At 36.2% G+C, this 118,817-nt stretch overlaps 3 protein-coding genes, 1 long non-coding RNA gene, 1 other non-coding gene and 1 pseudogene across 14 annotated transcripts; 2 read left to right on the top strand and 4 right to left on the bottom strand.

Annotated features, from left to right (window-relative positions):
- Positions 1–1,673: 1,673 nt before the first annotated feature.
- Positions 1,674–26,831, bottom strand: LOC105233113 (putative uncharacterized transposon-derived protein F52C9.6). Of its 9 annotated transcripts, XM_049454686.1 has the most exons (3): positions 26,688–26,758; positions 15,166–15,309; positions 1,674–3,165 (listed from the first exon to the last, which is right to left on the bottom strand). In XM_049454686.1, exons 2-3 carry the CDS (start codon positions 15,201–15,203, stop codon positions 2,226–2,228), a joined length of 978 nt encoding a protein of 325 aa, XP_049310643.1. In that variant the 5' UTR covers positions 15,204–15,309; positions 26,688–26,758; the 3' UTR covers positions 1,674–2,225. The 9 variants fall into 9 exon arrangements, with proteins under 9 accessions (XP_049310643.1, XP_011213373.2, XP_019848342.2 ...); XM_011215071.4 differs by lacking the exon at positions 15,166–15,309 and having other exon boundaries at positions 26,688–26,831; XM_019992783.3 differs by lacking the exons at positions 15,166–15,309; positions 26,688–26,758 and adding an exon at positions 4,501–4,627.
- Positions 26,832–47,158: 20,327 nt separating this feature from the next.
- LOC105228180 (uncharacterized) lies at positions 47,159–54,712 on the top strand. The gene is made up of 2 exons (XM_011207889.4): positions 47,159–47,392; positions 52,772–54,712. Exons 1-2 carry the CDS (start codon positions 47,297–47,299, stop codon positions 54,542–54,544), a joined length of 1,869 nt encoding a protein of 622 aa, XP_011206191.1. The 5' UTR covers positions 47,159–47,296; the 3' UTR covers positions 54,545–54,712.
- A 5,122-nt stretch (positions 54,713–59,834) lies between these two features.
- LOC105228186 (GPI inositol-deacylase) lies at positions 59,835–110,438 on the bottom strand. 2 transcript variants are annotated; one of them, XM_049454612.1, is made up of 18 exons: positions 110,215–110,438; positions 83,173–83,319; positions 81,909–81,984; positions 81,317–81,816; positions 81,070–81,249; positions 80,852–81,016; positions 80,634–80,722; positions 80,423–80,576; positions 67,381–67,519; positions 65,582–65,711; positions 65,394–65,516; positions 63,605–63,798; positions 63,345–63,525; positions 63,136–63,271; positions 62,589–62,857; positions 62,256–62,351; positions 61,964–62,168; positions 59,835–61,244 (listed from the first exon to the last, which is right to left on the bottom strand). In XM_049454612.1, the coding sequence occupies exons 1-17, from the start codon at positions 110,347–110,349 to the stop codon at positions 61,991–61,993; spliced, it is 2,892 nt and encodes a 963-aa protein (XP_049310569.1). In that variant the 5' UTR covers positions 110,350–110,438; the 3' UTR covers positions 59,835–61,244; positions 61,964–61,990. The 2 variants fall into 2 exon arrangements, with proteins under 2 accessions (XP_049310569.1, XP_049310568.1); XM_049454611.1 differs by lacking the exon at positions 59,835–61,244 and having other exon boundaries at positions 61,419–62,168.
- On the bottom strand, positions 73,112–73,216 carry LOC125778543 (small nucleolar RNA U3; annotated as a pseudogene).
- Positions 73,409–73,612, bottom strand: LOC125778553 (small nucleolar RNA U3). The gene has a single exon (XR_007422786.1). It is a non-coding gene; the product is annotated as a small nucleolar RNA U3 (small nucleolar RNA).
- On the top strand, positions 92,057–93,288 carry LOC125778179 (uncharacterized). The gene is made up of 3 exons (XR_007422546.1): positions 92,057–92,388; positions 92,445–92,661; positions 92,743–93,288. It is a non-coding gene; the product is annotated as an uncharacterized LOC125778179 (long non-coding RNA).
- Positions 110,439–118,817: the final 8,379 nt, after the last annotated feature.

Raw genomic sequence — 118,817 nt, 5'->3', positions numbered from 1 at the left:
CCAATACAAGGGAAAAACTAAAAACCACACTCGAGGTAGTCTTACAGTCGCTAATTTAACGACACTCATGTGTTATAATGTCAAAACTGAGACTTTTTGAACAAATTAGGCGTCCGTCAGCCCGCAATACCAATCAAACTTCGACTGAAAATAGTTGAAAATCGTAATTTCCAAAAAATAGTTGGGTTGATCTGAAGTTGAATTGTTCTATCTTCAATTTCACCGAGTGGAGTTTAAAACCGATATAGGGGTATAAACACCCCTATCACGCATTTCGACTTGGATTGAAATTTTCTCCGTTTGGCGACTTTGGTATCATGCGTTCCGTTCCCATTCAGTTCAACTTCGAAATTTACAATTCTGCCTATCATGCATTTCGATCGTAGCTCCGTTTTGCTAAGTTGCAATTTTGTTGGCGGAGAACTTTTTGTGTTTTTATTTTGCTGCGAAAATTTTATTATTTGCGTGATTTTTTTTTAATTTTCTAAAAATGTAAGTAAAACTTGTATTTAAAAGTTGTAAAATACACGATATTTCCAGTTTTAGTGATGTTTTTTGATATGCTTTCAGGTCAAAAACAACAACACCAGAGCAATATGGAAAATTGGCAGATATGATGGAGAGTAAGCTAGATATAGCCAACGGTTTCCACCACCGTCCTAAGGAAGATGTGCAGGCTTTTTGGAAAGAGGTAGCATCAAATTTTCTTGCCGTCGTTTCTTCTGCAAACGTATCTAGGACATACTTGAATGCGTCCTTATTCAGACGAAAGATTTTGAATCTAAATAAGTAAACAAATTGTAAGAAAAATGTCTACTTTCACGTGCAATTACTTACAGCCCGTCATTCATCTGGAAGGGATCGCACATATCTCGTAATCTTCTCCTTTCAATTCTCACCCCAGCATTCTGAGATGCGCTGCTCTCCTCCTCAACCAGTAATATCGCCGCGTATAAAGATTCCATAGTTACGTTTAATGAAAATAATAACAATATAAAAATTTTACTTTTATTTATTTTTTTTGAACAGCAGTAATTTGTGTATTTTTGCTTTGTTATGTTCCAGTTTCACATATTTCAAAGCAAACAGCTGATTTCGAAAGAGTTATAGCTCTTCCTCTTCTTCTTTCAATCCAATCGCAACGCATGATACCTAATTTCGACTTTGGCGGAGCGTAGAGCGGGAACGTAATCGAAATGCATGATAGGGGTGAAAATGGTCCGGTCTATTGCATATATTGCAACCAACAGAGGGCCCACGTTGGATTTAATACCAGTGTTTAAATGAGTTAAACCTCCCCCCTCACTCAACCTGGGAAAAACTGGCGCACTCTAAGGGAATACTGCGCAGTACACCACATCCGAAGACACCATACTCAAACATCACCGCATAACACAATACCAACACAACTCACCACACCTATACATCAACTTCATCAACAAAAGGAAGGACAAATTTACAGCATACACATTCGTTTTTCGACACCCATCCCGCGCGTCGCAATTTTCGCTAACAATTCGTCACACACATCTCGCTGATACACTTTCGCGTTCGATCATACGCGGAGCCACGAAAATCCCACCTGCGATCCCCCAGCGGTCCGGTATGCAACTTAACCGCTCCGTACACCTACCTACATACCTTCGTCGTTCAAATATATTAAAATAAAATAATTAAATTTAAATACAATTTATTTTTTATAAATTTAAGTACATTAAATGATTGTAAACCCATTAAATTGCATTAAATGTTTTTGCATATTAAACGTCAGCAGTTTTGGTAGATGGATGTTAAAGTGGTTAATACTCTTATGTCCAAATTAAGGGCAACAAATTACATAACCAGCAACTATACTACTAAGAGTTACTCCAGTAATGACAAAACCTAAATCTTACCGTTTCAAACAGGGTTAGATCGGCGAAATAACAGCCCTTGGCCGGACAAAATTCAGGGCCAATTCCGGTACCGTAGAACCGACTGTCGTGGAACTTGCGTCCAAAATGTATGTTTTAAGATTAACTAGACTACCAAAAATCATTATATTTTATATACATATGTATAGAAAATTCCCCATGGATAGGGAAATACATAACCATATCTTATCCATTTGTAGTTATTTTCCTTTTCACTCCTTCTTTCTCGTACTATTTCGTATACTTTTATTGGAAATTAAAATATTTGTTTACATATACGCACATACTATTTATACTAAACTATAATATATACTAATAATAAATAAAAAATGATTTTTTTATAAGTTTTGCAACGGTTTCGTTAGTACGTATTGTATTACTCAATTGTGAAATAGAAGGCGTGTTTGAACACAGGGCACAATGCACTAAAAAAATTATGTCAGATAAATTATGCTGGGAGTTTACTGTCATATTATATCCTTCTCTTTCAATGTTTTCAAAAAATAGTATGAAAAATTCTATCAAACTAGTGCCGAAAACATCATTTCTAAGGCACGATTTTAAAAAATTGTTCCCCTTTAAAGAACTTGAAGCTGTTACATACATCGATTTTATAAAAGATGGACTTATATTTCCTTTGGCAATTTTTGTGCAAATTTTATATTCTAAAATCTTATATTTGCTAATATGTAGATTATTTGTATCTTCCAAAAAAATATGTCCAATTAGAGAAAAATCACAATGAGATAACATTCTATCCACCGAAATATCAATATTCTTGGGTGGCAACTGGAAGATTCTTTCAACTATTAAATGCATTTTGTACTTCGAATTATCATTACTTATTATTTTTGGTGACACCATAGAATTATTATAAATCAAGTTAACTTCAGTTAGCAAATGCTTTAATAAATTTTCCACCGTAAAAATATATTTATAGCCATCAGGAGTTGCTAAAATATTAGCAGCTGATTTTAAAGTTACCCCGACTTCACTTAGTCTTTTACAATGATCTTTTAAAAATAGCCTGTGGTGCGCATATTTCTCCATTAAATCCTTAGTTAGTTCTTCTCCCATCATTTCAAATATGATATCAACGAACACAGCACTCGTAAGAATTGTTTCAATATGTTTATAAGTCATTGTGCCACAAAACTCGGTATCCAACCAGCTGAGCAATTTGAAGCAAATGGTTGATAAATCCTGATTGTCTGATAATATGGTTTGTTTAAGCCAGGAATCCATTTTTTTCCTACAATGTAAAAGGAACACATTATTAAAATATATAAGTGCTTCGATATTATTAAAAATACTATATCTGGTGAAGTCTTGTATATCAACTTCAAATTAGAATACAATTCCTAGTCATAATACTAATAATTTCACCAGCTGATTATAAATTGTATTATTTAGGGCCGTTTACTCAATTCCAAAACCAGTTTTCGTAGGCGTGGAGACGACGAGGCAAGGCGAAGAGACTTCAACCATTGTATAAAAAAACTGATCGAAACCACTTGGGCATAGAATCAACTAGTTTTTGGTACAACAAACCGGAATTGCGATCCATGAATTATAAATAAGTTTCATTAGCTCTTCATTGTTATTTGGGCGTATTCCACAAATTCTCTATGAGATTTAGATCCTAGGATTGCACAGGCCACTCCATTACATCGATATTGTTGATCCTAAACCACTCTTTTGTACACTTAGCCGTGCGTTTGGGGTCATTACCTTGCTGAAACTACAGTACGTTGAAGATAATAAAGATGTTTTAGCAATGCAAAGATCGTACATTCTTGACGTATTGCATCTTAATGGGTTGCCTCCATAGTGCCCTACATCCTATGAATCGGCACCAGACCAATACCAAAACCATTATGTTTCCGCCCGCATGTTGCACATTTTTATTCGCGTATTTATAGTTGTAGACTGCGCTTTTAGGTTTATACTACACGAGTACCTCGAACAGAGTTAAATGAATTTTATTTTATTTCGTCAGATCAGAAAATCACATGTTTTTTAACAAACTTTAACCCCTTCGTTACACAATCTCTTTTGGTCACATAAGCTCTTTTCTTCGGCTACGAGTGTTAAAAGTTTCGGTTGTGAGCATTTTGCGGATAGGTGATCGCTTAACTTCCACATTCAAATTATATTTCATTTGTTTTAAGAAATAAACGGATTTTTTTGAACATAAGGAATTGAATTGAATTGACAGACATATTTTGGGCTTTTTGCCACGTATTTCAATCTGGGAAAACCTTTTTGTTCAATAATGTTTTGGGAACTTGCACTAAATGTGCTACTCCTCTGTACGAATGTCCCTAATTGACTTAATTTTTAGCATGCGCTATAGTTTTGCTGCCGCAGTGCGTACCATTCGCTATATATATTTCGTCTTGATTAGTAATAATAACCTGAAAGTATGTATTATTCTTACATTATCTCTGAATAATAAACACGTTTTATCAAAAACATTGTCGTTATTTTTTTAAAACGACAAGGTGTCCTTATTCTATCGCACAACCGTATACCGACTTTTGTGTGAAAAATAATATGTTTACTTTTTTTGACATAATAAAATTACCTTCAGAGTGGCAACCACTTATCAAAAAACCAAAAATATATAAGTATGTACATATGTTTGGTCTAAGTCGGATCATTCTAACAAATTCTCTTTACTAGACCTAATGCAAATTGATAATCCTTTATTAGGTACAATATATGGGGGCTGATATCGAAACTGTGATAAAAGTGAAGATGAGTTTGTCGACGATAATGGTGAAGCAAATTTTGAATTGAATATATATCGACGCGAACATAACCAGGAAGAAGTAAGCCCATCAGAACTTTATTTTAAAGAAGTTAATATTTTAAGAGACGCAAGCGTGTGCAAAATTGAAAGTTTGAAAAAAAAAAAAAATATGAACCAACTATTTGGAAACTACATAATACAGTTAACGGCTTTAATACTGATTTTAAAAGGCAGCGAACAGCTACCGCCAGATTTTTTTAAATTTTGCTGGCCCGTAAGCTACATTTTATATTTTTTCAGATGATCTCATGGAGTTAATAGTACATCAATAAAATGTATACACTTGTCAAAAGAAAATGGAAAATATAGATAAACTAGGGATATTTTTTTAGGGAGATATATTGTGATGTCTATTGTTCAAATCCCTAATATTGGAAGATATTGGATGCCAATAGTAGGCAACAAATTAATACAGAACACTATGTCAGTGAATAAACTCGAAAAAATTAAATCAATGTTGCATTTCAACTACAATGATGAAATGAAAGAAAAAACGATCATAGTTTCGATAGACTTTTCAAATTACGTCCTGTTGTCAACCATTTGGTAGAAAAATGTAAATCAGTTTCCTTCGAGAGATGCTAATCTGTTGAAGAACAATTATGTTGTACTAAATGTAAATCGTACTTGAAACAGTATCTTCCAATAAAGCCACTGTTTAAACGGGGGCAAGAAAAACACCTCTGTTGGTTTGAATGTACATACATAAGTATATGAATTTAATTAAAAACGGGTAACTTTAATATTTTACATTTAGTCATTAGATATGTACATAATATGTATGTAAGAAAATGTAAATGCTCGCTACGTGCGAATGTGGGATTCAAATTCCACGGCGAAGAGACGAGATGAGAAAAAAGATGTGCAAGATCTCGGTCAAATCAAAGCGCGCAGGATTCATCCGATCGAAGTCCTGTTGTCCATCCTTTTTGTTTAGTGGGTTGGGGTACAGGTGTGGTGTTGTGCTATGATGTATGAGTACGGTGCCATCGGATGTAGTGTACTGTGCAGTGTTTCCTTAGGGTGCGCCAGTTTTTCCCGGGTAAAGTAGGGTGAGGCTTAACTCATTTAAACAGCCACATAAATGGGGATTTAAGTTGAATACCGAGGCTGGTATATCTGGATATAATTACAAATTCGAAATATATACTAACCAAGAAAACAATAATAATCAATAGACTTCCTGAGGAAGTTGATTTGGGATCAAGTACCAACATAGTTATAAGATTACTAATATCCCTTATCTCCACCAAAAAAAGTACCAAGTTTTTTTATAAATACTACACATCTTTGTCACTGGAATTTACTCACTTGAAACAGTTCGTTGGAACCGAATTCCCCATTTAAAGCTTCCGGACTAGAAAATTATTACGTGGATAAATTTCATTCATCTGTAGTTTCCTAAAGATAATAAAATTGTTAACTTGATTTCAAGCTACTGTGGCACAACTCCACAACAAGCAGTTTGATAAGAAAGTGGGACGGATAATAACGGTAGCATACCCAAACGTTGTTGCAGAGTATAACAAATTCATGAGGCGTGTTGATTTGCTAGATGCCCTTATAGATCGATACAAAATCAAAATCCGTTCTATGAAGTGGTGCATGCGACTTTTTTAACATTTGGTTGACACGGCTGTCGCAAATGCTTGTCTATTATATAAACGAGTGGAAGCACGAAAAGAAAATACGGTCACAGACAGTTTAGAAGATTTTTGCCTGAAAGTGGATGAAATACTCTGCAAAAAGGGGAAAGCTGCAACACCACGTGGAAGTCCTTCAAAATTATCAAAAAATCCTTCAAATGATAAGGTAATGTATTTATTTGCCACCTATAAGTATAATCCTTATACTTTATTTCTAGAGAAACCACCAGAGAAGTGGCTTCATCTCTGAAAAAGAAGTACGGTTGGACCAAATGGATCACTAGCCAATATGGAAGGACAATCGAGTCAAAGTACATAAGGTCCGAATAAAAGTACTAAATTCATATGTTGGAAATATATATATACGTGGCAACACTTCCCATCACTATTTTCCGTTATCCTCATCTCTTTGCATACTAGTTTGTATCCCTTTTTCTTACTCACTTCATTTTTAGTCTATCACAATAAATCAAACCAACAGGTTATGGGCTCAGAGCACTGCTGTGTGTCGGCATTCGCGAATTTGAAATTGTGTGATAAACTTGTGCGTACGCGTTGTTGTGTCTATAGCGAAAGACTGTGTGTCGGTATTTAAATTCGTAAACGCAAATAATTATACTGTCCGTCGGTGTATTATAGTTTAAAAGACATTGAGTGCGTTTTTCCAAATCGAAAAATTGGACGATTCCAATTGCGAATCGTGGTCGGTGCAAATGAAAAGTGTTCTTGTACACTCCGATCTGCGTAACATTGTGTGTGGCCGTGAGGTCAAATCAGATACTATGACGATTGCGGAAAAAGCCGCATATGTTATTAAAAATGAAAAAGCATTGGCTTCAATTTTACTTTGTGTAAAACCGTCAGAAATAAACCATGTGAAGCAGTTGACAAGCGCATTGGTAGCATGGAATAAGTTCCGCGAAATACATCAGCCAAAAGGGCCTGCGCGAAAGAAAGTGCAATTGAAGAAAAACAAGAAAAAAGTACAGAAGTGCTAATGCAAGCTAAGACATGTGTATCTAGTAATTTCCAGAACAAAAACAAAGCAAGTGTAGCAAACGGTTTAGGAAACAACAACAAGAACAGTAAAAACGGTAAAAATGCCAAGTGTTTCAATTGCGGTCGGCGTGGACATTTCGCAGCAGCATGTAGACAGCCGAAAAAGAGTGAGTACAAGCAAGAAAGCAACAGGGTTGAACGGTCTTGTTTTATGATGCATACAAAAACGAATAACGGAAACGTGTCGGCGACGCATACTTGGTGCGTGGATAGCGGTGCAACTTCGCATTTGTGTTGCAACCGCAGCTTGTTTACAAAATATACGGACGCTAGTGAAAAAATTTGGTTAGCTGGTGGACGGTGTATTGACGCAGTAGGCCGTGGCGACGTTGACGTCGGCGGTACACTGATTACATTGAAAAATGTTTTGTATGTACCAGCATTACAATATAACTTTGTGTTTGTGAGCAACGCAGTAGAAAGCGGTAATACAGTTTCGTTTGAGCGTGATTGCGTCGAAATTAAAAATAACAAAAATTGCGTGCTATTGAAAGCGTTCAAGGACAGTGGACTTTTTATATACAAGAGCGATCATAACAAATGTTTAAGTACAGTTACACAAAATTATACAGAAAGAAATGCATTTAAGTGGCATAATCGGTATGGACACGTAAATTTTAATTGTTTAAAGGACATGTCAAGCAACCAATCAGTGTTTGGGTTAAAGATTGGTAAAGTGCCGAATGAAATAATATATAAGACATGCGCAAAAGCAAAAATAAATGTGAAACCCTTTCCTCAAGTCCAATAAATTGCACATCAATTGGTGGTTCACGATATTTTGCTACATTCATTGATGACAAATCGCGATACATGAGTGTATATTTTTTAAAAACGAAAGATGCTGTTTTTGAGGCCTTTAAAGAATACAAGGCTATGGCAGAAAAGCAAACCGGTTGTAAAATTAAAAACTTGAGAAGCGATAACGGTCGCGAATACATATCAAATGTGTTTGATTCTTATTTAAAACAAAACGGTATAATGAGACAATTAACAGTGCCTTATACTCCGCAGCAAAACGGTGTAGCGGAACGTGCAAATAGGACATTAGTAGAAATGGCTAGAGCAATGTTAGATTATGCGAAAATTGGCGAGCATTTTTGGGCAGAGGCAGTGAAAACAGCTGCATATATACGTAATCGAACAGTGACAAAAATTCTCGTGAACAAAACGCCACATGAATTGTGGGTGGGTACGAAACCCAGTGTATCGCATTTTAAAATTTTCGGGTCGACAATCAAAAAAGTTTCGCACTAAAGGTAAAGAGTGCATTATGATCGGTTATTCAGAAACAAGTAAGGGTTATCGTCTGTATGATCAAGAAAGCAGAAAAGTTTTTGTCAGCCGCGATGTTATCTTCATCGAAAAGCCTAATGATACTCAACAGGCAGATACGAAACTTATCGAATTCGACGAAGGTGAACTGCAAGGCATCGTGTTGCCTACAGTGCAGTTACATAGTAAAAACAACGATGGCGAAGTAGCAGATACTCAATTGGTAAACAGCGAAGGTGTAGACAGTGATCAAAGTGACGACGACACCAATAATGTACGGGATGCAGTAGTGATTGGTTGAGGTAGGCCAAAATTGTTGCGTACTGGCAAAAGAGGACGTCCGCGAAAACAATACAATGAACTCCATTTAATGTGTGAAGAGTCAGTAGAGGCACCAAACAGTGTTGCAGAGGCGTTAAATAGCGATCATTCTACTGACTGGAAAGCCGCGATGGAGAAAGAGTATGCAGCACTCGTGAAAAATGACACGTGGATACTTGCTGATTTGCAACAAGGTCAAAAGGTGGTTGGATGCAAGTGGGTATATACTGTTAAACGTGACAAATTCGGCGATATTAAGCAATTTAAGGCGCGATTGGTAGCCAAGGGTTGCAGTCAGCGATACGGTGTAAATTATTTTGAAACATTTTCTCCAGTCGTCAGATACGCAAATATTCGAATGGTAATCGCATTGGCGGTTGAACATAATTTGTACTTACACCAAATTGACGTGTCATCAGCGTATCTCAACAGTGAATTGCATATGCAGCAACCAGAGTGTTTCATCGATAGAAGGTATCCAGATCGCGTATTGAAACTAAAGAAGTCTTTATACGGTTTAAAGCAAAGCGGTCGTGAATGGAATGCGAAATTAGATTCTGCTCTTCAAGATATGGGATTTAAGCCATGTCCCAGCGAGTCATGCATTTATGTAAGAAATTCGAAAAATGTAACGAATTTAATTGCAGTGTACGTAGATGATTTAATCATTGCGAGTTCGAATAAGTCTGAACTAATCCAGATCAAAGCCAACATAGCAAGCAAGTTTGACATCGTTGACGGTGGTCAGTTAACGCATTTCTTGGGCATGGAAATAGGGCGTTGCGGTGAAACGGGCAGTGTGACGTTGTGTCAAAAGCAGTACATTTTAAGGTTACTTAAAGAGTACAATATGGAAGATTGTAGAGACGCTACAACTCCATTGGATGCTGGGTTTAAGGTTCATGTAGTAACGAAATGTGTAAGAAGGTCGATAAAGTGCAGTATCAATCAATAGTAGGCGCGCTAATGTATTTAGCAATATCAACTCGTCCTGACATCATCCATTCAGTTAGCAAATTATCTCAGCGTAATACAGATCCACATATAGAGCATGAAGCTGGAGTAAAGCATTTACTACGGTATTTGAAGAAGACAGCGGATTTTAAATTACACTACGTAAAAACTGGCAAAAATATTGAGGGCTTTGCAGATGCTGATTGGGGTAGTGATCCAACTGACCGTAAGTCCTATACGGGGTATGCTTTCGTACCAGCTGGTGGTGTATTCTCTTGGGAATCTAAAGAACAGAGCGTCGTAGCTCTAAGTAATACAGAAGCCGAGTATATAGCATTATCTGCGGCAGCAAAAGAAGCAGCGTACATAACCAAACTTCTAAAAGAAATGGGTTTTGACAAGAGCGGACCTATGGTAATAAATAACGACAATCTGAGTTCCCAAAGTCTGGTGAGGAATCCAATTTATCATGCACGGAGCAAGCACATTGACATCAAATTTCATCATATCCGGCAGATGTACATTAACAATGAAATAGATTTAAATTATATTTCAACAAACAATATGATGTCAGACATGTTAACTAAAAATTTACAAAAGTTAAAGCATTTATATTTCTCAAAAGAGATGGGTATATATTAATAGAAATAAGTAAATAATTTTTGTAAAGTGTTGAGAAGGAGTGTTGGAAATATATATATACGTGGCAACACTTCCCATCACTATTTTCCGTTATCCTCATCTCTTTGCATACTAGTTTGTATCCCTTTTTCTTACTCACTTCATTTTTAGTCTATCACAATAAATCAAACCAACACCATATTTAAGAAATAGATTCGTAAAAAAGTATTGTTTTTACCTTGATACCCTAACCCTTCCCTTAAGTGAACAAGCCTATTATATTCGTTGCAACATGTTAAGAGAGAATAAAGATAATTTTGCAAAGAATTATCAATGAATTAATCAATTATATTGTGAAGAACATGTACAAAGGTCAGAGCAAAGTTGAAATTACGATAATTTAATAGCACAATATTATACGAGTATAGTAGAAACCTGAGCTAATGTACATACATCCTATTTTGTTTTTCATTTTATCCTTTGAATTTTGTAACTTAAATATATTTAAGATTATTTTAACATACAAAAATTCAAAATCATCTGACTATTTAAAAAATAAGCAGCTAGTCTTCCAAGGATAATAGGAGGAAAATAAGTTATTCATACACCACCTATACAACTAATTTCCTATTCAAGGAATCATTGACCAGTGGTAAATATTAAATTTTTCGCAATAAAAAATTAAAACACAAAGACTTAAAATATATAAAAAATGTGGGCCGAGCCACAAAATATTAGTGGTATGGGATGGTAGTACAGATGAATTAATAACAGATTGAATAATTACTTTAACACATTACATTGTTACTTATACACATGATAACATCATGTCAGCTCATAAGAAATGCTAACACGTACTATTTACAAACAAAGAGGAACAACAAACAACAGTTAAGCTCGAGGACGCCTACAAACATCAAAGGAAAATAAGATAAACTACAAAAAACTAAATACATAAAAAAAATAAAAACCCGGGGAATATTTGGCACAGTATCGAATTCGGTTAAAAATGGCCATGGGATGATGTAGGAGGTTTTCTAGATGAAGTATATACGTATTGTTATATAGCTAAGATAAACTTATAGTTTTAAGATTAAGATTAATTTAGAAATTTTCACTATGCTAATTTGAAATTTAAACTCCACATTTCTCAAAACAACAAAAATTAATGAAAAGCTATAAAAACAAATAGGTATTCATCTGCAAAGGTAATTTATAGGAGGTTGGCCTTTGGTACTACCCTTTTTTCATTGCTATATATGTAAGTTCATATAGTATGTACATACATATATGCATTTACTATCATTACAGGACTATCATCATAGGACGTCAGCGATGATAATCATGTGTTTTGTCACCATAACAAGCTAATGTTAATGAATAAAGAAGGCGCAAATGTTAATGAGTACTCGAGCTGTGTAAAATTTTGACGATTTATAAATATGAATGATATGTATTTAGGAATAAACGAATTTAAAGGAACCGTTGCATACACAACAAGTATATATATATAACAAATATATTGGGTTGTCAAAAAAGTCTTGCTGTTTTTTAATTGAATTTTTTTTTTATTGAAATTGAACTGAATTTTTGATGACTCATGCCCAGCTCTTGACCGATGCTACGGCTGCTACTATGCCGGTCTCTTTCGTCCAATTCAGCGATTTTATCGCAATTTTCGACGGCAGGCCTTCCGGAGCGTGGCGCATCTGCGACTACCTCTACACCAAAACGAAAACGTTGAAACCATCGTTGTGCGGTGGAAATGGAAACTGTATCGGGTCCATAAACTGCACAAATTTTATTGGCGGCTTGAGATGCATTTTTGCCTTTATCGTAGTAGTACTGTAAAATATGCCGTATTTCTCTTTATTTTGCTCCATGTTTGTGACGCTATAACTCACGAACGACTTAAACGACAATCAAACACGTGTTAGCGCGTGAAATCAGCTTTCCAAAAAGGTATAGCTTGACCCGATGCGACGAATAAAACTAGAACTACGCGCTTTCAGCGCCAACTAGCGAAAATACCCCAAGACTTTTTTGACAACCCATTATTATTCGTAGTTATTAATTCGTTTATGGCATTATGTAATCGATTCAATACAACAATGATACTCTATGTGAGAAAAGTTCTTTTGATTTTTTTTTATTTAGCCGAAATATTGCAAACTAAAATTAAGATGAAAGAATTATGTAAAAAAAATAATATAGTTGTTTGGTTGTATGTATCGAATGCAAGAAGCGCCATAGTATCCTAGGACGTTGCCCAAAATTACCAATTAATAGCAAATCTTCAAATTAATGAATTTTTTCTAGTTTCATTAATATTGTTATTAGAAGAAATATATTGCTTTTCATTAAATTAATTTTATGAATATACTTAACAATTTAAATAACAAGACAACCATTGAGATGTCGCAATTGCTGTTACTCCTACTTACAGTAGAAACAATAAAAACCTTTTCGTGGTAGCTTTATGGCAGAAAAATAACGGTCATCTGGGTTTATACTATTATAAGCAAAAAATAGTAAAACTTTGTTCATAATTTTTAAAGTTTTAATTTATTCTTCAAAGTCTACGTCGTCCCCCTCAAATACACACTTGTGCAAAATTTCAGTTCTCGAAACAGTTGTTAAAGACAATCTCCTTCTATGAGCGTAACGATTCACGTTCAATTTCTTAAATTGACCTCTTTCTTAGAATAGCTATGCGGAAACGACGCATAACACTCAAATAATACATATTCCAATAACTAAACACGCCAAACATTAAATTTTACCTCCGGGATGGTATGGGAAAGCTTTAGGGAACACCGCCCTCTTTTTGAGGAAATTACATATCTCGGGACCTGACCGACCGATTTAATACGGTAATTTCTTATTCCTATATCACAATGTGAAAATGGACGAAATCGAGTTACAACCACGTCTACTTCCCATATACCCCAATTTTAAATTAAATTTTAAATCATTTATAGTATTGCATTAATAATTCCTCTCAATGTGTGAGATATACAAATTAAACATAGTATACAATTGACAATAGTATCTCTATGTATCAGAAATGAGTTGAATCGGCTCAATACTTTTCTAAGCCACATATACCCAGTATAAAAATATTTTCAACTTCCAGGTGAATTTATGCGATATACTTGTATAATATATCGGCCATTATTTGAGTTTTATCAATGAAAATTACAGAGTGTGTATATATATCATAATATTATATATGCAATTGGGCGAAAACTTGACCTAGACCCTATATAACTATCACCAGGATTTTCTAACTTTGCTCCATATGATTGGTGAGTGCATGTGAGGTACCTTAGTGAAACCCAGAGAACAGTTTTTTAGTATGTGGCATTATAATAGTTAACAGATAAAATAGTATGAATTTGTGTATAATCATATCCATACAGACGAGCTCGCATACAGGGGAATGTTTAGTTTAGTAGCCTATTTTGAAGAGGTTTTGCGCAAAGGGGGAGGGGGCTGGGGGCTTGCTACCCTCATTTGAAAGGTAATGAATGGAGCTTTTGAATAATAGCACCCTTCCCCCCATAGGACCACGGGGGGGTCTAGGGCAGCCTCCTGAAAATTGTGTAAAATCGTAGTTTTTCCATACAATTTTCACTAATTATTATAAAATTTATGTATTTTTACGCATGGAGTGACTCTATGTTTATTATTTCAATGAATTAAAGTGGAAATCCACTTTATTTAAATAATAAAAACACTGAAAATTAAAAATTGTATATGTATCGGTAATAATGCAAACAAGTATTTGAAGTACCAAGATAACCCAACCAACTATTTATACAATACCCCCTAAATAATAAAATTGGGTTTTCATCGCGCGATTTTTTATTCCAAATTTTGAATATATTTTCAGCATAATATACTATATTGAAAAAAGCGCCGCAAGCGAACATGTGGAATAAAAAATCGCGTAATATATTTTCAGTATAATATATTACATTGAAACAAGCGCCGCAGTATATAAGACCTACCATTTTGATTCGTTGGGTTATTACTGTCTTCCTTTTGTGCTTATTTTCTTCGTCGTTTGACAGTTCATATTCAGTAATTTTGCTTACATTTCAAGGAACAGTATAACACGTAATTGAAAGCTGTTTTATTTATTAAATTGTACATAAAATTGCAACTTAAAATTCATAATTTATCATTAATTCAATTAAATATATTTCAAAGAATGTGTGTGTTAAATTGGTTACATTTTTTGCAAGCAGTGCAACAAAAACTTTAAAAGAAGAGAGCCATTGTTTGAACAAATGTGAAAATGTGCGTTTTTTGCTTACTTATATCTAAAAACAAATTAACATTTAACAATAAATTTACATTTAAACCAAAGTTTAATTCATTGGCTATCCGTGCTATATAAATTTAAAAAAATCCGTGCACGCATTTAAGAGGAATAAGCAGTGAAAATGATACTGAAACGAACCCAACCCCGCATACATATTGACGCCGAATTGTAGGGTGTTTTCGGTAAGCAAACTGCGGCGTTTGTTTGATGCAATCAGTTCGAAAAACAAACCTGGAATCTTTGCCAAAATTGAAAGTTCGAAAAAGCATCACTGTCGTAGTTGTTGCTCAAAACCGCGCAAATTTTGCAACATTGGAAAAGTAGTTGCACAAAAATATAATTTTAATATAACGTGCGTTCCAAAGTAAACAGGACCTAAAAAAACAGAACAAATGGTTTTTTCAGCAAAATCAATTTATTTTATTCAAAATAGTCTCCTTCTGCTTCAATAAAGCACAGCACGATCCAAAAGCATCACGAACGAGTGCTTTAGACCAGACAATAATCCCAAAAATGTTCCACAGTGTATTTGAGGGGGTAAGAGTTGAAAAAAATTAAACATTTTTTTTAAGCACTCAACATATGTATATAAATATGAAATTTCATAAAATATTTTTTTTTTATAAATTAACACGACCACGCTCTAACTTGACAGACTGTAAACACCAAATATGTAAGATTTTCAACGATTTTTCTTTGTTTGTATTTTTGCGTGTTTCTTTTTTCTATATTAACTATAATAAAAAATACTTCCCAACATTTTGTAAGATATAATTGAGTTGTGACGACTTTTATGTATATGTATAATATGTGATTTATATTTAATACACACAAATAAGTAAAACTCTACAATATTGTAATATTTATATCATATCGGGCTAACTGAAGTACTTTCGCATAGTAGTCCAGGGTGACAGAATTACTTTTGCATAGTATTCCTTTCTACTTTGGCCGAGCCAATACCCATGGTGACTGAAGTACTTTTGCGTAGTACTACTTTCTGTGTTGGCGGCCTTCGTCCGCGCTTTAACAAAATAACCCTTACCGAGCCACTACTTGGGGTGACTGAAGTACTTTTGCGAAGTACTCCTTTAAAATCGAAGTATTTTATAACGTAATATTATTATTTAATATTACTTATTTGTTTATTATATTTAAAAAAGAAAATATTCATAAGCATGAGAAGATTGTTTATACTCATTTTAATTTTAAATATAATTTATAAACGCTAGAACCAAAATTGCTAAATAAAGGAAGAGGAATTATAGCGAAAAAGAGAAATTTCAGCGAATTACTCATATTTTTATTCCTCAAAATTGTTTGCACATAAATTATGCTCCCTAAGAGTGTGAAAAGTAATTTTTAAAATATAAATTTCTTAGTGGACGTCGGAAAACAGTAAAACCTCGTCAAAAACGACAAATTAAACGGATGTGTATTAATGATCGCTTTCAACATGTTGGAACAATCAATGCAGCTTTTGCGAAAACACTGGGGTAAAAATAACTACAAGTTCTATACAAAATGTGCTGAATAATCTTGGATTCCGAGCGCGACGTTCAGCCAAAAAGCCACTTCTCATTATACGAATGAAGAAATACCGACTAGAGCGGGTAAAATTACACAAAACTTAGACTACATCAGATTGGGGATATGTTATTTTTCCGATGAATCGAAATTTAATATGTTGGAATCCGACGGAAATGTCACAGTGCGTCGTAGGAAAGGGAAGCGTTTTTTGGAAAACTGTGTTTGGCCCACCGTAAAGCATTCGCCTTATTTACTGGTGTGGGAGCTGTAACCAAGTTTGGTGTTCGGCCGCTAATTATTCTAAAAAGATCTGTGGATGCCGAAATATAAATTGGAATTTTGAGAGAAGGCGTTTTGCCAACTATTGAACAGCTGTCCGAACACGCCCAAAAAGTTTATTTTCAGGATATTTCAGCCCCTTGTCATAGAGCCAAAGCGGTAACCAAAGCACATAAATATTGAAATAGATTTTCAATAATTTATTACAAACACTTACAGGTTTCAAAACAAAACGATTTTTATGGAATAGGGTCTCTCACGTGGCCAGGAAACAGTTCAGATCTCAATCCAATTGAGAACTGCTGGCATTATTTGGGCAAAATGGTGGGCAAAATGATAAGAGAAAAGCGTCCAAAAGTCGAAAAGAAATAAAAAAAAAACATTGTTGAAGCTGTGCGGAATGAAGAAATTAATAAAAATTATCTTTAACGCTTTTTTGAATCTATGCCTAAACAAATAGCCGAGGTTATTAGGAGGAGGGGGTGTTCTACAAAATACTAAGAATTTTTTATATGTTATTTTGATTCGTTATGTATTCCAATGCTAAATAAAAATCATATCAAACATAAAATATGTAAATAACTTGTTTAAAAATTACATTATTGTTCATAACAAAATTTACTTCTGTGGTTTGTTATGTGTGTGTTTTTACATTTTTATCTATAGCAAGTGTTAAACTATCTTCTTCTTCTTTACTGGCGTAGACACCGCTTACGCGATTATAGCCGAGTCAACAACAGCGCGCCAATCGTTTCTTCTCTTCGCTACGTGGCGCCAATTGGATATTCCAAGCGAGGCCAGGTCCTTCTCCACTTGGTCCTTCCACCGGAGTGGAGGTCTTCCTCTTCCTCTGCTTCCCGCGGCGGGTACTGCGTCGAATACTTTCAGAGCTGGAGTGTTTTCATCCATCCGGACAACATGACCTAGCCAGCGTAGCCGCTGTCTTTTAATTCGCTGAACTATGTCGATGTCGTCGTATATCTCGTACAGCTCATCGTTCCATCGGATGCGGTATTCGCCGTGGCCAACGCGCAAAGGACCATAAATCTTCCGCAGAACTTTTCTCTCGAAAACTCGCAACGTCGACTCATCGGTTGTTGTCATCGTCCAAGCCTCTGCACCATATAGCAGGACGGGAATTATGAGCGACTTATAGAGTTTGGTTTTTGTTCGTCGAGAGAGGACTTTACTTTTCAATTGCCTACTCAGTCCGAAGTAGCACCTGTTGGCAAGAGTAATCCTGCGTTGGATTTCTAGGCTGACATTGTTGGTGGTGTTAATGCTGGTTCCTAAATAGACGAAATTATCTACAACTTCAAAGTTATGACTGTCAACAGTGACGTGAGTGCCAAGTCGCGAGTGCGACGACTGTTTGTTTGATGACAGGAGATATTTCGTCTTGCCCTCGTTCACTGCCAGACCCATTTGCGTTGCTTCCTTGTTCAGTCTGGAGAAAGCAGAACTAACGGCGCGGGTGTTGAGACCGATGATATCAATATCATCGGCATACGCCAGCAGCTGTACACTCTTATAAAAGATTGTACCTGCTCGGTTCAGTTCTGCAGCTCTAATAATTTTCTCCAGCAGCAGATTGAAAAAGTCGCACGATAGGGAGTCGCCTTGTCTGAAACCTCGTTTGGTATCGAACGGCTCGGAGAGGTCCTTCCCGATCCTGACGGAGCTTTTCGTCCCGCTCAACGTCAGTTTACACAGCCGTATTAGTTTTGCGGGGATACCAAATTCAGACATTGCGGCATAAAGGCAGCTCCTTTTCGTGCTATCGAAAGCAGCTTTGAAATCGACGAATAGGTGGTACCTTATTTCGTTTGCCATGGTCGTCATCAAAAGGGGGGTCTCTCATCCGAGGCTGTGTTTGCTTTTTCATTGGGGGTGTTTTTTTACGTGGCGGGTCCCAAACCCAGCGCACAACCCTATGCAGGGGATGTTTCGCCTTCTCACGTTAGCTCGCCTTCAAACGGATGTTCTTAGGCTACCCAGAGGATACTTGGTCAAAGACCGGAAGTCGAGAGCTGCTTGAGTCATATGTAAAAGAATCGTTTCTGGCCACTCCCAAGTGAATGGCGATCAGAGAACTTTCCTCACTTGCGTGAGCTTCTACACATGACTCCATCCTCCTATCAGTTTTTTATATAAAAATGCTTGAAACATAAACTAAATAAAAGTGGTTGACCCTCAAATAAAATTGTTTATCTTAGAATAATATGAATCCAAGTTTTGCGCTATATAAAAGCACTCTGTAGAGTGCGTGGGTTTTTTTTTCGCTGAGTGAATATAAATTTGCGCGGACATGTCTATATACATTTCGTCACCTGAAATGCAAAATAACGTATAATCAAAAAATTCAAAATTGAGTTTTTTACTGATTACGAATCACCACACCATATTACATATGTGTCACAAATTTTAAGCTTCTGGGATCAAAAATACCCAAGCTATATTAAAAATTCAAAAAAAACGTATCAAGTGCTTGATTTCGTTAAACAAAATAACGTATCATCACTCATGTATGTAAATATAACAGAGTGTTTGTTTTTTTATATCGAAGTTAGCCTTCATTTACTGTTTATGTTTATTTTTAGTAATTATATTCAGTGTTCTTTGGTTAGTTTGGGTTACATGGTGGATCGGGCGTGGACTACTATATACATACAGGGTGGCTGATGAATTGTGCTAGATTAAGAAAGTCAAATAATTTTTTTTTTAGTGTATGGAATTCATTTTTCTTTTATTCATGTTAAAGCTCATTCAATTTTATTAAATATAGCTTAATTAGTTTTAAAAATAATGAAATTTAAATGCTCCCCCTGCTCGTTGATGCATGTGCGGCATCTTACCAAAAAGTTGTTCATTACTGCTTGGAGAGTTGAGACAGGAATAACCGCAATTGTTTCTCGAATGGATTGCCTTAGTTCATTCAAATTTGTTGGTTTTGCTTTGTAGACTTCCTGTTTGCAATAACCTCACAAGAAAAAGTCAGGTGCAGTAAGGTCAGGCGACCTGGGTGGCCAACGGAATGTGGAGTTTCTGGATATCAATGATGACTGTCTGCTTACACCCATTTGAGCATATAAACTTCTTGTCGAAACACGTGGATAGTTTTGTATGGCAGCAGCTACAGCAGCGATTGTTTCCTCCGTTCGAACTGAAGGTTTTCGATGGTAAGGTCTTCTGTTGACTCTCCCATGATCGGCAAAATTGTTTACAAGTCTCATTATGGTGCATCTGCTCGGAGGATTGCCGCCAAACGTGCGCCTATACTCTCTTTGAACCGAAACTACGGACTCCAGTGCGTGATAGCAGCGGACAATCCAAATTCTGGTTTCAGTGTCCCAGTTATCCATTTAAATGTAAAAGTCAATCTACAAAATAAAAAAAAAAATTAACCAGATTCATTAAATAGAAAAAAAATTATTTAATTTTTTTTTGGTAGCGGCTTTCATCAGCCACCCTGTATATGTAGCCCTTCGTGAGGCCATAGAAAAGAAGAACCCCTGTGTTCGAACTTATAAATTAATAAAACGCTTCCCGCCAGTTCGGTGGGATATCTGAAGGTATGCGCCCCCAATTGATTAAGTCTTGACGTCCCTAACGCAAGACAGCCAAGAAGGAAGTGTTGAGTTATTTCCACCTAATCTTCTTCCATACAGCTTCTGCAAATGGCGTCTGGTAGGATTCCCAGCCTTACTGCGTAGAAGCCAATAGGGCAATGACGACAGCGTGTGTAAAAATTGTGGCCCAGCGCTGACCAAGCTTTCGCGACGCCCAGCTATTCAGTAATAGTATAAGATATGGGAGCACAGATCCGCTCCCATTCTACCGATAGCGGTTCTAGGGTGCCTCTTCTTGCTAGCTCATGTTTCCTGCGATTCCGCTGTGGTCTGGCGCTCATATCATTCTTACCACAAAGACACACGATGCTATTGATAGCGAGGTTAGGTCTTCGATCAGCTCTGAATTTTCTCATTGTTAATGAGTTCAAGGCTGAAATCGCCGCTCTGCTATCTGAGTCGATGGTCACTTCTCTGAAGGAGGCTGCACTCCGGAGTAGTAAATCTACTGGAGTTGATAGAGAGCTCCTGACAGCAGACCCTTCCACCTTTGACCCATCCGTGAAGAAGCTCACTGTCCCTTTTCTCCAATGGCTTCTTCCCACCCACAACTCCCTCGGTATATGTGTAGAGAACGAGTCGCCAGAGTTCAGCTTAGCAACTCCATGATCCAAGTGATCAGACCCGTGCTTTTTTAGGAATTCAGCAGTCTATGCTTTTACAAAGTTTAACAATAACTAAGATGCAACATCTGCAGGACCTAAAAGCTTTAATTCCAGCAGACTGTTATTACTTTTATGATAATATTATATACCTTTTGAATAATTAGTTATTTAATAAATAATAATTAAACATTATCCTAATTTTTTAGCTCGAAATATTTAAATTTTTTCTAGTACTTATGTACTATTTAATAATAAAAATGACATGAAATATGAAAAACTTGCAACTGTTTTTATTTAAAATTAAAAAAAGTATTAATATTCAAATTTTTGATTTTAATACAAATTTAGATTGGTTATACGTTATTTTGTTTCAGAAATGAAAATTCAAAATAACGTAAGACACCTATTAAAAAATTTGCTTAATTTTTTCTTTATTTTTTTTTCTAAAATATACTTATAGTTTCATGTTTATTCAGATTTGAAAATTTTGTTTCAATATTTCAAGTGGTTTTTTTTATACGGTTTTTTTCTTCTCCTGTAAACCTACGAAAAGTGAAATAAATATAATTTGAGCACTCTAACTTCTGCAATAACCACTTTCATGTAATATGGTAATTTAGAAAATGATCTTACACAATAAAGTACCGTAATTTTCGTGAGTAAGCTTTAAAACGCTGCGTATAATAAAGCAATCGGTCGAAAAAGAAAAGAAACAACCATTGAAGAGCGTAAAATTATATTGAATGCTTATAAATAGCAAGTAACTAGATCTATCATGTCGTGATAGACGGAATACAGGTCTGCAGTGTTTTAGATGTGTATATGTTCCGAGGTCCTAACATCCCCTCGGACCACTATTTTGTTGCAGCCAAGATACGCACCCGTCTCTGTGCAGCAAACACAAGAAAGTTTCGCCGTCCAGAAGCTGCAATCACAACAAACATGCGAACGGTTTTCTACTCGACTTGCACTCCTGCTCTCTGAGAGCACGCATCAGCAACTTGGTGTAAGGGAACTGTAGGACGGCATTTCAAGCTTCTTACGTACAGCTGCAAACGAAACCATTGATTTTAGGAAAAAGCACAAGAACAGCTGTCCGGCGAGGAGTACAGTGTGGCAGCGGAGAGAAAACAGACCGCCTACCTCGCGACGTTACAATCGATCACAAGTCCGGGATGGTACAGACACCGAGAGCTGAAGAGGGAAGCGAGACGCATCGGCAGACAAAAGGAGAGAGAGGCCGAAATTCGTGAGTAAGAAGAGCTTGACAAGCTGACTGGCAGGGGTAATGCTTGAAAATTCTACGAAAAGATACGGTGACTAATAGAAGGCTTCAAGACCGGAGCATACTCTTGTAGAGGTGTATCTAATAACCGCTACCCAGAGCATACTGTAATTATAGATTGAACATTTATTCAGTCTGCTGAATGGCAGTGAACACACAACGCCAGGAGAAGACGAACCCGATTCCCTAATTGATGACAATGGAGCACACGTTACATTGCCCCACCATGAAGAAGTTCTAATAATTAAACCCACCGTCAACAGAATTATTGAACCTTATCAGTGTGGCTATAGCCCTGACAAATCAACAACCGACCAGATATTCACCATGCGCCAAATCTTGGAAAATACTCTTACCATCCTAACGGGGATTGAGAAACCGTTATAACAACAACATCATCTAATGAGTAGACTTTACGAGTCTTCTGCAAAAGATTTATGGTCATGTGTGCGTTGGCTTCGGCGAATACCGCATTCGATGGAACGATGAGCTGTATACGATTTACGACGAGATTGGACATAGTTCAGCGAATTAAAAGACAGTGTCCGAATGGACGAAAACACTCCAGTTCTGAAAGTTTTCGACGCAGTACCCGCCGGAGGAAGCAAAGGAAGTGGAAGACCTCCACCAATGGAAATACCAGGTGAAGAAGGACCTGGCTTCGCTTTGAATCTCCAAATTGGCACCACAAAGCAAAAAGGAGAAACGACTGGCACGCTCTTGTGATCTCGGCTATAACCGCGTAAGCGGTGTCTACGTCAGAAAAAAAGAAGAAGCTTATAAACAGCAATGACTATTTTGGAAATATATGAACTAGTTCAACGGCCGCGTTCCACAATTACTGGTATTATAAATCGTTTGAAAAATTATCCAATCAAAGAAAATTTTATCCTTACCAGTCTGTAATTTTGGTGTGGGGATGTATGTCAGCATCTGGGGTTAGAGAGCTAGTGTTTATAATTTGCATATTCTTAAAGAAAATTATAAACAAAAAACCTCATAAACTTGACTACCCCTTTCAATACAAAGACATGAAACATATACATAGCACAAATTGTTCAATCGTTTGAAAACTTATACATAGCACAAATTGTTCAATCGTTTGAAAACTCCATCTCTGTCTCCCGGTCTCAATCCGATCGAACATCTATGGGACCACTTGGTCCCATTCTTGGAGAATTAATGAAAATTAATTCAGATGTTGCCAAAAATTATTAAAATACTTTTTTTCGCCCATAATGAAATTTTATATTACATGACGGTGACTTTTGGGAACAGGAAATACATATGTATTATAATTCTTAAATTTTTATTTTTGTACAATAAATGAAGTAAAAAAACTTCTGGGTAAATTTTAGAATAGCAACCCGCGATTTCGGGGTTTAAATGGGTAAGTACGGATAGAGGAGGTCCTACAGATTAATAAAATTAATTTAAAATGCGTGCTTCTCTTTTTGCTCTTACATTTTTAACTTTTATATCCAGTAACACTCCAATAATTGGTTTCTAACCTTCTTCTTCTTCTTAATTGGCGTAGACACCGCTTACGCGATTATAGCCGAGTTAACAACCGCGCGCCAGTCGTTTCTTCTTTTCGCTACGAGGCGCCAATTGGATATTCTAAGCGAAGCCAGGTCCTTCTCCACTTGGTCCTTCCAACGGAGTGGAGGTCTTCCTCTTCCTCTGCTTCCCCCGGTGGGTACTGCGTCGAGTATTTTCAGAGCTGGAGTGTTTTCGTCCATCCGGACAACATGACCTAGCCAGCGTAGCCGCTGCCTTTTAATTCGCTGAACTATGTCAATGTCGTCGTATATCTCATACCGCTCATGGTTCCATCGAATGCAATATTCGCCGTGGCCAACGCGACCAATAAATCTTTCGCAGAACTTTTCTCTCGAAACTCGCAACGTCGACTCATATGTTGACATCGTCCAAGCCTCTGCATCATATAGCAGGACGGGAATTATGAGCGACTTATAGAGTTTGGTTTTTGTTTGTCGAGAGGGCTTTGCTTCTCAATTGCCTACTCAGTCCGAAGTAACACCTGTTGGCAAGAGTTATCATGCGTTGGATTTCCAGGCTGACATTGTTGGTGGTGTTAATACTGGTTCCAAAATAGACGAAATTATCTACAACTTCAAAGTTATGACTGTCAACAGTGACGTGAGTGTCAAGTCGGGAAAGCGACGACTGTTTGTTTGATGACAAGAAATATTTCGTCTTGCCCTCGTTCACTGCCAGACCCATGGTTGGTTTCTAACCATTTATTTTATATTCAATAGTGCAAAAATTAATTTTATTCTATATTAAATTTTTGTTCAATTCTCTTTGTTCACACAATAACAAAAGGGGCATTCTAATTAATAACAGGTGTTAGCTTACGAACATATTTTACAAAAGAACCAAAAAATAAAGAAAACAAATCCCAACCGAACACCTGGGCGTCTTCAGTTTTTTCGCGTTTAACTCTTTTTTAAGTTAGCGGCCTTCGGCCGTGTTTCAAAAAAATACTCTGGTGGGACAAACACATGGGCGTGCTCAGTTCTTTTGCGTTGAACTCATTCTTGCCCAGGTCGGACCAACTCCTAGGCGTGCTTAAGTTCTATAGCGTTGAACTTCTTTTTTTACGCTTCAATATAACCCTAGCCAATCCAACACCGGGAGAAAATAGTTCGAGCTACGGAACTAAATTGAAAAGTTACTATCTTCTATAAGAGTGTACAGCTGCTGGCGTATGTCGATGATATTGAAATCATCGGCCTCAACACCCTCACCGTTAGTTCTGCTTTCTCCAGACTGGACAAGGAAGCAAAACAATAATTACTGAAAAATAAGTATGTAGAAACAATGGAATTAAGTGTAAGTGTATAAAAAGTTCATATGAAAGAAACAATTACTAGAAATCGAGAAATTGCAATATAAAAGTTGCAAAATTTTCAACTTTAAATGCAAATATTTCGAAAACTATCAGATTGCGGCGGCAATAATTAGATATATTCTTAATCTGGAGCATCAGCTTTATCCAACCAAACCAACTTTAACCCTGAAATCGTGGGATGGTATACTAAAGCCGACCCAAAATATTAATAGTTCTATCACATCAATGGTAGTAACTTGGAATCAATATGTGAAAGCAGCATACCAATGAACTAAGCAGTACGCCACAAGTGTCGGGTAGCCGAGCCGCACCAAAAGAGAATTTGCCGCTAATAATGACAAATGGTCTCCGTTGGAACGTAGACTTAGTGTATTATTACACGAGGCGACAAAAGTTGCTAATTCTCGGGCGATTCTCTTTTGCTGTCGCCCATTACCTTCACACGAGCAACTTGTGTTGCGCAACTCTGTTCGAGTTTTTTTCTCATTCTCTTTCACTTTACTTTAACCCATTGTCTACTCTTTACTTTAACCCATTGTCGTTTCTTTTTCCTTATGGGTATTTGGGCCACTCTATCACATATATTAATCAGTTCTGACAATTAAGAAATACATTTTATTTAAAATTCAAAATTAAAACAAAGATTATATGACAGAATTTCACATACATATGTCACCCTTTTCGCTATCGTCTGAATCAATTTGTATGGCTTTCTCCATACATTTCAAAATATCTTTAATTAATTCGATACTCGTCATACTCCATTTTCTAAAATATTTATATTATATTATGTATATCTGTATACATATTTGCAAATTACTTGCCAAAAGATGAAATTAAATTTTTTAAATATATTCCAAATATTAATTTAAAAAAAATATACGCAAATGCAACTATGTACTACGAAAGAAAGAACACGAATGCCGAAAAACGTCGCAGCGAACTGCTACGAATGAGAACACAAAGCGAGTTGCTGAACACTGGAAACTCGGCGCGATTCTCTTCTCCTCGTCACCCCTCGCCTATAAACCAAGAGTTGCCGAGACAAAAGTTGCTGCGTGTAATAAGCGAGTTAGTTGCGATCGCAATAGCCATATAAAATCAGTGATTTAAAAATAACAATCCTTGAAGCCACTGATGTTGAAAGATCGCAATAACGCATATCTGAGGCATATACATATCTACCTATGCATGTACATACATACATATTCTCGATATCGATACCCCCTGCCATTCGACCATTCCAATTTATAACTTTCCCTAACCGTAACTCAAAAATGCATACTTTGAATTGGGGAACTTTTGGGGCTTAAACTTCTATCTCCAAATTACAAGTCTCCTGCGATCACTACCATCTTCCAATAATCATTTTAACCAGCAATTAAGGGACGCTATTCGGGATGCCAGCTGGGCACACGAACGTTCATATAACCTAGGCAGTGACTTATTTAAATCGTTCTCAGAAGTTAAAAATTATTGTAAAGGTAATTTAAATAACAATATTGATATAAACAATCAACTTTTTTGAGCAAAGATATACAACTTACAAATTAGATATACCGAGACTTGCTTTGTATATAGTTTGTCCTTCACTTTTTAAACCAGAACTTTCTACCCGCCTAAAAATCGATATCACAATATACGTATGGGCGTTCATACGCCCAATCTTTTGTCGCTCAGTATCGACATATTTTCTTTTATTGTCGCTCTGTGTGTTCGCACAGTCGAAAGTCGTTTAAAGCAAGGTTTTTGTCTTTCGTTCATTTTTGGAGGCCTCCCACTTCTCTTACTTTTTAGTGGAGTTTTTCTTTCTTCCTTTTAACAAATTTTGGCACGATTTCGATTATTTGGCGGAGGGGTAAAAAAAACGAATTTCCGTATAAATGGGGTATGTGCGGATAGGGGAGCTTCTCCAGAGGAAGAATATCCAAAAATAATATAAAAAAATAATATTTTTTTAAATATTCACGTTTAAAAATTCAAAAATTTGCACTAGGAACACATGTTATTTCTCCATTTTTCACTAACTTTTTTCACGTATTTTACTCTGTATATTCAAATATACACTCTAAGCATTGAAATAAGCTCACATTTCAAATTTATTTTGTAATTTATTTTTGAAGCTAAATTTAGTAATTTAAAAAACACTTGTCAAATTTATGGCTGAAAAGTTTAGAGCGCTTATATTTACGAGGAAAACCAGCACTGCCACACCTTAAAAACCAAATTGAAGGATTTTTCAGCGTTTCACAGCGTTTTCTTTGTTTGTACTTTCGAGTGATTCTTTTTTCTTTATTAACTATAAAAAAAAACTATAAAGAAGATTTTTCATGCTGAAATTGAATATGTGAACACTTTTCCATACACATATTATACATACATATATGAAGTTATGAATAATGTGTAATTTATATTTAATAAACACAGATAAGTAAAATCGTGTGATAATATTATAATATTACGAGCGAATACCCGGGGTGACTGAAGTACTTTCACATAGTACTCCTCTCTGTGTTGGCGGCCTTCGGTCGCGCTCTAAAAAATAACCCTGGCCGAGCGAATACCCGGGGTGACTGAAGTACTTTCGCGTAGTACCCCTTTCTGCGTTGAAATTAAAAAAATATATTGAAAAAATATATTATGACTGCATAATAACCAAAAAATATAACCACTTTATATATAATATTGAAATAAAATTTAAGTTTTCGTTATAAAATGCATAAATATTGGTTATTATATCTGTCAGCGATTTCCATTTATTTTTGATGATACATTGGTTTGTATTTTAGGCGACGATATATACATATATTATTATATTTAAAATATGAGTTTTGGGGATGAAGTGGTTATATTTTTCTGTTATCATGCATTCATATTGAAAGAAAATTTGAGTTTTCGTACTGTACTGTATACTTTACACTTTATTACGTAATATTATTGTATAATATTACTTATACATATGTATGTATATATAATATTATTATATAATATTACTAATACATGTATATAATATTACTTATTTGCTTAATAAATTTAAAAAAGAAAATATCCATATGCATGAATAGAGGAATTTTTGCGAAAAAAAGGAGTTTCAGCCAATTGCCTTATCATTACATGGCAGCGCTCCATTTCGTCGTAATTTTTGGTAAACAAATGAGGTTCAAACAAGTGTAAAATGTGATTTTTAAATAAAGATTTTTTAGGTAAAAAACCTGCTAAAAGTGTAAAATGTAGATTTATTTAAAAGACTATAGTGCAATTTAATTAATTTGAAGTGAAAAATGTGAAAAAAGTGTGTTTAATGTGGTGAATAGCTCCTTGAAATGGTCCAATTTTGCGAATTTTTGAACTTTAAGGCCGAATATCTCCTAAACTAAGCGTTTGCGGACCCTATAACCCTATATGTTTTTTAATCAGGAGGACTTCTTTCCAACGGTACCTCCAAACCGCCAAAGAAATCGGAATTGTGCCTAGTTGGTCACCCAAATAATCAATTAGAAATCCGTGAGCGGAAACTGATTATACATGAAAGTTTGGTATATTTAACACTGTGTGTACACATTTTTCATTTAACTTAGCTGTGGTTGTTGTAACGACACGATTTTTTAGAAAAAAAGTATACATATTAAAAACTCCTTCTCATCATACTGCACTGGCTATTTACTTTTCCACGCTCACGGAATTGTGATTTTCGCGTCAAAATAAGACGATTTAAAATATTTTATACTCTTGGAGACGTTTTTCAATAGAAAAAAATAACAACTCAAACAAAGCGACACATTTTGCTTTGTCAGTCTTTTTACAGAATGCTAAACCGTCTATCCGTTCCGTATACTTCATCCCTACGATCATTTGCCAAGCAGGAATGTCAAAGATCGTGGTGCGCGCTAAGGTCTTCTAGTATTAAACGGTTGTCACTACGAAATGGCGCACCTATGTTCGGATGATATCCTGTTGAATAACTTGTATAACTTAGGAGATGTGTACATTAAAACTTTCGACTTCGACATCGGCCAAATATGACTTCTATGAGCGCTTGGAGCACATCTATGACATATGCCACTGCCACGATGTCAAAATCGGTCTAGGTGCCTTTAACGCCAAGGTTGAGCCTGATTGACTTTCTTTGTCGGGACCTGAAATATATAGTACTAGATTCCAGCATAGAAATACACCTGGATGTCTCCGGGTCGAAAAGCCACCAACCAGATTGATCATGTTGTGATAGACGGAAGATACGTCTCCAGAGTTTTAGACGTGTGTACGTTTCGAGGTCCTAACATCGAATCAGACCACTATTTTGTTGCAGCCAAGATTCGCACCCGCCTCTCTGCGGCAAAAAACGCACGAACACAAGGAAGGTTCGACGTCGAAAAGCTGCAATCACAACACGCGGCCGAACGGTTTTCTACTCGACTTGCACTCCTGCTCTCTGAGAGCACTTATCGGCAACTCGGTATAAGGGAACTGTAGGACGGCATTTCAAGCTTCTTACGTACAGCTGCAAACGAAACCATTGATATTCGCAAAAAAGTAAACGAACAGCTGGTAAGACGAGGAGTGCCGTATCACAGCGGAGAAAAAACAGGCTGCTTACATCGCTTCGTTACAATCGACCACAGCACGTGCGGGATGGGATAGAGTGAGCCGAGACGCATTTGCAGACAAAAAATAGAGAGGCGAAATACATAAATATGAAGAGCGTGACAAGCTAGCCGACAGGGAGAATTCTACGAATTAAAAGTATACTAATCAGGGATAATGGGATGCCCAACTTAGTCCAGTGTCAGAGCGCCTCAAAATAAGCGTTTTTTATGACATTTTCCATTATGGCCAGATCGAACAAAATAAGAATTTTTGGGCATTTTAAATTAAAACACCCAACATTTAGTACGAATAAAAATTACTATGTAGTGGTTATTTATTATATGGAGAAACTATTTAAATCTTTTTAAAGTATATTAGAAGAACTAAATTTGTCGTTTCAATACCCAATAAAAGGATTTAAGCTTGTTAGCTCTCAATAATTAAATGTTTTTAATCACTTTCCATTGAAAATAATACTATGAGTCTTAAAATTACAAAACGATTCATCAAATTCTTTAAATTTGACAAATTTATTTAATTTTCATTGTTTTACATATTTTAAAAGTGGTTTTGAACGATGCAGCAAATCCCTCCGTTTTCATATTTTTTTGGTAAGATTTCAATCTGGCCATCGCTCGTTTCCAATTGCTAAACGTCAAAACCTCCTCAATCCAGTCAACTGTCAAAGTTTAGGTGGTTTTGACGTTTAACAATTGCTCTCTCACTTCCAGTGAGAGAAGAGTTGGAGATCTCTTTATCTCTGATACTAATATTATGAAGCGAACACTTCTTCAGCTTGCTGAATGGCTGTGAAAGCATAATATCATAAGATGGTGAACCCGATTCGAGCTGCAGAACTAAACAGAGAAGGTACAATCTTCTACGCCGATGATTCCGCGGTTAAAGCCGAGTTAAAAACAGCGTGCCAGTCGTTTCTCCTTTTTGCTTTGTGGTCCCAATTGGAGATTTCAAGTGTAGCCAGTTTCTTCTCCACCTGGTTTTTTCAACGAAGTGGGGATCTTCCTCTTCCTCTGGTTCCCCCGGCGAGTACTGCGTCGAAAACTTTCAGAACTGGTGCGTTTTTGACCAATCGGAAAGCATGACCTAGGCAACGTAGCCGCTCTCTTTGGATTTTTTGCTGGTGCATTAAATACGCTCAAGTCTTTTTGCTCTTCTGCTTTAAGCTTTTCTTCTGGCATTCTGATATTTATCAAAAATATTTCAATTCAAAATAAAAGTGACAATATAGAAAAATAAAAATGTAAAAAATGTTATTGCGAAGCCTTTTGTATGAAATTATTCTTTACATTTCGAATGCTTCAAAAAATTGATTTTTTTGCTTAAATATCTTTAGAAAATATCTAAGAATATGTCCCCAAAGTTATAGAAGGGAATGCGAAATATTTTCGAGGCTAGAAGGGAAATAGTGACCGAGCGTCTAGCAGATATATTAGCGCTTGGGCAGAAAGGTAAACCTCGACGCGCAATTTCTCGGTCATTCATTTTTAAGATTTTCCTTAATCGGCGGGCAGGATAGAAAAAAATTAAACGTCGTATGGAATTGGGGCAAAGTTTATTATCTTTGAATAAAGAAAAGTAAAGTTTGAACATATTTTTAATCAACATAATTGTCAAAACCACTTTCTTCAATTTTTAAAGTTTTACACAATTTTTTTGAATTTTCTTAGTTTAACTAGAAGATAAATTATTAAAAAATATAAGTCTTTCTGAATTTTTTCTTTCCGATAGAAATTGCGACCTGCATCCTGCCCGCCGTCCGACAAATGCACATGCGAGATGCATCGGGCAATTGCTTCCCAAAGGCAGACTATCAAAGATTTCGTATCCAAAAAATGTGTGAATGATGTTAAAATATATAACTATAAACCGTAGAAATTTCGCTTTAATCAATTATTTCTTTCCCTCCCAAAAAAATCGATTTTTGAAGCCTCCAAAGAAGGCTTCCTCCTTAATGTACGTAGAGCTTATGTAAAATATTTCCTTTTCCTCCCCAAAGCATAAAATAATGCAAAATTCTTTGCTGTTATAAGCAATTTGGTTTCGTTTTCTTGCGTTATATTCACTTATTTATTTAGTTATTTTATTGTTTTTATATTCGGCTGTTGAGTGTCGAACTCTAGCATAACATATGTTTGTCATTATGCTAGTACATGTTTTCCTCAGCTTTTATATTAGGCGTATTTTATTTGACCAACAATTAGGCTATTAGCTTATTTTGTATGGAAGCCAACTTAATTATTATAGCTTGTATATTGAACTAGAGGCATTTCTAGGATTTTCCAAAAAAACAATAGTTGGCAATAACGATAAAGTTCATTTTGGCAGATGAAAATGTAAACAAACCAAAACTACAAAATTTTTCGTATTTGTTTTAGTTAAATTTAAAAGTAGTCCGTTATCCCAAATCTTGGATAAACTAAATAAGCAAGAGAAACTATTTAAGTCCTTTAATCAGCGGCTCAACGCTCTTGAGTACCATCTACAATTTATTGATGAACAGTAACTCTTTGAGAATAATGCTATGGAACTTGATAATAATACTATGGCCTTTCCAAAACTAAAAATGAATTAGATGTTATTCTACACGACAGAAATATTCATATATGTCTATTATCTGAAACGCATTTTACAAATCAATCATTTTTTAAATTTAAAAATTATGAATCATATCACACACCACACCCGGAAAACTCAGCACGAGGAGGGAGCGCTATAATTATCAAAAGCAAAATTGAACACTGTGAGGAAGATCCGATTAAGATGGAAGAAATTCAAGCTACAACAATTTCAGTTAAATTGCACAATCACCCATTGTATCCTGTTGCTACTACTACTACTCTAGCTGCTCACCAGCAATGGAATCCGCTGTCAGGGATATGCGGACGACATTGTCATAATGGCGAGAGGCAGATTTGAGAACACTCTCTGTGACATTGTTCAAAGGGGCCTAAACCTGTCGAAAGGATGGTGCACCACGGTAGGGCTAAACATCAACCCAGCAAAAACCACCGTGGTCCCATTCACTAGGCGGAGATCTCTTCCGGGCCTGAGGTCCCTAACAATTGGGGGCACAGAGGTGGAAATGTCAAAGGAGGTCAAATTCCTTGGCCTTACCTTAGACTCAACATTGAGATGGAGCAGGCATTTGGACTTAACGTTGTCCAAAGCAACTAGAGCGCTCATGATATGTAGACGCCTGGCCGGCAGATCATGGGGATGCAAGCCTAACATCATCAGATGGCTGTATACCATGATAGTAAGGCCTATCATCACCTATGGAGCGGTTGCCTGGGCCGACAAAGCAGCACAGTCCTCTGTGATTCAGAGACTAACAAAGCTGCAGAGACTAACAAAGCTGCAGAGACTTGCCTGTGTCTGTGCCTCGGGAGCAATGCGCACATGCCACACGGTGGCACTGGAAGTCATATTAGAGCTCACACCGCTGCATCAGGTGATCAAGCTAGCAGCAAAACACACCATGCTACTAATGTCAGCAGAAGGCTGTGGAAGAGGGAAGATAGTGTCCTCTAAACAGATGGATGCTTTAGCGGAAAGCACACCGCTAGCCCTCCTCCCAAGAGACGGCACATCAAAGAAAATAAACTTCAAGAAGAACTTCACAGTAACTCTAGACAGCAAAACGGAGTGGAATGATTCCACGCTGGAAAGGCTGCTGGAAGACAGTACCATTCAGTGGTACACTGATGGCTCAAAAACACCGGACGGCATTGGGGCAGGTATCGCGGGTCCGCGTACTAAGCTGTCCATTCCTATGGGCTGCTCCCAAGCATCTTCCAGGCTGAAGTTCTTGCCATTAGTCAGTGCGCTGAAGTCAACCTCAGCCGCAACTATCGCAACCAGCGCATAGCTATTCTCAGCGATAGTCAAGCGGCACTAAAAGCGATCATCATACGAGACCAAATCGCTTTTAGTCGAAGAGTGCATAGAAAGGCTAAACCGCCTGTCCTTGTGCAACCGGGTGCACCTAATTTGGGTACCAGGGCACAAGGGAGTAGAAGGAAACGAGAAGGCCGACGAACTGGCACGCAAGGCGGCAGCGTCCAAGATGTTGGGACCAGAGCCGTATATAGCAGTAGGACCCCACACTCTTAAGGATCTGCTTCGCACGGAGGAGAGAGAGGAGAGGGAGCGGCACTGGCAGCAGGCGGCAAGTATGCGTCACGCCAAGCTGCTTCTAGGAGGATATAACCTCTCCAGGTTCAAAGAATTAATTAACCTCCCCCGTGAGAAATTCCGTCTCCTCGTCGCAGTCTACATAGGACACTGTAAGCTCAGGAAGCACCTGTCCAACATGGGCATGGTCTCCTGTGCTATCTGCCGGTTCTGCGACTTGGAGCTGGAAACACCAGCACACTTAATCCTAGATTGCTCAGCAATCTGTGGAAAAAGGCTCAAAGCCCTGGATTCAGTATACATCAGCAGGGATCACATCACCTCACTGGCACCCGGCAAACTACTGGAACTGTTCAGGCTGCTGGGGCTCTGGGAGGTCATGTGATAAAGTAGAGGGCACAATAGACCCTAGGTCGCGGTGCAGAACCTCAAATTTTATTCTATTTTTCTATCCTGTTGCTCTGTATAGTCCACCTAGACATAATATAAAAATAGAAACGGATATGAATTTATTAAAAAATACGACGGAATAATAACATTGGTGGCAACTTTAACGCAAAACACATTCATTGGTGATCTCGTTTAACTACAACCAAAGGTCGAGAACTTCTCAAAGCTGTACAAGCAGTTGGATGCAATTTTGTTTCTACTGGGAAACTTATTGGCCTACAGATAGACAGAAATTGCCAGACCTTCTGGACTTCTTTATAATCAATAAAATACCGAAACTCAATTTATGTATTGAAGATTGCTCAGACCTAAGCTCTGACAATTCTCCAGGGATAGTAACTCTGTATGAAAAGCCAATTATTTCGGCCGTCAAGCCAACGTTATGTAATAAACACACTAATTGGTATAAATTTAAAAGTATATTGAATAAAGTCGACCTATAGCTTACGCACACATCGACTGGTATCGAGTTCGACTGTGAGATTGAAGATTTCACAAAAATAATTCAAAACGCTGCGTGGAAAAGTACATCAAATACCCGCGTGAATCTAAGTGGTACCAAATACCCAAAACATATCTTAGAAATTGTCCATAAAAAGCGCAAGCTTCGACGGAGATGGCAGCAAACTAGGTCCTCTGCTCTCAAAACCGAGCTTAATAAATATACAGCGAAACAAAGAGCACAAATGAAAGAGTTTAAATATTTTTCCTTCAAAACTTATCTGGCTTAACTCACAGCTGATAAATCCACCGACTATTCACTCTGGAAAGCTGCAAGAAATACTATATTAATAAATAAGTAAAACATGTAGAACCAGTAAAACTAAACGAAACTACATGGGCCAAAACAAATGAACAGAAAGCTGCCGTATTTGCAAATCATTTGAAAAACACATTTACGCCTAACGATGGGTATGAGATAAACTGTGAAAATAGTTGGTTGGATCCACACATCAACATTTCTCCTGTTACTATTAAAGAAATTAAAAATCTTATTGGGAAAACAAGACTCAAAAAAGCACCTGGGTACGATTTAATAACTGGAGAAATATTACGCAATTTACCAAAGAATTGTATAAAAAACTTGTAAACATTATAAACAGTGCTTTATCCCTAAGATGCGTGCCATCGCTTTGAAAAGTATATGAAGTCATGATGATACCTAAGCCGGGTAAGCCAGTAGACGATGTTACATCATACAGACCAATTTCGCTGGTGCCAGTCTTATCTAAAATATTTGAGAATGTACTCATAAATAGACTCAAACCAATAATCGCTCATAAACACCTAATACCAACACATCAATTTGGCTTCCCTAGTTTGTTCTGATTTGTTCAAAAAGTCTCAGTTTTGACATTATAACACATGAGTGTCGTTAAATTACCGACTGTAAGACTACCTCGAGTGTGGTTTTTAGTTTTTCCTTTGTATTGGGTTGTCAAAAAAGTCTTGCGGTATTTTCGCTAGTTGGCACCGAAAGCGCGTAGTTCTGGTTTTATTCGCGCATCAGGTCATGCTATACCTTTGTGGAAAGCTCATTTCACGCGCTGACACATGTTGATTGATTGTCGTTTCTTTTAAGTCGTTCGTGAGTTATAGCGTCGCAAACATGGAGCGAAATAGAGAGAAAATACGGCATATTTTACAGTACTACTACGATAAAGGCAAAAATGCATCTCAAGCCGCCAATAAAATTTGTGCAGTTTATGGACCCGATACAGTTTCCATTTCCACCGCACAACGATGGTTTCAACGTTTTCGTTCTGGTGTAGAGGTGGTTGAAGATGTGTCACGCCGCGGAAGGCGTGTCGTCGAAAATTGCGATAAAATCGCTGAATTGGTCGAAAAAGACCGCCATAGCAGCAGCCGTCAAGAGCTGGGCATGAGTCATCAAAAATTCATTTCAATTTCGACAAAAAAAAAATCATTAAAAATACCGCAAGACCTTTTTGACAACCTAATATTTTGAAACAAATTTAATATCAGCTGACTGTTCCTTCCACATTGCCAACATACTTAGTTTTTAAGCGAAAATATGAAATAAGCTAAGTTCGTTTTATTTGTGTATGATTTAGCTATTAGCTTGTGTGTATTAGTATAAAGTTTAGTTCGAAAACGATATGTCGGTCTTTTGCATAACGTGACACATGTGCACAGCTGATCGTTCATCTACATATGTATTTCTTAAAGGGTAGTTTCCAGCTCTGAAAAAATGTGAAACTTCATATAAAAAAAAAACGCGTAGGAAATGATCAAGAAAATTTCCTCCGGTAAATTTTCTTTTGTTAGTATGCAGCTCTAAAGAAATCTAGTACTAATTTTTTTCAATAAAATGCGAATATGGCAGAGAAACATGAAATCAACAATTGTTTTGAAACTACCCTTAAATAACTAATTTTATGAGATATATTGAAGAAACTTGGTACACACGTTTCTCCGCTTTAGCAAGGCCACACGTGGGCTAAAAATTTATAAAAATAATTGTGAAAATACTGCTCCGCCCTCTAATAGGTTTAACACATCAGATAACCATGAATATGTCGAATCGCTATTAATTTTGTTGAAAAAAAAAACAACATGTACCAATTTTGTCATCTCTAATAAAACTGTCATCTCAATTGAAATATTGGCATCTCTGTTAAATGAAATGTGTATACCATTTTTGTCTCATCCTTTTTATCTCCGTCTTCTGTTTATTGTAAGAGCGAGTTCAGCAGAGCTCTCTGTTTCGCGTTGCCTCGGCGTGACAACGTGTTAGAAAGAGAGAAAGAGAGCAATCGTGGCGAATTCGATCAGTTGCGTTTCAGACAATGCTTGGATGATGCAATATTGTGAAGTAATGGAGTAGTTGCTGAGCGTCATAGAAGAGTCGTCACGAAATGTCACAGCCGAGGAAATGCACAACTCGCAGCAATATTTCAGAGGCGGCTTTAATAATGGATAGCCACAACCCCATTCCGACATCAGAAGTGGGATCGCCTCAGCCCCAAGTCAATCCTGATGACCGTTTGTGCGCCTTGCTGGAAATGCAGCACCGCAATCTAATTGAAGTACTTAGTGCCGTGAAAAATGCGCAGGCGGCACCAAGCGCGTCCAAATCAGTTACGTTCCCGAAGTTCAACCCTAATTCCGCTGGTTCCAGTGCATCTACCTGGTGTTCTACGGTGGACCTTATTGTAGGGGAAAATCCTCTGGACGGCAGTGCTTTGCTTATAGCGCTAACCAAATCCTTGGAGGGTGGTACTTCCAACTGGCTCTCACAAATCTGCTTTGCAGGAATCACATGGATTCAATTTAAAGAAATGTTCCTACAACAGTTTGAAGGCAATGAAACGCCAGCAGGTATTTAATGTTTTAAACAGCCGCCCAAATGACCGGGAATGCCTGGCGCTGTATGGAAGCCGATTGGTGACTACTCTTATGGCAAAATGGAAGACAATGACACCAGAAGAAATTGCAGTGTCGGTAGCCTTATCGCATTCGGCAACCATAGATGCTCGGTTACAACGAACGTTGTTTACAACCACTATTAAGACGCGCAACGAGTTGCAAAATGAGCTAAGGGCATTTTCGTTTGCTAAGCGAAAGGAGCATTCCGATCCGGAAAATTTTGTAAGCAAGAAAGTGCGCCCGCAGACACCTGTTAAATGTCATTTCTGCGGAAAAATGGGTCATAAAATAGCCGACTGCCGCTCCAGGAAAAATAACATGAAGCCACAAGGACCAAGTTCGAGTTCTGCACGTTCATTCGAGTCAAAAGCTGGACCAATTACTTGCTACATATGTGGAAACGAGGGGCATATTGCATCAGCGTGCCCTAAACGACAGCCGATGGGAAGCCAAAACAAAACGGACGAAAAACGCGTTAACCTATGCCATGTTGCTGAGCCAATTGGAACATTGATTTCATCCGGTGAGTCGTATTCATTTTGCTTCGATTCTGGAGCCGAGTGTTCACTCGTAAGGGAATCTGTGTCTATGAAACTCTCAGGCACACGAGTTAATAACCTCGTTACATTAAAGGGTATTGGAAATAATACTGTCACTAGTACATTACAAATTTTGTCAAAAGTGATTATATGTGAATACTGTCTTGAAGTCCTTTTCACGTAGTACTTAACAGTTGCATTAATTATAATATAATAATTGGTCGAGAAATCTTAAGTCAGAGATTTAGTGCTACGATAACAAATGATGAAATCAAATTATGTAAGACTAAGTCTGTACATACCCTTTCTGCTTTGAAAAATAATGTCAATCTTGCTAATGTGGATACCGAATTGTGTGGTGTAAATAAAGAAAATTTGTTAGATATTTTAAATGAATTTTCAAAATCATTTATAGACGGATTTCCGAAAAGCCGCGTCACAACTGGCGAGTTAGAAATACGTTTAATTGACCCAATTAAAACTATACACAGACGACCATACAGGCTTAGTATAGAAGAAAAAGAAATAGTGAGAAATAAAATTAAGGAATTGCTATTATCCAATATAATTCGCCCCAGTAGTTCCCCAGTCTATGCTACTCGTTAAAAAAAAATGGATCAGATCGTCTTTGTATAGATTACCGCGAGCTAAATGCAAACACAGTTGCTGAAAAATATCCCTTGCCGCTAATTAGCGATCAAATATCTAGGCTACGTGGAGCAAGATTCTTTAGTTGTTTGGATATGGCCAGCGGGTTCCACCAGATCCCTATTAATCCAAATTCGATTGAGCGTACAGCGTTTGTGACTCCAGAGGGCCAATACGAATTCCTAACTATGCCGTTTGGGTTAAAAAATGCTCCATCTGTATTTCAGCGGGCAATTATAAAAGCGTTAGGTGAGATTGCCTATTCTTACGTAATCGTCTATATGAACGACATCATGATTATTGCACAAACCAAAGAGGAAGCATTAACAAGGCTAAGAACGGTTTTAAAAATGTTATCACGGGCTGGGTTTTCTTTCAATATTTTCAAATGCTCATTCCTTAAATCAAGCCTTGAATATCTTGGGTTTCTTGTTAGTGAGGGTGAAATCCGACCAAATCCACGCAAAATACAAGCATTGGTCGCCTTACCCCCTCCACAGTCCGTGACCCAAGTAAGACAATTTATTGGCCTTGCCTCTTATTTTCGGCAATTTGTGTCAAAATTTTCAGAAATCATGAAACCATTATACTGTTTGACCTGTAAGAATAAAACATTTGAATGGAAACATGAACACGAGCAAATACGACAAAAAATTATCAAAACATTAATAGATGAACCCGTTCTTATTATATTTGATCCTCAGTATCCCATTGAGCTGCATACTGATGCCAGTATGTATGGCTATGGCGCTATTCTACTCCATAAAATATGTAGATAATAAACCTTGCGTTATCAAGTATTATAGCAAACAAAAATCTCCTACGGAGTCACGATATCATTCATATGAGCTTGAAACTTTAGCTGTGTATAATTCCCTGAAACATTTTCGGCACTATTTACATGGCCGACGTTTCGTCGTATTGACTGACTGCAATTCGCTAAAAGTCACTCGCACTAAAGTTGAACTAACGCCAAGAGTGCACCGTTGGTGGGCAGTCATTCGACTTTGACATTCAGTATAGGCCAGGTGCTAAAATGGCTCATGTTGATTTTTTTTCGCGTAATCCCATATGTAAGCCGGCTAAGACAATTGCTCATACAGGTATAGAAAAGAAGCATATCCTATTAGCTGAAATTAAAGATAACTGGCTTCTTGCTGAGCAACAAAAAGATTCAGAGATTTCAACTATTGCATCTAAAATTCAAAACAATGAACTCGAGGAGAATTTAGCAAGAAGTTATGAATTGCGCTCAAAAACTCTTTTCCGTAAAATTCAGCGAAACGGCAAAACTAGATGTCCTCCAGTTGTCCCTAGAGCTTTCAGATGGTCGGTAGTAAACCATGTGCATGAATCAATCGTACACTTAGGATGGGAAAAAACGTTAGACAAAATGTACGAATTTTATTGGTTTGAGCATATGGCCAAGTACGTCCGTAAATTTGTAGACAATTGCATTACTTGTAAACTAACTAAACCTCCTTCGGGAAAGTTGCCAATCGAACTCCACCCAATACCCAAGGTAGAGATTCCATGGCACACGATCCATATGGATATTACGGGCAAATTAAGTGGCAAGAAGGATCAGAAGGAGTATATTATCGTACAAATAGACGCATTTACGAAATTTATTTATTTGCACCACACGGTAAATATTAATAGTGAAAGCTGTATAGACGCTTTAAAATCAGCAATATCTATATTTGGAGTACCAACACGAATCATCGCAGATCAGGGTAGACGCTTTACAGGCTCATGTTTTAGTGATTTCTGTTCCATGCAAAAAATCCAATTACATCTAGTTGCAACAGGAGCTAGTCGAGCAAATGGACAAGTGGAGCGCATTATGAGTGTGCTAAAACGTATGTTAACTGCCATTGAAAGTAGCCAGCGTTCTTGGCAAGATGCCTTAGGAGACATACAATTGTCTATAAATTGTACAACAAATCGAGTAACAAAAGCTAGTCCTCTTGAATTACTAATTGGAAAAGAAGCCAGACCTTTTAACATGTTACCAATATGTGAAGATAATAATAAAGTTGATGTAAATTTTGTAAGAAATATGGCAAAAGAAAATATGAAGAAAAATGCATTGTATGATAAAGCTAGATTTGATAAGAACAAAGCTAAATTTAAAAATTTTAAGGTTGGCGATTATGTTCTACTCAGAAATGAAGAGAGACACCGAACAAAGTTAGACCAGAAATTTAAAGGTCCATTCCTGGGACAGAGGTGCTGGAAGGCGATCGGTATGCTCTAAAGTCTTTGGTGAATAAGCGGACATATAAGTATGCGCATGAAGCTTTAAGGAGCATGCCGACAGAGAAGATTCCTAAGGAATTGGATATGTGTGATGTGTCTGAAAACGTCGAAAGAGACGTTAGAGATTCATTGGTGGATTCCAATGAGAGCGAAGACGTTGAAAGATACGTTAGAGATTCATTGGTGGACTCCAATGAGAGCGAAGACGTTGAAAGATACGTCAGAGATTCATTGGTGGATTCCAATGAGTTAGAAGACGTGCAAAGAGACGACACGAATCCGTTTGAGGACTCAGGCGAATAATCTGCGTTGATGGATTTCAATGCATTAGTTGGGACGCCAAACCCTTAGGTGGGCCGCATGTCGAATTGCCAGTGCTAATAGGTACACGAGTTAATGTGTTGACTTATGTGATGTCTGGTAATCGGCATTGCGGTAAGCCGATGGGCTGTCCTGGTACAAAGTTAACAGATCTTTGGAATCCGCAGTCAGTCTTCGTAGTATGGGTTTCCTTCTCACTTCTGTCAGTTAGGTTGGTCAGCATATTAATAATAATAATTGTAATGTGGACTATGAAAAGTTACGTTTAACTAATACTTTTGATTTATTTTGGATGGACTCTTTTCAGACTGAGTTACTTTATTTTGAATCTATTTTACACACGAGGACGTGTGATGGTGAGGAAGGCCGTGTCGAATCGCTATTAATTTTGTTAAAAAAAAAAAAAAAACAACATGTACCAATTTTGTCATCTCTAATAAAACTGTCATCTCAATTGAAATATTGGCATCTCTGTTAAATGAAATGTGTATACCATTTTTGTCTCATCCTTTTTATCTCCGTCTTCTGTTTATTGTAAGAGCGAGTTCAGCAGAGCTCTCTGTTTCGCGTTGCCTCGGCGTGACAACGTGTTAGAAAGAGAGAAAGAGAGCAATCGTGGCGAATTCGATCAGTTGCGTTTCAGACAATGCTTGGATGATGCAATATTGTGAAGTAATGGAGTAGTTGCTGAGCTCATAGAAGAGTCGTCACGAAATGTCACAGCCGAGGAAATGCACAACTCGCAGCAATATTTCAGAGGCGTCTTTAATAATGGATAGCCACAACCCCATTCCGACAAATACATATAACTATTTTGATGAAAACTAGTAAAAGTCAATAATTGCGCCAAAAGTATTAAATTTCTCAACCAATAATGTAACGGTACAACTTTATAGGAGCAGGAAATTAAGAAAAAAACTCCCTCTAGTAAAAGTGTAACAATTTGCCTGAAATGTATGAAACCAGCGCAATACTTGTCCTCATACTCGTCCCCATATACGAGTACCTAATATTCAGATTCTTAAACATCTCCTTGACTAAGTGCTAATATATTAGTCAGTCTGTGAGGTGTCTTAATTTACAAAGTGCGAGAGTATATCTTCGGTAACATCCGATCTTAGCCTTTTCTTACCTGTTTTTTTTTTTAACTTTTGAAGAATATCAATGAACAGCTGAAGGTGTCACCAGACCTAATCCCATCTCACATGCCTCGCAAATCTACATTCAGGTGCAGAAATATAACTGTCAAATTAGTAAAAAAAAATTTCTGATTCATGCAGAAATCTGCCATGGATTTGCGGCATTACACAGAAGGCTTATAACATTTATGGTGTGTGTGTAGGTGTTTTATTTTGAGGTCTGTGTATTAGTGATATACTGGGATTCTTTCCTTTTATTGGAATTTCGGTAAACATGATTTCCTATGCTTTTTATACTCTTGCAACCTGTTGTTACTGAGTATTATAGTTTTGTTCACCTAACTATTGTACGTAACACCTAAAGCTTAGTACGCAGCTCTCAAGAAACGTAAAAACTTCATATAAAAAAACGCTTAAGAAACGGTCCAGAAACGTTCCTGCGATAGAGTTACTTGTGCTAGTACACAGCTCTTAAGAAAGCTAGTACTAATTTTTAATACTTTTTTTCAATAAAATGTGAATATGGCAAACCTGGTTTTGCGAAGAAACATCAAATCAACAATTGTTTCTTGCAGGAAATTCGAAGTAATCGTCAAATTCATCCTAAATTAGTTGAAATCATTATTATAAAGTATGTTCCATTTTGAAATGTTGTATAAAACCAACCAATCGTCAACAACATTCCTTAAATCTCAATGAAAATATTTGTGTTACCATACACATACATACATACGCACAAAGTTTGTTTACTTTGTTTATTCTCTCTTGCTCTTCTAATGTGGATCATTCACAATGCGTAACCAGCTGTCAAAATTACTTCAGAAATAATGTATTTCTGTTCTTGAGCAATTACTTGAGAGCTGCGTACCAACCTTAAAGCTAAGCGAGATGGACATAACCCTGCAAGACGGGTAGCTGTTAGCGAACGTGTAAGCGAATTGTTATTGTTCACTTTTGCATTCGTTAAAATATTTGTTACTTTTGTTCAGAGAGTGGGAAAAAAGTAACACATAGCTATTTGATGTTCAATGGTTATCTCGCTCTAACCAATGGCAAATATCGCATGCTGCCTTGTTCTAACAGAATACACACATTTGTTAGCAAATCACTTCACAGTATGTTACGGGTAACAAATTATTTTGTTAGCGCTTAGCTTACCCATGTGTTATGGATAACAAAAAGTATTTGTTACCCGAATATCTGTTAGTGTTATTATTTTGGTTATCAGTTTGTTACCTTTAACATATAAGCATGTTAGGAAGAACAAGCAGTAACAAGATTATCTGTTACCCATTTGTTACATCTAGCAAATTTAATTCTTTTAAATTAAAACTCATTTTTTATTATTTCTCATTTATTTAATAATTAAAATGCACAATCTATAACAAATATTTGAATTAAATATTACACTATTTAACTTTAATAATTTTATAACATACTCCATTATTTGGTTGCTGCACGGATGATGGTCCAAATGATTTCTGTAATATTAAAACTTTTTAATTATACACACAACATTAATTCACAATGCTTACCTTTTTCTCCTTGTTAACCTGCTTTCGTTTTCTCTATATAAAAGAAATTAATAATATATATATATAAATTAGAAATTAATTATAAAATATCATATTATCAAATAGCGAACTTACCTCTGTAAAATCCAAAATAAACTGCGCTTTTCGTTTATTCTTCTTGAAATATTGGGTATTCGCCTCTCCTATTCTAACAAGTTAACATTACAATATGTTTATAATGTCGATAGTTTTTCTCTATCTTACTTACGTATTCTCCCATTCCATTGAAAATTCCAGAAAATGTAACAGTGTTAGTGAACAGCTGAAAATGTTTCAATGTGTTTGTGCAATCTGTTACCTCCGTCTTGCAGGGAAGGATACGATTATATACTATATATATGAGTGATCAGGCTGACGAGAAAAATTGAAATCCGGTTGACTGCCTGTCTATCCGCCCGTCAATGAAGGCTGTAACTGGAGTAAAAATTGAGATGTCTCGATGAAACTTGGTATGTATGTTCCTTAGCAGAAAACGTACATAATCGAACCATTTCACGCCTGCAAATCGCCATTAACCGAAAACACATAAATTGCCATAACTAAGCACTCAACTAAGATATAAAACTGTTATAGAGGTACAGAGGATCGCAGTAGCAAGAAGATGCTGTGGGCAAAACGTTTTGAAAAAGTGGGCGCGGCCTATCTCCTAAAACTAAGCACTCAACTAAGATATAAAACTGTTATAGAGGTACAGAGGATCGCAGTAGCAAGAAGATGCTGTGGGCAAAACGTTTTGAAAAAGTGGGCGCGGCCTATCTCCTAAAACTCTTAAGCTACAACAACCAAATTTGCTAATGCAAATCTTACAAGATTCTTTGTTAAAAGAAAATTACGAGTTTGTAGATGGGCGTAATCAGATCACTGCCACGCCCACAAATCACCATTAACCGAAAAGATACAAAGTGCCCTAATTAAGCACTTGATGAATATATAAAGCTTTAATTTGGTGCATATGATCTCAGTAGCAAGAGGCACAGCAGGCAGTAGGAATGCGCCATACCAAGCTGCTTCTAGGAGAGTGCAACCTCTCCAGGTTCAAAGAACTAATTAACCTCCCCCGTGACAAATTCCGTCTCCTCGTCGCGCTCTACAGAGGGCACTGCAAGCTCAGGAAGCACTTGTCCAACAAGGGCATAGTCTCCTGTGCTAACTGCCGGTTCTGCGACCTGGAACAGGAAACACCAGCACATCTAATTCTGGATTGTACAGCAATTTGCACAAAAAAGGTTTAAGGCCCTGGGTTCCATATACATTGACAGGGATCACGTCACCTCAGTAGCGCCAACAAGCTCCTAGAACTATTCAGGCTGCTGGGACTTGGAGAATACATGTGATATAGGAGAGGGCACAATAGGCCCCAGGTCGCGAGACAATACCTCACTATAATATCTATCTATCTCTTTATCCATATGGTAGGAGGAAGTTTAATGGGAGCCAGTGTGAAAAATGGACGATATGTACGGCACCGACCACTTTTTAATACGTCGTATTGTTTTTCCAATCTTATGTATTACAACATTATGAAAATGGATGAAATCGGACAAAAACCACGCTTACTTTTCCATGTAGCACAATTTGAAGTTGATTCGTCCAGTTTCCAGTACACAAATCAAGTAGCAATTAATATAACGGGAAAAAATTTTGCACGAATAATGTCTTTAGTGTGTGCCACCGTATCAATAAAAATTGTTTTAATCCAATAAAAACGGTTCAAGATGCTAGGTTCCGAATATATAGACCTCGGTACCTATAGCTGACTTTTGATGGAAAATGTTGGTAAACGTGTCATATATGTACATGTATAACTGAAATAAAGAGATAACCCTTCCCTTATAATGGTATGTCTGTAAGGCAAAAATGGGTAGAATCCTATTAGTATGTCTGTGTGCTACAACAGTGTTCAATCGAGTCAATACTTCCCTTAACCCCCATATACTAAATATAAAAATTTTCGAACTTCCGGGTGACTTTGTACCGTATATATCGGACAACATGTGCATTATCCCAATGAAAATAACAGAGCCTGTTTTAATCTTAACACTGTATATATGTGCCTAAAATAGATAGATTTGAGCGAAGACCGGGCCTAGTTCCTATATAACGGCACGATTCCGATTACTTTGGCGAAGGGGTAAAAAAACGAATTTCCGTATAAATGGGGTATGTGCGGATAGGACAGCTTCTCTAGAGGAGGAATATGTAAAAATAACTCATATTTTTTGAAATATTCCCTATTAAAAATTCAAAAATTTGCACTAAAAATACATGGTATTTCTCTATGTTTCACCAAATTTTTTTTTAATTTTCAAATATATAAATATTTAAATATACACTCTAAACATTGAAATGTGTTCACATTTCACTTTTATTTTGTAATATTTTACCTAAATTTATTAATTTAATTATCACTTAGCACACTCATCGTTGCAAAGATTAGAGGAAAACAAACGTTGCCACATCATAAACAGCTAACTTGTAGGATTCTTAACGATTTTTCTTTTTGTTAAAGATAACAAACTGATAACCAAAGTAATAACAGTAACAGATATTCGGGTAACAAATACTTTTTGTTATCCATAACACATAGGTAAGCTATGCGCTAACAAAATAATTTGTTACCCGTAACATACTGTGAAGAGATTTGCTAACAACAATTGTGTGTATTCTGTTAGAACAAGGCAGCATGTGATATTTGCCATTGGTTAGAACGAGATAACCATTGAACATCAAAAAGCTATGTGTTACCTTTTTCCACTCTCTGAACAAAAGTAACAAATATTTTAACGAATGCAAAAGTGAACAATAACAAGTCGCTTACACGTTTGCTAACAGCTACGCGTCTTACAGGGTTATCTTGTTCTAAAATGGTTTGCAGTTGGATGCATAGTGCTCCACTACCTTATAGTGCTCCTGACCTTATTAATCGATACAAGTTTTCATAATCGATATATAAGTGTATACCATCCTTAGATGAACACTGTATATGTATTTTCATATTGAAATTGTTTTCATGTTTAAAAGTAACTCAGTAATATATTGTAGAAGTATAAAAGAATTTATGATCTTTTTAATCTATGTTTTGTTATAAAATATGGATGGAAAAATGGACTTCGAAGTTCCTGTTCTAGCCGGATATCTTAATGTACCAATGCAATCTAGTTTTTCTTTAAATCGAATATCTAAAAAGGTTAGTTGTTCATACAAAATTCTATATTCAAACACATTTTTATAATGTAAACAAGTTCTAAACTAATAACATGATAGTTTTGGAAGTGATCTTTATTTTTACATTAAAAAAAATTCAGGATAAATGAGGCTGGGATTCAGAAAAGCATCCCACGATTTCAGGGTTAAAATGGGTATGTACGAATAGAGTAGGTCCTTCAGATTAAACAAAAAATATATATATATGTATTTAAATATTGTTGCCGCTGACTTATGGCTTTTGAGATATTTACATTTCAAGTGCAAAATTCAACTATTTAAACCGTGTTTTTTGATTTAGAATAAATTTTACACATATATGTATGTTAAACTTATATCCACTAACAATTCACTAATCCGATTCCTCACTAATAATGCGGAACTAACTTTAATTAATATTTAATTTTCGGTGAAATCCATTTATTCATAAATGAACAAAGTGGTACTGGAAAAAAAAGAAGGGTTTTCCATATAAAATTCATAATCGTGTGATGAGTAGCGCAAAATATTTCAGAAATTTCCTTCTCTTGATAAATCCCGGTGTTGGACCGGATATTTTTCTTAAAGCCAACACATGAAGGTATCCTTCGCCAAAGAAATGAAGCCACTTTGGTGTTGGTCCAACCAGGGTTCAACGCGAAAGTACTGAAGACATCTCGGTTGGGTCCGTCCAGGGTTATTTTTTGAAGCTCCGTGGAAGGGCGGCAACACAAAAGGGAGTTCTGAGCGAAAGAACGGAAGAGACCCCTGGGTTGGTCTTACCAGGGTTATTTTTCGACTCGCGGCCGTAGGCCGCCTTTAAAGGAATAAATTCTACGTGAAAAGTGAACAATACGTTATTTATCTCCTGCCATTGATTTTTGTTTCTGCTGGTTCTTTTGTAAACTATGTAGATAAGGTAATATTAAATATTTTTGCATTCTCTCAAATATTCAATTTTACCTTATCTACATAAGGTATCCCTTTTGTTATTGTGTGTACATAAAGAATTAAACAAAAGTTAAGTATTGAATAAAAGTTATTTTTGTACCTTTTCATGTAAAATAAATGGGTAGAAAGGAATTAGTGAGTTGTTTGTGGTAAATTTTAGAATAGCGATTGCGGATTTGAAATAGGTATCGGCGGAAAGGTGACTTTCTTCAGATCACGAATATATATAATATATATATAGTGTCCACTTATTTATAATTTTCAAGATATTTGCATTACAAGTAAAAATATTTGCTAATTTTTACTTAGTAATTTTTATTTTTTTAATGGGTTTTCTATTTATATTATTACTAGAGGACCCGTCCACCCTTCACTGTGGCTGATACATAGATAATACTACTACTACCATCTATATGATTTCCATTAGTTGAATTATAACTATTAGTTAATGAGATATAGCATCTTTGTGAAGCAACTTGTGGCATTTTACAAAGAAATGGATCATAAAGCATTTCGTGTGTTAATAAAGCATTGCTTTTTGGGGTAAAATACTGCTGAGTTTTGGCTTAGGGAAATCCACGGTTGAAAAGATATTTGCTAAACGGGAAACAGGCGAAATGAGCAAAGTAGGTGCGTCGCAAGTTCATAATCCAACAAAAACAACGAATAACTGATTCTAAGAAGTGTTGAAGTGCTCTCTGATCGGAATAAAGCCGAAATTTTTCGTCGGTGATAGAAACATAGCTCGACAGTCATTCTAGTGAACTGCATATGATGAACCGGTTCTCAGGCATGGAAAAACGAAAAATCGGCTGGAAAAGTTATAACATCTTCTTGGGATGCACGTGGTATAATACATACTCAAAAAGACTGATTACTGAGCCAGTTATAATCTATTTCACTGCGTATTTGGTTGCAGTTCATTTCTTCTATTCGCATGTACGCATATATTCTAATGATTCCTACAAACATGAATTTTGAACAAATTCTTATGTTTTAAAATATAATTTTTTGAATTTATGAGTTGTATTAAATTTTAACATAAAGAGATAAAAAGTATCTTATGTCCTTACCCTGGTTCTAAGCTATCTCTCCGCCAATTTTCAGCCGAATCGGTTCAGCCGTTCTTGACTTACAAATGGTGTAACTAACAACAACTTTCTTTTATATATATGTATATATTGATATAGATGTGTTTTATTATTTTTTTTTTTTTTTTTTTTTTTTTTTTTTGAAGAAATGAAATATTCAATTGATTCTTATACTATGTTCGGACCGACAATGTGTGTTGTCGATGAGTTTTCACTGACAACTATCAAAAGCGGCATTCTCTTGCTCTTGCAAAATTGCACGATGACACAAAACGCAAAAATCCTATACCGAAATATGCAAGGACAAGAGAGCACCCACCGCAGAATCTAATGATATATGACGGCACGAAAATAAACATGGGTTTTGGTCTGACATATTTTACAGCCATTGCAAATAATTTTCTGCGTGTGTTTTCGCTGGACCTGATGGAATTATCATGCTGATGCTAAAGTATCTAGGCTCGACGGGAGTAAGCTACCTCACCAAGATAATCAACCTATCGCTGGTCACTCTTCAGATACCCAAAATTCAAAGTGTGGAAAAGCGGAAGTGTGGCCCCACCACTGAAACCTGGAAACCAGCCAATAAAGGGAAGTCGTATCGTCCCATAAGTCCCCTCCACAGTAGTGAAGACACTTGAGGACTTGTTACTCCCGACCTTCACGCTTCACCACCACAGTACCACCACAGCACCTAGCGTCATAAACGCCCAGATAGTTCGTTGCCTTCTTACTATTTCGAGGAAAAAACTGTAAACTGACACGAATTAAACAAGGAGTTCTGTGGGGTGATGTCCTCTTCCCGCTTTTGTTTAACTTCTATATCTCGAAACTCCCGCAGCCACCAAAAGGAGTTTCTATAAGCGTAAGCGGGCATGATATTGACGTCGGGCAATGAAATCGATGGCATGTGTTCAAACGTATGTAAATGGCTATCTCTCCGACCTTTCTCGCTTTCTCTCTGCACGAAACTTACCACTTTCCCCCACTATATCAACAGCAAACATATTTGCGAACTGGATGAAGGATTATAGACTTGACCTTAATATTGCAGTCGATGGCGTCAAGATTCCGGCTGTCAATAAACCTAAAATTTTAGGCGTGACTTTTGGCAGTGTTTGCTCCTTCACTCCTCATGCGACAGCGATTATAGCCAAAGTACAGAGCCGCAACAAAACCCTCAAGTCGCTAGCCGGTAGCACATGGGGAAAAGACAAAGAAACGTTGTTGGGAACTTACAAGACCGGTCCCTAACTACGTCGCACCAATATAGTCACTTAAAAGCAGAGAAACGCAGACGAAGAAGCTTCAGACATGTCAGAACACTGCACTCCGGACCATACCAGGATGTTCTTGATGTCTCCGGTCGAACATTTCCATAGCGAGGCCGTATTCTTAAGGTTAAGAAACATAACGAACTTCTCTCCAAATAGTTCCTGCTGACATTTTTTCGCAGAAACCATGATAGCAGAACATTAAGGGGTCAGTAGGGTAATCTGGACTGTTTTTTTTGAGATTTTTTTTTTCGTAGACATTTTTATTCTACAATAGAACTTTTTCACATATGAGGTATATCGTGGAGTGTATAAACAATTTTTTCGGAATTTTTCGATGACATATGTCGAAAAAATGGCTAGGTGAATGAGATGCGTTTTTTTCATTGGCGGACACGGTTTCTCATGTTTGGATCATCTGAAACACAAAACTCCTATTTATTCTTAAAAAGTACCTGAATGGTAGCCAGGAGTTTTGTGAACATTACAGAAAAAATTAAGCAAATAGTTGGTTCAGTAGTTCGACGGGAATTATGTCCGCCAGTTTAAAAAGTGTGTTAGGTTATCGTGTGTATTTTGTGGCTATCTTCTTCTTCTTTATTGGAGAAGACTTCGCTTACGCGGTTTTAGCCGAGTTTACAAGAGCGCACCAGTCGTTCTTCCTTTTGGCTGTAACTGCGAATACCTTCGGTGGTCATTGGCACATAGAGTCTAGTTCCGGTCCCATTATAGCGACGCCTAAATTTTTCTGTGATTTTGGGTCATTGAATTCTGCTGTCTGTGAGGTATAAATTTAAAATGCAAATACCCTAGACTGTTTTATTTGAGAAGTTGTGGGTTTGTAAATGAATTAAATGCACGAATTCCACTAAATTGAGAAATGTTGTACATGAGATGTATGTGATATGAATAACTCGACTTGACTGACCTGAACTCTATCCTATCTGTACGGTTATGTGTAACGAAAGTTAATCTAACGGAACGCTAGCGCTGTCAGCGCCTTAAGGGATAAACCTGCTTTAGACGCTTAAAAAATCGATTTTTTTTAAGATTTGTTTTGGAATGTATTCTGCCTTTGGGAAACAATTGCCCGATGCATATCACTTGTGGATTTGTCGGATGGCGGGCAGGATGCAGGTCACAATTTCTATCGAAAACAAAAAATTCAAAGAGATTCATATTTTTTAATAATGGTACCTCTAGTTAAACTAAAAAAAATCCAAAACAAAGTGTAAACCCCAGCTCCATATATTCCATATAATGATTTTCGATAATCTAACCGACTTTATGCCAAAATTGTGGGAGTAATAATATTATGAGGAGGATGGGGTCATCTGTAGAAGTTCACGCAAGTGAGGAAAGATCTCTGATTGCCATTCACTTGGGAGTGGCCAGAAACGATTCTTTTACATATGACTCAAGTAGTTCACGACTTCCGGTCTTTGACCAAGTATCCTCTGGGTAACCTAAGAACATCCGTTTGAAGGCGAGCTAACGTGAGAAGGCGAAACATCCCCTGTCATCAAACAAACAGTCGTCGCACTCGCGACTTGGCACTCACGTCACTGTTGACAGTCATAACTTTGAAGTTGTAGATAATTTCGTCTATCTTGGGATCAGCGTAAACACCACCAACAATGTCAGCCTAGAAATCCAACGCCAACAGGTGCTACTTCGGACTAAGTAGGCAATTGAGAAGCAAAGTTCTCTCTCGACAAACAAAAACCAAACTCTAAGTAGGCAATTGAGAAGCAAAGTCCTCTCTCGACAAACAAAAACCAAACTCTATAAGTTCTCATAATTCAATAAACTACTAACCCCAGTTTTAAAAAATTCTAAGTGAGAATAAAATTGTTGGATTTCGGTGTTTATAACATCGAAATAGTTTCGGAAATTAAAAATAGATATTATTATTATACTCATAAAAAACATTTTGATTTTGAGTTAGAAATAATCATTATGTTCCTGTATGGTCCCTTCCATATAAAGTGTTATTAATATAAAGATAGATGGAAGTAATATTATTAAATTTATTTAACGGATTCTTTTATTTCCTTCTTTCAACAGAAAAATTGTCACAGATACTGTCAATTATTCAATTCAAGTCGTCATGGTATTGAACGACTCGAGATTTGCGAATCTAAAGATGACAAGAACCCAAAAATAGTAACGCTCGAAAACTGCGTCAAGATAACACAAGAACCAGCTCCGGCCAATCTCATACTAGTTATAAAAAAAACAGAGTCTCTGACATTAAACGCTTTATCAGAGGAAGACTTAAAAGAATGGACAAATGCATTACAAATGGTTGCTTTTCGAAATAAAAACAGTTTAAGCATACCGCAAGCCGCGATAGAAGAAGATAATGATTTATATTGTAGCTCTTTTGGTGATGGCTTATTTTTTATTACACTTATTCCTTCAGAAACGTCGATTCGTTGTAATTTTGAATCCAAATCGTATATTCTCCATCTGACCGCAACTGAACTTCAATTAAAATGCACTGAAGATCTTAATGAAATAAGAGCAAGATGGCCATATCGATTTATTCGAAAATACGGTTACCGTGATGGTAAATTCACATTCGAGGCAGGTAGAAAATGTTGCACAGGAGAAGGAATATTTACGCTTGATCATACCAATCCCCAAGAAATATTTCGTTGCATGGCCGCAAAAATGAAATCTATGAAGAAGTTAATAAATTGCGACAATCACAATAATGACATTAATGATAACCATTGGACGATTGCCGCAAATATGGAAGCGGGCTCTCGAAGCCCCTTGACACCAAACAATCAACAGTGTATAAGTATTGAAAGCAATTCTCAAAATAGTGTTTCCTGTAGAGAATTTGCGACATCTAGCGATTCCCTTAACACCTGCTTTACAAACTCTAATAACAATTCGATATCGACATTATTGCATCCCGTTTTAAAACAAATCCCGAGTAAGCCACCCCGAAAAATACAATCAACATTCCCCACTTCCGGAAGTTCTAATAAAGCACAAATGCTTACAGCAAATCTAAATTTTCAATTAAATGCTGATAAATTGTACAAATATCAGAATTATGAGGCAGTTTCGATAACAACATCAAGTGATCCCAATAAAACGATTGGGTCAACCCTTGTTATAAAGCCGAATTCTCCAGAGTGTGTTCACAAACAATGTCTAACATTGCTTAATAATGAAACTTTAGGAGCTGAACGAAACTATGAAAGCATAGAAACTGTAACTGATGCCTGGAAAACTCTTGGGATAGATGAAGTACAGCATAAGGAACGTGTTTTGGCCAAACATTGCGATGAGGATTTTAAAGAACCATGTTGGCAACGTTCCGTCCACACTTGTAATCGCTCATTAAAGGAAACATTTTTACCATCTAAAGTGTCAAGGGTAATAGATATTGATATCGGAGAAGGATGCGGAGGGAGTGGCACTTCAAGTAATTCAAGGTGTATTGATGATTCGTATGATAGGCTAGATTTTATGTCGCCTAATAACAAAACATCCAGCGGTTATAACACAATTATATCTGTCATATCGCCCATTCGCAAACGCTGCAATTCCCCCTCTTTGAGTGATTATGAATTCATTGGCAATCCGGAAATTGAATTATCCAAGAAAAACGATATAGACAAAACTGGAAGTATCCGGCCTTTTAATTCCAATCTACCAATATGCCCAACTTCGATAGCATTAAAGTGCAACATAGTTGGAGAAAATTATTTCGAACCGTCCGCAAGTCAACAAGTGTATCAGAGTGCAAACATATCACCTACACACGAAAATTATAGTGGCATAAATTATACAATAGTTAGTAAGCCTAAAAGAGTTTGATACTGAATTTTTATACCCCTTTCAAAAACTGTGATTGTCGTATCTGAATTAGAAATATCTTATTCGATCGATTTGCAAAATTTGTAAATCCATTCTTATGTATTTGCGCCATATGAATATCTATATACATGTTTTATAAGAAATTAATAACAGTATACAAAATTTAAATGAACTGTTTTGATTTTAGTTTGAAAAATATATTGTTATATTTATGTAAGGTATAGTATGTAGTAAAAAAAAACAAAACTTACACCCACGATAATTGTTGATTTAAAAGTTTTCTAATCAATCCAGATATAACCAATGTAATATATGAAAATAACAAAAATTATCAAATCTGCTTGTAGAGCAGTACGCTGAGTTGTTCGTAAAAGTGTACCCTTTATGGATGTTGTTGTTTTAGCGAGTATCTAGTCCCCGTTAAGATGGTAAGGATTAGCTAAGTTATCCTCGACGTCATCCAACGGAATGCTCAATGAACGACGGGATCGGACAAAAGGGAGAGGAGTGGTGGCGTATACAAAGAGGTGGTCAGTGTCATGCGGAGACTCATTGCACGCAGGACATATATTGGATATGTCGGGGTCTATTCTGGATAAGTAAGAATTTAAATAAGGGTCACTCTCGTTTCTCGCAGCAACTCGAGATCTTCCTCTGCAGTGGATGGTGTTTTGACTCCAAGTACGTCATTCACTGGAAGGGACTCTGTGAAGGTGTTAATGGCTCCACTGTGAATAGGGGTTAGTGCTTGTCGGAAGTTTCTTGCGCCCGAAGCTTGGTCGGCCTATTGTCTGATGTCGTCGACGTAGTTGAGTAATAACCTCTTGATGTTCATAGGAAGCAGTTCCTTTCCAAGCAGGTGACTGCAACGCTGATTTCTGCGAAAGCATCACACAACTGCCTGGAGAGGAGTTCAATATGCGGCCCTCACTATGCAGGTGCTCGATAGCAGGCATCTCGTCGTAGACTGGAGTGCAGTATTCTGACAGGTCTAAAGCTGCTTCGTCTGCGTTTCTCTGCTTCCAAGTGACCATATTGGTGTTGCGTAATCAGGGACCGGCCGACCAATTGCCTTGTAAGTTGCCAACAACGTTTGTTCTTTTCCTATATGCTACCGGCTAGCGACTTGAGGATTTTGTTGCGGCTCTGTACTTTATAATCGCTGTCGTATGAGGAGTGAAGGAGCACAGACTTTCAAAAGTCACACCTAAAATTGTAAGATTATTGACAGCCGGAATCTTGACGCCATCGACTGCAAAATTAAGGTCAATTCTGTAATCCTTCATCTAGTTTGTAAATATGTTCGCTGTGGATTTAGTGGGGAACAGTGCAGAGAGGAAGCCATCCAATGATTTACTCTTGTGATAGAATAAATAGGGACGAACCCAACGACTTTCCAAAGCCCAAAAAATAGTTTTTATAAACACAGGTTTGAATCACAATTGACTTTATAACGAATCTTAATAACAGCAACGTGTGTGTATTGTTTATTCTGTCTATTATTTTTAGAATGGTATTTGGTTTCAATTGATAGCTTTTAAAACTGACAAAAATAACAAGGACGCAATCCACAATATTTTTGTAAAAGTAATCAAAACAGGTTAGTAATATATTTTTTTGAATTGATAGATTAATAATTAATTAACAATTTTCGTAAAAATCGCGTTGTAAGAGTGGCGTTGTAAGAAAATGTCCGCATTTTGGGAACCGCGTTGGAGCGAAAACGCGTTATAGGAAACCGCGTTGTAGGAGGTTTACTTGTATACATAACAAAATATCAGGTATATCAAAGAAAGAAAGAAAATAGGATTGATAAATTTTGGGGGAACAGCCTAGAAATGAATGCTGGGAGTTACCGATGATATTTGCAATCAAGATACCAAGGACCTAAGTCTTCTTCTTCTTTGGCGTTGTGCGTTCACTTCCTCTTCCTCTGCTTCCCCCGGCGGGTATTGCGTCGAATACTTTCAGAGCTGGGGTGTTTTCATCCATCCGTACAACATGACCTAGCCAGCGTAGCCGCTGTCTTTTAATTCCCTGAACCATGTCAATGTCGTCGTATATCTCGTACAGCTCATCGTTCCATCGAATGCGATATTCGTCGTGGCCAATGCGCAAAGGACCATAAATCTTTCGCAGAACCTTTCTCTCGAAAACTCGTAACGTCGACTCGTCGGTTGTTGTCATCGTCCAAGCCTCTGCACCATATAGCAGGACGGGAATTATGAGCGACTTGTAGAGTTTGGCTTTTGTTCGTCGAGAGAGGACTTTACTTTTCAATTGCCTACTCAGTCCGAAGTAGCACCTGCTGCCAAGAGTAATCCTGCGTTGGATTTCCAGGCTGACATTGTTGGTGGTGTTAATACTGGTTCCTAAATAGACGAAATTATCTACAACTTCAAAGTTATGACTGTCAACAGTGACGTGAGAGCCAAGTCGCGAGTTCGATTACTGTTTGTTTGATGACATGAGATATTTCGTCGTGCCCTCGTTCACTGCCAGACCCATTTGCGTTGCTTGCTTGTTCAGTCTGGAGAAAGCAGAACTAACGGCGCGGGTGTTGAGGCCGATGATATCAATATCATGATGGGCTTTAATCTTTCACACAATGCGCTCGATAGAACCTTATACGCGATGTTAAGGAGGCTTATCCCACAGTAGTTGGCGCAGGTTGTGGGATCTCCCTTTTTATGGACTGGGAATAGCACACTTGAATTCCAATCGTTGGGCATGCTCTTTATCAGCGCTTCGCCGCCGTGTTTTAATAGCTCGGCCGGCAATCCATCGCCCCCCGCCGCTTTGGTGTTCTTCAAGCGGGTAATGGCTATTCGAACTTCTTCATGGTCGGGCAGTGGAACGTCTGCTCCATCGTCATCGATTGGGGAATCGGGTTCGCCTTCTCCTGGCGTTGTGCGTTCACTGCCATTCAACAGGATGGAGAAGTGTTCCATAATCCATAATTTAAGTATGCTCTGGGCATCGGTAACTAGATCACCTTTGCGGGTTCTACAGGAGTATGCTCCGGTCTTGAAACCTTCTGTAAGCCGCCGCATTTTTTCGTAGAAATTTCGAGCATTACCCCTGTCGGCCAGCTTATCAAGCTCTTCATACTCACGCATTTCGGCCTCTTTCTTTTTCTGTCTGCAAATGAGCCTCGCTTCCCTCTTCAACTCTCGGTATCTATCCTATCCCGCACGTGTTGTGGTCGATCGTAACGGTGCGAGGTAGGCAGTCTGTTTTTTCTCTGCTGCGACACGACACTCCTCGTCGTATGTTCTTAGGCTACCCAGAGGATACTTGGTCAAAGACCGGAAGTCGTGAACTACTTGGGTCATATGTAAAAGAATCGTTTCTGGCCACACCCAAGTGAATGGCGTTCAGAGAACTATCCTCACTTGCGTGAACTTCTACATATGACTCCATCCTCCGACTTAAGTACTTTCACACAAAAACTCAATTAAAAACGCCATTGTCAAATAAAAATAAATTACAGACTAGTTAAAAATGTTTTACCAAAATTGGCGAAATCTATTTTGCTATAAGTTATAAATATACATACATATGTATATCATACCAACTTGTATATGCAATATGTTCTTGTCACATACATTATATATAAATAAGAATTAAGTGTCTTCGAAACTACTTTTTTTACTTTGCAAAAATCAGTATTTATTTTTATTATTGTTATGAATTCTTACTTACATTCATATATACATATGTGCATTATTAGCATCATTCAGCCCTATCACGCAATCCATCGTATACTGTTCTTTCGGGAAAGATACGAAATTGCTAACATACAATTCGAACAATTCCAAACGTAAGTTTGAAATTCGTAGAGTGGTATTTACTGAATGCCCTCGACACGTTAAGTTTTTTATTTTCTAGGAATTTTATACTAGCGGCAAGCAGCAATATGCACTAATGTTTGAGCTGTTACAGAAAAAACCTGAAATGACGTAGTACTCCTAGGCCACCCGTTACATGTACAGCCGAATTAAGAAAAGATCAACGTTTACTTAAAACAGAATACCAAAAAAAGATTCTCGATAAGTCGGACGCATCTTTCCTCAGATATGCGACGATTAGGCAGAGCATTTGAAAAACAAAACGACTTAAAACAAGTAAGGAAGGGCTAAGTTCAGGTGTCACCGAACATTTTATACTCTCGCATGATAAAGTGATAATCGAGATTTTATTATCCGCCATTTACATATTTTTTTATTTTTAGTAGTTCCTGAGATATGGTTTTTGGTTCATAAGTGGGCGACGCCACGCCCATTTTCAAAAATGCCTGGGTGCTGCTTCCTTCTGCCATTTCTTCCGTAAAATTTAGTGTTTCTCACGTTTTTTGTTAGTCGGTTAACGCACTTTTAGTGATTTTCAACATAACCTTTGTATGGGAGGTGGGCGTGTTTATTATCCGATTTCTTCCTGAACTGTATATGGAAATACCTGAAGGAAACGACTCTATAGAGTTTGGTTGACATAGCTATAGTAGTTTCCAAGATATGTAAAAAAAATTTAGTACTTTTCCAAAAAAAATTACGTTCAAATATGCCCCTCCCTAATGCGATCCTTTGTGCCAAATTTATGGCTTAGTTATGAGACTTTATAGGTTTTCGGTTTTCGCCATTTTGTGGGCGTGGCATTGGGCCGATTTTGCCCATCTTCGAACTTAACCTTCTTATGGAGCCAAGAAATACGTGTACCAAGTTTCATCTCAATTTTTACTCAAGTTACAGCTTGCACGGACGGACGGACGGACAGACAAACATCCGGATTTCAACTCCACTCGTCACCCTGATCACTTGGTATATATAACTCTATATCTGACTCTTTTAGTTTTAGGACTTACAAACAACTGTTATGTGAACAAAACTATAATACTCTCTTTAGCAAATGCTATGAAGAATTTGATAGCTGCTAAGAATTCAATTAAAGCAAATGTTGGAGATGAAAAAAAAAAAAAATACAAACAATGTCAAAAAATAATTAATTAAATAAATACTTCATAAAACTGTAAAAATATTTTGTGTTAATATTCATTTAGGATATTATATTTGTGTAAGTGTTGCAAATATAGTTTCTTTAATCCGTGAAGCTGCATTATTATAAGACGATAAAAATTTCATTATTTTCTGTAAAAATATTTGGATTTGAAATATTTTCTAAAATTTCATCATGCCGCAACATTAACGATTTTCATGGCTCGTAGTGAAGCTCACGAGCATCCAGCAGACATCTAAATCATTTTTTAAAAACACCTATTGTTCTTTCTACAATATTTCTCGCTTTTGCATGCATTTTATTATATTTTTCTTCCGGGCTTCCTGAGAGATGGGTACGGAATGGTGTCATTAATAGGGCATATCCAGCATTTATAGTACAAATATAAAACGATTTTGATTTTTGGAAATTTGTAAAGCGTTTTGGGAATTTTTGTAACATATATGTATGTATGCATAATACCCAAAAGCCAAGTATTTTGTTCGCCATCAAGGTAATTTTTCTCATAAAAAATAACGAGCATTGCTGGCATTCCATATGTGGCAGTCGTAATTGCTGCCAGGATACTGAGCATGCACATAACGTATTTTCATATTATTGTCACATATTTGCAAAACATTTGTCATCAAACTTACAATTATGACATTGATTCTAAAATATCCTTTGCTGTTATAATAGAGAAACTTATCTTTAATTGGAGCAATGATTTTAATATGTGTCCCGTCTACACACAAAATCGCGCCTGAAAACAAGTATTTCTGAAAGAAGTTCCTTTTTGCTTGTCTTTTTTCATCGTTACTTAACTCAAGGTTTATCCACTAAGGGCACAAGCAATCCCAATATATCTTTTAAGATGCAAAAAAATGTTGACTGAGCCATTGGAATATCGAAGTCTTTACACACTCCATGCTGGTAGCCTCCCTCAGCTAAAAAACCGAAGTCAATCGATGAAGTAAAGATATAGATGACAATCTCAAAGGACTTGCCTTCTTCTCTAGAAAGCCGAGGGCATGCGTAAAGGCCACCCTATTTAAGCGAGTTTTCAATAAACCTGTTTTAGAATAACAATTTGAATAAAATTTAACTGGATTCTTGAACCGTCCCTCAGTGATTTTCTCTCACGTTCTTCCTCAATCAACATAAATACAAACGTTAGCGGATCCATATTTTGTAGGTAAATTCAATTTGAATATAAACGATTTCGATTTTATTTATCAAAATTTAAATTTTTCCTTCTACCCAGCTGATTTGGAAATGTCAAAATTAAGGCTGATAACAAAAGTTTAGAATTCACACGGTGGAAGCAATTTATGCGTATTCGCAGCGGACATTCATATTCGGAGCTTAGCTACGATCGATTGCGTGATAGGGGTGATTACCACTTAAGGAATATTTCATATTGTTTATTTTAGTTATGCCGAGACGTTGATGTTGAGAAATGTCGAGTTAGCACAATGGCTCAAAGTAAATTAATTAAAGTATAGTTTTATATTAAAAAGAAGAACAAAAAATAATCTATACGGCAAACCGCACAGTACGGTACTTTTTCCTTGGTTATTATCCGCTAAATACGTAATTGACACGTATTTGGCCAAAAAAACACATCAATCATCGTATTCCCGAGACTTGGCCCCCCACGACCAAAAACTGAAGAGATCATGAAAGGATGACGTCAAGCCGAGAGGAGCTAAACAAAATCACAAATTACTTTTACGTTTTTATGTGCTTTGAGGATTGAACAAATGCTGGTGGAAGTGTAATGTATCGAAGGGTGATTACTTTGAAGGGGACATAATAGATATACATGAATAAATAAACACTTTCTTAAGAAATACAAACTTAAAAAACACCAAAAATCAAGTACTCATGTAAATCATAAATATTTTTTTCTATATTAAGCAATAATTTCTCTAAAGGTATCTATGTATATGTTTGCATTTTTGAAGAAAATATAAATGTTTTGATATCACAAGAAAACCTAACGTGTCAATTTCTTTTCATTCACATATTATGGTTTAGTGGCTCTTGTACGAGTACATAAAAAATTTGAACTAATTTATATGTGACAAAGAATGTTACAATTTTGTTAACCAATGTTTTTAATTTAAAAATTAAAGTCCTTTTCCGATATTATGACAAAATATGGCGAAGAAATAAATATTTTAAATAAAAAATGTTTGGGATATAAAAAAAGTTAAGTTTAAATAAAATTTCTTTAAAAAAATAACAAATAATGAACCAAAAACTGGCTTATTTCAATTTTTCACATTCATTTTTTCAAGAAAATCGAGATAAGTCCTTTGTAACTCTTAAAATTTAACCTCTTCCTCATCTTGATCTTCCCGACTAATCGTGCGTAAATTATTTTTCCTTAAATTTTCCCATTGCTAATAGGTTTCAACTTACTATTAATTTTTTCTCTTTTTACAATTTTCAAAGGCTAAATTTCTTATAACATTGTCCCAGCAATTCCATCCCTGTTATCAATACAAAAGTTCCGGCAATTAAATAGTTTAGTTTATACAATGCGTCCTGGCAGTAAATAATGCAAGCTCCAGCACCCATATATATGAGTAACGATGCTATCCTGTAGCCAATTCGGAAAGAAAAGCTGAAAACAATACATTTACGTTATGAATAATGTGTTTTATTATAGTTATTATTATTTGCCGTATCAATAACTATATTGTTTGCTTACATTTTTTTAGGTGATTTTAATCGCCATAAAAGGCCCAAGGAAGATATGACTATTACAGTGGGAAGTAGAGATGGGTCTGTTCCGAGACTTACAATTCTATACAAATACAAATTAAGAAAAAATATGATCACAGTAATATTTAACAAAATGATTATCAAAAATAAAAATATGAAACGTAGAATATGTATTAGCATAGAAATAAGGAAAACGTAAATATACATTTTTGAAAGTATGAGTTACATTTAAACCCAAACTCCTGATATATAATGGTTATAAGCACTTTTGATTACATGTATCTATTAAACTGAAAATATGAATAGTTTGAAATATCACCTGTGATCCTTCACCCAAGCAACGAAAGTCATACTGTTCAAACCAGTCATAATAATAAGCAAGTTGAAAAGAGATAAGTGAAAAGAGAAATTATTCATTCCATCACAACGAATTAAACTCATAAGACTAGTTGTATCGCTTGATATGCCTGTTGTTGGTGTTGTACTTATTCCATTTTGTTTATCATAAAAGCTACGAACTTTTGCATGCAACGACACTGCTGTTTTTAGTAACCAATTCTCCAAGTAGTCGCTGTAAGCGTTCGATATCTAAAATGAATAATAAATTTAATACTTGAGCATTTTTTCTATAATAATATTATTATAATTAAGAGGTAAAATTAAAAACATGTATGAGAAATTATTTAATATTAATTTCACAAAATTTTTCTCCCAATGGGTTTAAGAAATAAAAAATTTCGAACAATTTATGTATTTAATTGTAGCATGTATGTTGTACACAATGCGCTTTTTTTAGCTATATAACATTTTAGACAAACTTAAATACACAGAATATATAAAGAAGCACTTCTACAATGCATGCATACCAACAATAAATATAAGGCACATGTTATGATAAGTGCTACTGTTCCACATGTCCTTATTGCCAGCGAAATCAGGAATGCGGCAAATAAAATTGGGAATGTGTCTGCTATGGGTAAGAGTACCGACCTCAGTAAAAACCTATAAACAATTTTTTTTTTTTAGAAACAACCAAAGTTAATATACTATATATGTATATATATATGTTATATACCAATTTATTAGTTTTGAAAGTCCATACGCATTTAGAATGATTGCAGTCCAAACTGAAAAAACAAGTAATATTGATAATACTATAGCGGTGCCGTGAATAATTACAGCCGGATAAATTGAAAAGTCTCCCCCACTTTCGTTATCATCATTGTGTGTTAAAAATTTGCTCAATACACGACAACCTGAAAAATAGATTGAAGTAATTATTATAATTTGCACTGTTAGGTTTGTAGAAATAATAATTTATTATTTTGCACTTACCGGTTATAAGATATAACGAAGCATATTGAAAATACCCATGATATGGTCGAATACCCTTAGTACTTGATTCATCATGGAATTTACTTATTTGATTCTTCAGGATAACTAATATAACAGCTGTCAGATGAGACGGCAGCCAGTGCCAAAACTGTTGAGCTATTCTAGACATTGTGCCCACAATCGAAAATTTGTAGCTGCAATATTGTAGTAAAAAATTTAAACCAAATAAAAAATAATTTATATGGTATCTATTAGATTCATGCTGGGAGCTTTACGAATATTATATAATCGACATCGAACCACTTTATTCGTAAGCAAAAAATGCAGAAAAGCGTTTTGAAACATAGCGTTCCGATTAATTAGATTTCTGTCAGGTGTTGATGTATTCCGGAGTTTATCTATTTATTGAAAGTAAACAATGAGTAATAAATTTAAATCTATTTAAAACTGAACTAGCTAAAGGTTGTGATTGAGTCTTTTTGATAATACGTTGCTCTTTAGAAGGAATTTTTCTTTTCATACGGGGTTTATTACAGCATTGTAGCAAGGCATTTAAATTGGTTTGAATGATCCCGGAGTTTAAGTTCATAGTTGTTTCCGCTATCCTCTATTTCTTTTTTACCATACGAATACTAAGATTTTTGCGAATATTTTCATTTCAAATGTACAGTTTTGTCAATCTTAGTCGCACAGATCGTACCCCACAGTTCAATACCATGCATAGAAATCGGCTTTATTAACGATTTGTATGACTGAAGACTTTACAATTTTTATTCAAAAGACAGTTTAAGTTTGCTGCTCTTATTATCATGATAGTTATTTTGCTGAACATATTTTTTTTCTTCATATGAGTGTACTGTCCAAGTGATCAAGAATACAACGTTAATTGTATGCGGTACTATGTAATTGGCTAACATATTTTGTGTAAGCAAATGTAACATATTTAATCTTTTGTTAATTTACATATATTCGCCAGTTATCTAGCCATTCTTCTCAGAAGATAATTGTTCATTTAGTACCCTTGACGATGTAATGAGACATTTATTACGGTATACTTTTTCCATTAAGAATGTGTTCAACCCAAAAAATGGCGGAATTTTTTAGTAAATAATAACAGTTTTCACTTTAAATGGCCCCCAAAAATTTTTAAATAAAAAAAATTATCAGACAACGATGAGGGGAAGATTTTATTATAATTTGGCAAATTTTTCTTGTTTATTGGATAATTTCCAGCCAAGTTATGGTGAACACCGTAAAGTGCTTTTGTTTCTCAAGACGTTCTAGGGAATGTTCTGTTACTCAATAATGTACAAAAGGTCCGAATAAAATTATTAAATTCATATAAAAGAAAAAAAAGTATTTTTTTACCTTAAAAACCTTAACCCCTCTGCACAAATTGACTGACGGCCAAAAATTGCTCAGAATCCAATATTCTAAGGACATCATTAAAAAGGTTTATTTGACCAAAAATCACATTTTAACCATTAACCACTTCCCATATTCACCTGATATGGCACCTTGCGAGTTCTTTCTTTTCGGAAAAATACATTTGTTCATGAAAGGTAACCGTTATGCAGACGTAAAGGCCATTCAAAATCCTTGCACCGGCATACTGGCGGCCATACCGGCCAACGAGCTAAAGTACTCGTTCGACATGCTTTTGGACCGTGCAAAAGCTGTATTATTTTGCCGAAAAAATCATTTGTTCTGTTTTTTTTTAAATCCTGTTTCCTTTGGAACGCTCCTTGTATACAATAGTATTTGTATTACTCTTGGATATACTACGTACCTTATTTGATATCGACAAAGTGGATCCAAAAAAATTTCTAAAGAAATCGGATTCATTGATGAATTATAGCCAATTGGACTAGAAACAGGAACATTCACATAAAAGACTTCCGCTGAAGGATCTCTATTTAAAGTAAGATTTTGATTAGAATAAATACTAATTTATAATATTATGTAGCATTGAGATACCGAATAATTTGATATTTGTTAAATCCTGGCGCCCAGGGTATGCACATTTTAATGATAATTGAATTCAGATCCCCAATACATGATAACGGTACAATTCTCAATTCAATAGTTGGAAAAGTTTCTTCAATACCTAAACAATTTTAATTAATTATTATTATCTTTTAATTGCATGTTGGCAATACTAGTATAAAATTTAAATTAATAATAAATGTACACGTGAATTTTACACAAGTGTCATCATTTTTAAATTAATTTCAATATATTATATAATGTTGTATACCTTAAAATGACAGACGTATGAATTATAAATAAAATATACAGGATTTGTCCGGACTGAATCGATTTAAAAAAATGTATTGAACCAATCGTTACCATTCCGGGGTGGCCACATTCGGTGGCTAATCCCGGAGTGGGCCGACTTTTTTCATATTTTTTTTATTTATTTAAAAAAATTGTCAAATTTTCAAAAATGAAAAAAAATTTTTCCGTAAAATTTATTTCTATCATATAAAAATATAATTTAACAATTTTATGATATAATATTCTCAATTTATATACTTAATTTACGAATATAATCACCAAGTTTCAAATTTTTACCATTAGTAAGGTCGATAAACTAGGGTTGGACAATTATAGACTTACCTATAGTCAGTATACTAGAAACTATACGCTAGTGTGTATCGATTTATGTATACGGTTTTTTTATACTGTCTAAAACATAACCATAACATAATGAATGAATCAAGATGGGTGACGGTGTTGAGATGGCCGATTATGTTGACCACAAATTGAGCAAAGCGCGCGGAACACATTCTTTACAGAATAGAAATATACATATGTATCAATGTATATTGCACCTTAATAAGCATAAAAATTTTATAAAAATAAAAAAAAAAAAATTTTACAAATTTTATTTACTTTATGCTAACGTTTCCGTCTCGACATAATAGTGCAAATGAAATATCATTTCAAAAAATATCGAAATTCAATAATGATAACCCTTTCTTAAACCGTTGGCTTATACTTCAAATAATCACGCTCGTTTCCATCGCCCTCTCAATTACTACTACCAGGGATAAAGGCATGGCCAATTTTTTCCAGTGTGAGAGCGCCTCAAAATTATCCTTTTTATAACATTTTTCTTTATGGCCAGATCGGAAAAAATAATTACTTTTGGGCATTTAAATTAAAAGAAGCAACATTTATAACGATTAAAAAGTACTATATAGAGGTCGTTTCATATATGGAGAAACTGTTTAAATATTTTTATGGTACGTTAAAACAACTGGCCTTCCAATGTCCAAAAAAAGGATTTAAGCTTGTTAGCTCTCAATTAATAACTGTTTTTAATAATTTTCCATTAAAAATTAATAACATGATTCTTCACATTACAAAACGTTTCATAAAATACATTTAAATCTAACAAATTTATTTAATTTTCACTGTTATAAACTGCTCATTAGTGGTCTTGAACAATGTAACAAATCCCTCTGTTTACATATTTTTTTGGTAAGATTTTAATCTGGCCATCGCTCGTTTCCAATTGCTAAACGTCCAAACTTCCTGACCTCGATCAACTGTAAAAGTCCAGGAGGTTTTGACGTTTAGTAATTGCTCTCTCACTTCCAATGACTGTTCGCAGATTCGTTTCAAAATGGGGAATACGAATTAATATTAGACACATGCCAATAATTTAAAATAGCCATACTTATTTTGTTTATAAAAGACAACGACGACAGGAATAGAGCCAAATAACTCCGCATTTCTTGTAGTTAGAGTCTAAGAGTTTCAGTACTTACCTTGAACTAAGAGTTTGTAATATAGTGTTCCCTGTGAACTTTCATTTACTAAAATTGTTTTTTGAAAAGTAGACCAGCGTGGTAATTTAAAGACCATATTTCTCTCCGCGGGATTAAACATATCAACGTTATACATCTTCTGCAAATAAGATGAAAAAATAATGTAAATAACACTCGACTAAATACTTATATACCGGGGTTTCCAATAGGAATGATATCATTTCTAAGTGTCGTTTCGACTATTTTTAAAATGCCATGATTTCATTTCATTGTATTCAATAATGCTCACAATTTCATCAAAGATATACCCAAAAAAAAAAACGCTTACATATTGTTCAGTTTTATTATCAAAATAATCGTTTTTCAATTGCAACTTTTCATACGCTTTTGCCAATTTCTGGTCGTAATAATCCTCCACCTTCGTCGAATTATTGAAAGTTTCGAGCGTACATTTTCTTTACATAATGTTCAAGTGCCAATAAGACAAAGAACCGCTTGAAGTAATAAAAAACATTGCCGCTGTTTAGGCAAGTGTGGAAGTGAGAGACAACTTGAAAATGGTAACGATTTTTTTGAGAAAATCATATTTTCCAATAAGACTCACTTTCATCTGAGTGGTGCGGTAAATAAACAAAACTGTTGATTCTGCTGCGAAGAAGATTACTGTCTAAATTGTTATACATATGTTTATTATTTTTGAAAGAATTTTATAGTCTGTTTAATATAGACATATGAACAAAATAATAGGTGTGCATTTAGATGGTACTGTTTTCTGCCCAACGGTGTTGCAACTGTGATTTTTTTTGATATCGTTTTCTTACGATGAAGAAAAAGAAGAGTGTAAAAGTCCTGACAGACGAGCAAAATTAATACGCATTAAGCAACGCTAATGCGTATTGAAATTTTATGGTGACATACGGCAGACTTGTGCATTTAGACAGCTGATTGTGAAATTTGTTTATTTATTTAAAGAAAGAAGTGAAATAAAAACGAATAAGAGAAATTATTAATAGAAATTTTGGTATTTTTGGAAAATCAATATAAATTTAACTATAAATCTTCTCTTCTTTACTGGCGTAGACACCGCTTACGCGATTATAGCCGAGTCAACAACAGCGCGCCAGTCGTTTCTTCTCTTCGCTACGTGGCGCCAATTGGATATTCCAAGCGAGGCCAGGTCCTTCTCCACTTGGTCCTTCCAACGGAGTGGAGGTCTTCCTCTTCCTCTGCTTCCCGCGGCGGGTACTGCGTCGAATACTTTCAGAGCTGGAGTGTTTTCATCCATCCGGACAACATGACCTAGCCAGCGTAGCCGCTGTCTTTTAATTCGCTGAACTATGTCAATGTCGTCGTATATCTCGTACAGCTCATCGTTCCATCGAATGCAATATTCCCCGTGGCCAACGCGCAAAGGACCATAAATCTTTCGCAGAACTTTTCTCTCGAAAACTCGCAACGTCGACTCATCGGTTGTTGTCATCGTCCAAGCCTCTGCACCATATAGCAGGATGGGAATTATGAGCGACTTATAGAGTTTGGTTTTTGTTCGTCGAGAGAGGACTTTACTTTTCAATTGCCTACTCAGTCCGAAGTAGCACCTGTTGGCAAGAGTAATCCTGCGTTGGATTTCCAGGCTGACATTGTTGGTGGTGTTTACGCTGGTTCCAAGATAGACGAAATTATCTACAACTTCAAAGTTATGACTGTCAACAGTGACGTCTGTGCCAAGTCGCGAGTGCGACGACTGTTTGTTTGATGACAGGAGATATTTCATTTTGCCTTCGTTCACTGCCAGACCCATTTGCTCCGCTTTCTTATCCAGTCTGGAGAAAGCAGAACTAACGGCGCGGGTGTTGAGACCGATGATATCAATATCATCGGCATACGCCAGCAGTTGTACACTCTTATAGAAGATGGTACCTTCTCTGTTGAGTTCTGCAGCTCGAACTGTTTTCTCCAGCAGCAGATTGAAAAAGTCGCACGATAGGGAGTCGCCTTGTCTGAAACCTCGTTTGGTATCGAACGGCTCGAAGAGGTCCTTCCCGATCCTGACGGAGCTTTTAGTGTTGCTCAACGTCAGTTTACACAGCCGTATTAGTTTTGCGGGGATACCAAATTCAGACATCGCGGCATAGAGGCAGCTCCTTTTCGTGCTGTCGAAAGCAGCTTTGAAATCGACGAATAGGTGGTGAGTGTCGATTTTCCTTTCACGGGTCTTTTCCAAGATTTGGCGCATGGTGAATATCTGTTCGGTTGTTGATTTACCAGGTCTGAAGCAACACTGATAAGGTCCAATCAGTTTGTTGACGGTAGGCTTTAATCTTTCACACAATACGCTCGATAGAACCTTGTACGCGATGTTCAGAAGGCTTATCCCACGGTAGTTGGCGCCGATTGTGGGGTCTCCTTTTTTATGGATTGGGCATAGCATACTTAAATTCCAATCGTTGGGCATGCTTTCACCCGACCATATTTTGCAAAGAAGCTGATGCATGCTCCTTATCAGTTCTTCGCCGCCGTGTTTGAATAGCTCGGCCAGAAATCCGTCGGCCCCTGCCGCTTTGTTGTTCTTCAGGCGAGCAACTGCTATTCGAACTTCTTCATGGCCGGGTAATAGAACATCTGCTCCATCGTCATCGATTGGGGAATCGGGTTCGCCTTCTCCTGGTGTTATGTGTTCACTGCCATTCAGCAGGCTGGAGAAGTGTTCCCTCCATAATCTAAGTATGCTCTGGGCATCGGTGGTTGGTTCTACAAGAGTATGCTCCGGTCTTGAAACCTTCTGTAAGCTGCCGCATTTTTTTGTTGAATTTTCGAGCATTACCCCTGTCGGCCAGCTTATCAAGCTGTTCGTACTCACGAATTTCGGCCTCTTTCTTCTTCTGTCTGCAAATGCGTCTCGCTTCCCTCTTCAACTCTCGGGATCTATCCCATCCCGCACGTGTTGTGGTCGATCGTAACGTTGCGAGGTAGGCAGCCTGTTTTCTATCCGCTGCGACACGGCACTCGTCGTCGTACCAGCTGTTCTTTTGCACTTTCCGAAAACCAATGGTTTCGGTTGCAGCTGTACGTAAGGAGTTTGAAATGCCGTCCCACAGTTCCCTTATACCGAGTTGTTGACGAGTGCTCTCAGAGAGCAGAAGTGCAAGCCGAGTAGAAAATCTATCGGTTATCTGTTGTGATTGCAGCTTCTCGACGTCGAACCTTCTTTGTGTTTGTTGGCGTGCGTTTTTTGCTGAACAGAGGCGGGTGCGAATTTTGGCTGCAACAATATAGTGGTCCGAGTCGATGTTAGGACCTCGGAGCGCACGCACATCTAAAACACTGGAGACGTGTCTTCCGTCTATCACAACATGATCGATCTGGTTGGTGCTTTTTCGATCCGGAGACAGCCAGGTAGCTTGATGTATCTTCTTATGCTGGAATCTAGTACTACAGATAACCATATTTCGAGCCCCGGCGAAGTCGATCAGCCTCAACCCATTTGGGTCTGTTTCCTCGTGGAGGCTGAATTTACCGATCGTAGTGCCAAAGATACCTTCTTTGCCCACCCTGGCGTTGAAGTCGCCAAGCACGATTTTGACATCGTGGCGGGGGCATCTCTCATAAGTGCGCTCCAAGCACTCATAAAAAGCATCTTTGGTCACATCATCCTTCTCTTCCGTCGGGGCGTGGGCGCAAATCAGTGATATGTTGAAGAACCTCGCTTTGATGCGGGATTCAAAGATAATAGAGTGAAAATAAAAACAATAATTGATTGTAATGCGAAAAAAGTGTACGAAAAAGTTAAGAATATTGGAAAAATGGATAGCAAACTATGCGTTGTATATTTTCTGCCATCTAAAAATAATAAAATTTGTTTTTGTTAATATACTTGCACATAGTTTAATGAGCAATATAAAACTGCTTACCTTTGATGCTGTAAACGCAAAGCAGGCGGCAGACTTCAAGCGACATCTGTCAAATCGGCCAATTTTGATGCCTACTCAAATTTGGTAAATTCAGCTAAATGCACGAAATTCTTGTGCATTACAAATTTGCATTATCATGGGTCAAATGCGCAAGTAAATGTAAATTAAGCCCGCTAATACAAATTAGCGCTGTCGTCTGTCAGGGCTATAAGCATCCAAAACTTGTATTACTCTTTTGTTAATTTTGCATTTCATTGCTTTATTAAATTTGGTTGGCCAATAAAATAGGCCAAATAAGTAATATTAAACAAGTAAGAAAGGTTACGTTCGGGTGCAACCGAAGATGTTATAATCTTGGAACTTGCAAGAATCAAAGCCAGGGAAATACCTTAAGTTGTAAAACGTCAACCAGAGGAATACAAGCAAGTTTATATATACATGTATCTATATAACTCATACAGTGACCTTCAAATTCGGCAGAAGATTTGTAAGAAAAAGGAAAATCATTATACGTAGTATATAGGAGTTGGACAGTATCGACCCGATTTTATCTATTAATTATTATCATATCACATACTAAAAAGATGTTCCCTGGGGCTATAGTTTTCGCCCAATCGTATCCATTTTATGCACAAAGATATAGTGCTGTGAGTAAAACATGTTCTGTAACAGAGAGCTGCAACGATCACAATTTTTTCCATCATACCCGATCATTGACTCGGATTTTTTGTGGCGTAAAACTTTGCTTCAACAAAAATTCAATTCCAATCACTCTTGCTTGTTTCGTAATGATTGTGTTCGATCGTACGCCTTGTGTGAGCAATAAAAAATTTTTAAGAATTTTGCTTGCATTCAGCTCGATCACAATCATACCGTTTGGTCATACCGGGTGGTTCAATTCAACCCGATCTACTTATTCGTCATAAGTCGAAACTCGTGTGCATTTGGTAAAAAGTTGAGTTGCAATTTGATCTCAATAATCGGTGGTGTAAATAAAAAAAGGTGCGTGAAGTCCCTACGCGCGGAAGAAGTTATATGTACTTCTTAGTGATATTCCAAGAAATGCATATCATTTTGTATGAAAGAAAACTAGCGAGAGAGAAAGGATAAAAATATCGTCGATTGACCAACACTTTCTTAAATTCACATTTTATAAATTTATTATGCACATTTTATAAAGCAAAGTCTAATTCAATTATCATTTCTGGGTTCTGGCGGATTGATATCTATAATATTTACAATTGGATTATGATAACTAAAATACGATACGAAATGTCTTATATCTATTTTATCTATATTTCTCGCGAATACCGCATCAATAGTCGTACCTCCTTTTGTCGTAGGATCATGGAAGACCATTGATCATTTCTAATGAAAATTTCTCTCTGAGGAATGCCAATAATGGTTCAGCTTCTGGCAATGAGAAATTTTTACTATTACTGAACGACAACGAAATCAAAATTTGGTACGGATACAGGAGGCTCGTTGTCGTTCATAAATATTTCTGATAACATCAAGATGTTTTGACTGTTTAAACACTCTATCTGAGAAATCATCAACATGATCACGAAGACTTTGACAATTGAATGATATTATTGATAAACATTTACTTGTGCTAAAAAACTCGAATAATTCTTTTTCTAAGGTAATAATTGGATTTTGACGTAATTTTATCATTTCATCTCGCAAAGCGCGACATGACCTGTCATTGCTTCCAATTCCATGAGAAAACTTTTTCTGTTTGTTCACTGGGATAATGTAAACTCCTTTAATGGCAACAGCTCTTGACAGTGCGGCATAAACTAACTGTTGAGGTTGAACTTTTTCATAATAGTAAACAATTTCATTGAAAGTTCCTCCTTGCGGCTTGTGAATTGTCAACCCAGAAGACTGACTACAGAAATGATCCTGTGAAGTATAATCTTAACTTTTCAACGGCCAACGCAGAGTATTTGAACCAAAAGTCATATAAAGAATTCGCAGAAATGAAACAGAAACGAAAGAAAAATAGTGCGCAAGCATACAAACATACATATGCGTATTGTACTTATTATATATACTTACTTATTGACTGCATTATTATTTGTATAAAACCTTGGAATTTATTCATTAAAATCACCACTCAGACGTCGTTTTATCTGTTGTAACCGAGCGATCTTCGAAGAAACATCATTTCTATTATGCCACAAAACAAAAATTGGAAATGAAGTCCATAAACCTCACGCTGTCGGATAAAACGCTATACCTCGTCATCGCGGGTCGATTTTCACAGAAAGTAAATGAAGACTGACTACAGAAATGATCCTGAGAGGTATAGTCTTAACTTTTCAACGGCCAACGCAAAGTATTTCAACCAAAAATCACACAAAATAGTTGAGAATTCGCAGAAATGAAACACAAACGAAAGAAAAAGAAGTATAACTTCAATAATGCACAAGCATACAAACATACATAAGCACACACATGTGAATATGTCACCAACCAAAAACTGAAACATTGTTCTACAAAAACAACAATAGCATAAGCATGGCAACATTGGGTTGCTGGTAGAAAATCCGAGCTGTGCCGAAAGAAACTAACAAACGATCGCCGATTGTCACCGCTTCCCTTGCTACTCGAACATCTTCGCAGACAAGGTTGCGCAATATGCATTTAACGCAATCTTTTCCGAACTCGTATAAGAAGTATAACTTCAATAATTATTATTATAATTATTAAATAGCATAATATAATTATAATATAATGAAGTATGCTATGCGTTTGCTATGTTGTCAGCAACACTCTTCCATATAAGAAGTATAACTTCAATAATTATTATTATAATTATTAAATATAATTATACTATTTATTTATATAATTATACTATTTATTTATATAATTATACTATTTAATAATTATAATAATAATTATTGAAGTTATACTTCTTATATGGAAGAGTGTTGCTGACAACATAGCAAACGGAATGTACTTATTATCTGGCCAGCGCAAGGGAAGAAGTTTTTTTATGGAATATACTCACTGAAATAGTAAAACCGGACCGGTACACTAAAATTTATTTTCTGCCGCACATGTCGCAATGTGTTAAAGTACAGCGCAAGCCAAACGTCAAATTTAAAAAGGCACAGCTGCTGCAAAAACTTAAAGCAAAACTGAGGCCATTAAAAAATGCGCAAATTGGATTGCAGAAGACTGTCGGCCATTTTCAGCCGTGCGTCAATGAAAAGAAGGAAGGATTAAAGGCTGAAATGAATAAGATTGTGAGCAGTGGTGGCGCGTCAACAACAATTGATATGTAGTCGGACAACTTTGTAAAGCTCATCTTTTTAGGAGTAACATTCCACTACCAAAAGGATTTCAAATTCTTTGACCTCATTTTGGGAATGAAATCAATGGATTTCGAAAGGACAACCCGCGACATCATCTTAAAAAAACTTAAAAGTTTATTCAATGAATAGGAAATTTTTTTAACAATGTGTTGGACAAGTCGTTCTCTACCCCCACAGAACTCGCAGAAGTGTTGGAATCGTGCAAAAATAAGTTAAATATTTTAAAAAATCAAATTTGCAGCATCTCCTGACCACTTCTCTAAAAAGCCAATGTCCAACACGTTGGAACTCCCATTATTTTTTGCGCAATTCGATTATTAACAATTGGGGAGAGATGAAAACCATTTTAAGGCAGAATGAACAAAGCCTACGATTGTTACATATCAACATAACTGTTGTTAAAGCAGTAGTGGAAATGTGTGAGAATTTTGAAATTGTTTTTATAAAACTGCAGATTTGCAGTGCACCATCCCTGTGCTATATGTTGCCAACAATTTTAACAATTAAAAATCTATGCCAGCCGGCAACCGATGAAATACCGGTAATTTTAACGTTAAAATAAAATATAATAAATAATATTAATGAAATATGGATAAATCGGTATATGGCATAAAGTTGCATATTTTTTATATTCCCCTGCTTTAAATATGCAGCCAAATGATTTAGAAGACATAAAATTATTTTGCAATACTCGCATATTAAGAGAAAATCAATCATGTCCAAATACACCTTTATCGGATTCATCGACAACGCATTTTTCATTTGACTCAAACAGTACCTTAGATACCAATAGTCAAGCTTCAGCAGGGAACAGCACCAACGACACCTTCTTTTTCCCGCATTTAATAAAACGGAATTCCACACAAACCGCAGAGACGCGTGAGGATGAATTTGAAAGGTACTGCAATAAAATATTGCAATGGATGGAAAAATAGCATTGCGAAATCATTTGATTCCTGCCAGCAGCGCAGCCGCTGAGCGTTCTTTTTCTTTAGCTGGAAATATTAAAACTGAAAAAAGAAATAGGCTCGGACCATGTTCAGTTGATAGCTTATTGTTTTTAAATTAATTTTATAAAAGTTTTAGCGATTAAGATTGAAACCAGAAAGTAAACCCTTCTTTTAATTTTAAGTTTTTGTTGAGCTCAATGAAGAAGTGATTAAAATTTGAAATTTGTGTTCCCTAATATTTTAAGCATTAAATGAATTTTAGTTTTAAGCGTTAAAAATGAAGAAATATATGTTTTGGTTAATTTTATGCATCGCAACTTGTTTCCATTTTAACACACAAATATGTACATACAAATTCGCAGGGCAATTCTCGATCTGATTCCATCACAATCAATTCAAACGCCACTTGATCGATGTCTGAGCTTTCGTGCATCGTTGGACTCGATCGTCTTTTTCTGTACAATCATTTCCAATCATCATACCGGAACCAAAAAATCAGTTTGAATCAGTAAGCAGAGCAATCAAACCAATTGATCGCACTCGTTCGTTTTGAGCACGAAACTCGATCGAACAATTTTGTAGCGAACCGCTGTGTTAAGTTGTGACCATTTTGAGCGAGGCTGATCAAGCCGAATCGATCATACTCAATGCGTGTCTCTGTTCTGTAATTTTCATTAAATTAGCTCAATTATTGGCGGATATATCCAGCGTAAAGTCACCTGGAAGTTCGAAATTTTTTATGACCCCCTGTTCATTGAAATATTGACCCGATTCAACCCATTTTTGATACACAGAGTAACTATTGTAAGGATATTTACCGATTTTTTCGGAAAGAAGTCAGTTATAGATACTGGGGCCCACATATTCGGTATATAGGGGCATGAACAGTTTTGGTTGGATTCGGAAATTTTTTGTCATAAGGTAGCATACTTTAAAGGAATTATTTCTCGTTATATTAATTACTTTTGATTTGTGTACTAGAAAGTGGAATTTCAAATTCTGGGATGTTACCCTATTGGAAACCTCCCCAAATTCAATTCATGCCGAATAGGAAAATTTATGAAAAAACGCGGAGGATATACAGGTTATAAAAACCCATAAATCGAATAAAGGACAACTTGAAATTTGTGTTTCTATTTAGAAACAAATGTTTTACACCTATTATTTTGACCAATGAAATTTTTTATTTTGGAAAAAATAAGAATTGGTTTTAAAGTTCAGAATATGAAATTTTAGATATGTTTAGGTTTAATAATGTAAATCATTGATATAACTAAAACAAAATTATTTTAATTGCATATACTTCCAAGGTATTAAATAAAAACTGTGTATACCTATTACTTTGTCCATAAGTGCATATGTACATGTGACCAAGAGTAAGTGTCATCAAAACCAGATGATTTTATTTTTTATTTGATAAAAAGTACTTCAAAGATTGTGGAATTAGCTCGTTCGTTCAAATTTTTCACCTTCTTATTTAATCGCTGGACGCATGCCTTTGAAGAACGATTTACAAGCGGCAGGCAACATATCTTGATCCATTTCATCCCAAAATTTCCTCAGCCGAACTTTAGTTTGGTCAGGTTTAAGCCTTTCGTAACACCGATATATCCCTATATGCAGAAATCAACAGGATTAAGATCTAGCAGCGCCATTCTTTACTTGAAGTAAAATCGGGCACATTTTAATTACACCATGAAAATAGTATAATGCCAACGCACTAATTCGGTTTTCGTGCTAAACATGGTACAGTAGAGTAAGTGAATAGAAATACTAACGAAATTAGGAAAGCATTCGAGCACAGAGTATGTTCAGCTTATTTTATAAAAAATCAAAAAGTTTTACCTTACGAATTGCACAAAACTTTGGAGTCATGTTTTAGAAACAGGAAATTTACAGTTAAAGTAGCAGACTTTATATCAGAAGAATGAGCAATAAGGTTTGGTGTACCGCAGGGTAGTGTGCTAGGCCCAACTCTGTACATAATATATAAAGCAGACAATTCAACAGCTATTAACGTATTGGCTTGTACTCTCGCAGAAGACACAGCTCTAGTAAGCCGTAACAAATGCCCTATCAGAGCATCAAGAGTATTAGAGCAGCAAACGTGTCGGACAGTTAAAATAAACAATGTCCTAGTACCCAAAGCGGATGAAGTAACTTATCTTGGGATTGATCTGGATCGAATGCTCACGTGACGAAAACATATAGTGAGTAAACTAAATTGTATGAAATTAAGAGGAGCAAATTTAAATTGGCTTTAAACAAGAATTCAAAACTTAGCCTAGACAACAAAGTCCTGTTATACAATGGTAATTGTGTTTTGCTTGGTGGGACGGAAAGAATCTTGTTGAACGCGAAAGTAATCGGTGCTGTACAACTTCTGAGCTTGTGATAATAGTAAACCTTCCAAAACATGTTCTATGTAAAAATTTGTGTAGATTTTGACGCCTTGAGATATTGCCCCCAGACAGTTACGAAACATTTTGGTATCGTTCGAAAGCCAATTTGTCTCTGGGAGCATCTCCCAGACGCACTGCTCATACGCGATTATTTTATCTGATTGTGACAATTTTGCAATAAAAACGTTTTTTCAGCCGAAAATAAAATTTCTTCCCCGTCGTGCCCACGTAGTAGCTTTCTGCTTTTTATGATCCTCAATTTTTTTGCGCCACACTCGCTGTTTCTTGTATGTATGCTGTGAGTCCAGAACATTTTTCAGTGTTCGCTGAAAACCCTTCTCTGAAATATTTTTCGATTGCTTTGTTCCTAACGGATCGCTTTCGTCCATTTTTTTTTATTTCAAAAGTTCCAGTTTCTGTATACCGTTTTATAGTTCTATAAACGAACCTTCTCCCAATATCGAACGGTTTATTAACCTTTTTAATAATTTCCGAGATTTAAAAATTTTTAATACAAATTTACCAAGAGCTCTCGTTTAACTTCCTACGCGTCGCCGATCTTAAAATGACTTAATCGAAGAAAAATTAGCTATTTGAATTTTTTGAAAACTAAGAAGATTTTTATCTTTCATTTTGTAAGACAGAAAACAATGCAACACAAAGTGACAGTTATTCTGAGTCACACTGTTGAAAGTTAATGAATATGTTCAAAACGTAATATAAGATAGATTCAACTTTAAGCTTAATGTAAATTTATTTTCTGCTGTACTGTTTTGTAACTCCATAGCTTAGCCCTTAAACGCCTGGCGGTTCCTCCAGGCACCTGATGGAACCATTTATGTTTTATTTCATAAACACTTACATCAAATTAAATTGTAATAACGATGAAGAATCCAAATTTTCGGCACTAATTAATTATTATTACTTTCACACTAGTCACTTGAAAATACAAAATTTTCCTTGAAATTATTATTATCTCGATGCACTCTTACTCAAGTCAAAACATAATTGACTAATACCATGTTCAAACCGACACTTAATCACACGATTTCGGATGGATTATTCCCACTAATCTTAAAAATTTATCAAGATTTCGCCATACAAGAATGACAGTTCCAAATCACTTCATTGAAATGATTTGAAACTGATCCACGCTAAATCTCTCTCTGCGACTCTAATTTTGCGCAATCTACTTGTCAGCACTGGAAATCTGTTACATTATCATAGCAGATTTAGACACTACAAAGGAAAAAAATGTAAACAATCAAATTTTTTTAAAGCAATGAATCTAATTTCACCTGAAAATCGACTTAACAAATGAAAAAATGCTTCCACTATTTCTATTATATGGAAAATATTTGAAGAAAAGACTACGAGGTGTGTTCAAAAAGTATCGCGAATTTTTTGTTTTTTCAAAAATTATTTATTTATTCATGAATATCCATTTTGTCCCCTTCAAAGTAATCCCCATGAGATATTATACACTTGTGCCAACGGTTTTTCCATTCTTCGAAGCACTTCAAGCATCCTCCCGATGCCGTCTCTATCTCGTCAAGAGAAGCGTAACGTCCTCCTTTCATGGGCCTCTTCAGTTTAGGGAACAAGAAAAAGTCACAGGCGGCCAGATCGGGGGAATACGGTGGCTGCGGCATTAGTGTGTTGTTTTCGGCCAAAAAGTGGCGCACAAACAACGATGTTTGAGCAGGGGCGTTATCGTGGTGTAAAAGCCAATTTTTGTTCTTCCAGAAATCCGGGCGTTTCTGGCGGATTGCTTCGCGCAAATTGCGCATAACTTGCAGGTAGTATTCCTTATTGACCGTTCTTCCCTGTGGCAAGAACTCATGATGCACCACGCCCCTGCATTCGAAGAAAACTGTCAGTTACGATTCGCGATACTTTTTGAACACACCTCGTATATGACAATCTTTTCTTTTGACAAATATTAAGCGATGTGACTTCATGAAAGACAATAACAGCTGTTTTTAGATCTTTCTAACGGCAGTGAGAACACTGTTGGGTTATGAAATGCTTAAATGTAATCTAATCTTTTAAATTTTCGGTCTGAACATGGTATAAGGTTTGCAAGTGGCGGCTGAGCTAAAAGATAACGGATTAATCAAAGCAACATAAGACGTGACGTAATATTTAAAAATGCATGTTCATACATGAAAATTTTACAAAAAAGTAGTAGTTCCTGGAGGAACTGCCAAGCGTTTAAGTGTTAGTAAAAATGTAAGTTTCAAATCAACTTTTCCAGTATTCCAATATAAGCTTTCTGTGAGAGTGGCATAACTTCTAACTATGCTAAACAAAAGCGTCAATTTAATTCCAAAATAATAATTTCTTTTTACTAGACCTTATATATAGATAAAATGTTTTTAATTATTGAATGGTCAATTAAGAACAAAAAACAATTATACAAACCAAACATTAACGAGTGAATGAGTTCTTACCGGTTTGCGAGAAGCACGAACGAAGAAACCAACATGGGTCCAATTTACGTACGTTTTCTTCAAATTGTTAATATCTAGTATTGCCACTGACCGCATTTTATTTTTAATAGATGGCAATATTTGAAAATTATGAGAAAGTGAGACTTTGTCCTGGCTAAAGGATTTATATAGTTATCAAAGTTCAATTTTATAGAATACGTTACATTCTTACCAGAACGAGTCGTTATTAAATCTAGACTTTACAGTGCATCCAAAAAGAAAGTCATCCGGCTCCAATTGAGTAACATCAATGCATAATTTCTAAAAATAACATACAGTTGAATTTTCATGCCTCCATTTCGCAAACTTTTAAACAGAAGTATTACTTTTTTCAAACTTCGAAATTTTATCGGATTTTACTAAAGGTTTAATCTGAATTTAAATGCTTACCGTATGTTTTTTATGTCTCCGTAGTGGAATTAACTGTATAAAATTACTTTTGGATCCTTCTTTAAACGCTTTCGAAAATACTCTTAAAGTGTCTTCCCGCCATATACTGTTATGTCTACCTTCCTGTTCAATGTTTATTTCTTTTGATTGAATTATATTTAATTTCTATGGAATAAAATATTTTATATTGAGTTTTAAATCAAAAATTAAATACAAACCACAAAGTGAGTAAGCGCAGCCTGCTCCCGACGTATTCTATCCTTAGTAAAGTAAACGAAATTTTGCTTGTCACTGGCAGATATGTCAAACATATATCTATTAATAACCTGCACCAGCTGAAGACACCAGACTGCGGACAAATGATCGCAGCTTAACCATACTTTAGGAATTGACATTGTCTTTAAAATAATTATATATTTCATTAAAAATAATATAAATATATAATAGCTTAATGACACTACAAACCATTGCATGTATATCGCTATATTTTGAAATTGTAAAGCCAGGTGGAACCAGTACGTCACGATTACCACCACCAATTGTGATTATCAATACATTTTTCAAATTTTTATCTTCGTTATTGGTATGATTGCTCATTAGAAAGCGACTACACGTAGCGCAACAAAAATTTGAATTTTTATTTAATTTCAAAGAGGACCGTCCAACAGATATATTTTTGTTTATACTTTTATAAAATGCATGTATTTTTTCATCAAGAACTAAAATAGGCTTATTTATAGGAGACGATAAGGAAACTATGGTATTGATGAATTTAGAAAATTCTGAATCTCTTAAAACTGCTTGCGCTACTACAGCTCCCATAGAATGACCAACTATAATTACTTTTGCAGCTTGTTCAGTACTTTTATAAAGCTTCAAAACAATTTTAATACAAGTCTTTAAATATAAAGTTTGACGCTCCAAATAATCACCATAAAGCGCTGAAAGCTCTTCGTTGTAGTCGACTGAAAATATATTAAAAAATGTTTTTTCATGTAAGAAACAATTTCACATTTTACAATATTTTTTTTACTGCAAGTGTGTTCAATATATTTACTAGTAAAATAATCCAAATGAATTCCAGTAGCGCTGTCTCTGGCTTTTCTCAATGCTACCGATGCCAAGGAACGTACCTAAAAAACGTATGTAAATTATAAGAGTTAAAAGAGTCCTATTATTAATACGTAGGTTGCCTTTTATATTGCGGTATTTGGCAACCCTAGTATTGCAATCTGGCAACTCACGTTACCGCAAAACTTTTATTTTTGATGTTGTACTCAGAACGTTTTGAGCGCTATGAGCGCTATATGCGTAGTTAACAGTAACGTTAAATATTCATCAAAAAAATTATTAAATCGTAAACATTTTAGAGATTATTTGTACAAATTTTGACGTGGATTATTCCAGCTACAGTGCATCGATAAATTTAATTTCATTTTTGGAGTTGAAGCTCCATAAAGTACCAATGTTAATCGATGGTAGGGTGATTCCAATCGGGGGCGTAGATGACTTCAAAACAAATTTCGTACCTCTCATTTCATTAGTTGTTCCGGAAATATTGCCAGATCATAATATAACCTATCGTGATTGTTAAAACTAAACACAGTACCAGCATACATTCAATATTACATGAACATTTGATTCCACACAATTTGTGGATCACTGAAAAAAAAAGGCTCGTGAATCGTGGATCTATACTTTTGAGGCCGAAAGTAAACAAAAGTGGACTGTGTGGATGTTTGAAAAGCACCGGATCCAACAAAAGGTATTCGCGAACGAAGCACTTCCAAGTAAATGGTTGCTGGTTTTTTATAAAAACTGGACATGTCGCAGACATACCACTTGAACAACGCAGAATAAATTCTGAGTAGTACACAATTATTTGCTTTGCCAGCTTTTCTTTCAAGAAATCAGAAAAACCAACCTATGAAGACGAAACTCTTCATCACGACAATACGGGCTGTAACACGTCGAATGAAATGTATGCATTTTTGGATACTTAAAATATCGACTTAATGAGTAATACACCGTAAAGTCCTGACTTGGCACCGAATGGCTTCATTTTATAAAATGAACTAAGAGGTAACGTTTTTCGACCCCTGTAAAGACTGTTGATGCGTTCAGAACGTATGTATTGGACATACCTTAATCAGAGTGGCAAAAGTGCTTCGAAAATTCGTTCAAACGCATATAGATCTTAATGGAATTATTTAAAAAAAAAAACAATAAATATTATTATTACTCGTTTTTGTTCTCTGATTCCGAAATACAAAGGCAACCTACGTACTTATATGCTTAAAACTAATCCCGAATATATTTACTTGCTTGTAAGAACCTCCATTTCCTGGTACAAAAATAACGGGTGCTCCAGTGAATTGAGTTTTGTGCACTTCAATTGATATACGGCCTTCATTGTAGTAATACAATCCGTAATTGCGAAACTTGTCATTCTCTTCGAAGTCTATTCTCTGAAAATGTTAATTATACGTATTATATGTATAATGCAAGACACATACATATGTATTAATAAATATAAAACTTTGAGCCACGCGTGCCCACCCGTGGTCATTTTTTTTCTGCACCGGTGGACCGCATGCTGACGAAGGGTTGTGCTTTAGTTGACAAGCTGGTTTGGTTGTTTTTGTTTTATTGATTGTTTACTTAGTTTTATTGGTTTTTTGTGATTGAGGTGACTTTGTGATATTTATTTTTGATAAACCAAATGCATTTTTGTTATTTTTTTCCTTTTTTTTTGTGACCACCGGTGGTCACATTGTCCCATAATGAAAATCCACCAATGTCCACGGGTGGTCACATTGTCCCAAATCGTCAAAACATAAATGTCCACCGGTGGTACACGCGGGGCTCAAAGTGATAAATACACTATGTTTATTTAGATTATTAAATTATTTATCAAACAAATCTATATTCCGGCTAACTTTCAAGGTGATACAGGATGTGTTAATGGTTTGCCAGCATTAAAAACTCATTGTATTCATTAATTTTTGGGACATCTCAAACATCGAAGCTTTGTGTGAGTCATGTTCAGCAATACAATTTGACATTTCAAATGACATTTTTTATTGCTACAAAAATGATTATACTCTTGCAAAATGTTTCTGTTGGCGGTGAAATAGTTGTTGCCAATTTTATTGAAGCTACGATATTAACTGCTAAATCAAAAAATATATATTTTTTGTTTGAATAAATGAATTTGAAGTTAAAATATTATTTATTATAATTATTCCGCTAGTATTATAATAAAAACTGTTTCATATTATTGTTCAACGAAATTGTGGATATGTGTTATATTAGGGGTATTCAGACCGAAGCCTGTTAATTTGGTAATTCGTTAGTTGATACTTCATTAAAAGGCTTAACTGTGAACATACTTTTTGCTCTACCTTGGTAGTATGATAAATTTTATTCCGAAACAGCTGATTCAATTTTATTAAAGAGTAAAAATGCCTCAACAAAGTGCAAAATCAGAAATTGTTAGTCATTTAATTGAAAATTATGTGGAGCAGATCAAATTTATTACTGGACAGCTGATGTGATATTACCGAGTAACGAAACAATTATCAAGCTTGCCAGATAGATAGTTCGTTACTCGGTAGAACGATAGTCTGTTAATTTTACAAAAACAAAATATATGTAAAAAACTACCGAATAACGGACTAACGAATTAACAAGGCTGGTCTGAATACTCCTATTATAATCATGTTCTCTGCAAGATGGAGGCAACAGAATGCACAAACACATTGAAACATTTCTAGCTGTTCAGAAACACTGATACATTGCAATTTTCAATGGAATGAGAGAAGCGTAAGTAAAAGTGAAAAACTATTGAAGCTTATCGAAATATTAATATGTTAAAAGAGAAAAGGCGATAAACAATTTTTCAAGACAAATTACAAAAACAAATTTTGTGGTTCATTTGGGTCTTATTTGATAAATATTTTAATTACGAATAATTATTTTAAATATATGCGAAATGTGTACATTGTTAATTTCTTCGAAGATTGCACCGTTGCCTGCGAATATAATCCGTGCTAAATTTTATGAACATATCATCAAAGAAAAATCTAGACATATATATAAAAGAAAGTCGTGTTAGTTACACCATTTATAACTCAAGAACGGTTGAACCGATTTGGCTGAAAATTGGTGGGGAGCAGTGGCGGATTCAGAAAAATTTTTTGGGAGTGTTTTACGCAAAGTTCTATTACTCAACGTATTTTTAATATAGCAGTTCCCTCGCGAAAATTCAGTTATTATAGGACACGTTTTGTCTTGTGCACAAAAATGGGTATAAGGATAGTTGAATTGCGAAAAATCATATTATACTGTTGAAAAGAATGAGTTAATTATGCAACTTGACAAATAATTATGCACGTGATAATGAGGAGCTTGTAAAGTTGACCATGTACTACGTAAAATGGTGTGCAGGGGCAGGTTATAGTGCGCATGGGTGCATAATAATGCGCATGATATATTACTAAAAAAGAACATGTTGATGAATATTTTCGCAACCAAGCTTCTTTCGTAATATTATTTTTCTCTGAGTTTAGGCGGTGTTTTAAAATTTAAATTTATCTTGAAGATCCGCTGCAAAAAAAAGATATGGTCTTCATCAGCGGCGTTTTGGTTTTTGGATGCGTGTGTAAAACGAGAAAATTAAGGAAAGTATTACAGAAACTTACAAAATGCTAAGAGTAGTAGAAATTACCAAAATTTGTGAAAAAAATAATATTTTAATTGTTCTAAAGTTATGCCTGTACCTGCGTTTTATGTTCTGTTTATATAACTTGTAATAATATACATATTTACGTTAAAAATGACAAGACAGCCATCAATTAATAACTATGTATACTTATACAGCTGTGTTCAAAATAATAGGAGTGCATCACAATATAAAATACAAAGTTATGTTTTTTAACAAAAACAAGAATTTTATTCATTTATTTTTTATCCACGAATATTTCATTTTATGCACTTTTAAATTTTTTGTAATACTCCGTTAAATGAAAAAATTAATTATTTAAATAAAAACCTCAATAAAATTAATAATAATTAAAAAAATTATATTATGACTAGTATATACATAAGTTGTTTGCGATTTTTCATTGGGGATATTTTTTTACGCGGGTCCCAAGCCCAACGCACAACCCTATGCAGGGGATGTTTTGCCTTCTCACTTTAGCTCGCCTTCAAACGGATGTTCTTAGGCTACCCAGAGGATACTTGGTCAAAGACCAGAAGTCGTGAGCTGCTTGAGTCATATGTAAAAGAATCGTTTCTGGCCACTCCCAAATGAATGGCGATCAGAGAACTTTCCTCACTTGCGTGAACTTCTACACATGACTCCATTGCAGTTGTTAACTCGGCTATAATCGCGTAAGCAGTGTCTACGCCAATTAAAAAGAAGAAGTATATAAGTTAGTTTCCTTAATATTTAGTCAAGTAACCATAATTTTTTATTACTGCAGCACATCTGCGCGGCAGGGAATCGTCTCTACATTCGTCTGTCCACAAAATATTTCTCCATTCCTCCGTTTGCCAGTTGACCTGTCCCCTGACATATTGGAGTCGTGCTTCAATATGTTTCTTTGCAACTTTTCGCTGACTCTACGCAAATAAATTATATTCCAGTAAATGTCTACGAACAGTTACTTCACTAACATCAAGATCTAGACGTTTCTTTATTTCTCTATGCGACGCTTTGGGATCTTTTTATACGACTGGAATATGCCTCGATCGATTTTTTTAGCAGTTTTGCGTTTTCGTCTACGTTTTTCGGCTTTATTTTTGTAGGACAGGGCATTTGACATCATTTGATTAGAGTACCCGAGTATTTCTTTAATTTTTTTTTTTATAAGTTTTTCCGTTTTTTTCTAAGATTTTTGATGATTTCACGCTTATCGTCGCTGCAGTGTTGTCTTCTACCCACTAATTAAAATAAATGACGTATCCTTTAAGAAATTCTATCGTTTTTATTTTTTTTGTACTTGCTTTTTAGTTTTTTACAGATTTGGCTTAAATAAACAAAAATAACAAAAAAAAGAGAAAAGGAGAATCGATACACACCACCTCTTCGTTGATTTCAAAGCTGCTTTCGACAGCTTGAAAAGGAGCTGCCTTTATGCCGCGATGTCTGAATTTAGAATCCCCGCAAAACTAATACGGCTGTGTAAACCGACGTTGAGCAACACGAAAAGCTCCGTCAGGATCGGGAAGGACCTCTCCGAGCCGTTCGATACCAAACGAGGTTTCAGACAAGGCGACTCCCTATCGTGCGACTTTTTCAATCTGCTGCTGGAGAAAATTATTAGAGCTGCAGAACTGAATCGAGCAGGTACAATCTTTTATAAGAGTGTACAGCTGCTGGCGTATGCCGATGATATTGATATCATCGGTCTCAACACCCGCGCCGTTAGTTCTGCTTTCTCCAGACTGAACAAGGAAGCAACGCAAATGGGTCTGGCAGTGAACGAGGGCAAGACGAAATATCTCCTGTCATCAAACAAACAGTCGTCGCACTCGCGACTTAGCTCCCACGTCACTGTTGACAGTCATAACTTTGAAGTTGTAGATAATTTCGTCTATTTAGGAACCAGCATTAACACCACCAACAGTGTCAGCCTGGAAATCCAACGCAGGATCACTCTTGCCAACAGGTGCTACTTTGGACTGAGTAGGCAATTGAGAAGTAAAGTCCTCTCTCGACGAACAAAAGCCAAACTCTATAAGTCGCTCATAATTCCCGTCCTGCTATATGGTGCAGAGGCTTGGACGATGACAACAACCGATTTTTGAAGATTTATGGTCCTTTGCGCGTTGGCCACGGCGAATATCGTATTCAATGGAACGATGAGCTGTACGAGATATACGACGACATTGACATAGTTCAGCGAATTAAAAGATAGCGGCTACGCTGGCTAGGTCATGTTGTCCGGATGGATGAAAACACTCCAGCTCTGAAAGTATTCGACGCAGTACCCGCCGCGGGAAGCAGAGGAAGAGGAAGACCTCCACTCCGTTGGAAGGACCAAGTGGAGAAGGACCTGGCTTCGCTTGGAATATCCAATTGGCGCCACGTAGCGAAGAGAAGAAACGACTGGCGCGCTGTTGTTGACTCGGCTATAATCGCGTAAGCGGTGTCTACGCCAGTAAAGAAGAAGAAGAAGAAAGTAGAGCAGTAGTAAATTATCACAACTGAGTTCTTGCCATGTTTCGAGAATATTTGAGAGTCATTGTGCACTCATCCCAAATTGAACTTTTTTAACACTGCAGTTATTCCCCTATTTTTTATGTAACATGTCGCATTTGATTTGTTAGGGATGTCTGTGCGTCGTTCACCCATCATCTGTCAAAGTAGTAAAAAACGTGACACGTCAATTTTATATACAAGTAAATGTACATACTTAGTCTTGCCATAAGTTTTGTAACAAGTTGAAGCCGTTATAAAAAAGAAATTATAATACATTTATTAATAAAATTTTTTAATAATAATATATTTAATGACAATGTACAAAATTTTATTCAAAATTATTACATTTTGCTTTCACACAAGCCCTAAAACGATTTGGCCATTTATTAATAGGAGCACGCACAGTTTCCTATTTCGGCACTGGTCGAACCAAATATGTTTGAGCCTTCAAATTGTTATGGGTTATTGGACATATTCTTAAACTCTGACCACAAACTGCAGTCCAATGGATTTTGGACTTCCAGACGATCAATCATCTGCAGCTATGAAACCAAAAATATTGATTTTAAACAACTGATGGGAGGAAAAGAGTATTGCATGGCGAATACTTTTAAATTTTAAAAGTTAATATTAAGTCATCAACTGTAGACGTTTGGAAAAAAACAATCGATAAACAAGTATTCTCGGAATAATTAAGTTCTTCTTCTTCTTTACTAGCGTAGACACCGCTTATGCGATTATAGCCTAGTTCACAACGCAAAGCCTGTTCACCTAATCACTCCAACGGAGTTGTGGTCTTTCTCTTCCTCTGCTTCCCCCGTCGGGTACTGCGTCGAATATTTTCAGACCTGTTGTTGTTCATTCAGACAACATGACCTAGTCAGCGGACATAAGAGCATAAGAGCATTTGGTCTCAAAAACCGGACAAAATTATTTAAAGTGATTTTATGAATGAAAATGAATAAAAAATGCATGATTGAATATAATAATGCAACATATTAAAATAAAACGAGTAATGAAGGACTAATTTCGGGTGCAAGCGAACATTTTATATTGAATATATTTGCGTAGGGGGTAGTATAGAGCAGATCCTATCTATTTTTGCATATCTCACATATGTACTACTTATATGCCACATACTCAAAAAACGTTCCCTGGGTTTCATTAAAGTACCTTAAGTAGAACCACCATTCACACGTAGCAAGGTCAAGTGGATGTTCGAAAATCTTGGTAGTAGTTATATGGGGGAGGGTCAAGTTTTCGCTCAATTGTATCTGTTTTAGCATAAAGTCACCTATAAGATCGAAAATCTTTATATTAGGTATATTGGGGCTACTACTACTTCCCATTCGATTCCACCCATTTTTGATACAAAGAAATACTATTGTCAGGAAAGGATTCTGTCTGAATTTCTATTGCATATCCCACATAATGACCATGTTGTCTATAATCCATAAAAAATATTTTCCAGAATTCACTTCACCCAACTCAATAAACCACTTGCAATTCCGAGAACAATAGAGGGTATCGCGAATAAGGACGTGCGTACTGAACGAAGTCTACGTTTCAACTACTAGTGTGGCAATATAGCGGGCTGAGGGTCAATAATTTAATCGGTTTATTGTAGTACGGTTACTTAGGTACTAAAAAAAATCAATTTTGAGTAGCATCGCTGGAGTTTGTATTTCTCACTTTAGTCCGGTTTTTAAAAGAAAATGCTTCATTGTGCAGCGTAGCCGCTGTCTTTTAATTCACTTGCCTACGCAGTCCAAAGTAGCATCTATTAGCAAGAGTTTTTCTGCGTTGGATTTCGAGGCTGACATTATTGTTGCCGTTAATGCTGGTTACAAAATAGACGAAATGATCTAAAACTTCGAAGTTATAACTGTCAACAGTGAGTGAGAGTCCTGTCGCGAGTGGGAGGAGATATTTATTCTTGCCCTCGCTCACTGCCAAACCCATTTGCTTTGCTTCCTTATCCAGTCTGTAGAAAACAGAGCTAACGGCGCGGGGGTTGAGGTCAATGATATCAATATCATCGGCATACGCCAGCAGCTGTACACTCTTATAGAAGATTGTACCTGATCGATTAAGCTCTGCAACTCGAATTATTTTTTCCAGCGGCAGATTGAAAAAGTCGCACGATATAGAGTCACCTGGTCTGAAACCTTATTTGATATCGAACGGCTCGGAGAGGTCCTTCTCGATCCTGATGGAGCTTTTGGTGTTGTTTTAACGGAATATCAATCCCCGTTAGGATGGTAAGGGTTATCCCGGTTGTCATCAAGCGGGAGGCCTAGGACTCGTGCTGTTTCGACGGGGTCGGCCCAACGGGAAAGGGGTGTTAGATGAGTAAGGTTAGCAGGGCATGCAAAGAGATGGCCAGTGTCATGCGAAGACTCATTGCACGCAGGACAATATTGGATATGTCGGGGTCTATTCTGGATAAGTTAGAGTTTAACCTCTTACAGTATCCATAACGAAACTGCGCTAGGTCACTCGCGTTTCTCGCGGTAACTCGAGCTGTTCGTCTGCGATGGGTGGTGAGCTTTTGGTGTTGCTCAACGTCAGTTTACACAGCCTTATTAGTTCTGTTGGAATACCAAATGCAGACATGGCGGCATAATGCAGCTACTTTCCGTACTGTTAAAAGCAGCTTTGAAATCGACGAAGAGATGGCGTGTGCCGATCTTCCTTTCACTAGTCTTTTCCAAGATTTCGCATGGTGAATATCTGGTCGGTTGTTACGGTCCAATCAGTTTGTTGAGGGTGGACTTTAATCTTTCACACAATACGCTCGATAGAACATTATATGCAATGTTTAGGAGACTTATCCCACGGTAATTGGCACAGTTTGTGGTGTCTCCTTTTTTGTGGATTGGGCACAGCACACTTAAATTCCAATCGTTGGGCATGCTTTCGTCGAACCATATTTTACAAAGCTGATGCATGCCTCTCTTCAGTTATTCGCCGCCGTGTTTGATGAGCTCGGCCGGCAATTCATCGGCACCCTCCACTTTGTTGCTCTTCAGACGAGTAATTGCTGTTCGAACTTCTTCATGGTCGGGCAATGGAACGTCTGCTCCATTGTCACCACCTCATTCGCCTTTTCCTCGCGTTATACTTTCACTGCAATTCAGCAGGCTGGATAAGTGGTCCCCTTGTTAGACCTGTCGGCCAGCTTATCATACTCAGGAATTTCGCCCTCTCTCTTTCTGTCTGCAAATGTGTCTTGTTTCCTTCTTAAAATCTCGGTATCTATCCCCGCACGTGTTGTGGTCAATCGTAACTTTGTGAGGTAGGCAGTCTGATTTCTCTCCGTTGCGACGCGGCACTCCTCATCGTACCAGCTGTTCTTTTGCATTTTCCGAAAACCAATGGTACGTAAGGAGCTTGAAATGCCGCCCCACAGTTCCCTTATACCGAGTTGTTGACGACTGCTCTCAAAGAGCAGGAGTGCAAATCAAGTAGAAAATCGTTCGGATAACTGTTGTGATTGCAACTTCTCGACGTCGAACCTTTCTTGTTTGTTGACGTGCGTTTTTTGCTGCACAGTTCGGGTGTGAATCTTGACTGCAATAAGATATTGGTCCGAATCGATGTTAGGACCTCGGAGCGTAATCACATCTAAAACACTGGAGAGGTATCTTCCATCTATCACAACATGATTGATCTGGTTTGTGGTTTTTCGATACTGGAATCTAGTACTAACCATCTTTCGGCCCCCAGCGAAGTCGATCAGTCTCAACCAATTTGCTGATGTTTCATCTTATATGCTGAATTTATTAACTGTAGTGCCAGAGATAGCGTCTTTGCCCACCCAAGCGTTAAAGCCGCCAACTACGATTTTGATATGGAGGCGAGGACAGCTCTCATATGTGCGCTCCAGGTGCTAACATAAGGCATCTTTGGTCAGATCGCCCTTATCTTCCGTGGGTCGTGGGCGCAAATCAGCGACTTTAGCTGCTTGAGTCGTATGTAAAAGAATCGTTACTGGTTGCTCTTAAGGAAATGGCTACATCCTCCCTAAGTTTTTAGAGTTCATAAATTTTACTTGCGCGTTTTCCACACTATATAAAGCAATCACTGCAATACGACTTTCGTTAACCCCCACACCAAGTAAATAAGCGAAAGCAAACTTTGAACTGATTATTATATCTGAGTAGACACTGCAGAGAGAAATTGCCAGTAAAAGTGAAATATTCAAATACTTCATTGAAGTCTAAACAGCAAAATTCCTTCAATTTTTATGTATAATTATGAAATTATATTTATAGAATGTTATTTTTATTTCTCAAATAATTTAATTTGAAATATTCATAAACAGGTAAAATTGAAAAATTTGCAAGCTTCGCTGATTTTTATCAATAGTCTTTTTATAAGATGCTGCACGAAGACTTTATTGGAACCATATAGATTTCAAAAAATTGTCAACAATAACATATCGTCACGTAACGTAACAACATTTTCGGAAATTTAGAGTGGCATGAATGAAACTCGAAATGAAATGGAACATGAGTGAAAAAAAAAATTAATATTGGTTAAAACTGGTTTATATCTGAGCGCAGAACCTGAAAATGTTGAACATATGTAATATTTTGTATGTAATTTGAGTAATGAAGCGTAATCAATAAGACACTCAATTTCGAATTTTTTGATGATGCGTTATTTTGCAATTTAGGTGACGATATATAGACGTGTGTAATGGAAAGTAGTAATGCAAAAGTGATGTAATTCGTAAAAAATATTTTGTTTTGAATTTTTTTTTTATATTAATATTTTATGTAATTTTGACAGAATATTTCGAGGCGCTTTTGTGTATAAGCTTTTATCAAAGTTCATGATCTTTTTCTGTGATGTGTTTCTTAAACTACTATATTGAATAATGTATAGAACGGCTGAACAACCTATCACGTCGTAACCAAGTGTAACTTATCGGGACGCCCGGTCTGAAGGTTATAGTCCATAGGACCAGAACCCTATATTACGGTTGGTTCTTATATCTTACAGGAGTTGCTCCGCCAGGAGAAAAGAATAGACCGGGAGAAGTAATGCCAACAAATCCATGTCATGCACCAGGCTAGTTGCTAATGGGTGATTACAACCTAAGCAAGATTAAAAATGTATCCAATTTCCCAAGGAAAAAATTAGGGCTCCTTGTCGCATTCTACACTGGACATTGTAAGTTCAAGAAGGACTTATTAACATGGGTCTTAGTTATGGCAGCTAAAATGTTTCCGATTATTGACGTTGATGAACTCGTTCTACCGAAGGAATAGTTAGTAAATTAAAATTAACATATTTTTTGTCTTAAATTTGATACAGTTGTTAAAAATATCTCCGCTACACATGTGATCAATTGGTTGCTGATTTCTTTACTTAATATATAATGACCCCATTTTTGCTTTGATTACTCCCTCAATTTATTTGGTCATGGACTCGACCACCTTTCTGCACGCTTGTACGGTGCTCTGGAGCGAATTTAAATAAAAATGTGAGGTAAATAAAATTTTCAAGCGGATTCTGTTTCTAAGTGATATTAGAAAGAAAATAAACGTAAAACGAAAAAAATCCATCTGGCGCTTTTTTTTTGGCAGCGAAAATAAGATTTTTTGCTTCATTTTAAAACTTTGATCTATAGTTTCTTTTGAAAAATAATATTACCACCCTAGCAATGCATTTTAAAATAAAATTGTACAGTATATTTTGGAAGTAGTAAATGTCAGCTGACTTTAAACCGTTTTGCAAACTTTCTGTATGAAATGCTTTTTTCAGTGCAGTAATTTTGCACAATTTGCTTACGCACGTGCTCTTTGCTTCGACCCATCGCGAAAATGAAATAACAAATTACGGAGAAAGAAAAAACAATAGAAGCAGAACTGATCACGCTTTCTAACGGTACTTACCACAATGTGATCAAACGGCTAGTTCGTGAGAAATATTGAATTGAAAGTGTGCAGTTTCTTTTCGGTACAGTCCTTAACTGCACCTAATACCTGGACGTTTAGAAAAATAGTTTTGTATAATGATGTACTAATATAAATATTATTTCTTTAAGATGTTAAGATGTTTAAGATGTTATAAGAAATCTGGAAATCACACTGCAAATCGTTCAAAATTACGTCTGCTTTGTTGGAAAAAAAGTAAAAAAAAATGCTAACTATACAAGGGAAAATCCAAATTAAGCTAAAGAATGTGTTGGATCAGTTTGATTTTTCAGATGAAAGATTTCCTAGTATTATATGTTTTACTTGCAATTTGTCAGTGGATAAGGAGCTAAAGAATAAAAAAAACTTCAAAGTTCCTGACTTCAGTAAGTTAACATCAATGAAAACGCGTTCTTCATCAGCTAGTGAAAATTGTACATGTTTTCTCTGTTTAAAAATGAGTGACTTGCGAAATAAGAATCTACCAAACGTTAAAGGTTTAAATGCTATAAGCACATTAAAAAAGAGTCAAGACAAAAATGTAAAGAAGAAATAAAAAGTTACTGAAATAAAATTCGATAAGAGGTGTACCAAGTGTTTAGGATTATTTGGACGCGGTATACGTATAAACGTAAAAAAAAAACAGCGGAGAGACAGAACACTCCAATTTCTGCAGATGCACTACGAAAGATGCAGAAAAATTTAAGTTTAAGTAGAAGAAAGGTTTTAGGTATCGCTACTGCTATTCGGGCTGAGTCTAAGAACTCTAAAATTATCGAACCAAATTTTCAAAAGAAACTGGCTGATAATAGTCACTCTGTTGATAAATATTTTGAGACAAAAACATTTGATTTTGTGAAAAAAAAGAAAAATCCTAATCACAGCTCTCCTTCTCCAGAAGATGCAGTTATATGTAGTGATTTACCAGGATTTATTAATTATATTGTGAATAGTCGAGGACTCTCAGAAACACCGTACCTAAAATTTGGTTTGGATGGGGGAGGTGGCTTTTTCAAAATCACACTTTCGGTTCAAACGTCTTATGAATCTTCGCTTGAAATTCATAAAGAAAAACAAACTAAAAGTAATTACCACAAAGACAGATTCTGGTGTAAAAAAGATATTTGTAATCGGCTTAGCTCCTTCGACTGAGGAAAATTACCGTAACGTTTCACTTATTTGGACAGCATTAGATATACATAAATCGATTCCTTGACAACGGTTCAATAGCTACTGATCTCAAGCTTGCCAACATCGTTACTGGTCTAATGGGACATAGTAGTTCACATCCGTGTACATGGTGTGAAATATCTTATCTTAATCTCAATAATTGTGGACCCGCTAGGACAACAGAAAATTGTCTAAAAAACTTCAGAAGCTGGTGCTCGAAAGGGAAAGTTTTTAAACATTCTAAGTCCTTTAAAAATTGTGTAAACCCACCACTCTTTTTGGCGAACGATGATAAAGAAGTGCTACATGTCATCCCTCCTCCAGAATTACACTTATTATTAGGTGGTGTTAATACTTTATTCAAACATATGATGTTGGAAAACGAAACGGTAAGTTTACAATGGGCCAAAAAATGCAATGTTGAACGTCGGTGTACATATGGATCTCCGCCTTTTGCAGATAATGCGTGTAAAACTTTGTTAAATAAGATAGACGTATTAGATGGCATGAAATGTTTGAGTTGCGCAAAATATGTTGATACGTATTGAGCATTGAAAAAAGTTGTTGACGGATGCTTTTCAATCGAACTAGATTTCAATTTTCAAAAGCATATCGACGCTTTTAAAAAGAGTTACGGATCCCTTGAAATTCCAGTTACACCAAAGATTCATGCAATATTTTACCATGTATCAGAATTTTGTACGAAAACCAATAGGGATTAGGATACTTTAGCGAACAATCGTGTGAGTCTGTTCACGTTGATTACAGTAAAACTTGGGAAAGGTATAAAGTCCTAAAGAGTCATCCTGAGTACTCCAAAAAATTATTACGCGCAGTTTGCGATTACAATAGTTTGATCTTGTGATTAATATGTGAATACTTGTGAAAAATAATGTAACTTTGTTTGCATTTTTATCTTTTATGTTGCGTTACATTATATTTTATTGTAAAAAACACTTCAATAAAAAATATTGATAATTAAGAGATTTTGCTCATAACACAGATAGTTTATGTCTTCTAGAAAAAATTTAATATTTCTGTTAATAATTCCTTTTCTTGATTAAGTTGGTCCTAAAAGTCGAAAAATTATAAAACTTTTGCAAATTTGCCAATTTAATTTCTAAATTTTCAGAAAAACATAATTTTAGTACCACAAACAAGCTCTTTTTGACAGCTGACATTTACTACTCCCAAAATATACTGGAAACTTTTGTTTTAAAATGCATTGCTAACAAGGGTGGTAATATTATTTTCCAAAAGAAGCTATAGATAAAAGTTTGAAATTGAAGCAAAAAATCTTATTTTCGCTGCCAAAAAAAGCGCCAAGTGGATTTTTTTCATTTTACGTTTATTTTCTTTCTAATATCACCTAGAAACAGAATCCACTTGAAAATTTTATTTACCTAAAAATTTTATTTAAATTCGCTCCAGAGCACCGTGTTGATCTCAATAATGTTCGATTGGGTTGTGGTCTGGCGATTTACTGGTACTTCAAATTCGTTGTTTTGAAACCAAGCTTTAGCTACAAGAGAAGTGTACCTTTCTGGAAGATGAGTCCGAAACGTCCTTGCCTCACACTTTTAGCCTCCTGCACCTTGTTAAAGGATATCAACTAATGGATTGGCATCTATTCGTCCGGCAGCTCTTAGGCACTCTATCAGGAGTGTTTTTTTATGCATAAAGGGCGCATCCTACGAGTCTTGCAAAATCTCTATGTGATGTTTTTAAATTAATAAAGCCTTTTAATTTCTTCAATTTGTCCCTTTACGTAAATATTTAATACATTTCATAAATACCAAAATTTTATTTCAAAACATGCTTTTAATTCAAAATTCATGTAGGAACACAAACCACATCTAACACAAAAAATTATCGGAATAACTGCAGTGTTGATAAAAAGGTCTATATAATTTGATATACTATAGAAATATCTTAGAAGCATTGCACAGATCAGTGCAATTTCAAACTTATCCTTTCTCAAAAATAATAAAATTTCTAAATATTGGGAATGGTAAAATAGAACTGCGTGATCAATTATGCAATGAATGGATCATGACTGACTCATGCTTTTTGCTCTATTTTTGTAAACTAACACAAGCTGCTTCGTCCAAAATGCCATATCTCATTTACTAAGTAATTTCGCTATTACAAACTGACATTTTATAGGCCTATTCAGCCCCCCATCTTTTTTATTCAAAAATTCACTTTAATAAAGAAAAACAAAATATAATATATTTGTAATTCTGTGTGATTAAATATGTGACAAACTGTACATTCAATTTTATTATAATAACATATAAACTATTTAATACTGTGGTATTGAAATCTAAACTTGAAAAAATGAGTGAATTAAAAACATAATTTTTCAACATTTAAACCGAAAATTTATATTTTTGGGTTTTGAGATTTATTTATGGAAATTGCAAAATTTAAAGCAATGGAAAGTCTCGCATTCAAAAGGATAACGTAGAATCTAACAGTATTGTTGAAATACGCTGCAACAGGGACCACTTCCCTATTAACTTCCAATTTGTTGTTGTTTTTGTGCGACAGTCCTTAACCCGAAAAACACCCGGATCCTTTGTAGTTACGTAGGCTCGACAATTGTGGGGATGGTAAACTTTCCAGTCAAAACGGTTGCTTCAAGAAAACAAGACAGCAGCACAGAGAAGGTCATCGTTGCCGAATAAACATTATACATAAGTATGTTGTTTTTGCCTTTTCGCAGGTCCTGCCTTGAGGTTTTTTTTGGTTTTTACTTTCACAATAATTGCGTACGTAAGCAGAGTGTTGGAGCACTTGGCTGTAAAGTAGTGTTAAATCTAGTATTATAAAACAAAACGAAGAAATAAGCAAAATAAATTTTTTTGACAAAATGGAGGATTCTAAAAAAAAGGATCTTTTGCCAAAATTTCGGCCTTAAATTGTTAATAATAAAAAAATATTTATGGGAGAGAAAAAATCCTCGTTTAATTACTAAAAAATATATCAAATATACTAAAATATATATCAAAAAGCCCCTGTTAAAATTTAAGAAAAAACGCCTTTAACTCCCAAGCATTCTGAAATCAATCTTTTCAAATTTGCGTGTAGCTTCTAAAAAATATTCACCGGAACGATATGAAATTTTTTGTGTATATTCTTAAATATATTTACATTAAGAAAGTAGAATAAAAAATTATTTTTTTTTTTTAATTCTAACTTTATATAACCCATTAAAGCTTAAAATATTAGGGTTGATCAATTTGATTTACCCACAACTCTACATTTATCTTGACGAGCTTTTGGTGATCCAAACATTCTTCTAAATGGAAATATATATAACTAATAATTGCAAAATGCCGCAAAAATTAGTTATAATACATAGTTCGAAGACCGATATATTTAAATGCAAAAAAATTTAAAATTATAATCAAGATTTTGTTATATACGAATTATTTTTACAATAACAAACGTGCATGCTACTGCAATTTCATATTTGGTATACAATAAATTATAACAAGAAAAAGCGTTAACTTCGGTTTCTCGGAAGTTATACAACCCTTCAAAAATACAAAATATTCTTTACAACAACTTTATTATGATCTCTCAGTTTGTATGACAGCTGTATACTATAGTAATATCTGCGGATATTGGCAACATTGCCTTAAACTATAACCCATGCCAAAATATCTCCATTTAAGCACTTGATTCCAATTTTGCAGTTATTAAGGCAGCTATATGCCTGCTCAGGCCTTAAGACTCACAGGGAGTGGACCACGAGTAACGTGGCCCCATGCTGCCAACGCAATACTGCGACACTTGCCTCTACGGCTGTGCAATCTGCACATAGTTCGCGCGCCCCGCTGCCACTCACCCCGAGTGGCCAACAGAGGCCGCTCAGATCTTCTGAGTTGTGCCGATTTCAAACGTCATACGTAAGGATCGCGAGCGAAATAATGGTGGTGGCAGTGCAGTATCGCCCAATCGATGAAGACATCGACCGCAGGGATACTAACCTAGAATGTCAGGGTATAGCTATCCGGTCAGGCGATGTCGAGCTCGAAATATATACATCACTCCAGTTACATGTTGCCCTACAGGATATCACCCGAATATAGGCGCGCTACTTCGTGGATGGAGCTGGTGGAACAGATTGGCGATTCGACTTTCTGCACAATGAATGACGAAGCCCACGCCATTGTTATGTGCACCATTGTTATCTCGTAGCAGACCATCTGCCCATAATTATCTCGTCTCTGAAACCTGCCGATTTTGTGGACAATCGCACCTTCGTTAACTTTAACAAAGCTAACTGGGTCGGCTTCACAAAATTTACCGACAGCACCTTCAACGCTCTACCCATTCCTACGGACGTATCCGTTGACGAACCCGGCTGGAAGAATAGCGGAAATCCGCCTCAAGCAGTCGTTTTAGCTAATGAGCGCGACACCTTACGCCATGCCGATCCCGGGATCCCCGAATAAAATAGAGCACCTGAAGTCCTGCAACCTCTCCACCGGTGTGAGTAAGCTTTGGGCTACTGTCAAGGCTTTGTCTAACCCGAATAGACATGACGACCGAGTTGAAGTTGAATTCAATGGCCATGCCTCTTCGGACCCGAAGATGTGCGCCAGCTATTTTAGTCGGCAATTTACATTGCAACCTTCCGTAGACAAAACGAAGCGATGTTTTCATAGAAATCACCCTTGCAGTCACCTGCTTGGAGCGGAACCGCCTCCTAGGTGCATCAGAGGTCTTTCCTTAACTACGTCGACTACATCATACAGTACGGCGACCGGACTTCGGACGCAACTAACTTCCACCATTCACAGTGGAGCTATCAACCTTCACCGACTCCCTTCCAGTGAATGGCGTTCTTGGAGTCAAACTACCACCCATCACAGACGAAGAGCTCGAGTTGCCGCGAGAAACGTGAGTGAACCTAGCGCAGCTTCGTTCTGGATATTTTAGCAGGTTAAAGTCCTACTTATACAGAATAGACCCAGACATATCCAATACTGGCCACCTCTTCGCATGCCCTACCAACCCTACTCATCTAACACCCTTTTCCCTTTGGTCCGACCCCGTCGAAACAGCGTGTTTCCTGGGCCTCCCGCTAGATGACGTCAACGACAACTTGGATAACCCTAGCCATCCTAACGTGGATTAATAACCCTTAGAACAACAACAACAACCGTCGAGAATAACATGGGTATGAGCCGATAGAGGACGTTCTCGAGGTCAAGAATGTATATAGATATAAATGCGAGAAACTTACAGTTTTCGAGACATTCGAGTTTAAATTTAAATTTTTCATTTTTTTAAAACACATATTTTTCGATTTAAAAAGTATTTTACATTTACATATGTAGATCATTTTTATATACTCTTCACTAATTCTTTTTATTACTTTTAATACATATTATAATTGTAAAAAAAAAAAATATTCAATAAGTAACTATCTCTTCATTTATATTTTTAACACAATAACAAAACGGCTGCAAACTGACAAATAGCCAGTGTTAAAGCGCTTGCAACTCATTTGTGCGTTGGCGGCCTGCGGTCGAACCCATACCGGGTTTTATTAAGAGAAAAAAAACTGCAATATATTTTTTTTTTGTACATCGCCGACTATGACACGATTCCGCCGAGGACTGATAACGAATTTCGGTAACAATGGGGTGTGTTCTAATAGAGGAGCTCCTCCAGAGGAGGATTATATAAAAGCAATGTTGCTAATACTTAAATTCACAAAAAAGAAAAAAATTACTTTGCACACTCCGGTGTTGGACCAACAAGCGTTAGTTTTGGAAGCGCGGCCGAAGGCCACCAACCCAAACGGGAGTATTACGCAAAAAGATCTGACACAATTCCGATTAAAAAAATGTGCAGGATTAGCAACTCTGAGGGCTACCGTTCAGACGCGTATCTTAAGAACGCTCCGTTAAAAAAAGTAAAAATTAGTGAAAAAATTATTAAATTTTAAGTGAAAATCAATAAGTAAACTCATAAGTATAATTTATTTACTTCTGCCCTTGTTGCACAATAATAGTGATCTACTCACGTGTCACTCAACATGCCACCCAAGAAGCAAGTTGATGCTAGCACATGCGGTAGCTGTTCAGAACCAGTACGAAAAAATACAAAAGGTCTAAGATGTGCATTATGTCAGAAATGGTACCACGTTGAATGTCTGGAACTGAGTAATGTAGAATTTAATGTCATTGCTACTAATATCAAAAAACATGATGTACAGTGGAGATGCACCGTATGCAGTGAAATTGAGGTTAGTGTTAGAGACATCGATATTGCATCTGACGAGGAGCCTGATGTTAGCGGAGATGACAGTATTGATAAATTCGAAACAATTCTCAAGAAGCAATTCGAACAGTTTTCCCAAACATTCAATAAAAAATTTGATAATTTTAAACAAACCATCGGGAACAGTATCGCTGAACTCAAGAAAGAAGTATACAAGCTTTCCAAGCAGAGCGTTGCCATTGAAAAAAATATTCTAACTTGAGTGACAGGATCTCCTCCGTAGAAAACAAGCTCAACTCCTACAGGAATGTATCATCTCCGGAAAATATCATAAGGGAGATGAACGATCGAAAAAGGAGAGAGAGTAATGTCATTGCCCTTGGCATCACGGAATCTACTAACGTTGCTGGTAATGGCAGACTGGAAGCCGACAAAATTTCGCTCTCGGCAGTCTTACCCTCCGAAATCTCTGCCAAGATACCTCAATTCAAGATTCGAAGACTAGGTCGTCCGGCAACCGGCCGTACACGTCCCCTGCTCATCGAGACTCGTTCAGCGGCCGATGCTAGGGAGATTTACAAGCTTAACCGACGTGATGGAATGACAGTTACTTTCAAATCTGATCAGACTCCAGCACAGCAGTCTCTTCTCAGTGAGCACAAAACACCAGTGGTGACACAAGCAAAACCATCAAATACATTCGAGGAGTACCGCAGATAGTTTACAAGAATTTTCGTTCGATTAGTAAGAAAAAGATTTATTATACCAAAACACCAGAGGCCTTCGGACAAAACTGTCTAAGTTTATGACAGTATCAGCGGCTAGTGGTATTGATCTACTCTGTATCACTGAGTCGTGGTTAAACTCATCAATTAATGATGGCGAGGTAACTGATAGCACTTATACTATTTTTAGAAGAGATAGAGATCCTATATGCACTGGCCTAGATCGTGGTGGTGGCGTCTTCGTCGCCGTCAAACGTCATATCAATGCTGATTTAATTACCACAGATGAAAGAGATTTGGAATTGGTATTCGTAAAAATCAAAGGTACTGTACTTGATATTATTGTAGGATGTGTATACATGCCACCTCTTACAACACTAGAAACTTATAGTAAACTACTTAAAACTCGAAACTATATCAATGTGAAATACAATAACGCAAAGCTAATAATCGTAGGAGACTTCAACTTGTCAAGCAGCACCCCCAGAGCCTTGCTTTACTGGAATGCATCCAAATAAACAACATAAACAACCTCCAGAACAATCTTCTGGACCTCTGTTTCAGCAATGTTGAGGGTTACGTGGATAAAACTTTACCTCTCGACAAATATCATCCTGCCTTCATCATAAATCTAAAATTTCAACTCAACTTAAAACATTTTAAGCCAGCCACTTACTCATTCAAGAAAGCTGACTACGTTAGCCTCAACGCTTTCTTTCATCGAGTCAATTGGATGGTACCTTACACACGGGACACTATTGAAAGTAAAGTCAATTGGTTACTACGACCTCTTGAAGTAGGAATATCACAATATGTACCTGTTCACAAAAAATCTATCAGTACCTATCCCTGCTGGTTCTCCTATGAACTCATAAACAAGATTAAACTCAAAAAATCAGCACACACTCACTATAAGAAAAAGAAAAACCGACACAATTACAACCGTTTTAGTACTCTAAGGAGGGACTGCAAAAGACTCAGTGCGGAATGTTACAGTAATTACGTATACAAAGTTGAGAACATGGTCCAGTCTGACACCAACGCTTTTTGGAAATTTATAAAAGATAAAAAACAAAATAACTTTGACATACCATCCTCAATGTCCTGGATGGACCAAATAGCTGACACCGGCCCGGATATTAGCAATCTTTTCGCCTCATATTTCAAGACTACATTTTCCACACATACTAACGGCAATCAGCTCGTTGATGCTAACTCAAATGGATCGTCAACCAACGTTCACAGCTTAGAGGTCCAATACAATGATGTTCTCCAGCAGCTACTCAAATTAAATCCAAATAAAGGTGCCGGACCCGATGGGATACCGAACATTTTCTTAAAAAACTGCGCCATCGAGCTTTGTGAGCCCCTCACTCATATTTTTAACTACTCTCTTCAATCAGGTAGTTTCCCTCGTGCCTGGAAACTGTCTTATGTGAGTCCAATACACAAAAGTGGCCTAAGATCTGAAGTAACTAACTATAGGCTCATCTGCATCCAATCAGCGTTAGCCAAGCTCTTCGAAAAGTTGGTTCTGCCTCAACTATCTCTAACCTTCAAGGATATCATCACTACAAAACAACATGGATTTGTGGGTGGCAGATCAACCGTGTCAAATGTCAACTACATACTCAACGCACTGAATGATGGGCAAAAGGTACATTCACTTTACACCGATTTTAGTAAAGCTTTTGACCGTGTTGACCATATGATACTCGTCTCAAAACTCAATAAATATGGCGTCAATGGCACCGCACTGGATTGGCTTAACTTATATTTAACTGACAGGTTCCTACAAGTCAGGGTTGACGGACATCTGTCTAGAGAATATGAGGTCACATCTGGAGTTCCTCAGGGATCGCATTTAGGACCACTACTCTTTAATATTTTTATCAATGACATTGTAAACAATATACAGTCTGAATGTCTGCTATATGCCGATGATTTGAAAATCTACAGAATTATTTCTAACGATTCCAATGTCACACAACTACAACAAGATATCGACTGCCTAACAACCTGGTGCCTTAAAAATAATCTCGATTTCAATGCGAAAAAGTACGCTGTCGTATCCTTCTCACGCTCTCATAACAACATTGTCACCAACCACAAATTCAACAACGAGGAATTAACCGAAATCAAGAATCTAGGAATTACAAACTCACATTTGCAAAGCATATTGACAAAATAACTGTGCAATCTTTTAAAGTGCTTAGGCTCATCATCAGAACAGGAAGGGATTTCAACAACCCGAATTCTCTGGTCACTCTGTACCGTTCACTTGTACTGCCGATACTAGAATATGGCTGTGTAATCTGCTCTCCATATATTGATACACTCATCAACAGAGTTGAGAGAATACAAAACAAATTCTGCAAGACATTGTTGTTCCATCAATCGTTAAGGATGCAGGGACTCTCCACTGAGGACATCCGCTCCCGTTTCAGACTCAACAGCTTAACCTTGCGTCGGAAGGTTTCTGATACGGCATTTTTCTACAAAATTGTCAACGGTCTGATTGACTCCTCAGAAGCACTCAGCAGGTTTGAGCTTGCTCCTACTAGCCTCTCGCTCAGGCATAACAGACTGTTAAAAACAACGAAGACTCAACGAAACTACGTATACCACGGACCAAATAATATGATTGCTAATCTCGTAAACTCATTACACGCAGACATTGATTTTTATGGAGGGACATATCTCGCAAACCAAAAATTGACTGTTTATCTACCACTAACTCTTTACTTACATTCCACATTCTTATCTCTATATCATTTTGTATATTTTTACTAACTATTCGATGTATAAAGCCGATTGACGTATGGTTTATTAAATAAATAAATAAATCAGTCGCAACCGAGTTGTCAAACCGTACGGTCGCATTTTTTCTTTTTCTCTCGCAGTCATTCTAGCGGTGTCTGTGTTATAACGCTACTTTACAGTTGTTCACAAATAACTTTTTTACTGTTAATTTCTCGTTGTGTTTATTTCTTATTATTAACTTGTGCTACATTCATACATTTTTGCATACATAAGAAGTAATATTTTCATAATGCCCCCTGGGGCCAACAATCTGGGTGATAATAGGTTTGCCCTATTATCCTCAGCCCAGAAGACTAAAAGAAAAAAGCCTGAACAAACAACGTTGGACTCATTTCCGGAACTCCCCATAACAAAGAAGGATGACCCCAAATACCTCGTCATTAAGTCGCGGGATGCCAGTAAACCTATTACTTCCATCTCCTGTTTCGCGATTTATAAAGGTATTCAATCTTTCAGTAAAGATATTAACAACGTCTCGTCACTTCGCGATGGCAGCCTACTCCTCCTTGTAAAAAATCAAAAAATTGCTGATAAATACCTTTTTACTAAGAATCTACCCGGTGCAGGTGCTGTTGAAGTTGCTCTTCACAGCACCCTTAACTCAGTCAAGGGCACAATTTATGCCCCCTTTATTTGCCAACTTAGCGACGATGAAATAATTGAAGGTCTCAAGGAACAAGGTGTCTCTGCAGTCCACAAGTTTAACAAAATAGTTAAAGGCGTTCGTGTACCTACTGGTGCCGTATTATTAACATTCAATAAATATACACTTCCTAACAGAATTGATGTAGCCTGGAGAACCCTAGATGTCCGTCCGTACTACCCTAATCCTATGCGCTGCAAAACTTGTCAGCTATTAGGACACACCGCTAAACACTGTGTAAAAACTCCTTCCTGTGTCATTTGCAACCTTCCTCCTAACCACTCTCCTCCTTCTGATTGCACCAGAGTTTACTGCGCTAACTGCGCAAGTGAACACCCCTCGTCCTCAAATGCTTGCCCTAAATTTATTCAATCGAAAGAAATATTAAAAATTAAAACTATACACAAATGCACCATGCGTGACGCCATTACCATGTATAAAAATCAACTTCCTTCCACCCCATCCCCCTTCTCATTCGCCAACGTGGCAAAAATGCAAACTAACAGTGATATAAATACAAATTCAAAAAATCCTAATAACAAAGATAATACTTCAATATCAAAAAACTCTAACCTCAATAATAACGCAACAACAACAAAAACTAACAACGATTCATCCTCCACCAACAATCCATTGCATCACATAGAACTTCCAGAAACTTCAAAGAACTCCCCTCTTCTATACCCTCCATCCTTGGATTCTTCCCCCTCCCCATCTTTCTCTCCACTTTCCCACATTTTCTATCCATGTTATCCATCCTTCAGTGGAATATCAATGGATACTTAAATAATTACATCGAACTCGAACTTTTATAAACTCATCATTCCTATCATGCCTATTCCCCTCCTAATGAATCTTTCACTTTAAGTTATTTCAAAACTTCACTAGTTTAACCTCCTTTTTCCGATTTCTCTCCTCAATTCTCCTCGTGGCAATCTACTATATCCGCAAGATATAGCCTTAGAATTTGCTCTTCAAAATCAGTACAATTTTATCTGACTTCCCTAATATCAGTCACCAAATCTATGCTGATGATTTAGTATTATTTTCTAATTCCTCCGATTTGTCCGTTGTTACATCTTCCTTTTCTAAAATCTTATCCCTCTTATTCCATTGGTCCGGTTCTTCGGGCGCGTCAATTTCTTCCTCTAAATCTAAGTTATTACATATTTGTAAGAAACATCATTGTAATACACCCACACTTACCGTTAATAATATAAATTTAATCTGTACAGATAGTTTTAAGTTCCTAGGCTTAATATTAGACTCTAAGTATTCATTTAAGCAACATTGTCAATACGTAAGAAAAAGACTATTTGTTACCAACATCTCCGATAAAAAACATATTGCCTGAATCTGGACTGCCTTTTTAAAAAGACAATATGGAAGAAAGCTTATATAATCTCTATCAACAATGATGATCCTGCTCAGCTTTTATTGAACCCAACTACTATCCCACCAGTCAGCCGAAAGCCTATGATGCTAGTGCTGCGTACTATAGTTTATATAATAATTTGTTTATTATGTAAGCTTTAATAAAATAAAATAAAAAAAAAAATAAATAAATATAGATACCGCAAACGCTTAGTTTACGAGATATTCGATTTCAAAATTAAAAATTCCTAAAATTCGAACATTTCAACAAGCTATTTCACTACATTTAGCACACTTTATTCAGGTTTTTCACTTCAAATTCATTTAATTAAACTTTAAACATTTAAACAAATTCACAATTTACACTTTTTGCAGATTTTATGATATTTTAAAAATTACTTTTTACACTCGTAGTGAGCATAATTTATGTGCTAACAATTATGAGGAAATGGGCCGCTGCCATATGATTATAAGCAAATAATAGCAATTCGCTGAGATTTCTCTTTTTCACTATAATTCCTCTTTCTTTATTTAGCAATCTTAGTTCTAATAAAAACAAGCGTATACAAAGTATATTTCAATTTAAAATGAGTATAAACAATCTTTCCATGCATATGTATAATTTCTTATTTAAATTTAATAAACCGCAAAGTAATAAGTTAAAAAAAAAATAACCCTGGCCGATCCAACACTAGGGTAGACATTAGTAAAGGATAATGGTTTATGTATTTGTGATATAAACATATTTTCTTAATATATTTTATATATTTTAAGAAAATATCCTAATAATTAATATAAAATAAATACTATAAATCGATAAATTGCAAAATAAAATTTGTAAATTTTCAATTTTAAATGCATATATCTCGAAAACTATAACTTTGCGACGGCTATAATTATAGTATATATTCTTAATCTGGATCATCTGCTCTATCCAACCATATCACCCTGAAATCGTAGGATTGCATACCCGAGCGGCCCCCCTATATTATATTTTTTAAACAGGAGGGCTTCCGGCTGCGATTTAGAATAGCATCCCCCGATTTCAGAGTTAAAACGAGTATGTACGGATAGAGGAGGTGCTCCAGATCAAGAATATATATACATATAGTTGCCGCTTCACGTTTTTGAGATATTTGCATTTAAAGTTCAAAAAATTAATTATTTAACATGCGTGTTTCTCCGATTTATAATGCATTTTGCACTAATATTTTATACTTTTATATCCACTAACACTTCACTAAATCGTTTCTAATCATTTATTTTATTTTAAATAGTGTCAAAATAACGTTAATTCCATATCAAACTTTAGTTAAAATCAATTTATTCATAAAATAATAAAATGGTTGTAAACAAGCAAAACATTAGTGTTATCATGACGTCACAACTAAATTCATTATCGTGTGATGAGTAATGTAAAATCTTTCAGAATTCTCATTATCTTGATAAATCTCGGTGTTGGATCGGGCAAAAAGAAGTTCAACGCAAAAAAAAAAAAAACACGCCCAGGAGTTGGTCCGACTGAGGGTTATTTTTTTGAAGCGCGGCCAAAGGCCGCTAACGCAAATAGGAGTTCAACGCAAAAGAACTGAGCACGCTCAGGTGTTGGTCCGACCGAGGGTTATTTTTTTGAAGCGCTGCCGAAGGCCGCCAATGCAAATAGGAGTTCAACGCAAAAGAACTGAGCCCATTCACTAAGCGGAGATCTCTTCCGGGCCTGAGACCCCTAACAATTGGTGGCACAGAGGTGGAAATGTCTAAGGAGGTCAAGTTTCTTGGCCTCACCTTAGACTCATTGTTAAGATGGAGTAGGCATTTGGACCTATCGCTGTCCAAAGCACCTAGAGCGCTTATGATTTGTAGACGCCTGGCCGGCAGATCATGGGGATGCAAGCCAAGCATCATTAGATGGCTGTATACCATGATAGTAGAGCCTATCGTCACCTATGGAGCGGTTGCCTGGGCCACCAAAACAGTGCAGTCTTCGGTGATTCGGAGACTGACGAAGCTGCAAAGTCTTGCATGTGTCTGTGCTTCGGGGGCAATGCGCACATGCCCCACGGTGGCACTCGAAGTCGTACTAGAGCTCACACCACTGCATCAGGTGATCAATCTAGCAGCAAAGCACACCATGCTGCTAATGTCAACAGAAGGCTATGGAAGAGGGAAGATAATGTCCTCTAGACAGATGGACGCTCTAGCGGAAAGCACACCGCTGGCCCTCCTCCCAAGGGACGGCACAACGAAGAAAATTAACCTCAAGAAGAATTTTAAAGTAACTCTAGGCAGCAAGTCGGAGTGGAATGATTCCACGCTGAAAAGGCTGCTGGAAGACAGTACCAATGTAATAGTTGACAATTTTTCAACTTTAAATGCAAATATCTTTAAAACTATAAGTCAGCGGCAACTATATATATACATATATCGCTCATTTGCTGCAAGACCGGCATAAGTCAAAAAAATCGATTCTCCAGAAAACGCGTTTAAAGTTTTCAACTTACTACAACCTTACACGGTGACTCCAACCTTACACCTCTTCTCAAGCGGAGCATATAAGAGGTATTCATATGAATTTTTCACTCAACATGAAGTATGATATAACGAACAATTCTGCAGCATTAACTCAAAATTCACGTTTTTTGAATTATGCCGGTCTTGCAGCAAATGAGCGATATATACTTTCGTGATCTGGAGAACGTCACCTTTCCAGTGATATCCATTTTATTCCCGAAATCCAGGGATGCTTTTCTAAATCCCACCCGAACACAACCCTTTTGTTACTGCATGAACAAAAATAAATGAACGAAGTTAAATGTTGAATTAAAGTTATTTTTCCACTATTTAATATAAAATAAATGATTACAAAAGAATTAGTGAAGTGTTAGTGGTTATAAAGGTTAAAAATATAACTATAAAATTCATTATAAATGGGCGAAAAACGCATTTTAAATAGTTGAATTTTTGAACTTTAAATGCAAATATCTCAAAACCCATAAATCAGCGGCAACTACATATATACATATACTTATATGCACATACATATTTTCTTAATCTGACCTCCTCTATCCATACATACCCATTTTAACCCCGAAATCGGGGGATGCTATTCTAAAATTTACCCGGATTTCCTCTTTCCTACGGTATCCTCAGATCGCGGCGTCAAAAAATCGAAATTTTGCCCTATTCTAAAATTTAACCAATAATAATAAAGACCGCCAATACTTCTTCGATTATTTGCTTATACATACCGAGAACTGAGGTGGTGCAAACATGTACGTCATTTGACAAGCATTGGACTCAATTTCTACATTATAATTATATATTCCGTAAAGAAAACTACCAGCAGAAATTGCTATAATAACCACCAAAAAATGTTTTAACATACTTTTTTGCTAACTTCACTATATTATTTACATTTGTTAGTTGATGTTACACTGGAACGATAAATATCAATTCAAGTCATCAACGATTGTTAGGCTTAAAGTGCTTAACACATAGAGCGCGACACGACATGGCAGCACGTCATTGAACTGTAAATGGCGTCGTGAATCCTTCCAGACGAACATTTGTAAGAAGGCAGCGACATAACAATGACCAGCATGTACACAAGACAACACAGCTGCCCATTTTGCATGTACACAACTTCGTTGTGGGTAACTTATAGCTTTCACTTCAATGAAATTTCAATATTTTGTTCAAAAAATTTTTTATGCCAAAAATAAGTAAATAGGTAAACTTATTTGTTTTAAATTATAAATTGTTATCACAAATGATATAACAGTGGTATTTTATTATTTTATTTGTAAAACAACGTCAGGTTTGTTAGAGCTTTGAATAATTTTATATTTTACATATTAGTGGCATCACTTCTCTCTACTGTCAACTCTACTGTCGTCGGCAACTTTAAGAATATTTTGAAGCTAGTGAGAGCGACAACTGACGGCTTTCAGTCTGTAGCACTCTTTGTGTTCAGCACTGTAATAGCGGCCATACACAGGCACACATGTGCGTTCGATCGGTATGTGTAAACATGCGGTTTACTCGTGTATGGGCTTGTTCGCGTACCGATCCATGTTCGCGAAAATGTTTGATTTTTTACGATCGGTGCGCGAGCATGTTTATCGTGTATGGCGTTGTGAGCGCACAAAATCTCATTTCTCTCGTGTCGCCGAGCAGTGAAGATCGCGGACAATTGCAAGTGTTAAGGGGAGAGACTGCTTTAGAGGCATCAAAAAATCGATTTTTTTTAGGATTTTTTTGGGAGGGAAAGAAATAATTGATTCAAGCGAAATTTCTAGGCTTTATAGTCATATATTCGAACATCTTTCACAAATTTTTTGAATACGAAATCTTTGATATTCTGCCTTTAGGAAGCAATTACCCGATGCATCTCGCATATACATTTATCAGGAACAAAAAATTCAAAGAGATTCATGTTTTTCAATATCTTATCTTCTAGTTAAACTAAGAAAATTCCAAAAAAAATTTACTTTATTTTGTTTAAAAATATGTTCAAACTTGACTTTTCCTAGTTTTTTTTAGTTTAAATAGAAGATAATTTTATGCCAAAGATAATAAACTTTGCCCAATTCCAACTTTGCCCGCCAATTAAAATAATCGTAAAAATAAAAAACCGAGAAATCGCGCTTTTCGCTTTTTTCCCAAGCGCTCATGTATGTATCTGTTTGACGCTCGGACACTATTTCCCTTCTAGCTTCGACAATATTTAGAGTTCCAATCTATAACTTTGTTTGTTAGATAATTTTTAAAGAGATTTAAGCGATTGTTTGAAGCTTCTAAAGTAGGCTCTATCCTTAATAAAGATTTCGTATCTGAATTTATTGATCTTATAAAAAATTAATTCGCAATTTGGCAAACGAAAAGTGATAAATATAAAAATAATATTGAGAAAAATAAAAGTTGGAATAACTTATTAACGAAATACAAAGAAATAGATAAAAGTGCTACATTAGAAATAAATTCGAAGAAATGTTCCGCTTGCCTGTCGCACATGTTAACTGTGTGAAGAACGAACGCAAAATGGATTTGTGTGTCGTGTATGGGCAAACGAATTCACACAGATCGAACGCACATGTGTGCCCGTCTATGTCCTCTTTAAGCTACTCATACGCGTCATTCCAGTTACATATAAAAGTGCGACAACCAAAAGTGTCAGACAAATGATTTATGGGTTAAGTAACCGGTTAAATACCAAAGTAGTTCCAGATATTTTGTTAAGGTTAATGCGAATTCTTCAATCCCGAAAAAAGTAAATATTTCTCCTATTTCACTACTCGCTCTCTCCCACTGCTTTTGGCCAAATATTACATACGGGGTATTCCATACCAAATCGACCACTTTTGAACCCGACACCTTTAGATTTTGCTGAAACTTATCCATCCTTTTCTACCCTTTGAAAAACATTTTTGAGAATTTTTTCAAAATTTTTTGTCCAACTTCAAAAAAATTATGAATTTTTCAAAAAAATGGCTTTTTTATTTTCAAATAGCCATAACTTTTGTAGAAATTGCCTTTTGGGGACCATTTTTTTTTTAATTTTTGTTTTTGAATGAACTTTACGAAAAAATACACGAAAAAAATTTAACACTATCAATTATATAAAATAATCGGATTTTTCGTCATTTTTTGGAAGTTCACCATTTTTTGAAGTTTCGCCATTTTTGTTTTTTTTTTCCTCAAAAAAAACTTCAATTAATTTGACAACTATCCCTGCTAATACCGGAGTGGGCCAATTTTTTTTCATATTTTTTTTTATTTATTTAAAAAAAATTGTCACATTTTCAAAAATGAAAAAAAAAAATTTCCGTAAACTTTATTTCTATCACATAATTTAATAGTTTTATGATATAATATTCTCAATTTATAGACTTAATTTACGAATATAATCACCAAGTTTCAAATTTTTACCATTAGTAAGGTCGATAAACTAGGGTTGGACAATTATACATAGTCTTACCTATAGTCAGTATACTAGAAACTATACGCTAGTGTGTATCGATTTATGACTACGGTTTTTTCATACTCTCTAAAACATAACCATAACGTATATTTTTTATATGATGAACATAAGATGTATTAAATTTCAGTGCTGTTTGCGATTACTTTGCAATTACTCGAGTAATAGTCGAATAATTAGAAAAGGTGTTTCGATGCAATTAAATCATAAATTGAATGAAAATGATCGATTAATTTAATCAAACGATTAATCGTTGCCATCCCTAGCCCTCAGTGACATTTTGCACCGTTTGGGCACGCGTGCACATTTTGAAGGCTAGGTGCGGTGATAATCGCGGCAAACATGAAGAGGGTAGTGAGAGTAACGTATTTTACCACTCTATATTTACAAATGAGAGCAACGTATTTTACCACTCCATGTTTACAAATGAGAGCGCGAGTTATAGACAGTTACACATGTATTTGGTTATATATACATTGTTTACAACCTAAGTGCAGCTGAGAAAACATAAATATTTATGTATAGTTATAAGTACTAGTTATAGATAGTCACACATGTGTACAAATACTTATGATTATCAGTAAAAATCAGAACAATAGAATGTAAATACAAATAGTCCCAAAACCATAAATATTTCCCTTCCTTTGTTAGAAGGAGATAGGTGCACATAAGATTTGGAAAACAACTGACCTGCGCGTCGGTACTAGCATAAGTATAAATTGAAGCAGTTTGAAAAAGAATAATCAGAATAAATTGACCCCTGAGCGCAGAGCACCGTTTTTAATCATTTATTTAATTGGCGCCCAACGAGTTTTTGTAAGTCTCTTCCCAAAATCCTTATGTTAGGATAATAGAACAGCAGAAGAACACCCTAAAACAAAAAAAAACGAGTTTTTGTAAGTCTGCTCCCAAAATCCTTATGTCAGGATAATAGAACAGCAGAAGAACACCCTAAAAAGAAAAAAAAACATCAAGTGAAGTCGAAAAATCGTGCATCGGGAAGAAAAAAAAGTCAACAATCCCACGCCAAGGACAATCGGGAAGAAAAAAGAAGTCAACAATTCCACGCCAGGACAACGGGACATAAAGCTGTACGTAATGTAAGCATACCTATTATCTAAGAGAATTGAAATTGTACGCTACGAATAAGATCCAATTTTGCTAAGTTTTGTGAAAATAAACAACATTTGTGACAAGCGGAAAAAATAGGTGTAAAATGTCGTTAAGCGCAGAAGCCATAACCGATTTGGTTACTCAAACCACTACAACTGTAGCGAATCAGCTGGAACAGCTCGTATCTGAACAGATTAGGCAGGTGCAAGCTAATTTTGACGCGTTGAGTTTGAATGTTTCTCCACCAAATGTTTTGAGGTACGAGGACATAGCGATAGATTCAAATATCCAATGCGATATTGGACTCGATGTTGTGAACCCGAATTTTCCGGTGAGTCGGTTCGATATCCATCATGGCGACAGTCTGCAAAAGCAGCTATGAAGCCTTATGAAAAATACTTAGGCTCATATAGCTATAATACGAAATAAAATAACAGGAGCGGCCGGTAACCATGTTATCATCATTTAGCAAGGCTTGACCAAACATACTCGGACAAAAGACACTCCTTACAAATAAAGCAGTTATGCAATATAACGGGGACAGAGAAGCCTTGAAACTTCTTAATGAGAAGTATAGGAATGATGCCTTACGTGTTTTCATTTCAGGATTAAATCGACCCCTTAATGATATTTTGTTTTCAAGTCGCCCGGCAGATTTATCAACCGCTTTAGCCTTAGCAAAAGAATTAGAAATGAATCAACAACGCTATAAATTTGCTAACGCATTTGCAGATAGAAACAGTGATTCTTACCGAATGTCTAATCCTCAATATCGCACGGCACACAATCATGAAAGGACAGTCTTGTCACAACCACAACCAGAGCCTATGGATGTTGATCCCAGCGTTTCTCGGCTAAACAACGCGCATAATAATAGGCAACAAAATAAATTTCAATCGTTCTAACTATAGAACAAGATCAGGAAATCCCCAAAGACAGAACAATAATAATAGACAAAATAATTGTGGTCAACATGTGAATCATTACCAAATATATGAAAGTAAAGGAATGAAGAATACTTCCACGGATAGTCGCACTAAATTTTTAAATAACAATTCTCATTTACCGTATGTGTTAATTAAAACACGTAATGGGAAAGAACTTAAATTACTTATTGACACGGGAACAGCGAAAAATTATGTATTTAACCATGAATTTCTAACGTCAATCAAAAACCTGGAAAAACCTTTCAGTTTATCATCCATTAATGGTACCACAACTATTTTCGAAAAATGTTGGATAGAAGTATTTGGTACAATAAGAGAATTCTATATTTTAAAGGATCTAGAAAGTTTTGATGGAATTATAGGATTTGATTTCCTTAGGCAAATTGGCGGAGTTTTAAACCCAAATACAGGATATTTGAACTATAATAATGGCAGGGAACAGATAAATTTTTTTGGAATGTGTTCAAATTAATACATTGCAAACTATTGTCGAAAATGTTCCGCCCAGGGCAAACCTAAAGTTTCAAATTATGTTGAAATCATATGAAAAAGTATTTGCAGACCCAGAAGAAGCTTTGCCGTATAACACTAAAGTAGTGGCGACAATCAAAACAACAACTAGCGAACCTATTTATTCGAAATCTTATCCTTATCAAATGTCTGCAACAAAATTTGTAAATTCCGAAGTCGAGTCACTTCTCGCTAACAAAATCGTACGCAAAAGTCGGTCTCCCTATAACAACCCAGTGGGGGCCATCCATAAATTACGTCACACATTGAAGGGGGGGAGGGTATCATTCAGAAGTGACATTGTGTGACAAGGGGCAGGGGGGGTCATAAGCTTTGTGACATCACATTTCGAAATTTGTGATGTACAAACGTGAAATTTATAGGTAAACAAAAAATATTAAACATTTATAAACAAAATCTTTGTTTTTTAATATTTAAGTTGTAACGAAGCTTTTCACTGCCCCTGCTTCTTACAAATATAACTTGCTGAGGTATACTCCCCGTGTCTAGGGTTCGTTACAATAAATTTGTAAACATTGGGGCTCTTCTGCTAATCGTACTTTATTTTATTTTATATTTTAATTTTAATCAAAATTCCAAAATTGTTTTCCGCGTTATAGTTTCAGCTTTACAACTTTTTAAACATTTTCATTTAGATGCAATTTATATAGCTACAAATGCCCCAGCAAGGAGTACATTTAACAGAGCTGAACGACGCATGGCACCTCTCAGTCGCGATATTACTGGTGTACTATTAAATCATGATGATTTTGGGTCACATATTGATTCAAGTAATCAAACTGCTGACTTAGATCTAGAAAAACGAAACTTCGAAAGTGCGGGCAATGTGTTGGCTGACATTTGGAGCAAGTTAGTCATCGATAATTTTCCACTCGTCGCTGAATATGTTGCACCAACTGTTACTGGATTGGATATTGAACAGACTATGATGTTGAAAAATAATGCTACTTGGCATGCTAATCATGTACGTGAGCCACAATATTTTTTACAAATAGTTAAAGGTGAAATTATTGCATGTTGCGGTGTAAGACGTTCTAGTCTTTGGAAATTATTAAAAGAAGGATTTTTACCACCACCTGTGTTAATTAAACAGACATCAGAAGGTTATGGAGACACAGGCAGTGATGACAACGCTAAGTTTGCTCCATTATTACTACAGATATTATTAAATCTCCAAGCATCATCCCATCTGAAACAAGTTCCATATGATAGTTATTGCCCCAGTGTCGAGTCATACTTATTTAAAAGATCGTATAGCATATGTGGCCTATATTTTTTTCATATAAAGCCACCAATCAACACAAACAATCACATAAAAAACAAGAGCTGTTACCTATCGCGAAAATTCGTCATCAAAGAATTGCGGCTAGACGTGCCCGAGAGATTTTCTGTTTAATGAATGATGACGATGCTTTATGGATGGAAGAAGACGATGTTGATACGAAAGATGCTCCTGACATCCAAATTCAGAACGAAAATGAAGTGCCTGATTTAGCAGTAATAAATGATATAAAGGAGTGGGTCAAAAGTCCATGAACACAAGATGATTAAGTTTTGTATTTTTAATTAGCATAATTAAGTAAATACCTGTTATTTTTTGACTAGTCATTCGTTGTGCTAAAGATTATTCAATAAATATAAGAATAAATAGAATAACCTGGTTTTTTTTTTATTTTTTGATAAATCCATAAAATTGGAAAATGTGTGACGTCACGAAAACATATACGATATAGAGAGTATCATTAAAAACTGCTGGATGTTAATATGAGAATAGCATTGGAAAAATGCAAATTTTTCAGAACTAGCGTAGAGTTCCTTGGTTTTGTAGTTTCCGAGAATGGCCTTAAGACAGCTGACGATAAAACACTTGCCATACTAAAATTTGACGAACCCAAAACTCTTCGGGCATTACGCTCCTTTTTAGGACTGTCAGGATATTATAGGAGATTTATTCGAGATTATACGAAAATTGCAAAGCCGCTAACGGAAATATTAAGGGGAGAAACGGCTATTTAAACACGAAGCATTCAAGTAGTAAGCAAATAACATTGTCAAAGGAGGCTCAAAAGGCGTTTAATAAACTAAAAGAAATCCTTGCATGCTTCTTCTGTAACAAGCGGTGCTGTACTATCGCAGGAGAAAAGACCTATAGCCTTTATATCCCGCACACTATCTTCTGCAGAGCAAAACTATGCTACTAATGAAAGAGAAATGCTTGCGATTGTTTGGTCATTGCAGAATTTACGAAATTATTTGTACGGCGTTAACAACCTTAACATATTACAGACCATCAGCCGCTAACATTTTCCATTTCGGACCGTAACCCCAATACAAAACTAAAACGTTGGAGAAGTTTTGTAGAAGAATTTGCGCCCAAATTCCATTACAAACCAGGTACTGGAAATGTGGTAGCAGATGCCCTTTCGCGGCAGTACATTCAACATATGAATCAATGCGATATTACCGATCAGTACAGCACAAACAGCGAGCTTCCTTTTACCCAGTTTATTCAGACCGTACCAACAACTATCAATAGTTTTAGAAATCAAATTGTTTTATCAGAAGCGCAAACTTCTGACCGTGTAGTAACTTCTCCGTTTCCTGGATATAAGCGTCACGATATTCAATTTAGCGTCATTCAGTCCCTATATCATTTACTAAAGGATGCTATTAATGCAGATGTTGTTACTGGTATTCATTGTCCACTCATTGTGCTAGTAAAATACAAAATGAGATTGTAGAACTATTTCCATCGGTTCGCTTCAAACACACAGAAAACTTGGTTATGGACTTACCAAACGAAAGTGATCAAATGGAAGCAATCGCTACAGAACATAATCGCGCTCATCGAGCCGCTGGAGAAAATATTCTCCAATTAATTAATGAATATTTGTTTCCTAGAATGAGGAAAAAGATAACAGACTTTGTGAAAAATTGTAGCATTTGCGCGAAAAGTAAATATGTTAGACATCCTAAAAAGCAGATTATGAAATCAACCCCAATACCCACTTACCCTGGGGAAATCCTGCACATGGATATATACGGTACAAATGGCCAATATTTTTTGACGTGCTTGGATAAATTTATAATAAAGTTTGCATTCATTGAACCCATAGATTCTCGTTCAAGTGTAGATTTAAAAGTACCAATAATTAGGATATTAGGATTTTTCAAAAACCCAAAAATTTTAGTCACAGATAATGAAGCAACATTTTGCTCTCAAACAATAAAGTCAGTCATTTGAGACAATTTTGATATGACGCACTTCACAGCACCTGCAATG

This window comes from Bactrocera dorsalis, chromosome 4 (genome assembly GCF_023373825.1).
Source record: "Bactrocera dorsalis isolate Fly_Bdor chromosome 4, ASM2337382v1, whole genome shotgun sequence".
In the NCBI taxonomy this organism is placed as follows: domain Eukaryota; kingdom Metazoa; phylum Arthropoda; class Insecta; order Diptera; family Tephritidae; genus Bactrocera; species Bactrocera dorsalis.
Note: the sequence above shows the minus strand (reverse complement) of the source record. Positions and strands in the feature narration are given on the sequence as shown.

Bases quoted from the DNA above. Each gene is read 5' to 3' on its own strand.
- LOC105228186 (XM_049454612.1), bottom strand. From the start codon at position 110,349: ATGTTAAAACATTTTTTGGTGGTTATTATAGCAATTTCTGCTGGTAGT. The intron at 81,985-83,172 runs GTAAATATATTC...TACGTTTTTTAG, and splicing joins ATGGAGGTTCTTACAAGCAA to GTACGTTCCTTGGCATCGGT. The intron at 80,577-80,633 runs GTAAGAATGTAA...TAAATCCTTTAG, and splicing joins TTTAATAACGACTCGTTCTG to CCAGGACAAAGTCTCACTTT.
- LOC105233113 (XM_049454684.1), bottom strand. From the start codon at position 18,585: ATGACGACCATGGCAAACGAAATAAGGTACCACCTATTCGTCGATTTC.
- LOC105228180 (XM_011207889.4), top strand. From the start codon at position 47,297: ATGGATGGAAAAATGGACTTCGAAGTTCCTGTTCTAGCCGGATATCTT. The intron at 47,393-52,771 runs GTTAGTTGTTCA...TTCTTTCAACAG, and splicing joins TAAATCGAATATCTAAAAAG to AAAAATTGTCACAGATACTG.